Source organism: Diabrotica undecimpunctata, chromosome 4, assembly GCF_040954645.1.
Source record: "Diabrotica undecimpunctata isolate CICGRU chromosome 4, icDiaUnde3, whole genome shotgun sequence".
Taxonomy (NCBI): domain Eukaryota; kingdom Metazoa; phylum Arthropoda; class Insecta; order Coleoptera; family Chrysomelidae; genus Diabrotica; species Diabrotica undecimpunctata.
In genome coordinates this window covers 76,971,984-77,116,162 of record NC_092806.1, presented here as the reverse complement: position 1 = coordinate 77,116,162, position 144,179 = coordinate 76,971,984, and the positions used below count along the sequence as shown (strand labels likewise).

Sequence of the window (144,179 nt, the reverse complement as noted above, 5' to 3'; positions counted from 1 at the left end):
ATATATATATATATATATATATATATATATATATATATATATATATATATATATATATATATATATATAAACTAAGGTACACTCGAAGAGTGGTGGGTTTTTCGGTCAAAGTGGAGAAATAAAAGACAAAGAAGGTGGCTACTTCATGTATTTATTGAAGACGTTTCGCTTTCTGTTTGACCGAAAAACCCACCACTCTTCGAGTGTACCTTAGTTTATTTTGGATTGACGGTCGTACTCCTTTTCTCGATATATATATATATATATATATATATATATATATATATATATATATATATATATATATATCTATATCTATTATTTTTAATATAATATAAATATTTTTCGTTTCAACCTTACCCTACTGAATAGACCAAAATACCATTCGCTCTGAAAAGCCGTATACACAAAACAATTTTCCTGTTTTAACCTAGTCAGGAAATAAATCCTTATCTTAGAAGTTCAAACCAATTAAATTTTATATCGTATTGTTTTCTTAATTTGACGAAAAAATTCTACGATTTATATGACTTTCATTTTTCCACTAATTATACTAAAACATTGTATTGCTTGTAATAAAAATTTATGTATTAATTTCTTTGAAAAATTTTTTTTAAAACGTAGTTAAACGCAATATGTTTTGTTTTATTTTAGATGAATTGCGTTTCTCCTATTCTTTACTGACAAGTTTTTAAAAATCTAACATTGTTTGGATATGCGGACATAAAGAGGTTGGATGCGTACAGAAGTTTTTAAGGAGTGGTTTGCTTTGTGAAGCCAGAGTATCCATGATTCCGTTCTACTTATATTAGAGACATTTATCGCACACTAGAAATCTTGATGTTATTGTTATTGTATTGTTAGTGCCAGATAAAACTTTGTAACCATCTTGTGTTTACCTTTATTATATTTTTTGTTTGTAGAAGGGATCGTTTACCCCCCAATCTGCGGGTAAAATGATCCCGTTGCTATTTTTTTTATTTTGTGTATTTTTAAAAAGTGAATAAAGATTTAAAAAAAATTCGTTTTCTGTTAAGACAAATTACTCTTTTAGGGGTTTAACCTTCTTCTTCTTTAAGTTCCATCTTCTATCGAAGGTTGACGGCCGCTCTAAAAAGTTCTGCACTACTGCATTCAAACCATTCCCTTAAGTTCTTAAGCCAGGATATTCTTCGTCTTCCCACATTTCGCTTTCCTCGGATTTTGCGCTGCATAATAAGTTGTAGTAATGCGTATTTTTGCCCTCTCATAGTCCCTTAGTACTCAAGTTTTCGTCTTTTGATAGTTAATATTATTTCCGCCTCATTTCCTATAGTTTTAGTTACTTCCACGTTTGACATTCTTTGAATCCATGATATTCGTCGGATTCTGTAACACCGAAATTCAAAGGCGGCCAACTTATTCAGATGGACTTGTTTTAGTGTCCACGCTTCCAAGCCATAAAGAAGAGTAGAGAACACGTAACATCGAAGCATTCTCAGGCGTAGTTCTAACCTTATATCCCAACAACAAAGAAACTTTTTAAGTTTAATGATGCACGTGCTATTCAGTAGCGCACCTAGAATTTGCCTCTGGGGGGGGGGTTTGGTTGGTCACCGAATTTTTTTTTATGATGCTACTTCCATTTAGAGTTCTTAAAATGTGTTAGTAACAGTGTCGGAATAGGGCCCTGGGAGGGGGGTTTAACCCCCAAAACCTCCTGGGTGCGCCACTGGTGCTATTTCAATGCGTGTCTTAATTTCTTTGGTTTGGTATACATCTGATGTTATCCATGTTCCTAAGTATTTATAGTTATTAACACTCTCAATTGCAGTATCTTCAATAGTCAATTGGATATTTGCATGTGCAGATTTAGTCATGATCATGCATTTAGTGGTTTAACCTACTAAAATGCAATTTTAAAAATGTTTTGACATTTTTAAGAAGTTTTTTTCTTAGAATCATTTTACCCCCTCTCTCCTATATGTCTAAATTATCAATATACATGAGGAGCCAGATGAAATTAAATTATTAGAAGAATTTTTCACCATGTAACAAAAAAAATTGTTTAATTTATTAATGTTTTGTATTTTGAGAACGATTTCCGAAATGGAAATTGAAACGACAATAAACTTATTTTAAACTTAAATTGTTGCGTATTCCCATTAAAATAGTAATAGCTTTGAGGTGCCACAAGAAAAAAGCTTTAGAACAATATTACTTTATTTTATTTTTTTGTGTTATTTTATTTTATTATATTTTATTTTAATTTGTTTTGTTTTAAGAAGCTCTAACAAAAGAAAATCTCTAGGCCGCACAGAAGAAAGATCCAGATGTTAACGATGTAGATATTGTCAAATATGGTCATCAGTGAAGTGCTATTGGCTTTAGAGGGACTCTTTTTGTCCTCGGGATGGTGATGAATGGGAGAGTCCAGATGAAACAAGAACAGTGCTCCAAGCTGTCTCTCAAGGATATGTGTAAAGGACGTGCTTGCAGAACTCCACGATAGCGGCTCTGGGGGCTTTTCGGGATCAATAAGACTCTGACCAGAGTCGGTGAGAGGTATTACTGGGTTACTTGTAGACAAGATGTGGAAGAATGGTGCAAACGGTGTGACCTGTGTGCATCCAAGAAGGGAACCAATACGAAACTTTAGGGAAAACTCAAACAATACATCACCGGGACTCCATGGAAAGGAGCTGCTATCGACATTCTGAAACTATTTCCATTAACAACTTCAGGAAATAATTATTTGATGGTTGCTATGGACTATTTTTCCAAATCGCCAGAAGTAGTTGAACTATGGCCTTTCGAAGGCCATGATCGCTTTGCTGGGAATTTAGAAGACCAGAACGATACCGCTTCATCAACTCTCCGACGCTATGGTAGAAAAACATAACCGGAATATCAACAACTACCTGTCGCTGTTTGTACACAAAAACCAGAGAGACTGGGATAAACCGGAGCCTTTGTTTTTGTTAGCCTACCGAAGCTCCAAAAAATAAAGTAATCGGTTACACTCCAGCAATGCTATTGACTGGTCGAAACATGAAGCTTTCCATCGACCCCCTACATGGCAACCTACCAGATCGAGAGGCGGATCAAGAGACATTCCCCGAATATATCAGTGGCCTAAATGATCGACTCGGTTTTTGATTTCGCCAGGATTAAGCTGTAACTCATCAGTGACCTAATGAAGGTTAGGTTCGATCCGAAATCCACTTAGTTGCAAAGGTTCCGGGAGGGACCGTACCTGATCACTAAGAAGATAAATTATCTTGTATATAGAGTGCAACTGATGCCAAGGAGTAAACCAAAGGCCGTACACCTGGAGAGCATATGTCCTTATGAAGTGCAAAATCCACCGATCTGTGCATTTAGATGCTGTTTCGGGTAAACAGCATGAGGGAAGGGGGCGATGTTGTGAGTTACATACCCCTAATTGCGGCCCTATGCTTTAGTGAAGTCTAGAAATCTCTCTTCACCGTCGAAATATTCCACGAACCGATTCTAGGTATTAGTGCGAATTGTTTTCTAAGCCGTAATTATTAATGTAATTAGTAATTGTAATATTTGCAATTAAGTGAGTTTTTGATTTAAATAAAGTTACTTAAACCTCGTCGTACTTCACTTAATCTCAGAACCCACAACACAACGTAACAATATTATAGATTTATGTCTTTATCGATTCCATCCAATTATTCCGTATAGTTCAAAAAGAACTACCATATTTTTGTAGCTTGTTTCTTCTGGTATTTTTTTACAATTTCATTGTTAATTATTTACAATTATAGGCTATTAAAAGTATATCGTTTGTAAAAATGCCGTTTTTCTAATGGCCTTAACTTTTGAAGTTCTTAATGAGTCTACAAATTATTAAGACATATTTCTAAATATTTTCTGTAGTACTTTTCATATTGCCTACTATTACTAATATTTAGAAGAATTTGCTCTGCTGCTACTAAGATATGTATTTAAATTACCGAATTTTTATGTTATTATGTTTAAGGTTAAGTTCAAAGTTTTATTGAAACTGTTTAATATTAGCATACAATCAACAAAAATACCAGATAACGTAAATAATATTAATAGCAATATCAACAAATTTATCTTCAAGTTCGTTAATTGTTTCCTAGCGTAAAACTAATTAAATTGAATCATGTTATTTTAACTATTAAATGACAGAATACATAATAAAATCAACTTAAATAAACAGAAAAGAAGACCTTCTGAAATACTATGATATTGTCAAATATATGCCTACTATGCAAATCACATGTGTTCGTTTTTCATTTTCCTATCATACATTCGGAATAATTTATATATTACCATTTATCTCCAACCAAACCACGACGTACAAAACATTATTCCCTCACATCCATGCCTTTGCGTAAATTAATAAACTTAATAAGTAAAAATGTTTTTAATATTCAGATACTTCCACGATACAAGCTCTGTAAATAATTTAACGCAAGGTAAAATATTAAGCTAATAAATAACGTAAGGCATAATGAAGGATAATAAGTAGCATATTACAAGGGAACAATCAGGGTAACCTTATAATATGCTGATTTTAAGGTAATCATAAGGACACAGGAAATGAAAGCAAAGTTTATTGACCTTTACTTTCATTTCTTTGTTCGATGGGAGGTTTTTTTTACTAAATATAAGGACATGTAGGTACCAACAATTTGTATATAATTCTATAAATATGTATAGGTAGGTATGTAAATAGTGAATGTAAATAATGTATGTATTTACAGTAATCAGTTAATGATGACACGAAAAATTTTCTTCTTTCGGAATGGAAAAATTGAAAATTAAATTTTCTTTCCCCATGCTAGAGTTCTACTATATGGAACTCTTGATGGAAGCAATCCCATAAACATTATAAGAACATACAACATTATTATATGGCGATCCTGCCTTTTGAATAAGGAATCTTCTGATCCGAAGAAACAAATGACAAATGGCAACTATAAACTAGAAATTTAAATGGAAAAATGGAGTAGAGCATCCATCCACATACTAGATGTTATATAGAACGCACTGTACCAGTTTCGGAATGGGAAATGCATCGGCGATTAAGAAAAGTCTCGCCAAATTCCGGACCAAACCCGCCAGGAGCTCCACGAAAGTATCTTTGGACCCAGCTCATGACAATGGACAATAAATGGAAAAAATGGATAAATCAACAAAAACCATATGTGAAATATATTATGTGAGTAAATTTATTTTATCCCTTATATAAATTATACAGTTTAACAGATAGAAATTATTACTTATTAGTTGAATATCAGAATTTAACTAGGTCAAGTGCAGAATGTTGATTACCCAACTTTTTTATTGCTTTTAAAAGTACAGAATATAATTTATTTTTAAATTATCACTAAATAACTGATACTATATCAAATTCTATGTTTTTTTAATGACAAAAATATGCCATATAATTTTATTTGCTTAAGGTATATTTTTAAAAATATTTATATTTGACCGTGAAAATACACTGTGACAGGTCGGAAAATATTACGACAATTGTCGTAATAAAATTACGACATGAATTTGCTTAAATGACAAATTCTTCAAATAATATAGACGAAGAAATCGGTTATCACTTTTTATTTAATTATTTAGCTACAATAAATTACGATATTTACAATTATCGTTACATATAAGGTAAATAAGGAAGGAAAAGAAACAGTTTTAAAGATAATTGACCATGGCGTCAGAAAAATTTTCATTATGTTGGAACAATTTCCACGGGCATATGAGTTCAGGAATAAATTCATTATGGGAGAATCAAGATTTTGTAAATGTCACGCTTGCAGCGCAAGGAAAATGCATAAAAGCACATAAAATGGTTCTTTCAGTTTGTAGCCCATATTTTAAGGAAATTTTTAAGTCAAATTCCTTTCAACATCCTATTGTAATTTTGAAAAACGTGACTTACGAAGCACTAAGAGACTTGCTACAATTTATATACCATGGAGAAGTACAAATTAGACAAGAGGATTTAAATACCTTCATTGAAACGGCCGAATCGTTGCAAATACAAGGACTCACTGGGGATAGAAAAGTTTTAAACGATAATAACATTATGGAAATTTCGGATGTAGGATATACTAAAAATGTAGAAGATTTTAAGCCAGTTTCTTTACCTGTGACAAAGAAACGACAACCCATAAAGAAGGAAGAAAATAGCGACACAGAGCAAAAAATGAGTATGGCTCTTACAATTAACGAATTTTTAAATATCGCAAGCAAGGTGTTGCCCAGCGAGTTTGATGGAAGCACAGGTAAACTGCAGTCATTTTTATATGCATTAGAACTCTTTGAGAAAATAGCGATATGACACGAGGAAACAGCGATAACATTAATAAAGACAAGATTAACCAATAAGGCCAGAAACCTTATAACTACAGAGTATACAATCCAAAGAATAGCAGCGGCACTGAAGAGAGAAATGAGAGGCGATAGTTCGAAGACGGTAATAGCTAAGGAGAGATGCACAGGTCTATGCATCTGAAGTTGAAGAATTAGCAGAACAGCTAAAAGTTGCGTACATAGCGGAAGGAATGCCATTGGAACTAGCGAAAAAATATACAACGGATACTGTAGTTGCAACAATGAAACGCAACGTCAATACAGAAAAAGCTAAATTAATATTCGAAGCATGTAACTTTACAACCACGCACGAAGTAATATCCAAATTTTTATCGATCGACGCGACAGAAGATAGCACACAAGGAAGAGTGTTAAATTACTGGAACAAATATGATTTTAATATAAGGAAAGAAGGTAAGAATGTCATCATCATCATCATCATGCAACCTCTTCTGTCCACTGCTGGACATAGGTCTCTCCCATTTTTCGCCACTCTTCACGGTTCTGTGCTTCTTGTTGCCATTTCTTGGATATTCATCTAATGTCGTCCATCCAGCGTGTTGGTGGTCGTCCTCTGCTGCGTTTGTCTGCTCGTGGGTGCCAGTCTATTAGTTTTCTGGTCCATCTTGAGTCTAGCAGTCTTGATATGTGACCTGCCCAATTCCATTTCAGCTTGGCTATACGTTCGACGACATCAGTGATACCTTTTCTTTTCCTTAAGTCTTGATTCCTTATTTTGTCTTTTTTTGTCACGCCGAGAATTAATCTTTCCATGCGGCTTTGTGCCACTCGCATTTTTAGTGCTGTTGTTTTTGTGAGCGTGAGAGTTTCTGCTCCGTATGTCATAATAGGCAGAACGCATTGGTCAAATGTCTTCCTTTTCATAGCTATCGGGATTTGCTCTTAAAGATGTCTCTTAGTGAACCATGCGCCGCCCAAGCAAGTCTTATTCGTCGTTGAAATTCGCAGGTCTGGTTATCCTTGCCTATTCTGATTTCATGATCAAGATATATGTACTTTTCTGTCAATTCTACCACTTGATTTTGGACGATTACGTGTTCGCTGGTGTTCTTCTCAGCGAACAGGTAAGAATGTAATATATGGATATTATAAAAATAAATTCGAAGGAAGAAAAGAATATAAGAACAAAAATTATAGAAATATAACTGAATATGATAGACAGGATACGAGGATATATCGTAATAGATTTCATGGAAACAGAGGAGAATGGCAATCACAACGAAGAAGAAAGAATAATCAATGGACACAGGTGAGATGCCACAGAAATAGAGGCACAGCGGGAGCATATTTCGCAACGCATGCGAATACGAATCCAGTGCCTGAAGTAGTTTTTTTTATCAGGAATGTAGGCAAACTTGATATGGTTCGACCTTAAGGGTTAGAACCTACGTCAAGCAGAAGGCTGCTAAGGGGATAAGCTAGGGTGGTACTTGAATCCCAACCCGCTAAGAGTCCTGCGGCTCCAGCACGACAATATAGTAACTACATAATGGATTAAAATTGCGAAAAGAATTTGGAATTATGATTTTTTTTAATGAAGTAAATGGAAAAATTATCGAAAAAGAAGTTCATCACAATGAAGAACGATTCCCTACAATTATTGTATTTATATGCAAGGGAAGAAAAGATGTTGAGTAAATTAAGTACGCACACAGGCCGAAAAATGATGAATCAGATTATTTTGAAAAGTATATGTCAATATTAATACATATTTGGCGAAATTCATTTCGAGATCGAACCGAAAAATAGAAGAAACAGTTACAATAATGGAGAAACAAGAAGTTGCGAAGGAGTTTACAGCAGTAATAATAGATAAACTGAATAAAATTATGTTACCTATAGGAATCATAAATGTAAATAATCCAGAAATATAAATTAGAAGTTTTATTCCGAAGATACAAAACTGGGAAAAATAGATATATTTTATATGGATGAATAAATAGGATGTATATGCATAGTACAGATATAATTGGAAATACTATTTCTGGAACGGATTACGGAGAAATGCTGAGAAATATGTGAAGAGATGCGACGACTGCCAAAGGCATAAGCACTCAATCATAAACAAAGAACCCACCATCACATCGACAGCCACCAGCGCATTTGATACGATATTCATAGACCTAGTGAGCCCATTTGAGATGGATGAAAATGGAAACAGATATATATATATATATATATATATATATATATATATATATATATATATATATATATATATATATATATATATATATATATATATAAGAAGAAGTAGTCCAAAATTTTTTGACTAGTTTGGAAAAAATATCTGTAAATACTTTTTTCTTTTTGGGTGTGGTAGTCAATAAAAATACCAATACCAATAGTACGCCTTAGCAAAGCTCTATTTTTTATTGACTTCTTTTCATTGCGCCGTCTCCTTTCGAAGGTTGGCGATCCAAATGGCAATTGTAGTTCTGGAAACTGCTGCGCGAAAGATCTCTGCGGATGAGCGGTCGAACCATCTCCTCAGGTCTTTCAGCCACGAGTTCTGGCGTCTTCCTACTGATCTTTTGCCCTGTACTTTTCCTTCCAGTATAACTTGAAGTAATTCATATCTTTCGCTTCTCAGCACATGACCCAAGTATTGCATTTTCCTCTCTTTGATTATTCTTAGTAATTCTTTTTGTTTACACATGCGACGAAGTACCTCAACATTAGTAACTCTTTGTACCCATGGAATCCTCAACATTCGTCTGTATATATACATCTCAAAGGCATCTATTCTTTTTTCTACTTCGGAGTCCATTGTCCAACTTTCACAGCCATACAGTAAGACAGAAAAAACGTAACATCTGATCATTCGGATTCTAAGCTGTAGACTAAGGTCTGATCTTGTAAAAAATGTTTTAATGCTCATGAATGTTTTCCTTGCTTGTTCGATTCTTGACAGGATTTCTTTTTTTGGATTACACTGACTATTGATATTTGATCCCAAATATTTTATGGAATTTACCTGTTCTATTATTTGACCCTTGGCATACACCTGTACGTTTATTGGTGTCTTTGAAAATACTAAAGTTTTAGTTTTGGAAACGTTTAGATGTAAACCGAACATTTCGCTGTGGTGAACTACCGCATTTATTATATTTTGTAGTTCTTGTGCGTTGCTTGCTATTAAGACGGTATCATCAGCATATCTGATGTTGTCTATGCTGATTCCGTTAATCTTAATTCCGCCTTGGACCTCGTCTAATGCTTCTCTGAATATAGACTCCGAATACAAATTAAAGAGTAGCGGTGATAAGACGCAACCCTGTCTCACTCCTCGTCGGATTTGTATGTCTTCGGATGTTGTGTGCTCTATTTCAATTGTTGCCGTTTGGTGCCAGTATAGTTCTGAGATAATTCGCAAGTCTTGTTCGTCAACTCCAGTTGTTCTCAGAATTTCGGTCATCTTTTGATGGTTAACGCAGTCAAATGCTTTTCGATAGTCAATAAAACATGCATATACATCCACATTCATGTCTCTGCATCGTTGCGTTAACACATTTAAAGCAAAAAGAGCCTCTCGTGTTCCCAATCCGTTTCGAAATCCGAATTGAGTGTCACTCATCTGGAACTCGCACTTCTTGTAAATTCGTGTATGGATAATTCTGAGAAAAGTTTTAAGGACATGAGACATCAAGCTTAATATTCGATAATCATCGCATTGTGAGGAATTCGATTTTTTTGGTAATGCTACGAATGTTGATTTTAGCCAGTCTGTTGGTATTTTACCTGTGTCATATATCTTATTGAATAGTGCTGTTATTAAATCTAGGCTTTTACTTTCGTTATCTGCAATTAGTTTAAGTATTTCGACATTGATATTGTCTGGACCGGTGGCTTTTCCATCTTTCTGAGATTTTACTGCATGAATCACTTCTTCTTTGGTTATTTCTGGGCCTTTTTCATTTATTCGATTATCTGTGGATGGTGGAGAACAAGGTCTATCGTCGTCAAAAAGAGTTTGTATGTATTCTTTCCATCTCTCTAGTTTGTCTTCTGTACCCATAATTATTTCGTTATTATCATTTTTTAATATTGTTGCTTGTCTCTTTTTGTGTCTACCTGTCATTTCTTTTACTTTTTTTGTGTCTACCTGTCATTTCTTTTATTGACTACCACACCCAAAAAGGAAAAAGTATTTACAGATATATATATATATATATATATATATATATATATATATATATATATATATATATATTTAATATATATATTATATCAATGGTATTCCGGGTTTGACTCCGCGTTAAATGTTGTTGGTTTTGATAAAAACCATTTTGACGACGTTTCGGCAAGATCTCACTTGCCATTTTCAAGTCTCTCTGGATGGTCTGCTTCTTGTCGATGTTCGAGTGGAAGTGAAAATGGCACTCAATGTACTTGAAAATGGCAAGTGAGATCTTGCCGAAACGTCGTCAAAATGGTTTTTATCAAAACCAACAACATTTAACGCGGAGTCAAACCCGGAATACCATTGATATAACATACAGCTCCCGCGGAAATATCAAAACTAACATATATATATATATATATATATATATATATATATATATGTTATATGAGTAAATATTAATATTGAACTAGCTTAAGTTCACTGACTTCAGATTTCATCATCCCATTCCCATAGAAACCGCTGAGCACGCAGTAGAACTTTGTACGAACCGTTGGCCAATATTCATGGGAACAGCGATTCAGCACTTCATACCAAACCTATAAATTACCATTTTCAGATGCCGAACCACAGCTGCAACTTCGACCAGTCCAGTTATTGTAGTCATTTTAAATTAATTTTGTACTATTTATTGTGTAACAGATAAAGTTCTTTTTTAAAAAGTTAAATACGTAATTAGTGATCTAACAATTGGCGCAAAGTCAGTAGGATCCGGTTAACGTTGCTAGAACACGTGTATACTCACTGGCAGCGGCGGATTCTCATCCCTTACGGAAGGAACACCTAGTGAAGCCCCTGGTAGCCGAGCAGAGAGAACAAGACAACTCTTAAAGAAGAAAGCATCTCCGAACAACCTCACTCCTGTAATCTACGGAAGGAACACCTAGTGAAGCCCCCGGTAGCTGAGCAGAGAGAACAAGGCGTCCCGATGTTCTTCTGTATGTAAGTGGATTTTGAATGATCTCGTTAATAATTTTGTTATAATAATTTACGAAATTGACTATACTGCAAGTCAATTAATCAAGATATAAAAAAAATACAAGTTGATTATCTAATATTTGAAATTATTGATATTTCTTTACATACTATTTTATACTGATATCTTATTGACATATTTTTCACTTGCTATATTTTTGGTATATTTATTATGATACATTTTTGCCCTTTATATACCACTACATTTTTTTTTCTCCCTTATATACCGATACATTTTATACTTCTCCATACTTCTATTTTTCATTTTCGTTTAAAAATATCTCTAAAAATGCCCGAGACACGTTCCCAAACTCAACAAGAAATAGAACCATATAAGCTTTCGGAAATATTTTCCCTTATTCCAGAATTTGAAGGCGATCCGATTTCTCTTTCTACATTTTTAGATGCGTGCGACTGTGCTTTTAAAATGGCCAGAGGCGATCAGCGCGTTTAATTAACGATTCACGTAAAAAATAAACTTAAAGGTAAAGCTGCACAGCTTATTAATTCTAGAAAACCAATTTCTTATACAGAAATAAAACAAGTACTAAATCTACATTTCGGAGACAGTAGAGACCTGACCTCCTTAATACAAGACTTACAAAGACTAAGACAACTATCTAACGAATCTCCTCTAACTTTCTTTAACCGTTTACAAGTTCTGAATACAAAAATGCACGCCTCGATCCAAGTAGCAAATTTATCCTCAGATCAAAAAACTGTCCAATGTGACTTAATCGATACCATGGCCCTAAACACACTTTTAACCGGTTTAGAACCTCGTCTAGGGCAAATTATTAGGGCTAGTAATCCAAAAGATTTCATTGAAGCAAGCAATCGTATTAGACGCGAACTTCAATTGTCATATTTTGAAGAACAAAAATCTAATTCTAGATCAACTATTCCTAAACCCTCTCTACCAATGAGAAGACCCTCATCTCAGTTTACAAAATGTACAAATTGTGGCCGCATTGGTCATCTAAATAGTGAATGCCGCTCTTCACGTTTCGTACAGCTAAACCAAACTTTTTCTAGGCCACACGGTTACCAAAACCAATATAATAATGGACCTAACAACTATCAAAACAATCAGAACCCTAATAGGAATCAATATTCGTCCAACAATCCAAATTTCAACCAACAGAGACCTTCCTTTTCATCTCAAAATCAAAATCAAAATCGTCGATCTGTTATTCAAAGAAACCCAAACTTCCAAAGAGCACATGTTTTAAACGAATACCCTGATGAAATGACGACTAACTATTATACAGACGGTTACTATACAGATAATTATTATAATACCGATAACTATGAAAACTATGAAACAGATTATTATACAGAAAACAATCCACAAACTGATAACATTTACGAAACCAATAAAATCCTGATAATTTTGTTATCAGGATTTTCTTTTACTTCAGAATCAAAATCATCCTCCCAATCATACGAACCCCTCAACGGATATTACGAATATCCAAGAACAAATTCAAGCACTCAACTTGGACAACTTTCATCCGAATCTTAATTTTCCCGAACAGACATTCATGTAACCCCATTTCATACAATGAGTTCCAAAAATTTATATTACATTAACGATGCTACCAACACTTTTAAACTTTTAATTGACACAGGTGCTGGAATCACTGTTTTCAAAGAAAACACAGCACGCAATTAGCATAATTGATTTCCTGAAAACGTTACTATTCAAGGTATAACCGATCAAAAATTGTTAATAACAGAATCTGTCCTAATTCCCTTCACTGACGATAATCCTCACAAAGTCTTTATTTTTAATTTAGACATTAATTTCGATGGTATAATAGGCCTAGACTTTCTAGATCATTATGAATGCGTAATAGATCTCAAATCCCGACAGTTGCATACAAATTTTAAAACTGTCACCCTTCACAAAGTAGCACACGAGACAAACACACCTCCAAAACACCGACACACCCTACAGAAACAAGACAAAACGAACCTAAAATAAAAATTAAATCAGATTCTAAACAGGAATCAAATTTAAAATATCAAAACCCTATAAATGAAAAATATACCATCGTAAAAAACCGAGATCAAGACAAAAATCTTGAAAGACCGGAGAGAAAACGAATAAAAGGAAAAAACAGAATTACCATTGACAGCCGGACCGAACAAATATGCAGACTAAAATGCAACTTATCAAATACAGATGCCATATTATCAGCTCAAGAAATAGAAAAAGTTAGATTACCTCATGCATTAGTCCATGTAGATGAAAATGGAGAATTATTAACTTCCGTACTAAATGCTAATGCTATGCCGAAGACAATCGAATTTTCAGACATTTCAATCGAACCTTTCAAAAATTCGGAGACAATCCTATCCTACAACGGAAATGATTTTGAAGAACCCGTAGTAGATAGAACACGAATAATTAAAGAACAACTAAGAATTGATCATCTAAATTGCGAAGAACAAGAACTAATTCTAGATGTATGTACTGAATACGCAGATATATTTTATGTCGAAGGCGACAAACTGACCTTCACAAACGAAATCAAGCACAAAATCGAAACAAACAACGCTAAACCTATCTTCACTAAATCCTATAGATATCCTCAAATACATAAGGAAGAGGTAAAGACGCAAATTAATAAAATGTTAGAAGAAGGAATAATCCAGAAAAGTGTCTCGCCCTGGTCGAGTCCAGTCTGGGTCGTACCGAAGAAATTAGATGCGCCAGGAAAACAAAAATGGCGAGTTGTTATTGATTATCGAAAACTCAACGAACTCACAGTACAAGACCGTTATCCTCTACCACAAATATCAGAACTATTGGACCAACTAGGAAGATGCTAATACTTCACAACACTAGATTTAGCGTCTGGATTTCACCAGATTGAAATCGAGCCACAAGACATCCAGAAAACGGCCTTTTCCGTCGAAAATGGACATTACAAATTTGTTCGCATGCCATTCGGACTAATGAATGCTCCATCTACTTTCCAGAGAGTAATGGACAACATCCTCTTAGGAATACAAAACGAAAGATGCTTAGTGTATATGGATGACATAATTATCTACTCACCCACTATTCATGATCACATGTCACGACTAACAGAAGTTTTTAAAAGGTTATGAAAAGCAAATTTAAAAATACAGCCAGAAAAGTGCGAATTTTTAAGAAAAGAAGTATCATATTTGGGCCACCTTGTAACAGAAAATGGTGTAAAAACAAATCCAGTTAAAATATCTTGCATCAAAAACTTCCCGGAACCAAAGAACACCAAAGAAATAAAATCATTCTTAGGCTTAGCCGGTTACTATAGAAGATTTATTCCAAATTTTGCCAAATTTCTAAACCACTTACGAAACTACTTTAGAAAGACGTACTTTTTATTTTTAATTCTGATTGCAAAGAAGCCTTTAACGAACTCAAAAATATTTTAACTTCAGATTCAATACTTATATATCCCAATTTTGAGGAACCATTTTTACTAACAACTGACATTAGTGCATTCGCGAGCCGTTCTATCGCAAGGCCATATTGGAAAAGATTTACCCATAGCTTATGCCTCCAGAACATTATGCGGTGCCGAAACAAAATATTCGACTATAGAGAGAGAACTATTAGCTATCGTATGGGCAGTCAAACATTTTAGACCATATCTTTTTGGCCGAAAATTCACCCTGATTACCGATCATCGACCCCTTACATGGCTTTTCTCGATAAAAGATCCCGGAAGCCGATTAGCGCGTTGGCGCCTAAAACTCGAAGAATACAATTATAAAATAGAACATCGCGCAGGAAAAATAAACAGAAATGCAGATGCCCTCTCAAGGATAAAGATTAACCATTTCAAGGATTGTGCAAACTTTCAATCAAAAATCTCATTACATGCATCGAATGAAGATGACACGGAAACTCAAGAAAACGAAGACGACGATGAAGAAAATATAGAAAAAATGTCCGAAGAACTTGACAAGTTTATCGAACTGTATAGAACTAAGTCAATAATCGATTATTCTAAAATTGAAACATCGTTTGATCCCGAACGAGTAATATCACACTTGTTTCTTGTACTTTTTGCAAATAAAGATCAATTCGATGAATCAAACATATATTGTGTCGAAAATAATCTCGAACTACCTATCCTAGAGATATTTTCTTATATTTTTACTGACAAAGAATTAAAATTAAGAATCTGTCAAAATATAATTAAAACAGCCAGCGAAGACGAAATCCCTCAAATTTTAGATCATTACCATTGTGGTAAAAACAATTTACATCGAGGAATAAACGAAACTGTCAGAAGAATAAAGCAGAAATACAATTGGAAGAATTTAACAAAAGATGTAGAGAAATTTGTAAAAGCATGTGAAATTTGCCAAAAAGTTAAGATTTGCAGGAAAAACTTAAGTGGACCACTAGTCATAACAGAAACTCCAAGAACACCATTCGAAAGAATAAATATGGATATATTCGAATACCCTACTAGGAACTACGCTTTAACTATTCGTGACGAATTGACAAAATTCACGCAAGCCTATCCTTTGGAAGACAAAAAGGCAGTAACAGTAGTCAAGACACTCCTACTCTTTTTTCAACACTATGGAACACCACTAAGAATTCATTGTGACTGCGGTCGAGAATTCGAGAACGCTATAATCAAAGATCTATGCGAATTATACGACATCAAACTAACATTTTCTAGTGTTAACCATCCACAATCTAATGGATCTGTAGAAAGATTTCATGCCACACTCTCAGAAATGATTAGAGCAAATCAAGCCGAGAACCCAACCGATCATCCCTTCACTATACTTCCTTATGCAATAATATGCTATAACAACACAAAAAATAAGACCCACGGTTTCACACCATATGAACTTATATTTGGGCACACTGCAGGCCGACCAGCAGAAACTCTATACAGTCAAAAAACACTAATGAGTAAATATATTCGAGACCTGAATAATCGCATGGAATATTTTTACAAAGTAGCCAGAGCAAAAAACAGAAAGACAGAAAGAAAAGGCGAAAGTAAGATTTGACGAGAATATTTCAGAACGAAGACCTGATTTTAAAATTGGTGACAAAGTTTACGTAAAAGAATCCCAAATTAAAACAAAATCGGGTAATCTTTTTAATATACCTTTCGAAATTCAAGAAGTTTTTACAAATTCCGCAATTATCCTTAACCCCAAAACTAACCAAACCTCTAAAGTAAATTTTGACAGACTAAAACCTTATTGTGAATAATTTTCCTTTACAGATTCTATGGACTCCTTTCTATCGTCCAATCCCAAATTCTCCTCACTTCAATTAAAAATACAATTGGAATATTTTTTCATGAAAAAGGAACTATACGAATATCTAACGACAAATGGACTTTACTTGTTTACAAAGAATTATTCCCTACGAAAACTACAATATCCAACAATGGCAGAATTTTGGAAAACCTATTAGAAAAATTTATTAACGTGGATACACCGAGAAAACTTGCCTTTCAAGCCGAAGTACAGACACATGTTAGTCTGCTAAAACAAATGTCAAACTCCGTTAATTTAAAATATAAAGAAATAACCTTTGACACAGTACCTTATAATAAACGCCTAAAACGCGGTTTAGTAAATGGTATTAGAACAATCTGGAAATCTATTACTGGAAATTTAGACGCCTCTGATGGCGAATACTTTAATAAATGTATAAATAAGATAAATTCCGATGAAACTCAAATTGAAAATCTCCTAAAAAATCAAATATCTGTTACCACTTCAGTTATAAGAACTTTCAACACTACAATTCAAAAATTGCAAATAGACGAAGAAACTTTTAACAAAGACTTAAAAACTATCGAGACTACACTTCTGGACATTAATAATGACATCTCTTTTTACCAAGCACAATTACAAATACTAGATTTATGTGAGTCCTTAATGAAAAGCTACGTATTTTTAGAAAATTATTTAAATGATATACTAAATTCTATCACATTTTCTCGCCTGCAAATTCTACATAGTTCTATTATTTCGCCCATAGACTTAATGGACGCATTAAAAGAAATCTCACAGTCATTACAAAATAACGTATTGCCTCTACCCACTTATATGTCAAATATAGCTCAGTATATTGACATAATAAAACTGCAAGCTTATCAGCTTGATTCAAAAATTGTTTTTATTCTCGAAATTCCGTTAGTTGATTCCAAAATATTCACCTTGTATCAATTATATTCAATACCAATATTAGATAATCAAACTGGTTTTCATCATATACTTTCAACTGTTCATAAATACATAGCGCGAGATGATGATTCAATTTCATATGTCTTACCCATGGACACCGAAAAATGCAAACAAATCAGTCAAAACCAAAGAATGTGTACAGACATTCTTCCGTATCCCATAGACACAGATGCTATATGTGAAGCCCAGCTTTTGAAACCTCTCAGCAACTTACCAAAAACTTGCCAGATGTCCATGCTCTTGGCACAAGGTTACAATGTACAAGAAATTGACCGAAATTTATGGTTACTAACCATTTCCGATCCATTACCAGTAACAATCAAATGTGCAAGATAAGACGTCACTACACAAATAATCAAAACAAATTCAATCTTAAGATTAATTCCCGGATGTATTGCATTCATCGGCAGTACCAGAATTAATGCTAGAGACCAAATTGAGAAATATACAAATATCACGTATAGAAGTCACCCAGTTAACGTACCCTACAGATGCTGTGACCATTTTGAGACAAAGAGTCACCTATCAAAATTGAAACCACTAAAACTCAGTAAGATCAACGTAGATGACTTAAATATTGCACAACACAAATTTGACCAATATTCAGAAGAACTGGACCATATTATGAGCCAATCATTCATTGAGGAACATCTACCCTTATTCACTATATCAACCTTATCCCTGATTATTATCCTAGTTATCTTATACCTTTTCTGCAAATACCGAACCAAAATATTCCCAAAAATTGCAATCTCCTTGTCCCAGGATCAGCCTCCAACTTCATTACCACGCAGAAATTCCATTAGACAGAAACTTCATGGCTTAGCCTCCTTCAGAAGAAGACCCAACGTTCAACAAGAAAGCGAAGCAGAAACACCAATTACTCTGTAAAAGTCAAAGCAATGGCATTGACTTTTCACTAATAAGGGGAGCTGTTATATGAGAAAATATTAACCTTGAACTAGCTTAAGTTCGCCGACTTCAGATTTCATCATTCCTATAGAAACCGCTGAGCACGCAGTAGAACTTTGTACGAACCGTTGGCCAATATTCATGGGAACAGCGATTCAGCACTTCATACCAAACCTATAAATTACCATTTTCAGATGCCGGAACCACTCTTAGCTGTAACTTCGACCAGTCCAGTTATTGTAGTCATTTTAAATTAATTTTGTACTATTTATTGTGTAACAAATAAAGTTCTTTTTTAAAAAGTTAAATACGTAATTAGTGATCTAACATATATATATATATATATATATATATATATATATATATATATATATATATATATATATATATATATATATATATATATATAATAATATATATATATATATATATATATATATATATATATATATATATATATATATATATATATATATATATATATATATATATATATATATATATACAGGGTGGTCCTTAAGTAATTGTACAAAAAGAAACAGTAGATTCTACACTTTAAAATATTACGATTTAAGCCAAATTGCTTTAATAAAATGTTGATTTTAAGAAAGATACAGGGTGTTAAAGTGCAAAATTAAAATTTTATTTTTTGCTATAACTTTCATGTTTGTAAACATTTATGTATAAAAATTTATAACTGGGTACTTTTAAATATGAGAAATTATAATTTGATGCACACTTTGATGTAACTGATAGAGGGCGCCACTTATGCCAAATATGTGGTATAAATCTGCCCTTAACTTTTTTGCTCTTTAAGTTACCTGTATTTGGGATAAAACCTATTAAAGAAAATTTATTTTAACAAAAAAAAGGTATACTTGTTAATAACTTCAAAACTCAACAGTTTTCGAGATAATAGCATTTTAAAAATCAGCTGCATAATTCTGATCCAAGGCAATTACTCCAGGCAACGAAGAAAAAACAGACAAAAACATTAATACTTCTGAATTTTGGTATAAAATACCTTTAACTAAAGTTAATAAATAACGAAATATTACATAAAATAAATATATCAGCAGGATAATTAATAATAGGATTTGACAATATAACAGAATAATAGGATTTTACATCAAATAGTTTACGTTTTATGTTAAATTAAAGTCATAATCAAAACATTTTGTTTACAAACCAAATGAATAAATAGTTAAACTAAATAACTTAACTTTTTGTCAAAGTAATTGTTCGATATGTCCTCCATTTTCTTTAATTTATTTGTTAATATATTCCATAAAAGATCGTCTCATAATAAATGGCATCATTGGTTCTAAAGAAACTGCTGCAGTATTTATTTCTTCCCAAAGTTGGTTGCGAATGTTTATGGGATTCTTATAAAGATGTTGTTTTAATGCGTCCCATACACCAAAATCAAGTGGATTAAATTCGGGGCTACGTGGTGGCTATAATGTATAATGGATGAATATATTATTTTGGATACATAACCAAATCTTATGGTATATTATGGAACTACATCTTATTTGTAGCAGAAGTTAAATAATCTATTAAACAGTGATGTATCTCGTTCATTGGTTACTTATATACAAACGGAATAACCTGTCTCGATGACATTACTTATTTATATGATTAGGTTACAGCTTACGAGTAACTATAATTACATCTCGAACAAATGGAATATTATGATTTACTAGCGAACTAATATTATGCTGAACTAAATTGCCTGTGTGTTTACTATATTTATAACAATATTGGTTATTAGGACAACGATGATGTTTTTGTAAAAATGCTGAGTCTTTCAGGTTAGATTTGTAGCAAAAGTATTATGAAATAGGACACATATGTGTTATTCAATACCTGTGCTCTAGTTTCTATTTGTCCTAATAAAAATGGGAAAACAATTTACGTAATGAACAATAAGTATTCTTTTCTGATTTTTTATGAATTAAATAATTATATTAATAACTCACCACATTGCCAAGGAATATGACTACCATGACCAATTTAACGTTAAGAAAAGTTGTATTTAAGTATGTTCTAACTGCCTTCCCTCTAGAATGTGGTGGTGTACCATCTTGCATAAACCACATATTTTGGGTTTTTAGCATTTTACAATAGAGAAAAAGTAATACAACGCCATTATAGAAACTTAAGAAGCGATAGCAAAGTGAAATTGTAAACATGATGACGGCCAACGTCTGAATACGGATATGGCACCTAAAGAAGAAGATGAAATATCTTTTCTCCGATAAGACATTTAGCACCCATAACAAAGACCTTTGTGATGTTACATTATCATCTTTGAGTTGTTTTAATAAGAATAAACTATGAATTATGCTTATCTACAGGTATTCAGTGCTTTACCGCACAAATATCAAACTAAGAATTATTGTGCAGCTGACTTATAAAATGCATTTATCTCGAAAATGGTTGAATTCTCAGGTTACTAACAAGTATACCTTTTCTTTGTAAAAATAATGTATCTTTAATATTTTTTAACAAAAATAGAGCTAACTTAAAGAGCTAAAAAGTTAAGCGCAAATTTATGCCACACATGTGGCATATGTGGCGTCCTCTATTAGTTACATTAAAGTAAGTATAAAATTATAATTTATCCTACTCAACAGCATCAAACTGTAAATTTTTGTCCAAAAATATTTACAAACGTAAAAGTTATAGCGAAAAATAGAATTTTAAATTTCCATTTTAACACCCTGTATCGTTCTTAATATCAACATTTTATTAAAGCAAGTTGGCTTAAATCGTAATATTTTAAAGTGCAGAACCTACGGTTTCTGTTTGTACAATTACTTAAGGACCACCCTGTATATATATTTACGTACAATGTGAATTAAGCAAATACATAGAAGGATACGTAATGCAGAATAAAGAAGCCGAAACAGTAGCCAAATCATTGGTAGAAAAAATTTATTTTGAGGTATGGAGTACGCAGAAAAATAATAGCAGACCAAGGCACAGAGTTTATGGCTAGAATAATTATTAAGGAAGCAATACTTGGCATTGCTGCAAAAACAGTCAATGAATATACTTACCTACTCGTAATATATAAATAATGTACTTTTGAATGCGAATAATATATAAAAATATATTTAAATGAGTATAATGTGTAAATATACTTTTAAGTTCGTACAATATTTAAAATGTGTATAACATAAAAAAATGTTGGACTGTATAGTAGTTAAACCAAAGAAATAGGGATAAATGAATAAATGGATAAAACGGTAAAACTTTATTCTCACGTAAAAGTGATTAATCGTGTATACGAAAAGTGAAAACAGAACTATTACTTGGTACCAAGAATTAATATAAGATTTTATCATTATAAATTTTTATTTAGTATGTAAAATATGTAAATATTATTGTAAATATTATGTGCACATAATAGGGGTAATATATAATATACTCTAAATAATTTAACGCAAGGTAAATAACGTAGGTAAAATATTAAGCTAATAAATAACATAAGGCATAATGAAGGATAATAAATAGCATATTACAAGAGAACAATCAGGGTAACCTTATAATATGCTGATATTAAGTTTTTTTACTAAATATAAGGAAATATGTACCAAAAATTTGTATATAATTCTATAAATATGTATATGTAAATAGTATAGAATAATATAGAATGTAAATAATATATGTTTGTACAGTAATCAGTTGATAATGACACTGACACGAAAATTTTTCTTCTTTTGGAAGGCAAGAGTAAAAACAGTTTATGTAAATTGATCGAAAACGAACAGCACTCAGAAAATTTTTCTTCTGAGGGATAGGGATCTAACGGGAGTTAATTAAGCATCAGATCTAAGTAACCCAATTCAGTTTAAAAATTTTAAATCCTTTTAATAATATCAATAATTGCTTATTGCTAAATGCGATTGTTTGTGTATGACATTGAAAATATCGGTGTAACTAGAACACGCGCTGACCCAGTGAAATTTGCAATGTAATCAAAAGCTTGGTTGATATTGTGTACAAATTATATTAGTAAAACATTATTATATAAACAAACGCACGTGAGTTAAATAGCTGAAAAATAACGGAAGTAGATCATTAATTATTATTATTAAGAATTAAGAATTAAGAGTGAACAGTTGAAGCTAGTGTTGTCATCCGTCAACTGGGTACTCTCTTTGTTATAGTACTTAGAGAACCAATAAAGTAATTATGAGTATCCAGTGAGTTCGAGTTAATCAACCCCATGCAGGGATTAAACTACCCCTAGAGTTCTACTATATGGAACTCTTGTTGATGGAAGCAATCCCATAAACATTATAAGAACATACAACATTATTATAGCTCTACAAGAAATGTATTATATTCCCGTTGAACTGACTAAGCGTATATTTGCCATTTATATAATTTAGAAAAAAATGGGTATTGGGATTTACGTTTAGAACGCATAGCTGAATATTTGTTAAATAAATTCTATGAGTTTTAACTTTTCGTTTAAACTCTAAAGTAATAAGAAATTCTGTTAGAGATGCTGACTCTAGGAATATTCATGGATGGGCTCCGTCTTCACGTCGAGCTCCCACTTAACTCCAACCCAGTCCCTCCTGTACCCAAGTACTGCGGCAAGTGCAGCCAAAATGGACACACCATTGCGAAGTGTCCACAAAAGCAGTACAGGTGCCCGACTTGTGGTCAGGACTACAAATCCACAGCCTGCCCTACTCTTCAAGCCCCCAAATACACTAACTGCCAAGTGCCCCCGCAGAAAATAAATCCCGAAATCCCCCAGGAAACCCAACCGATCATAGCCATTAAGGACTTTCCTATACCTAAGACTACACCCAAATCCGTAGGATATTGGGAATGTGTGGATATTATCGTTCGTCGGTTTGTTCCGTCTTATTCTACCTTGTTATCCCCACTTTCAGATTTGCTTAAAAATAGGAAAAAAGGCCAAACTATTACATGGACTTCAGAACTGGATAAAAGAAGCTCTTACTAGTGCTCCTGTCATGACGTCTCCGAATTTTAAAGAGCATTTTTATCTCACGACAGGTTGTTCCAACACTGCTTCAGGTGGTGTACTATTTCAGATAAAGGATGGTTCGGAACGACCAATAGCTTATACCAGCAAAAAACTTAATAAAGCACAGAAAAATTATTCCACCACAGAAACAGAACTTCTTGCAATTATTCATGATCTTAATGCCTTTCGGTACTATCTTGAAGGTTGTAAGTTCACTATCATCACGGATCATAGTTCTTTATTAGGGTTACATTCTATGAAAAATCCATTACAGCGTTTGTCCCGTTGGATTTGTAGGCTTTCTGTATTTGATTATAATATTGTGCATCGCAAAGCTAATGGTGTTGTAATTGCAGAAGCGTTGTCACGAACGTTCGATATCAATCTTTTAGATCTGTCTACTTTATTTCCAGATAATTGGTATCGAAAGATGATTCATAATGTCACCCAAGAACATAGTAGATATCCTGATTTCAAGGTGGAAAATAATATTCTTTATAAACATGTTATCAGTCCTGTCGAATCTCCATTGGAAAATAGTAGTTCCAACAGCTAATAGGGATGAGGTATTGAAAACCTTTCATGATGATGTGACATCAGGTCACTTTGGTTTCTACAAAACATTTAGTAAGATAGATGAGCTATATTACTGGTCTGGTTTGCGCAACTCAGTTAAGAATTACATCTCGAGATGTACAGCCGGAAAAATGAAAGATTACTCATGAAGGATCATATCAATCACTTATTTTGTATTTGCTGTCTTTTTCTATAAATAACAAATGTTTGTTATAGAAAAAGACAGCACTTATCTTAGAAGTCACTAATCAACTTTCCTCTCTTATGTTTAGCCACAGGAGCACTCTTGTGACACATAACAATAGAGCCTCCACTCCTTCTTACCTATGTAATGGACAGTTCGTTAAGTGCTGTTAACTGCCAAGGTATTGCGAGAAAACTCCCTTTCATCAAGCATATGCTACAGAAATATAATATACAAATTCTTGCCCTCTTTGACACCTTCTTCAAAACTGACCCTATTTTCCCAGGATACTGCACTCTACACCGCCCCCGCAGTCAATTATCACGTGGTATTGGTTTCCTAATCAAATATGGTATTTCCTTTTCCCCTTACATCATCCCCACACATATTATCCTAAATGATTAAGACATCCTGGCAGTGGACATTCACTTCGATAACAACACCACACTCACACTAGTCTCTTATTACAAACACCCTTTTCAATCCCTATCCGAAGCATTGCTTGATTATGTCTCCAGCCAAATTTTTCAAAAATATTTGTTAGTTTTCTCAGGATTCGAAAAAAATGAATGCATTTAAAAAGCATTGGCCTGAAATTTTGCGCCTACGGCTCTTAAAACCGATTTTCGTAAAAAAGTAACTATGATTGTTTAACAGTAGTTTCAAGTAAGAGAGTACCTACATAAACAAACATAATGGCTATTATCGTTTATGTGTATATTTATTGAAGTGAAAGAAACTAATGAAGGATATATTTATTATAACTTGAAAAATAAACTCTTCTTCTCTTCTTCTACTTCTTGGAGATCTTTCGATCTGTTTAATTCTGAAGCTGCCTCTGGTTAATTTCCTGGGAGGTAGATTGCCAACTATCCCTCCATCTTTTAGGTGGTCTTCCTGGAGGTCTTGAACCCGGCGGGTTATTTTCTAGGGCAATTTTTGGGAGTCTATTCTCATCCATTTATCTTACATGACTGTACCACATCCTTTTACGCTGCCTTCCCCATCTTACAATATCTTGAATTTTGCACTGCTCTCTAACGTTCGTATTTCTCACCCTGTCTCTTTTTACCCATTATTGTTCTTAGGGTTTTCATTTCGGCAACCCAAAAATAAACTAAACAATACAAATAGTAAATCGTACTTACATTTACATTACACGTTATTATTAAATCGCGGATCGTCTAAATACACATTTAAAAACATAAGTTTGTCTACTTTACTTCTCGTTAACCGTGTTGTTCAGCAGTCAACAGTGCAAGAGCCGTCCCTGCACTGACCACAGGGCGCATGCATCGAACACTAGCGACAACGACAGAACGACACCACGCGTAGCTGTAAAGCAGAAATAAGACATTCTTTTTTGGTTTTGTTAATTTTAAGTTTTTATAAAATTATTATAATAAAAGTGTTAAAGTCAGAATAAATATTTTTTATACAAGGAATACAGTCCACAATACTTCTGAAGGCTCAGAAATAAAAACTTTACTCATGGTTCTTCGAGCCGGATTTTATCAACAAGCAACAAGTGTTAGTGTATTTTTTATCGGCAAGTGAAAAAGTTAACATGGCATGGTATGTGGTGAGTACACATTTTTCATTCCTATAATACCTATCCTGGAATAAGAGAGATATTAATTTGTGTCACAAGGTTATTATAATTTCGGTTTGTTAGGATTTATTAATAGCAAGCTTTAAACTTTATTGATATTATACATAGTCGATGCAATGGATCAGTTAACAGTTTTAAAAAGAAAGCGTGGTATCTTTAAGGCACAAATTACAAAATTTGATTCATTTATAAGCAGTTTTACTCACGATAAAATAGTAGAATTACAAGTTAGGGTTGACAAATGCAAAGAATGGTGCAATGATTTTGATCAAATACAAAGTGAAATTGACTTATTAGACACATCAGAGGAACAATTACAAGAAAGGTTAGATTTTCAGGATGCATATTTTAAACTAATAGCCTCTGCAGAAATTATATTAAAGAATGAAGTTAATTTAAACGATACTATAGCAAACTCAGGTCACAATACTAGTTTAGATCGAAATAGCTTAAAAAATGTACGGTTACCACCACTGGAGGTTCCAACTTTTAATGGTTGTTATCAACATTGGTTAGAATTTAGAGATAGTTTTACTAGTATGGTCATAGAAAATTCTGATTTAAATGATGTTGACAAGCTTCACTATTTAAAAAGGGCTTTGATAGGGGATGCCCAGGATGAACTGGAGCAGCTAAAAACTACTAGCAAAAATTTTACTATTGCATGGCAACTTTTATCTGAAACATATGAAAAGAAAAAACTTATTGCACGTGGTCATATTGAAGCTATATATGAATATCCAAAAATAACTCAGGTAAATAGTTTAGAATTAAAGAAATTGTCAGGTTGTATAAAAAGAAATTTAAAGTCACTAGGTATGTTAGGTTATCCAGTTGAACATTGGGATGTTCTTTTACTTTGTACCATAGAGAAAAAGCTTGATTATTACACAAATAAGGAATGGCAAGAAAAGGGTCCAGTTAACGAATTTTCTACGATACAGGAATTCTTAGCATTTATAGATCATAAAGTACAACACTTACAAAATTCAGAAGGGGATAAACAAGATATAGAGCAAATATCAAAGGAAACAAAAAAAAGGGTGCAAAAAATGACATTATCAAAGTCATTCATTGCAACGTCCAAAAAATGTGCACTTTGTAATTTACCGCACTATTTTTATTCATGTAAAAAATTTCATAATTTATCAGTGTCAGCTAGAAGACAAGAGGTAACAAAATCAAAAGCATGTTGGAACTGTCTAAAGGATGGACACTTAGTACAACATTGTACATGGGGAGGTTGTAAACTTTGTGGAAAACGACACAATACTCTTTTACATAATATGGATGGTAAATTTATAAACAATTCTCATTTACAAACAAATGCAACTCAACTCAACGGATCAAAGGTTGAATCACAAATTTGTAGTATATCTACCCAGAAAGAAACACACACACAGGGAAATGGCATATCTAATCAAGGAAAGGAAGTACATATTCAGAGACAAGGTGCATTCCATAATAATTCAATGGAAGGTACATCTCAATTAAACTTTTTGGGTCAGACAGGTTTTTTGGAATCACATTCGGGTGATATAGGTCAGACATGTTTTTTAGAATCACATTCGGGTGATATAGGTCAGACATGTTTTTTAGAATCACATTCGGGTGATATAGGTCAGGATTCAATTAATTTTTTAAATCATTCTAAGCAAGGTATATCATACAGATTAAAAACTGATATTTTACTTTCAACGGCCTTAGTATATATGCAAGACAAATATGGAATTTTGCATGAATGTAGAGTTTTATTGGACTCAGGTTCACAGTCAAATTTTATATCACGTTCATTTTTTGAAAAATTACAATTACGGGCAGATAAGGTACACATTCCGGTTAAAGGTTTAGGTCAAGGTATAACAAACATTTCTCAGGCATTAAATGGGACACTTTTATCAAAGTTTAGCAATTATCAAACAAATGCATTTTTATTGGTAATTGATAAAATTTCTGACAATTTACCAACTTCGGATTTAAACTTGGATTTTATAAATATTCCTAAAAACATTGTACTTGCAGATGAAACATTTGGGGTTTCAAAACAAATTGATGTATTACTGGGAGCATCAGTTTTTTGGCAATTATTATGTGTGGGTCAGATAAAACTTGGCAAAGATCAACCAATTCTCCAAAAAACTAAGTTGGGATGGGTTATTTCAGGGCCAGTTAGTCAATCAATTAAGGTTAGCAACAATTCAGCATTTCAGTTATTGTGATATAGAAGACTACAGAGTATACTATTCAGGATCAGAAAATGGTAAATATGAGAATGGGGTTGGAATTATCACGCATAAAAGTATAGCCAAACAAGTCAACAACTTCATACCAGTGAACGATAGAATCCTCCTGTTACAAATAAATACGTCACCGGTGAACACAAACATCATACAAGTCTACGCACCCACAGCAGACCATGGTGATGAAGAAATATCAGAATTCTACAAACAAATAAGCAACCTTATAAGAGATATACCGAGACACGAACTCCTTATAATCATGGGAGATTTCAATGCAAAAATAGGTAACGGAAAAGAAGGGCAACATATTGGTCCACATGGATTAGGAGAGAGAAATCAACGCGGAGAAACAATGAGTATCTTTGCAGCTGAGCATGACTTAATCGTGCTAAACACATTTTACAAACTACCGCCTAGACGCCTGTATACGTGGAAATCACCTAGAGACAACGGAGAAGACGTTATTATTAGAAATCAAATAGACTATATGCTTGTTAACAAAAGATATCGAAATAGTTTCAACAGTATTAAAACCTACCCAGGCGCTGATATTCAATCTGACCACAATCCTTTAGTGGGCGTGTATAGAACTAAGTTAAAGAAAATACGCGGAAAAACTGTAAAAAAACATGAAATGAGAAAACTGAAATGTAGCGAAGTAAAAGAAATAGTCAGCAAAACATTAAATAGAAAATTTAAAGAAATCGATAATACAACGGAAAGCACAGAAGATAAGATAGAATCCCTTAAGAAAACAATAGACGACATTAAAGACAATTTTATGAAGAACGAAGAAGGTAAGAATAAGACATGGATGACGACAGAGATTCTGCAACTAATGGAAGAAAGAAGGAAAAACAAGAACGATAACTCCATGTATAAAACATTACAGCGAGAGATACAGAGAAAGATCAGAGAAGCCAAACAGAAAGAACTGGAGAAAAAATGCCAAGAAATCGAAATTCTCCAAAGTAAATACGACGACTTCAACGTGCATAAGAAGGTAAGAGAAATTACAGGTAAATGTAAAAACAGAAGAATAAGTAAACTTGTTAATGACAATGGAGAGATAATCGTGGACAAAGAGAGTATCAATGATACCTGGAAAAATTACATAAGAAATTTATTTTTTGATGAGAGAGAGAACCAGCCCCCAATACCTACGGAAACAGGACCACCTATACTAGTGGCAGAAATAAGAGCAGCCATAATATCACTAAAAGAAGGTAGAGCTCCAGGACCAGACGGAGTACAATCTGAATTTCTTAAACTTCTTGATGATGAATCTTTAAGAGTACTATGTAAAATCTTCAATAATATCTATGACACAGGCAATATCCCAAAAGATTGGCTATTTTCAGAATTTATTACCTAACCAAAGAAACAGGGAGCAAAAAAGTGCGGAGAATATAGGCTAATAAGTCTAATGAGCCATACATTAAAACTTTTTCTTAAAATTATACATCGTAGAATATACAAGCTATGCGAAGAGAGAATACAAGACACACAGTTTGGATTCATGAAGGGCGTAGGTACAAGAGATGCACTGTTTAGTCTACAAGTATTATTTCAAAGATGCAGAGATATGACTTGCGATATTAACACCTGCTTTGTGGACTACCAAAAAGCATTTGATACAGTTCAACACCAAAAAATGATGGATATTCTAACAAAAGCCCAAATGGATGATAAAGATCGGCGTATAATACAAAATTTATACTGGAACCAATCAGCCACAATAAGAACGAATTTTGGAGGTGAACCAACGGAAATGATCCAGATTCTACGAGGCGTTAGACAAGGTTGTATACTTTCACCTATATTATTTAATCTATATTCAGAGGAAATATTTAGTGAAGCCTTGGAAAAATGCGAACATGGAATACTTCTAAATGAAGAACGCCTAAACAACATCCGTTATGCAGACGACACCGTTATTTTTGCAGACAGTTTGAACAGTTTACAGCAACTGATAAACAAAGTAAATGAAGTAAGTGAAAGATTTGGACTTCAAGTAAATATAACAAAAACTAAATTTATGATCATCAGCAAAAATAAAGTTAGAGACGCTCAACTACTTATCAATAATACACCAGTGGACCGAGTAAAACAGTATAACTATCTTGGAACAACAGTAAATGAACAATGGGATCACTCACAGGAAATAAAATGTAGAATAGAGAAGGCTAGGAGTGCATTCAATAACATGGCCAAACTCTTTAAAAGCCACAATCTTAATCTGGAGATAAAAGTAAGGCTCCTACGATGTTATGTCTTCTCAATATTGTATTACGGAGTTGAATCCTGGACACTAACTGAAGCAATGGAGAAAAAACTTGAAGCCTTCGAGATGTGGCTATACAGGCGAATTCTAAGGATATCATGGACAGACAAGATAACCAACGAGACCGTATTACGAAGAGTGGGCAAAGAAAGAGAGGTGATGTATACCATTAAAAGGAGAAAGTTGGAATATCTCGGACATATAATGAGAAACAGCACTAAATACAGATTACTGAAGGTAATCCTACAGGGTAAAGTATTGGGAAAGCGAGGAATTGGGAGAAGGAGAATATCATGGTTGAAGAACCTGAGGAAATGGTTCTCCACAACAACAACGAATCTATTTAAAGCATCAGTCAATAAAATAATTATAGCCAGAATGATTGCCAATATTCGGAACGAATAGGCACTGAAAGAAGAAGAAGAAGAACAATTCAGTGGTATGTAATTTTTCGTCTAATGTTTTGGAAAACCAAATTGAAAAATTTTGGTTAATAGAAGAATTTGTTGCAAAAAAGGTTATGTCCAAGGAGGACATTTATTGTCAAGAGTTGTTTGAAGCTAGCACGATTAAAAATGAAAACGGTCATTTTGTTGTTAAATTACCAACAAGGTCAAACATTTCTGACTTAGGAGATTCTTATAGTAATGCACTAAAAAGATTTCAATTATTGGAAAATAAATTAAATAAAAATTTGGAAATGAAAATTAAATACCATGAGTTTATGCAGGAATATATCCAGTTGGGTCACATGTCAAAGGTTGAAGATAAAACTGACTTCAATTCAGAAACACCCAACTACTACCTTCCACATCATGGAGTTTTAAAGGAAACGTCTTTAACTACAAAATTAAGGGTAGTGTTTGATGGGTCAGCTAGAACTGACAGCGGTTTGTCATTAAATGATGTTCTAATGGTCGGACCAAAATTACAAGATGATTTAATGTGCATTCTTCTTCGTTTTCGAAAACATAATGTAGTTATAGCTTCAGACATCGAAAAGATGTATCGACAGGTTTTTGTTTGCAAAACTCAGCAAAAACTACAACAAATATTATGGAGGTTTTCGGATGAGCAACCAATTGAGACATACAAGCTGAAAACGCTAACATATGGGACCGCTCCAGCAGCATTTTTGGCTATAAGAAGCTTACAACAATTAGCTCATGAGAATCAATTGAACCTGCCTCTAGCTTCCCAGGTGATTTTAAAGGATTTTTATGTTGATGATTTGCTTACAGGAGGGAGTTCAATTGAAGAAGTAAAATCATTAAAGGATGAATTAAATAATATTTTGTGCACAGCAGGATTTTCACTTAGAAAATGGGTATCAAACAAACCTGAAATTTTTGATGAGGATATTCAAATAAAGGGAGACATTGAACATTATCTTGCAGATGATGTTACAACAAAAACATTAGGGCTTTATTGGAACTCAAAGATAGATTCGCTTCAATATAAAATCAATTTTTCTAATTACACAAAGGTTAGCAAAAGAACAGTTCTGTCTTTAGTTTCACAGATATTTGATCCTCTTGGACTAGTAGGGCCAGTTATAATTAAAGCTAAATTAATAATGCAATCACTATGGCAATTAAAATTAAATTGGGATGAGTCTTTACTTTTAGATTTACACACAGCTTGGAACCAGTTTAGGGAATCAATTGCAGATTTGGAGAAAACTCACATTAGCAGGCAAGTTTTGTGTTCTAATCCAATTAATAGACAATGGCATTGTTTCAGTGACGCTTCAGAGTCTGCTTATGGCGCAGCACTCTACATTCGGTCACTGGATCAAGGTGGTTCTTGCTTAGTTCATTTATTATGTGCGAAATCAAGGGTAGCAACCTTAAAAACAATATCTTTGCCTAGATTGGAATTGTGTGGTGCTTTATTGGCTGCCAAATTGGCATCGGAGGTTATCGCAACAATAGGTGTTAGCTTTGATGAGGCACATTTTTGGTCTGATTCAATGATAACTCTTTATTGGATTTTGGGTGAACCGTCACAATGGAAAACCTTCGTTGGAAATAGGGTGTCGGAAATACAAAGGCTTTCTAATGGATATAGCTGGCATCATGTTGACCCGCATGATAACCCAGCCGACATAATTACACGCGGATATGAACCAAAGTTATTAAACACTTCAAAATTGTGGTGGAATGGGCCATCATGGTTAGCTTCTCATAAATTGTCTTGGCCTACTAAGCTTTGTCAAATTCACACATTTCTATCATACCTGACCAGAAGGTAGTTCAAACATTTATATCAACTGTGCAATTTGCTGAAATTTGGAACCGATTTTCCAGCTTAGCTAAATTGCAGCGTGTTTTTGCATATATACTTCGGTTTGTCACCAATTGTAAATCATCTAATAATAAGACAACGGGTCCTTTTACTGTAGATGAAAAAGAAAGAAGTTTTTTCTGTTTGGTATGTATGGCACAAAATGAAGTATTTCATCAGGAAATACAAACAATAAAAAAATCAAAACCAATACATAAATCGAGTAAAATCTTATCATTAAATCCTTTTCTTGATGATAAAGGACTATTACGAGTTGGTGGACGTCTTCAAAAGTCAGAATTGTCTTTTGACCAGAAGCATCCAATCATACTCCCGAACGGCCATGTATTAACTAAACTTATAGTGATATCGTATCATCATAAATACTTGCATGCAGGTCCACAAGCATTGCTATCAATAATTCGTTTAAAATTTTGGTTATTATCTGGACGTAGCACGGTTAGGCACATTCTGCATAAATGTGTTACTTGCTTTCGTGTCAAACCTACATTGCTTGTACCTCTTATGGGAGATTTACCTAAATCTAGACTTCTGCCTACAAGGCCATTTTATAATTGTGGTGTAAATTATGGGGGTCCCTTTGAATTGAAAACAAGCTATTTACGGAATTGTAAAGTAGTTAAATGCTATATATGTATTTTTACATGTTTTACAACAAGGGCTTTTAAAAAAAGGGGATGCTACCGACCTCAGGAATTACAGGCCCATAAGTCTACTTTCACATATTTATAAACTATTTACAAAAATAATTACGAAACGCCTAGAAAATAAATTGGAATTTTATCAGCCCATAGAACAGGCGGGTTTTAGAAAAGGCTATGGAACAAACGATCACCTACTGGTAATAAAAAATCTTATAGAAAAATGCACTGAATATAATAAACCACTAGCTTTAATATTTGTCGACTATGAAAAGGCATTCGACACCGTAAATCAACAAAAAATGTTGGAAGCCTTGACAGAATGCCGAATTGACTATCGGTATATAAATATAATTAAACATATATACCAAAACGCAACAGCCAGTGTTAGAGTGGGTGATCGTCAAACCCAGAAATTCCCGATACAACGTGGAGTACGCCAGGGGGACACCATATCGCCGAAACTGTTCACTACGCTTTTGGAATATATATGTAAAAGGGCAAAACTGACCGACAAGGGCATAAACATAAACGGAGAAAAGCTTAGCCATCTAAGGTTTGCAGATGATATTGTACTAATAGCTGATAGGATAGATGAGGCCAAAGAACTTTTAAATCAGCTCTACCTTTCCTCGCTAGAAGGGGGATTGAAAATAAATATATCTAAAACCCAGATGATGACAAATCTTGTAGTCAGCGAAGATATATGCGTAGGAACAAGATCCATAGACCAGGTAATGGCCTATAAATACCTAGGTCATGAGATTCGCATAGGAAAAGATAACCAAACCGTTGAGCTTCTCCGTCGTATAAGACTGACTTGGGCAGCCTTCGGCAAGCTGAACCATATTTTCAAATCGTCTGATATACCAATATGCCTTAAAAGAAAAACGTTTAATCAGTGTGTTTTGCCAGTGTTAACTTACGGTGCCGAAACGTTGACCATGACAAGGAGAACAGTTCAAAAGATCCGTGTGTGTCAAAGGGCGATGGAGCGTGCTATGTTGGGCGTTTCACTACGAGACAAGATCCCAAATCGCCAGCTACGACAAAGAACAGGAGTGGCTGATGCAGTAGAGAGAGTAGCAACACTGAAATGGAACTGGGCAGGTCACGTGGCTCGAATGACAGATAATAGATGGACAAAGCGGATACTGGAATGGAGACCAAGAGATGATGCCTACCGAAGCAGAGGTCGTCCACCAACACGTTGGACTGACGATCTAAAACGTTGTCATAGGAATTGGATGCAAGAGGCACAAGATCGAAATAGATGGAAAATTATGAGGGAGATCTATGTCCAGCAGTGGATAAGCGAAGATTGAATGATGATGATGACAACAAGGGCGACACATATTGAACTTGTATATGATTTAAGTACTAATTCATTCTTAAATTCATTTAAACGTTTCATTGCTAGAAGAGGTCTATGTAAAAATATGTATTCTGATAATGGAACTAACTTCGTTGGGGCAAATAATCATTTGCAGGAGTTATATTCATTTATGAATGATGCAACGGTAAAATCAAATTTTTTAGATTATTTTTCGGAACATAAGATTCATTGGCATTTTATTCCAGCTCACTCACCACATTTTGGTGGCATCTGGGAATCAACTGTAAAATCGGTAAAGTTTCATATACGAAGGGTAATGTGTAATAATAAATTTACATATGACGAAATGTATACTTTGTTGACGCAAATTGAGTCTCTCCTAAATTCCCGTCCTTTATTACCTCTGTCGGAAAGTCCAGAAGACCTTGGTGTACTCACCCCTGGACATTTTCTAATTGGAGCACCACTTGTAGCACTGCCACAAGAAGAGCTAACTGAAATAAATCCGAATAAGTTGAAACGGTATCATCACCTGACTCAGATAATTCAGAGTTTTTGGGTACGCTTGTCACGTGAGTACCTCTCTTCACTTCAGCAGCGAACCAAATGGAGAACAGCAGCTGACAACGTGAAAATTGGATCATTGGTTATTATTCAAGAGGATGGTCTTTCTCCTACTAAATGGGAATTGGGTAGAATATTGCAACTACATGCTGGGACAGATAATGTTGTGCGGGTTGTGACTGTGCGTACTTCTAAAGGTGAATTCAAAAGGCCTTGTGTAAAGTTAGCCGTCCTGCCAATGGATGAACAATAATGGTTAAGGTTTACAAGAAGCGTTGTTTGAAAGGCATCACTTAAGCCTTTCAAGGGGGGCGGTATGTTCAGCAGTCAACAGTGCAAGAGCCGTCCCTGCACTGACCACAGGGCGCATGCATCGAACACTAGCGACAACGACAGAACGACACCACGCGTAGCTGTAAAGCAGAAATAAGACATTCTTTTTTGGTTTTGTTAATTTTAAGTTTTTATAAAATTATTATAATAAAAGTGTTAAAGTCAGAATAAATATTTTTTATACAAGGAATACAGTCCACAATACTTCTGAAGGCTCAGAAATAAAAACTTTATTCACGTGTTCTTCTTTTATTTAAAATTAAACCAGATTTTGAACATGTGTTCACATTTACAATACTTTATGAATATAGTGGTTAAGTTAGGATATACATGGCGATGGTTTTTCCACCATTGTAAAGGACTCTCAATACAGGTGTACGTTTCGATGAGTCATGTCCAATTAATTACACCATGGACTTAAGTCATCTTTATCGGTTTCTTTTTCTTGTAGTGGTTGATTTTCAATAGTACAATCTTCTTTTTCTTTTTTTATAGAAGTAACCAGCTTCTTAACTCTTTTTTTTGTTTTTTATCTGCATTTTTATCAGAAAATCCATGCACTTTAAATCGTGAATCCATAAATGTACATAATGACAATGTGCCACTCTGTTCTATCCCTCTAAATCTTTTTGCTAAACCCGATATTAGTAATTGTACTACGTCGGATACTATGGATGTAAGGTTACCGTTTGCTAAAATTTTATTGCAAGATTCTTGCAGGCAGCGTACCATAACAATCACTAAACTACCCTTTAAGTATTTTTGGCCACTCATTGTACTTGTTATTTCTTTAAAAGGCCGTAAAATTTGGGAAAGTTGAGAACAAATAATCCAGTCTTCATTATTTAGATTTGGTTTAAGTCTAAGTCTGTATTAACTAATACCAATGTGGAACGGATTGCCTCTTCTAATTCGGTCATTCTTTTTAACATGTAATAGGTGAAGTTCTACCTAGTTTCCATGTCTTGGATTGGCCGTTTGGGAACTTTGTTATGTTGTAATTGATACTTTAAAAGCCTTTCTGAAGATAAGGTACTTTTTTTGAAATGTGTTTTTTGCCGAATTGTCGAAAAAAAACTTTTTATTTTATCTAGTTGTACACGACAGCATTTAAGTGCGTCCTCCAACAATAAATTTAACGTATGAGCAAAATAATTTAAATGTTTTCATTCCAAAACATCTTTAATAGCTTTGACCATATTTGAGGCATTATCAGTTACTGCAAAATTTACTTTTCGTTTTAGACCCCACTGATTAATAATTTCACTAATTTCAAAAGCGATGTTTTCTGAATTATAGTTTCCAGAAAAATGGCAGCAGCCTAATAAAACCGTTTTAAATGTTAAATTTTCGGTTAAATATTGTCCTGTTAATGCGATGTAACTCTCAGTTACTCCATATGTCCAGAGGTCAGTAATAATACAGATATTTTCTACTTCTTTAACAACTTGTGATCTAATAATTTGCTCAGTTTTGATATAACATTCCTGAAGTAATGAACCTGACGTAATGAACAAGTTTTTCTTGTTGGCGGTTTATATCCAGGTACCCACCCAGCAAACTTTTTAAAAGCTCGTTCTTCAACTATGGAAAACGGATGAAACGAGTCTTTGCATAGGTTTAGTAAATCCATATCTATTTGTTTCTTTTGTTCTAAACTAATATTTTTATTAATGGAAGCATCCATCACCTTTTGACGCTTGGGTGGCGATGGCAGTATGTCAGTACTTGTAGTAGAAGTAGTCGAAACGGACAGAAATGCGTCAGGAGAAGTTTCAATCATTGCAATATTCAGAAAGTGGGCCATAAAAGCTGCATCTTCTACAAATGTGCATTTTTTGAAAATAAAATTATTATTCTTATACTAGGTCAATCATTTTGACTAAGAAAAATAATTCTTAATTGAATATTTACAATAAATAAATCCTTTGACGAACTATCAATAAAGATTTGAAATCGAAAATCCAGATCAATCGTAAATCGAAACTCATTCATTAATCAGAACACCTAGTTATAAAAAACAAAAGAAAGAGTTAAGAAGCTGGCTACTTCTATAAAAAAAGAAAAAGAAACTGATAAAGATGACTTAAGTCCATGGTGTATTTTTGATGAATTAATTGGACATGACTCATCTAAACATACACCTGTATCGAGAGATATAAAAGAAGTCGACATGTATTTGTCTGATGATATTACCCACAAAAAATTTCGAACGGAGATTGGAACTGTCCATTACAGTGGTGGAAAAAACATCGCCATGTATATCCTAACTTAACCATATATTTATATTCATAATTCATTTATATTCATTTTATATTCATAAAATATTATAGTATTGTAACAAAATCTGTTCCTTGTGAACACATGTTCAAAACCTGGTTTAATTTTAAATAAAAGATAAACACGGTTAACAAGAAAAGTGGAAAAACTTATGTTTTTAAATGTCAATTTAGACGATTCGCGATTTAATAATGTGTAATGTAAATGTAAGTACTATTTGTATTGTTTAATTTATTTTTCAAGTTATAATAAATATATCCTTCGTTAGTTTCTTTCAATATAATGTTTGTTTGTGTACTCGCTTATTTGAAACTACTGGTAAACAATCAACTAGTTACAGTTTACGAAAAACGGTTCCGATAAAAATGTCAACGACCCACCTCTAGTTTCATGGGTATATTAGGATCGGAAGCAGAGATATGTAAAATATCTCTGATCGGAACTAATCGTCCCACTAATGGGCAATGGGCGTCAATAAGAACTATGTAGGAGGAGACCAAGCGGAAATATGATTGTTATCTTTGTCTATTCGCTGAAAATATGATTTTATATCTGTGTTAGATATCATGTTAAATTTTACCATACCGACCATAAACTTTTACCTACACTGTATATATATACATATATATATATATATATATGTATATATATATGTATATAAACTAAGGTACACTCGAAGAGTGGTGGGTTTTTCGGTCAAAGTGGAGAAATAAAAGACAAAGAAGGTGGCTACTTCATCTATTTATTGAAGACGTTTCGCTTTCTGCTCAGAAAGCATCATCAGTTCATCTAAAAAGAACAATATGAAACCAAACATCCATAGAGAAGTTACAACAAAAGTGTGTTACCTTACAAAGACATGTAGCAGTCAATGATGTTAAAAAAATGAAAAAACTTACGAAACTGGACATTCAGAGTTAACGTTGTATAAAATAATTAATTGAAACTAGGTATAGTTTGCAATTTAACAAAATTAGCACAGCAAAAGAACATGTGATAAAAATACATGTATTAAAAAGTTATTATAAAAACTTAAGTAAAAAACATTAAGGTTTATTTTAAAGTGTAAAGAACTAAAAAGATCATACGAATGCACTTCCAACAAATTTATTTAGTAAATTAGATTTTAATTTTAACTTTAGGTAACATTATAAGTTATTTAGAATAATAGTAATAAGATAAAATGAAGTTACCAGTCTTTAGCTTACTGAGACTCGCCGATAAATGAATTTACAAGTTTAACACCCACGAAAACACGTGAAAATAGGTGGCCTTGAGGTCAGAGTGACATAAACAGCAAGGCAACCTACCAACTTTTATATATAAGGCGGTATATTCAAAATTTGTGATAAATTTGGTTGACAACTTGTCGTTAAAAAACCAAACAATGAAAGGAAAAGGTGGTTAAGATCACCATTTACCCTACAGTGATTGATCTGTCAACAAAGAACAAAGCATGCGAAGTCAATCCAAAATATCATATATTATAATATTATGACGTCACTAGTTAGCCAGCTAACAGGTGAAGATTAATACAACTTCCACAGTCCAAAGGTTCAAACATTTAGGACCGTAATGAAAGATTCTATGAATCAATTTCAGTTTAATTTTATCAAACAAGTTTATCAAAAAGAACAATTACTTAATTATGTAAAAGTGATATTGACAAATATTAATAAAATATAAGTTGATAAAACTAAGTTAAGGAAGGAATAATTTATTTTATTTTATTTTTATTTAAATTTATTATATGAAAATGTAATAACAAAACCCCAATGTGGGACAAAATTTAAGTAAACAGCATATCAAGCCTAATTCTGTAAAATTAATGCATGATAAATTTGACTCAAATTACTAATGTCGGTTCTCTTATTAAGGGTATTAGGATGTTTTAATATTGAACACATTTCTAAAAACTGTCTTTTTACGAGATTGCGTTCAGTGCCAAGAATTTTAACTTCATTAAAGTTTACTTCGTGCTTAGTGTTGATAGCATGTTGGGCAAGAGCACAAGTATGCTTAGATAAATTAATATCACTGCGGTGAGTCGTGAGACGCCCTCTCAGTGATCTTCCTGTCTGACCGATGTAACATGAGTCACACTCAGCACAAGGTATATGATATATTACATTAACTTGTTCCAGAAGTGACAGAGGTGTTTTAGTTATAGAAAACAAATTCCTGACAGTCTTAGCATTCTTAATAGCAATTTTAACCGGTACGTTGTTATGTTTGTACAGTTTAACGAGTTTCTCAGTAACTTGAGGCAAATAAGGTAAAGATGAGTAATGGGTAGTTTGATTCCCAAGTACAGTATTAGGCAGAACAGTGTTATTAATTTCTGTTCTGCCTAATACTGTACTTGGGAATCAAACTACCCATTACTCATCTTTACCTTATTTTCCTCAAGTTACTGAGAAACTCGTTAAACTGTACAAACATAACAACGTACCGGTTAAAATTGCTATTAAGAATGCTAAGACTGTCAGGAATTTGTTTTCTATAACTAAAACACCTCTGTCCCTTCTGGAACAAGTTAATGTAATATATCATATACCTTGTACTGAGTGTGACTCATGTTACATCGGTCAGACAGGGAGATCACTGAGAGGGCGTCTCACGACTCACCGCAGTGATATTAATTTATCTAAGCATACTTGTGCTCTTGCCCAACATGCTATCAACACTAAGCACGAAGTAAACTTTAATGAAGTTAAAATTCTTGGCACTGAACGCAATCTCATTAAAAGACAGTTTTTAGAAATGTGTTCAATATTAAAACATCCTAATACCCTTAATAAGAGAACCGACATTAGTAATTTGAGTCAAATTTATCATGCATTAATTTTACAGAATTAGGCTTGATATGCTGTTTACTTAAATTTTGTCCCACATTGGGGTTTTGTTATTACATTTTCATATAATAAATTTAAATAAAAATAAAATAAAATAAATTATTCCTTCCTTAACTTAGTTTTATCAACTTATATTTTATTAATATTTGTCAATATCACTTTTACATAATTAAGTAATTGTTCTTTTTGATAAACTTGTTTGATAAAATTAAACTGAAATTGATTCATAGAATCTTTCTCATTATGGTCCTAAATGTTTGAACCTTTGGACTGTGGAAGTTGTATTAATCTTAACCTGTTAGCTGGCTAACTAGTGACGTCATAATATTATAATATATGATATTTTGGATTGACTTCGCATGCTTTGTTCTTTGTTGACAGATCAATCACTGTTGGGGTGAGTGGTGATTTTAACCACCTTTTCCTTTCATTGTTTGGTTTTTTAACGACAAGCTGTCAACCAAATTTATCACAAATTTTGAATATACCGCCTTATATATAAAAGTTGGTAGGTTGCCTTGCTGTTTATGTCACTCTGACCTCAAGGCCACCTATTTTCACGTGTTTTCGTGGGTGTTAAACTTGTAAATTCATTTATCGGCGAGTCTCAGTAAGCTAAAGACTGGTAACTTCATTTTATCTTATTACTATTATTCTAAATAACTTATAATGTTACCTAAAGTTAAAATTAAAATCTAATTTACTAAATAAATTTGTTGGAAGTGCATTCGTATGATCTTTTTAGTTCTTTACACTTTAAAATAAACCTTAATGTTTTTTACTTAAGTTTTTATAATAACTTTTTAATACATGTATTTTTATCACATGTTCTTTTGCTGTGCTAATTTTGTTAAATTGCAAACTATACCTAGTTTCAATTAATTATTTTATACAACGTTAACTCTGAATGTCCAGTTTCGTAAGTTTTTTCATTTTTTTAACATCATTGACTGCTACATGTCTTTGTAAGGTAACACACTTTTGTTGTAACTTCTCTATGGATGTTTGGTTTCATATTGTTCTTTTTAGATGAACTGATGATGCTTTCTGAGCAGAAAGCGAAACGTCTTCAATAAATAGATGAAGTAGCCACCTTCTTTGTCTTTTATTTCTCCACTTTGACCGAAAAACCCACCACTCTTCGAGTGTACCTTAGTTTATTTTGGATTGACGGTCGTACTCCTTTTCTATATGTATATATATATATATATATATATATATATATATATATATATATATGGATATATATATGTATATATATATATATGTATATATATATGTATATATATATGTATATATATATATATATGTACTTATATATATGTATATATATATATATATATACATATATATATATATATATACATATATATATATATATATATATATATATATATATATATATATATATATATATATATATATATATATATATATGAAGTACAGCTGACATGACAGAAGTCAAAGAGTAGTCAACTGTCAGATATACTTTTTATTAAAGTGAGGCATAGAAATTTATATTTCATGTCTGTGACATAGAACAGACTGAGGTCAAATACAGGAAATATAACTGAAATAAATGAAGATTGAAAATGAAAAATAAAGATTAAATAGGATATTTAGTTGATTGAAGAATTGAGTGCCAGCTATTTAAAAAAATAAAAATAAAATATAAAATTAATAGATGAATAAAACTAAAAGAAATTGAAATAAAATAATTATTTAAAGAAGATTAACAAATATGTAACGTTTATAACGTTAGAAACTGTAAAAGACCGAAAATATTTTATTATTCCATTTTCTTTTGAACCTTAACAAGTAATATAACATTTGTTTCTCGTACTTTTTGTAAATAAAGGCCAATTCGACGGATCAAAAACTTATTGTGTCAAAAATAATATCGAACTACCTATTCTAGAGATATTTTTTGATATTTTTACTGATAAAGAATTTTTGAATTAAAATTAAGAATCTGTCAAAATTTAATTAAAACAGCCTGTGAAGACGAAATCCCTCACATTCTAGATCATTACCATTGTGGCAAAAATAATTTACACCGAGGAATAACGAACCTATCAGAAGAATAAAGGAAAAATACAATTTGAAGAACCTAACAAAAGATGTCGAAAAATTTATAAAAGCATGTGAAATTTGCCAAAAGGTTAAGATTTGTAGAAAAAACTTAAGTGGACGATTAGTCAACAGAAACTCCAAAGATACCATTCGAAATAATTAATATAGTTATTTTTGAATACCGCACTACTAACTATTCGTGACGAATTAACCAAATTTACACAGGCCTATCCTTTAGATGACAAAAAGGCAGTAGCCATGGCTAATACACTCATACGACTGCAGTCGAAAATTCGAGAATGCTATACTCAAAGATCTATGTGAACTATACGACATAAAACTAACATTTTCTAGTATTAAACACGAACAATCTAATGGATCTATAGAAAGATTTCATGCTACCCCCTCAGAAATGATTAGAGCAAATCAAGCCGAAAAGCTCAAAGATCATTCCTTCACCATATGCAACAATATGCTATAACAACACGAAAGATCAACGGTTTTACACAATACGAACTGACATTTGGACATACTTCAGGACGACCACCAGATATTCTATACAATCAAAAAACACTAATGACTAAATACATTAGAGAGCTCAATATTCGTATGGAATAATTTTACAAACAAGCCAGAGCAAAGACAGAAAGAACAGGCAAAAATAAGATTTAACGAAAATATTTCAGCACAACGACCTGATTTTAAAGTCAGTGGCAAAGTTTATGCAAAATAATTTGAAATTAGATCAAAATCGGCAAATGTTTTTCTTGGGCCTTTCGAAATCAAGAACTCTTTACTAATTCCGTAATTATTCTAAACACCAAAAACTAACCAAACTTCAAAAGTAAATTTTGACAGACTAAAACCTTATTTTAAATCATTTTCCTTTTACAGATGTAATGGACTCTTTTTAATCGCCCAGTCCCAAATTCATCTCACTCTTATTAATAAGACAATTGGTACATTTTTTCATAAAAAAGGAATTATACGGATATCTAACGATAAATGGACCTTACTTGTTTATAAGGAATTGTTCCCTATCAAATCTACAATATCCAACAATGACGGAATTTTAGAAAACCTACTGGAAACATTTATGAACGCTGATACACCGAGAAAACTTGCATTTCAAACAGAAGTACAGACACATGTCAGTCACAAATTTTAAATTCCGGTAACTTAAAATATAAAGAAATAATCTCTGACACAGTAGGTGCATTATAATAAACGCGTAAAACACGGTTTAATCAACGGTATTGAAACACTATGAAAATCTATTACTGGAAATTTAGACGCTTCCCACGGCAAATACTGTAATAAATATATAAATAGGATAAACACCGATGAAGCTCAAATTAAAAAACTCTTAAAAAATCAAAAATTGCAAATAGATATCGCATTGTCTAGATGGTCGTTTCTTTGTGGGTTGGATTTTCCTCGTTTTATGATTTCTTGTCCTGGTATAGGCTTTGCACCTCTTCAGTACGTGGTTTGTTTTTTCTTTGGTTGTTGGCTTTTTTGCTGTGTGGGTTCCACTAGTGGTTTGCTTCGTGGACTTGTCGGCGGAGGAGCATCCTGGATAATCAGAGGTAAATGGGTTGTTGAGCTAAAACGGTCCTTTTCAGATTTTTTTTTGCTAAAAAATATGTTTATGAATTGAATGAATTTATCTGTATACAATATAATAATTAGTAAATGTAGTGAATCGCGTGAGGGCAGCTGTGGCTGTATCCTCTGCAATAGACAGGTATCATTGTGCAATGGGATCGGGAAACCACAGAAAACCGATCCCTTCCTGTCTAGGCAAGCTCGAAGTGAGCATTTACTAATTGATTCGACGATAAAAGAGGGGAGTTGCCTCCAGGATGTCAATGTACTCATCAGGGAGTTCGTTGCTGACAAGTACCACTAATATTGTGGGTGGGAAGAGAAGTTTGGGTTTAGGTTGTCTTTTGGATACATTGCCGATGGATCAGAAGGTAGTTTTCAGTATATGTTTGGTTCTGAAGTTTTGTCCACGGATGGTTTTGATTGTGTAACTCCTGCTCAGAGAGGAGAGCCTCTCATTGATGGGCTGGATATTCGACAGGAGATGAATAAGGGCGGAGAGGTAGTCGCGTCGTTTGTTGTTTACACTTTACGCAGGATTACCCGTTCCAGTCTCAGCGGTTTTGGTGCGAGGTGACGGTGAATCGCAATATAGATGTTGGATCTATACTCGATCACCGGCCTAATGAATGTTTTGTATGTATGTATAAGTGTACGTGGGTGTGTCCTTCCGAACTTACCACAAAGAGCATTGAGTAGACCGACTATGCTCCTAGCCTTGTTACAGCCTATGTCCAGTTCGGGCCTCCAGTTTAGTGTTTGTGTAAACACCACACCGAGGTACTCAATCCGGTCGCGGGGCTGTAGTCGGTCGCCCCAGAGTGTAAGGTCGTTTCTTCCGGCTATGTTAAGTGTGATGAATCTGCTGCGACTGGGGTATCTGAAGAGAATCATTTGTGTTTTATTTGGGTTAGGTGTTACTCTCCATCTCCTGCACCACTTGTCGACCAGGTCTAGGTGATTTTGATCATACCTAAGTACTGTGTTTAGAGCAAAGTGATTGTATTAGTGTATCGTGGGTTAGGGAAGTCACTAGTGTATATTGTGTATAATATGGGTGCCAACACTGAACCTTGTGGAACTCCTGCTCTAGGAGTAAAAGAGTCGGAGAAATGACCTCGCACTTTCACCGTGATTTGACGTTCAGAGGCATATGAGTGGATAAGTCTAACGAAAGAGAGAGGCAGACCGATTTTCAACAGTTTCCTGGCCAGTCCAGCATGCCAGACTTGGTCAAAGGCTTTTTGAACATCGAAAAAAAAGGGAGACTTTGCCGTCGTTTAGACTTTGTGTAAGATGAGTGACGATATCTGTCAATGCCGTTTTGGCGGAGTGACCTTCTCTAAAGCCGAATTGAAATGCTGGAATGATGTTATGTTCGGTGGTAAAGTCAACGAGTCTCTCCTTGAGGAAATCGGCCTATAAGAGTGTAGATCGGTGCCGAGTTTGCCCTTTTTATGAGCATAATTGTATTGGCTACCTTCCATGACGATGGAAAGTACCAGAGTCTAAGAGTGGCATTGACTATGTTCGTCAGGTAGAGTGTAACGCTCGGTGGGAGGTGTTTCACGCAGTTCCTGGCAATATTGTCACTTTCTGGTGAATTTGATTTGCCGATTTGGCAAAAACTTTCGATGGTTTGTTGATCCACAGGTGCCATGACAGGATGATCATGTGGTTCTAGTGGGGTGACGAGTCGTCCTGTTATGTCTCTCTCGATCCTTGCACGGTAGTCGTGGTCAAATCAAGGATCATCGGGGGTGAGTAGTTTAAATAGCTGGCACTCAATTCTTCAATCAACTAAATATCCTATTTAATCTTTATTTTCCATTTTCAATCTTCATTTATTTCAGTTATATTTCCTGTATTTGACCTCAGTCTGTTCTATGTCACAGACATGAAATATAAATTTCTATGCCTCACTTTAATAGAAAGTATATCTGACAGTTGACTACTCTTTGACTTCTGTCATGTCAGCTGTATTTCATATATACTATATATATATATATATATATACATATATATATATATATATATATATATATATATATATATATATATATATAGGTATATATATTGTTATGATATGTAAAATCGAGAAAAATATTGGTTTGTTTAAAAATATTTCAAAATTCAAAAACATTAAAATAATTCAGATAAGTAGGATAATATCCAACAAACATTTCGGAGAAGTAAAGTTATTAAATCCTTGAATTACCTGTACCAAACAAAATGTAAGCTTTACATCAATCATTTCTTTGTTATACTTAAGTGACCCGCATAAGTTTAAGTGAAAGCCAAAGAATTGAACGGGGTTTTTCAAAATCCATTAATGCAGTGATTAAAGACAATAGAAGGGATTATAGAAAGAGGTTTTTGTTAGTTTTTAAGATTTATAGAAAAATATTATTTGTAAATAAGTTTTAGGAAATTTATAATTATAGGTAAAAATTTGTTTGTTATCGAAATGAAGAAATGGGGGAATTGTGACGAGTTGTGATTGGCGGAGATTGAAAAAGGTGGGATAAGTGTGTGGGAGAAAGTTTAGCGAGATTGAGGAGAGAGAAAAGATAAGGTAGTTGGTTTTCCAAGTCTGTAAGAAAACAGTGATTGTTCTCTGGCTGTTCCCAAGAAGTAGCAAGCAGTAGTGTTGAATGTTAGTGAGTTTTTTGTGGAGTTAGTGTATCTGACAGAAGGTGAAGCAGCAAAATATTGTAAGTCATATTTTCCTACTTATATTCCAAGAGTCACTGTTCAGGCCAACGAGAGATTCAGTTTATCGTAAAGAGAAGATATTCCAAGAGTCATTTTTCACTCGGGCCAACGAGAGATTCAGTTTATCGAGAGGAGAAAGGCTATCATAATTTGAATGATTGTTGCTTTTGAAGGAGATCATTAAGGACGATATACTTGCAACAATCTGTTGTAAGATTGCTGATTACATAGGGAGCGTTTGAGAGGAGATAATACAGTCTGCAAGGAATAAGGATTTGGACCACTCATCATCAGAGAGTGGTCAAGAGTCAAAAACACAATTTTTACACGTAATTTAGAAAGGATATAAATATTTTGATTAAGAGAGTTAGAATAGTTTGGAATTTTGAGTTTTCAATTAATATTGTTTGTACCATTAATTTTGATTGTTCACGTACGGAGAACAAAATTTTGAGAATCCTTATATGAGATTTGTTTATTGAAAACTTTTGAGTGTGAATTATTTCATTATTTTTATTTCAATATATAGTGTTAGATCATATGTGTTTTTTATTATTCCGGTATTCTCTGGACCTTACCTTTCACATGTAAGAGCATAGATATTGAAGCACGAATTTAACCCTGAGATAAAAGAATTAAAAATTGTGATAGAGTCATAATCATATCATTTAAATAATCTTAATTAATCAAAAAAATTAATTACCTAATTATTGCTTTGCGCACCAAGACTTTAAATATCACAATAATATATATATATATATATATATATATATATATATATATATATATATATATATATATATATATATATATATATATTGGTACGTGGTTTCAACCTTTGAGATAAATAAGAGAATATTTACTTGAATATTTAAATTTTAAATTATTTTATGGGCTTTAAAGCTGGTAAATAGGATAATTAAACGTAAAAGTAAATATGAAAAAAAATATTACATCAGAAAAAATAATTAAAGAACCTGATTTATGAATAAATTAATACCTTAAATTCAAATGCAATGTTTTAATAATAAACATCAGCAATTACGTAATCCCGTAAGTATTGGTTTTGCTGAATAAAAATTGAATCGCAATTTAAAAGATTTTTATAAGTAATGCAGTAGTACATATGTACATAATATGTTATGGTTTTTAGAAAATAAATTTAAATGAAATCGTATTACTTAACACTTTTCCGAAATATAACGAAAATAATAATTTTCGGTAAAAAAATAATTTCCTATATGTAAGCCCACAGGATAGCGGTTTCTACAGGACTCTCCAGCCCTACATAAACCCCTCCAGAAGAAATAATAGTCTACTGTCTTTGAAGGGCACGACCTCCTCGGGTTAATGCAACACACAGTAATTCGTACTCCGGTTTCTCGGAAGATCACTTCAAGCATGCATCTGACAATCTACTAATCCAGGGTTCAATGGAACGATTCAAGTATCGTCCTAAATGAAACAGATGGCAAAAAGAGAAAAATCAAAGAAGCGGCTCTAATTATGCTAAATAAGACCAATTGCGTCACAAATTCCTCGAGTATGATGTGGTTACCCATATTATAAGAGGAAGTCAATAAAAGGAAAATACCACTATTAGTAAGTCAGTAACATATCGAGGATACATTATTTATGTTTTATAAATAACATACATATAAAATCAGAATTTGGTATTTAGTGAGAATAAACCAAATGTAAGACCAAATACTTACAATGTCATTTTTTTTCTTGGTAGTTTCCTTATGATTTACTATGATAAACAATTTCGTAATTTTTAAATTATTTCTTGCATATTTGAAATAACTTGCGGTATTTTTCATATTCTTTTTACGTTTATTTACATACTTGTTTCATAGATTGTTTGTTTTCATTAAAATTTGTGTTTATTTTTTTGGCATAAACATTTTTTTTAATATACGGTTGTATTTTATTTTCGAATTTTATTTATTATTTATCTATCAATTTGAGCTAGCCCTTAAAAAAATAAATAATTAAAGTTTTGATTCATTAATAATTGAAAATAAATATAAATATAACTTTTTTTCTCAATAACTACATTAAGAAAGTAAGTAGAATAAAAACAATTGTCGCCCAACGTGTGGGGCAAATGCAGAAACACCAATATTCTCAGAAAAAGTGTACAGGATGTTTCAAATTTTTTTTCTCTCCCAAATTTCGACAAATTTAGTTCTGATTTTTATTATTCAAACCTTTTTCGTTTTGAATAATTTTTTACATAACCAGATATTTTAAATTGATCAACATTCGTGGGGAATAGGCAAATTTTAATTGGTTTTAACTTTCACATTGTTCAGTCCATTAAAAGAAAAAAAATGGAGACAAGATACAGAAAAAACAAAATAAGACAGAAGAATGTTATAGCTAGGAAGAAATAGGAAATTTAGACGAAGAAAATAGTATTGCAGAAACAACAATTAAGGAGAGTAGCACAAAAATGTCAACAATGGATAGGATATTACAAATTCTACAAATACAAGAAGAAAACAGTAAAAGATAAGCAAAAAGAATAAAAAACGTATAGATGAAAACAGTAAACAACAAGATCTAGGTTTTAAACATATGGAACAGAGACTAGAACAGCATAAAGAAGAGGTACAAATGTATTTACAACAGGTGAAACATTAAGTAGAGCAGTAAACAAAGAAAGTTAGCCAAAATTTACAAAAATATACCAAGAAACTACAGAATTTGGAGCAACATGTAGAAGGTAGATATATTGGAAAAAATAGATAAGAAATTATTGGAAGTAAAAACACAACATAATACTGGAGAAAAAAGACAAGTGATTATACACAGTGGAGCAGAAAATGAGGTCCAATTTGGCGGAGATATATAGAAACTGCACCCAGTTCCGTTTATTAGGATACTGAAAAATAAAAAACCAGAATATGAATATTTTGAAAAGGCTAAGGAAACGATAAGGAATCATTTTAAGGAAGTAGCAGCATCATGATTCGAGAGTAAGCAAAATGAGTTACAAGATTGGGAAGATCTTGAAGGAAAATTTTTGAGATATTATTGGGGAAAAGAAAAACAGATGGTCGTGAATAGTGTACTACAAAATGGGAAATATGATGAGAAACTAGGAATATCCGTAGAAAGATATACATTACAAAGTATACGCCAGTGGGCAATATTTAAATTATAATTATTCGAAAGAACAGCTAGTTGAATTGATAGCAAGAGATTTTGACAATACAATGGAAGACTATGTCACCTTACAAGAATATAAGGACATGGACAGTTTATGCCAGTTCTTAGTCGTAAGAGAGGCCCGAAGAAAAGAAAGGACATGTAGGCAAACGGAAAACAATGGGAACAATCAAATAAACCGCACACTCAACTACAGACCGGCTCGTAATGACAATCCTTACAGATATAATGGATATAGGGATAATAGAGGACGAAGACATCCAAACAATTTTCATCAAAATAGATATCAGCCGAATAGAAAAGGATATCAGCAACATAGATTTCAAAACAATTGGAGAAATCATAACCAGTAACAAATGGAGAGTCAACCATCTCAGCGAAATCCAGTATGGGATAGAAAGGAAAATAGGAAGATATTTCTGAAAGATTTCCGCGATTAGTGCAATTAAACCTAGAACTAAGATGAACATTCAACAGTCAACTAAGATGAACCCAATTAATATTACACTCAACAGTCTTCCGGGTCGAATCGCGTCGATTATCATTGCGCCAAGCTTTCCACATCCTCTTTGATACCATCTTTACGGCTTCCGAGGTCTCAGTCTCCCTAGCCCCCAGACAATACTACACTAATCAATGCATAACTGCTACTAGGACGGTTTATTGATACCGTCGATGGTGACCTGGCTTGGGTGGAGATTGGCGTGGGGGCTAACGTGGGGATTGGTGCGGGGATTGGCTCGGGGGTTGCCGCGAATATTTCTGACAGTAGGATTATGTTTGGCGGGTGGAGCGGGTGATATATTCTCTTTATGAGAAGTCTCCATGTCGAAGGTAACCGTATGCCGTCATTTTTTTATTGAGACAATTTGGCCTTTTTTCAATTTCTATGGCTTCTCGGATAATTCTTGATTTATAGAAGCGGATGAAAGCTATGGTTCTGGACTTTTCAAAATCAATTTTGTGACCTGTATAAAGATGGTTTTGACCTAGAGCTGGAATTGAGTCGGAATTGCGAATAAAAATGGAATATTCATAAACTCTTTTTTGAATTTTACGATTTGTATGGCTTTTATAAGATCGGAATTTCATAAACTCCGTGTTGTTCATCTGCAATGATGTCTTTGACTGTTCGGACAAGAGATGAAAGTTTTTGCTGGATGGTAAATATTGCTTTTATTCCTCTTGATTTAAAAATTTTTGTCGATTTTGTCAGTGACACCTTTGATGTAAGGAAGAAAAGCTTTCGTATGATAAGGGTGGAAAAGCTTGCCGATGAAGTTGATTTGAATGCGAAACATTGATAAATTTTATTCAAATGGAACGAAATGGAAATCAAACTGTTAAATTAAACTTATTGTAAAGGAAAAACAGTAAGCTGCCATTTAAATCAATTTGCACAAATTCGATTATTTAAGAACATTGTTCAAATGCTAAAACGACAACAGATCAAATAAAATCAATACGTTTGGCAACGTTAAGCTTCCTCTCTTTTATTATTTCCACTAATAGCTTGTTTAAAAAGTATAACACACGGAGCAATGTTCCTAATCTTCTTTTCAATTATCCAGGGAGTTAAACTTTAGGTTTTCAATATTGATTATAACTTTTTAAATACAGAATATAACAACTTTGTATGCTTGTAACGAGGAATTAAAGCGGACTTTAAATTTAGAATAAAATACTGAGTGTTTAATTTAAAAAGAACATATCTTTGATGCGATACAGTTGTATGGAAGACCCTGTATATTTGTAACTAATTTTAAAATGTCAATCTTAGAGCTGTTTCCTATTTTTGTAAATAAGTGTTTTTAGTATCTCCTATAACAGATATAACGTTATATTCAATTTTAAACACATTATTTACATTTTAAAAGTACAGAAAACAGTACGAAGTTTCGCGCTAGTCTACAGTACCGCCTACTTTACCACTTTTTTTAAGTTCGTTATCTTTTGTGTATCGATGTAGCTTCTATTAAAATTGATATCAAAAAAACTGATAGATCTAAAGGTGAGTTGAATATAGTAGTAAGGTCCGAAAAAATGTTTTAACATAAAGGACGGTGATGAGAGGTGGAAGAGAGAGAAGGAGTATAAGATTGCTGCTGTGATTCAAAGTATGCCTCAAAGGATTGCTATTATACCAGCTCGACGAGGAAATAACACCTTTTAAATAATATTTTTTTATCTACTTTAAAAAAATGCTCAATTTAAATGTTGTCAACATTTCTAATAATTTTTCTGTTAATTTGAAATAAACATTTTTTTATTTTCTATTTCTTATCGTCAATAATTATATAGGGGTTAAAAAAATCATATTTAAGAATTCTAAGAGAATTAAATATCCTTTGTGAATTTATTGGGAAGAAGCAGCTGCTGTGCGCTGATCGCTATAAGAAATTCTATTTGTTAAATTGGCGAATTAATATCAAGATCAAGAAAAGTATCAAGAAAATCAGTTTTTTTTAACATTTTGTATAATAATATTTCGTACCTAAATCAAATTAAAACATTACCAAATCCAGAAAAACCTGTTTTGGTGACCTTTCTTTTTTTAATTTTCAACTTTTATGCGATTATCTTTATCGATTATGATCAGGTATTTATATTATTTATCACAAGTTACGCAATTTTAACTTCTTGGAATGGAAAAATTTGTTAATTTATTGCTTAAAACCTCATTTTGTCAATGATATTTAAACACTTAAGATTTTTTTGTTGAGTAATATTTGGGAATCCTTTTTGATGAATTTGTGTGTATTATTACTTTGCTATTATTAATGTGATACCTAATTTTAAAAAACATTTATATAGGGGAAGGGTGTACACAATGACATACATTTTTATAAAACCAAAAATTTTACTTAAAAAAGAAAACATTTTTTTAAACAAAACTTGGATAGAACACCAACTAAAGTATTTGAAACACTTCAGACAAGTTTTTAAGAATGTAGGATAAACTTTTAGCCAAACATATAAAAATAAGCAAGAAAATTTATTTTACCCCACCTGGCGGGTAAAATGACACATTAATAGCGATTGACATTCTTCAGTCGGTACAAAGCTCGCAAAAAAACCTTTTTGTTTTCTTGTCTAGACCGGTACACTCAGCATGTGCATACTTTTGACACGAACAACAGCATAGCTATAGCTCACCTTTTATAGACAACTTGTACAGTTCTGTATAGTAAATGCAAGCAGCATAATCATTTTCTTCATCAGCAGAAAAAGGTTCTCTTTCGTTTTCCGACTCGCATTCTATAAAAACATTCCTTTTTACCGCTCTTTTTATTTTTGGAGGGATCTCTGGTTTCCCTGGCCGGAAACAAATGGTCCTACTGGAACTGGACTTAAATCTGCCGGAGTAACCACTAGTAAAATGTCACTTGTTGGATTTTGCAAGGAACTGTCATCACATTAGGGACTTCTATGGTAGAAGAGGAAGGTCCAGGTTCTTCATTATTATCATAAACGTTTACAGCAGGTTTGACACTATCTACTACAATATTTGTAGTTTCAGATGCTTGAAATATGTAGTCGGGGAATACATCGGGGTTTATTGGGTAGATAACAGTTTTGGAAAATCCATGAGCAGCATTCTAGACATTACCTACTTTTCCATAGGCTTCACTTAACAGACCAGCAAACTGGAACTGATTCACAACTCAACCAGGATGAGCTTTGAGCCATTTGGTTATTTCTTGGACATAATAGGTTTTGAGGGGACCAAAGAATGCTACATCGAGAGGTTGCATCCGATGTGTACAGTGAGTCGGCAAACATAAAAGTACAATGCCATTTTATTTGGCGTACAGAAGTGCGTCAAGATATTTATTACTTGAATGTCCATCCATAATTAACAAAACCTTCTCGGTGGAAGATGCCTTGACATATTTTTGGAATTGCTGCAACCATTGTAAAAACACTGGACCCGTCATCCAGCCAGTCTCCTGGGGAATACATAAAGTTCCTGCTGGTACATGGTCAGATAATTCCTTTTTCATTTCATCTTTTTTTATGGAAATATGAGAGTAGGTGGAATATAGCTCCCGTTAGTGCACATACAAAAAACAACTGTCACATGGGAAACCTCGTTCGGCGCTGGTAATTGCACCTACTTGTTTGCGACCGGCTATAGCAAACACTTTCTGAGGGCGTTGTACGGTAGATAATGCAGATTCATCTGCATTATATATCTTCATGGGATCAATATTTTCCTTTATCAAAGTGTCCTCTAACACTTTAAAAAACTAAGCTACTTGAGGTTTATTAAATCCTGCGCTCTTGCTGCAGATATGGCTTCGGGTTTATGCAGTGTTATATCTGTCCCGTCTCGTTAGTCCAAAGAACCTTGACTCTAGCATTTTTAAATGTCCAACCAACTGTCTTTTTTTTCTACGAGAAAATTAGATTTAAACCTGCCTAGTCGTTTTTCGCCTGTTTTTAAATTTTATTTTTTTGCAAGACATGCCTTCTTAGGGTTGCTTGACGTATATTGAAAAGATTTGATAGATGGCCTTGAGCCACCCCATTTCAGCTTCTATTGCCTTTACCATATAATCTGTATACCATGATTGTCATTGGTCGTTCATGCGTAATTTCGCGGCATAATCTGTAAAAAACAGAAATGTTGTCCATTTGTAAGGCACATTATTTTTATCTATGTACGATAGGGTAAAATGACTTACTATGCCATTTTGCCCTCTACACCCCTATGTCATTTTACCCCACATGAACTTACTTTAAAGAAATACAATATTTGACAAAACAATAGCTTATTTACTAAATTTGACATAGGAAAACAATAAAACAATAATCCTAATAATTTATGATAAATATTTAAACTTACCGGTTTCTCGTATTAAAAACATACAGCAGATTTTATTATTTCGCGCAAAAAAAAAAAAAAAATAAAATAGTCGAACGTGCTGCTACTCTGACGGATGAAGCGGAACTGAATGCAAACTAGCATGATGATCGGTACCCACGCCACAATTAGATATTCGTTTCTGAGCACTCCTGAACAAGGAATTCGGTATATACAAGCACTATGTACTTATACCCCACTATGTCATTTTGTACACACTTCCCCTATAATAATGATTAGGTACTATAATCATAGAATAAACAAATAGTCAATATTAGCAAAAGTAAATATTAAGCAATAATTTTAATGTTACAATTTTAAAAGGATAAATTTAACGCAATTCTTCGGAATATGAAGTAAGCAGGGGTACGGATGCGTGGTGGGACAGAATCTACGGGAATATTACAAAGGACAAAGCATGACAAATATAAACGTTTTTCTTATAACAATAACACCTGGTTACAATATGAACTACTATGCACAGGGTGGTGCCAACCTTTAAACCTCAAATTTAATCTGGTGTAAACTAGTTCGCTCCCGCGGTCAGATTTTAATACTCCACAGAAAAGGGGCATAGGTAAATTCGCTCCGGCCATATATTTCTTAGAGAAGATATTTGAATAATGTCTTCTCAAACTTTGTATTTACCTATTAATACAACACTACCATCATTGTTTAAAAAAGAATGAGTCTTTTTAAACAATGCTACTATATAACACTACTTCTTACTTAAAAAAATATTAAAATTGTAACGATATTATCACTAAAGTATTATGATGTTAGAGCTCAGAACAAGGGAATGTTCAATATTTGATTGGATTTTTCCGTATCAGAAGTTGTAATCATCTGCCAAAAAACTGTCAAAGTTGAAACACGCTTTTTGAAGTTCCTTATAATTTTTTAGAGATTTAAATAGTATTAAATACAGTTCCGTAGTAGTATTCATAGAAATTAGACGTACAATTAGAAATACAATTAATATTGTGCTTTAAATTGTGAAATTTGTTGCATTCTAACAGCAATATCGTTTGTTGAATCACCTACCATATGAGTGTCAATAGCGGGGGGAAACCCCCTGACCCCAAAAAACCCACAAAACCAGCTATATCTGGAAATATATTCGATAGTCAAAGTGATGCCGAAATGGATATTTCTGTAAGTACTCCAATTCCAATCAATTTGATGAATAATGCAAATACAGCCAATCTGAATGAGACACAACAAAAAGTAATAAAACAGGTAAGGCAAGCATTTTTATTCAATAGTAATGATCTAGGCCCATATCATGTATATATCGAGAATAGCTCTACTGAGTTTAAAGGTAAACTAAATCCTTTAAAGATTGGTGAAATTATTTTGTCTAACTTTCCTGAAGCAGACAATGTGATTTCAAGTATAGACGCCATTGGACGAAATAGAATTAGAGTCAAATGCAAAGATTATAAAACTGCCAATAACCTCATTAAAAACAAAACTCTAGAAATATTTCGTTTAAATAATTTAGATCTGTATATTCCAAAATTTATTTTACACAGACAAGGAGTTATTAGGGATATAGACACAGATTTATCGGAAGAGTATATTAAAAATAGAATTAAACAGTATGATAGTCATTGCATATTTGAAATGGCAAACGTTAAAAGAATTACGCGTAAAGTAGAAAAAATTGTTAATGAGGAAAAAATTGTCGAATATGTCCCTACTAAATCTTGTATTGTGACCTTTAAATCGCAAACTTTACCTAAATATATAGTAATCAATAAGGTTATTAAAGAAGTTGAAATATATAAACAGAAAGTTTTGTTATGTTTTAACTGTCTTAGATACGGCCACTAGGGAAATCAATGTAGGAGTCAGCCAAGATGTAACAGATGCCAAGAAACCCATAATTCAAAGAATTGTACAAAAGTTGAGTTCACACAAGTATGTTTCAGTTGTAAGGGGAATCATTTGACCACAAACTTAAGCGCATGCCCAGAATTTACACGACAAAAGTTAATAAAAGAGACGATGGGTTTAACAAACGTTAATTTTTACGATGCAAATAAACAAGTGCCTAAGAATTCATATGCTAGTGTTCTTAGGACCAATACAGCCAACAATGATACAAATTTTCCACAAAATTCACAACCTTGTACTTCCTCCCAAGGAAATAATTTTGCTAAATTTATATTTAATCCTCACACAAATACCAGTAGGCCGAATAAAAGGCAGAAACCAAATAATTCATACCCAACTGATATAGCTAGAAAAGAAATAGTATCTACAGTTTCCATTCCAAAACATCCCGAGGGAATAGTTAAAAGTCAATTTTACCAAAAAAACTTAAACATTGCAGATTCACGGTCAGAAGAGTTAAATTCTTCTGTAATAAATGTCATTTTAGATTCGGTTCTTACAATTATTAATTCAATTAAACAAAATAATAATTTTAATATTTCAAAAGCTGATGTAATTCAGATAATTAGTAACCATTTTAACCAAAATCTAGCATCAAATTCGCAGACTTAAATAAAATAAACATATTACAGTGGAACTGTCGTTCAGCAGTTGCCAATAAAGAAAATTTAAAATATTTACTTCATCAGAACGACATCACTATAGCTCTATTATCTGAAACCTGGTTCAAACCGGGAAAATATTATAATTTTAAAGAATTTAATTGTGTTCGAGCTGATCGCCCTGATGGATATGGCGGTTGTGCAATCCTTTTGAAATCCAACATCATATATGAAGAAATAAATTTTCAAAATACGTATTCGTTTACATATAAGTGTATTTCAATAAAAACTTCACATTTCAAGAAACTTTTACATATAATTTCTCTATATAATGAACCCAGGAATAAAGTTTTAATTCAACAATGGATCAATTTTTTAGAAAATATACCAAAACCATTTATAATTGGAGGCGATTTTAACGCACACAATTTGGCATGGGGTTGCGAAGTTGATGATAGATTAGGTAAAGATCTTCTAGATGCTATAGAATACGGTAATTTAGAATATTTAAACGACGGATCCCCCACTCTTGCTATTTCCAATAAACCTTCTGCTGTAGACTTAACCATTTGTTCCCGAGATATCGCCTCTCATTTTCGTTGGAATACTCTACAAGAACCTTATGGATCTAATCATGTGCCAATTATTTTTTCATCACAAAGTTTCTCCGCAGCAGAAGCCACATCCAGTAGAAAACATAGAATATGGAACCTTAGCAGAGCCAATTGGATGATCTATACCAGTACTTTGGAAACAATGAAAATACCATTAATCTACGAAGAATTGTTAACAAATATAAACCAAGCAGCCAACGTCGCTATCCCAAAACATTCTTCCATTAAAGAAAAAAACAAAGGTCATATTCCGAAACCATGGTGGAACAATCATTGTCAGTTGGCAGCTGAAAATAGAAAACATGCGTTTATAAATTATAAACAGAATCCAACGTTCCAAAACCTAATGGAGTATAAACGACTAGATGCTATTGCAAAGAAAATCTTCAAACAGAAGAAAAAGAAGAATTGGATTGATTTTTGCGAAAGCCTTAACTCAAGAACACCAATAAAAGATGTCTGGAAAAAAGTTAATTGTTTTAAAAACCGCAAACAAGCCAACAAAGTACCTATTGATCCCGAAGATACATGGTTGCAGGAATTCCATAGAAAAATTGCACCGGCATGGGTTCCAAATGACGACACTGTACAAGAACATATCCAAACAGTACCCCGACAAAACCACAATTTTGACGAAAATTTTCATTTATGGGAATTGCATCGAGCCCTTGAACAAAGAAATAATACTTCTCCAGGTATTGACAATGTGTCATATTCGCTGTTATACAACTTACCTATAGAATATAAAATTTCACTAGTAAACATTTTCAACAATATTTGGAAAAATAAGACACCAGTACCAAATAGTTGGAAAGAGTACCTGGTAATTCCGATTAAAAAACCTGGCAGACCAGAACGTGATCCAAGTTCTTACCGACCTATCTCCTTATCTTCATGTGTTTTAAAAACATTTGAAAGAATAATTAAAAATAGATTTGAACATTGGCTAGAACACGATGGTATACTTCCAAGTTCCCAATATGGTTTTCGCAAGTCTAGATCCACTCAAGACGCAACTACAGCTCTAGTTACTTCAATTCAGCTTAATTTTACATCAAATAAGTCTACAGCAGCTGCGTTCCTTGACGTTTCTGCTGCTTTTGATAATGTTAATTTAAACATTCTTTACCAAAAAATGTTGTATATTGGAATCCCTAGATTATTTGCTCTCTTTTTAAAATCTTTGTATTCTAACAGACTAACTTTTTTAAAAATTAATAATGAGGAATTTTCATAATCTCGACTCACTAATATTGGATTGCCACAGGGGAGTATTTTAAGCCCGATTTTATACATCCTGTACAACATAGATCTTGAAGTTAGTATACCGAACCATACAAAAATTCTTCAATATGCTGATGATGTTGTTTTATACACAGCAGGAAAATTGTTAAGTACCTGTGAGGATAATTTGAAAGTCACATTAGAAATCGTAAATCAGCACTATGAAGAAATAGGTTTATCAATTTCTGACACAAAAACTGAGGTGTGTTACTTTTCACAAAAACATAGAGTTCCACAAGGCAATCTTAATGTGGGAAAGTTTAATTTCCCTATAAAAAACTGTATTAAGTATCTTGGTACCTATCTAGACAGGAAATTGTTATGGAAAGATCACATTCATCAAATTGTCAAAAAATCAGAAAACTCAATAAACATTTTAAGAGCTTTCTGTAAAACAAATTGGGGAGCAGACCCAAATATTGCTTTGATGTTTTACCGTAACATGATCAGGCCGATTTTCGATTATAACTGTCATTTATTTGGATCAGCGTCCAATACACATCTAAACAAACTTGAAATTCAAAAAAATAAATGCCTGAGATTATGCCTAGGTTATTTAAAATCCACTCCAGTCCAAATAATGGAAAATGAAGCGGTGGAACCTCCATTGCATTTACGCCGCCAATTTCTTAGCGACAAATTCACAGTCCGAATTATGTCAAAAAATTGTAAATACCTTCAAGATCTTAATGAGCTATCAGTTTTAGACCTCACCCATAGGTACTGGAGAACTAAAAAATCTATACCTTTGGTAGAAAGCTATCTACGTACGGTAAAATATAACGATATTCTCTATAAAAGCCAAATTCCGCCCTACTACGGTGAAATGGCAAAAACACTATTTTCTAGAAAGGTTAGGATATGTTACTTAAACTCACATTTACTCCCAAATATGTTTGATATAATTATTAAAGAAAAATGGACAAATTATCAGTACATTTTTACTGATGGGTCAAAAGATGCAAATGGAACGGGCTGTGCAATGTTCCACGAAAATAAAAATAACCATCACCAGTATAGCTTACCCAGTAAATGCTTAATATACACAGCAGAAATGATGGCAATAATGTTTGCTCTTCAGTATGTAGTACTGAATCCGACTAGCAACTATGTTATATTTACTGACAGTAAAAGCGTGGTCGACAGATTTAACAACATTCAAACAGTTAAACAAATAAACCACATTGAACTGGAAATTCTTAAAATTCTTTATGAAACTATACAATTAGGATTAAATGTAATAATTACATGGATCAAGGGCCATTCGGGAATAAAAGGCAATGAGATCGTTGACAATTTGGCTAAATCAGCATACATGCTTGGAGAAAAAGTAAACAGAAATTTAATTCCAGCGACAGATATTGACACCGTTAGTAGACAAAAACTTAAAAATAATTGGCATTTACATTACAGAGAATGTAAGACTGGCTTAAACTTTTATCATTGTAACACTAGGATACCCTCCATAAGATGGTTCTACACATAATCTAATCGACATTTTATAAAGACCATTAATCGGCTGAAAGCAAATCATGCTCTTACGCCATCTTACATGCATGGAATCGGCTTATCAAACACTCCCAATTGTACTTGTGGTAAAATAGGCGATCTAACACATATTATATTAGAATGTGATTTACAAATTATTAATATAAACGAACTTTATAAGGAATTAATAAATTCTAAGTGTTGTTTTCCAACAAACCTTAATCTTTTAATATTTTCAAATAATATGGAAATTCTTCATTGCATTTACAAACATGTTAAAATATGTAAATATAAGTTGTAAATAGTATATAGGCGTAATCTGTTAATATGGTTTGAAAAAAAAAACAAAAAAAAAACAAAAAAAAAAACAAAAACAAAAAAAAAGTATACCACAAATTAAAGAAAAACATAAAAGAATTAAGAAAATAGAAATAGAACGAAAAACAAAAAAATAAATCCAAAAAAAAAGAACAAAAAAAGCAAAAAACAAAAAAAAATCAAAACAGCAACAAAACAAAACAAAACAAAAAAAAAACAAGAAAATAATAAAAGAATAAAAAAAACAAAATAAAAATATATCAAAACAAAATGTATGTACCTATCCATAAAAATATTAGCTATATGTAGTACTAACATTTGACTATGAATCTGCAATCAATAATAATTGAAATTCAGTCGATTTTAACAATAAACATAAACAAGTCTGGCTAATTGGCTCTGCCAAAGCCATTTTTCAGAAAAAAAAAAAAGTTGCAATTGATATATTTATTTGAAAATATTGGTAGGTAATTAGTAGTCTACCTGAAATTTTATGATAAGAAATAGGGGTGTTGCGAATCTTAACATTATTACTTTAGTTCCAGTTTGAATGTCGTTTCATGATGGAGAAATCTGAAGTAAGTGAAATGTTAAGTAAAAAGGGCAAGTCAATGTTAGTTATTGACAATTACAAGTATAACTTCCATAAAATGCTTGCTAATAATATCAAACGTTGGCAGTGTGTAGAAAGAAGTTGCAAAGCATTTGTTAAAACTTTAAATATTTGTAACACTGTAGTCGAATGTAGTCATAACCATACCCATGAAAGTTTATCAAAAACAGTGTTAAACTGGCAAAAATTAAGTAATAGTGTTAAGCGGAGGGCAATGGATGATTTGTGTGAAAAACCATTGAAGTTGATACACAGTGAAATTAAAGAAACAGGCACTAAAAGTCTTACTGTGGAAGATGTACATTTGATTAGAAAAAATATTTATAATGGCAGAAAACAAGTTATTCATAAAATTCCGAAGTGCGCGCAGAAAGTACATAACTCGTTAAACTCCGTGGAAGTGACAACCAACCAAAAAGAACAATTTTTATTGAAAAATGATCCGGTAAAAAAATTTGTTGCTTTTTCTTGTGTATCTAACTTAACATTTTTAAGTAAATTAGAAACAATTTATGTTGATGGAACTTTTAAATACTGCACTAAATTTTTTATTCAACTATTTACAGTTCACGGATTCGAAAATGGACACTATGTGCCGTTGGCATTCTTTTTGCTTTCAAATAAGTTAACACATTCATATGTGACTGCCTTAAATTGTTTAAAGACGGAGTGTCAAAAATTGAACTTAAATTTTAGTCCTAAGGTTGTGTATGCCGATTTCGAAAAAAGCGATCCATGCAGCTGTAGGTGAAGTGTTTCCATCTGCGAAAATAAAAGAATGTAGGTTTCATCTCGGACAATCATGGTGGAGAAAAATTCAAAAAGTTGGTCTGGCTACTGAGTATTCAAACGACAATGAAGTCGGACAATACCTTAGATATATGTTTGGTCTACCTTTCCTAGATCCATTAGAAGTAGGTGAGTGTTTTGCTTTAGACTTTAGTGAAATATTACCAGCACATGTATTACCACCAGCCGTACAACAATTTTTGTAGTGTACCGAAAAGTACTTATAGAGCGTCAAAAATTTGTTGATCACAAAATAGCGGAATTAAATCAAAATAAAATTAGTAGATTTGATTTTGGCAAATGTAAAAATTTAGATTTCTAGCGCAATAAATGCCTCGTTTTAATTTATATTTGTTTAATTTTGTAATGGTAGAGAATATCCCATATTATGTTAGTTTTTACACCTGCATTGCTTTCTTATTATACCTATATTTTAGAATAGGCACAAAAATTATTTCAGTAATTTTTAAAAACAATTCAAAATTTCTAATATAATTTCTAAATCAATCACTAACATTTTTCAAAATACATAACAGTAATGAGCGCGCTAATAAGCGGCAAAATAACGCAAAAGATGGAAAACATATTAAGTTGTGAGATAAATAGAAATGAAACTAGTGGAGATGGAAAATTTAGCGATAGAACCTATAAATTTACATTTCATTTATTGTTTCCCACCTTTAGACGTAAGAGTTTGGAAACTACCGCTGTGACAGTGACAGTTTTAGTTGACATCCTCCTCTGATACGTCTAAAGGTGGGAAACAGAGAATAGAATGTAAATTTATGGGTTTCTATCGCTATATTTCTCATATCTACTAGTTTCATCCCTTTTATTAACAACTTCATATGTTTTCCATCGTTTGCGTTATTTTCCGTTTATTAGCGCGCTTATCACTGTATTTATATAAATATGTAACTACCAATATTTGATATAATTTCTAATACAAAATATAAAAGCCGCAGTACCTATTTTCCTGGTGTTAATTTTCCTAGAACTTAATAGATAAATACTTAATCCGCTTGACCACGGGAGTGAACTAGGTTATGGTTTTTGGAGCGTTTTTGGCAATTAAGAGGGTTTTTTGGTTTTTTGACCTTGGGAGCCAACTAATGTGCTCCGATTTAATCTCATTCGATTCTACAAAATTGACAATCATCATTTCCATACCCTGTATTGCCTTTCCACAACATGTCTAGTTCTTATCGGAGAATCATTATAATGATTCTCTGCTTTTGTTCTAGCATCTTGTGTAGCCATGTCATTAAATATGATTTCAAACTGTAACCACACTCACCAACTATTACAGAACTGTAAAAAATAGTACAAACCTAACAAAGTTTCCAGCTTCCAATGTTTGTATGCCACTATTATTAAATATTGTTTGATCATGTACAGAACCCAGCCTTTTTGCAACAATATTTCTAATTTTTAATCTAGTCACTGATTGTCTGTACATTTAATGCAAAAATTCTTTTTCTGAACGGATATATTTCTGCATTTGCACTTCCATAAGAATCAATTCGTACTAAAGTACAAATAACTGCAGCTGCTATGCATCTTGGAAATCATAGAATGGCATAAAACTCTTCTTCAACTTGAAACAGTTTATCATTTGTTTGATATATTTTTAATTCTTGAAGCTGTTGCCCTTAATATACCCATATAATCAGCTACTGATATTTCATTTTTCCAGAAGCAAAAAATATTAACGTTAAAAATAACTGTTGGACTCGTGCAGTTCTAACAGTTTTTTCCCTAAAAATATGTGCTAATTAATATTTTTTTATACATTTGAACGTTAATGTTGGTTGGTTTGACGTTTTAATGATTTTTTATCCACCAATGTTAATCTGATGACAACTTTTATTATTTCTTAATGATATTACTTATCTTTTTATTATGAAGTTTTCTTAAAGGTTCGATCTGTTCAAATAAAGACATAACTGTATCTTTTTGTTCAAGGAAACCTTTCAAAGAAATATACATAATCATATTATTGCAAACAATTCATTCTTTCTTTGTAAACTTTTGAGAGGCGTACATATAAAAGGCGTATATATAAATTCATTTTTGGAAGGATTCGAACTTAAAGAAGTACTCTTTGTGTACTGTGAAAAAATAACATTTTAAACAGACACAAAGCAAGACAAAGACGATTGTCAGAATTTTGAGATTATGATGTGTAGTTACAAGTTAATTGACAGATTTCTACCATTTAAGTTGGGTCGTAGTATTATGAAACTAAAATGTACACTTAAAGTGAACTTTTAATTTATTTAATGTCTACCTTAAATTGACTATGAAGCAGACGATTTTATATTGTTGTTAACTAGATGAAATTTATGTTGACTTTTAAATTATGATGTCCGAGAATGGTTACGAATCGAATTTTAGTATCGATATTTTATTTTTCTGTTTGTTTTACGATCTTTTATTGACAGGTACACTTTTAATTTTTTACTTTTCATTTAATGTCTGTATTGTGTTAGTGATTTTTCATGCAATTTTTAATTTAAACCTGCTTAGAGTAAATATATGATGGCTAGAAACGAATTGATCGAGAATAGTGAATCGATATAAAGAACCACTATTTTGTGACGTTGCCCGTGACGACGCTATCGTGTAGCGCTAGTTCTGTGATGCTCGCCTCAACATTTCACTATAGAGAAAAAAAAAACGGTTGTGGCAGTGGGACTGCCGGTAGAAGTTATACTTCTATACACGCGTTCGCCGTTACAAATTTATATGGGAGTCAATCTGCACAATCATTACATATGTAATGCTATAGATAAGAGAGAGCAGAAAGAGAAACAGAATTAGGTATATATAGGTATATGGTGCATCGTTTTCTGTATATAAATAAGATTTGGCCTGTAATAGGAGTATAGTAAATGACGGATTGAATCAATATTTTGATGAAAATGTATATTTTTATTTTCATATATGTATAAAAGAAGTTGAATGCGAAAAATTTTTTTACACATAGTCTGCAGTAAAATTCATTGTTTATTTTGTTATTAATATAAAAATACAATACAATACACTGCAACATAATTCAATATAATAATACAATACAAATTAAAATGCAATATTCATAATGACAATATACTTACGCATATGTTTAATTTACCGTGATAATAATATTAATAAAATAATAATAATAATATTAATAAATACTAAATATATTTATAAAAGGAACATTTTTATTCTCGAGAGAGAAAGAGAGAGAGAGAGAAAATATATCTTCTGTCTCTCTCTTACCTGTATCTTAAATATGTAATGATTTTGCCGATTCACCCCCGTACAAATTTCCAACGTCGAACGCGCTAATAGAAGTAAACTTCAAAAAGTTTACCTAAAATACATGTCAACCAAAACACAAGAGGCATACCATAATTACAAAATAATAAGAAACGAAACACATGCACTTATAAGAAAAATAAAAAATGATCGCTGGGAACGCTTTTCGATAGAAATTGAACATGATTTTTATGGTCTGCAAAGGGAAATATGGCGCTTTATAAGAGGTCAAAGAATGAGGGTAATGGAACTAATAGAACCAAAACACAAGAAAAGTGTACATATATTGGCTACCTAAAAAAGCTATATGCAGAGGAATAAGAAACTACGCTAGAACCGGAAATATCAAAAATTACCACAATTGAAGATCTTAATATAAATATACAGGGAGTTCGTAAAATACTTGAAAATATGAAGAACAGAAAAGCAGTAGATAAAGACGGAATACCAAACGAATTACTAAAATATTGTAGAGCAGCAATGACATAAAATTAACAACATTAATCAATAAAATTATAAAACACAATAAAAAACCGGAAGAATTGACAACAAGCGAACTAATTCTACTATTTAAAAAAGGTGATAAAGAACAGCCAGAAGACTACAGAGGTATAAACTTGTTAAATACTACCTACTATAGTATTTTTCATATAAAACTGCGTGCACGTCATAATTTATATAAAGTAACGTCACTTATATTTAAAATTTCCAGAACGTCAACCTTAGAGTTCAGATTTTCCTAACACAGCTAATAATACGAAACCCATACGGAACTGCTCGATGTTTCATAGGCGTCAACATGGTATAATAATCAGAAAAATGTAATCATCATTATATTGGGAATTTTAGAATTATATTGATTAAATAACCAAAAATATTTGTTATTAATAATAATATAAATTTTATGAAATAACTCTTTAAGTCTAATATTCCACAAAATAATAATTTTAATTAAATATATTAGACAATTGTACGCAACTGATACAGGAATACTTCGAATTTTTTGACAGGTCAGCGTGTGGCAAAATTGTTTTAAAGGGTTGCCGCTTTTTTAGAGTAAGAATTTTGTTTATGACATACACACAGTTTGATCATAATATATTATATATTAATAGATTGTATTTATAAACACATATTAAATTTAGATTAATAGCTTTAAAAACTAATTATTGTTGTGTATTGTGATTGTGATATGCCAAAACAACTAAATAGTCTGTAGAAAGCTGATAAGCTTTCATATAAGATAGATTATTTTGAACAAGAAATAATGGCGGGACATTTTTACTATTAATGCTCTAAAAGTGGTAAGTTTAAAATTTAGAATGTATAATTTTGTAATAAAATGTTTTCTTATGTATTTTAATGTGTTGCAGTAATCTTAAAACTAAGTGCATTTACTGTTAATATAATAGTTTGACAAATAGTTGACATTTTAAAAATTCCTCACTTACTAACTATTCTGATGTTTTGGCAACGCTGTGGGGTTCTAACGTCGTAAATCTTGAATGACATGCACGCATTTTTATATGAAAAATACTATACTAATGAACTAGAGGATAAGTTTAGCAAAGGAACAACAGGAATTTCGTACTGGAAGATCGTGCACAGATGCAATATTCGTCATAAAGCAAATTACTGAGAAAACACTAGAGCATAATAGACTAGCATTTCTGTGTCTGAGTGATTTAAAGAAATCATTTGACAGAGTAAGACTCAAAGATGTAACCCATCTTCTATATAAAAGAGAAATTTTTATAAATATCATAAAAACTATTGAAAACATCTACCAAAACAACAAAATGGAAGTCAGAATAGATGGACAAGTTCGGAACCCATAGAAATAGGCAGCGGAATAAGGAATGAAGATAGAGAATGGGAAACGAAGAAGTAAAAATAATCAGTTACGCACGCGACACTATTGTATTTATAATAGTAAATATATTTACAAAAGGAACATTTTTATTCTCGAGAGAGAAAGAGGAGAAAATATATCTTCTGTCTCTCTCTTACCTATATCTTACATATGTAATGATTTTGCCGATTCACTCCCGTACAAATTTCCAACGTCGAACGCGCGTATAGAAGTATAACTTCAAAAAAGTAATAACACCAGTATAAAATCGTAGCTTTAAAAAATGAAACGAAAAGGATAGAGAAAAGAACATAACGTTGAACCGAATACGAGAGATATTAAACTTATTGGAACATGGAATGTAAGACAATATATAAAACCAATAAACTCGAAGAAGTAAACCAGAAAATAAACAAATAAAAGTTTGAAATTTAAGGTCAAATACACTGAGAATTAAAGTGAAACACGTAGTAATGGTAATGAAGAAGTCCGAGTAGAAAAACAGCAGCTAATGATATAGTCTGGCATGATAAACGAAAACGACAAACATAAACAAAAATAACAATGAATACAAAATATACATACGCCAAAGTCGACAATGAAAATACAGGGCACGAATCAGTTATGGTAAAGGCATGACTGGGATAAAGAAACAATAAAAGAGATCAATAAGTTAACACTTTTATGAACAAACGAGCTGTAATAGCGGGCAGTATATGTAAACAGAAGATGATATATCAATAAACATAGAGATATACAGTAGGAAAGTATAGAAACCTAATCGATCGCGTACTAATCTGGTTAAAATAGAAAAGGACATTAGGAGGAAGTTAAGAGCCCAATAGAAGTAGATGTAGAATCAAAGTCAAGCAGAAGAACAAGATATCGAATATCTGATAAAAAAAAACAAAGAACCGAATTGACAAAGTAACTGAAAATAAATTGATCAATAATATAAGGAAAATCTGTGTATAAGGAAATATAAAAAAAACTTAATAAGCATAAAATTAAAAACTGCAAACGAAACAATTGGAATGAAAGAAAGAGAAAATAAAAAAACTGATAATCCGAGATACACTACAGCTGACTGAAGAAAATCGAAGAAGAAATGTTACATAAGAAATATCTAAAGAGGAAAATGTAACACAATAAAATACAAAGGAAAAATATAGCAATAATAATACTCCAGTCGTCATAGACTAAAATGCCACCGGATCTCTAAAAATCATACTAACAAGCTGAATTTTACTGAGAAAGTCAATTTTGCCCAATTACCCAAAAAAATGCAAAAAAGTTTCAACTCCTGCCGCCCGGCTTCACCTTAAAACCCTGACAAACGGAAAACGGAAAACCGAAACAGAACAAATCGATTTAACAAGAACTCTGTATACCGTAGAAAAAAGTTTCAAGCAAAATATATAGCTTATATAATTTGGAACAAAAATGTTTATTAGAACTTTTTGTGTAGAATAAACCGTTCTCTCAGAAACAACGGTTCAAGCGACCGGTGATTTTGAATGTCAGTTACGCGCGCGAAATCAATATTTTAAATAAAATTTGTATCAACTCGACGGTAAAAATTCGATACCTTTTGAATTATTAGAGTAATACCTATTGATAAAATCAAAATGTGTTTTAAAGGTGAAGAAATTTTTGCGTTTTGCCGCAAATGAAGTCAGTTTCTATAAAGGTGTTAAATATATAAACGTTTCGCTATTTTTGCCATTGTTTACACTTCTCATAAGATCAATAAAATGTACTAATGTAAAGGTTCTATCGACCGGTCACTATGGAATTTCCATTGTTAGAGCCTAATCTTCAAAACGTATAGCATAAAATTGCAGTTTAAGTTTTGGCAACAAATGTAAGTCATTTGAAATATACCTAAAAACTTTCACATGTGAAAGTTTAAATTCAGCATTTTTAGACATATTTCAAATGCCTCATATTTTTTGCCAAAACTTAAAATCGGAATTTCATAGTTGTTGAAGATTACGCTCTAACAATGGAAATTCTATAGCGACCGGTCAATTGAAAATATAAATTTTATTGATCGCATGAGAATCGTAAAAAATGGCAAAAATAATAGCGCAACGTTTAGTTATTTAACAGATTTAGAGAAACTGTCTTCATTCGTGGCAAAATACAAAAATTGATTTTTATTGATAGCACACTCTGATCAAAAGATATCAAAGTTTTACCCTCGGGCGGATACAAATTTTATGTAAAATTTATATCGCACGCGTAACTGACATTCAAAATCACCAATCGCTTCAAGCGTTGTTTCTAAGAGAATGGTTCATTCTATTCATTTTATGGTTCATTAATTTTACCGAAAAAGTGACAATAAACATTTTCGTTCAACATTATCTAATCTACATTTTTTATTTGAACAATTTTTCCTTCGGCCCACATATTCTTGGTAAATCAATTTTTTCCGTTTTCCCTCCCTATAAGGGGGGTTTTACTGGGAAGGCCGGGGGTAAAAGTGGTAAACTGTTTGTACCTTTTTTGGGGTCCCAAAATTGACATTCTCAGCAAACTTCATAAACCAAACGATAAACTTATGAGAAAAGGCGGCCTAGGATAAAAAGACTGTAAAGCAAGCCAGAAAATATAAAAGGAACTACGTAAACCAAATGCTAAACTTACGAGACAAGGCTGCCTAGGATAAAAAGTAAAATATGTTTACATTGCATCCTATAGTTTTTATTTCTATAATCAAAATCAAGAATATCTAAGATACTTAATGAGTTGAGTTATAAACATTTATTAATAATTCTCATTATTACAACGTACCGGTTTCTTAGTACTATATATTGTAAACAAATAAATATTCTAGTAATTACAATTACCCTTTCGCCGACAACAATACAAATCCCATTCTCTCATACCAATTTCAATATCTGCTTGCACATGTGTATTATGTATAATTTAATGTCCCCACCACCCGTTCTGTTTACATTTTACACCTAATATAAAGCAAAACATTGAACTTAAATATAACACGACACGTTTTATCTTAAGTTGTTACACTTCGCCTATTTTTGTAGACTGATTGGAGTGAATCCAACTGATGTTCACCGATACGACGTTGTTTCTTTAGTTCCCAGTTAAAAACAATACGTTGTAATGAATTCGACATATTTTTTACAAAACCTAAATGGTTCTGATACGATTATCACGTCCGTTTACATACGTTTGTTGGACCGGGATATTGTTGACGATGGCCCATTTGACTGTGCTATGCTTAAGAACTTTTTCAAAGGTTTAGGTCGAATGTTCTATATAGTGCATCCTATTGAAACCACGTACCAAGACCCCCATGCCGTGCCAGAATTTTTTCAAAATGTAAGCGAATTTTTTTATTTACTTCATTATTTTTGTTTTAACATTTATGTAGGTACACACACAAAAAATAATTAATTATTTTAATTTTCTTACGAACCAATTCATTTAGTGGAGAAACACAACGATTTTGAAAATATTAAATAATACAATCATTGAACAAATCAATCAATAAAATAAAAAATATGTCATGCTTTTTTATAAACAAATAATACATGATAAACTGATTAAACATATTTTGATTTCGATAAACAAAAAAATAATCTAAATGGTTACAGTAAAATTAATCTTGGAGATATGCTAAATTATAACATTATTGTTCATATATATACACTCATGGACAAAAATATCGAATATTTTGGAATTTTCTAATTTTTGTTTTTTCAAAATAAATTCTGATCAATCAAGCCGTTTATTATAAAATAGAGTTTATTTTAACTATGTTTAATGAACAATTTTAAGTTTTTATGCGGAGAAAATTGCAAAAAAAATAAATGTTTAATATAAGGTAAATAAGGTTATTTTACTCTAAACTTAAATGATAATTTAAATTGCTTAAACAAGTCGTTTCAACTGAAAGAAGTGCATGATCAGTAACGAGTATTCCTCTCTCTAGCTCTTATTACTGCTTGCATCTTTCTCAGCATGCTTGCAAGTAAATTTTGGTCATATTCTTGGGAAATTGCATTCCATTCATCCTGTGCAGCAAGCCGAAGCTGCTCTGCGTTTTAGGTGATCTCACATGTGCTCTATTGGATTTAAATCCAGGCTAAACGGTGGCCAATCCAATCTTCGAATTTGAAACTCATCAAGATAACTACTCACTATGGCAGCATCATGTGGTCGAGCATTATCATGCATTAACGTGAATCTTTCATATTTGATGTAACCAACACATAACAAAACATGATCTTACAGGATGTTTTACTCTTACAGTCACTTTCACCAGTGTGGTACGTACCTCTCTACTAATACCTTCCCAAAGAATTATGCCATCAACTCGAAAACTAACAGTCTGGGCGAGACTGCAGCTGGCGAATCGTTCTCCAACTCTTCTATACAGGTATATTTGACCATCTGACTTCCATAGTAGGATTCTGGTCTCATCAGTGAAAAGAACGTTTTTCCATTTGTCGATATTCCACTAAATATGTGTTCTTGCAAATTCCAAACGACGAGCTTTATGATTTTGTAGGAGACGTGGAACTTTGGCGGAGCGTCTGGCCTTTAAGTTTGCTTCTTTTGATCTTCGTCTAACTGTTTCTGAACTCACATTAACTTGTCTAACATTTAATAGCTCATTTCTGAGGTGCATCGATGACAATGATCGATTTCGTGTAGAATTAAGAACCAAAAAACGGTCATCAATTGTGGTTGTGCACCTTGGGCGTCCTTGACCAGGCCTTCGTACAAAATTTCCTGTTTCGCGGTACCTGTTTAGAGTATTCGAAACTATAGATTCAGTTCTGCCGAGACGACGTGCGATACATTTTTGTGCATATCTTTCCTCGTACACAATTACAATATGTGCTACTTGGGCTTCATTGCAGTGTCGAATTGATGGGATACTTGTTTTAAACTTATTTAAATTAAGATAATATTTAATTAAACTTAATAAATTAAACTAAAAATAACCGAATTAATATGATTTTTCCTTTACGTGAAGAAGGTTTTTTATGATGAAATGTACGAATGACACTAACCTCTGAATAAACGTCAAAATAAACATCAAAATATCTCAAACGAGTTGAGTACACCAGCCTACTATATGAGTATTATCAGTAATCTAAAATTATTTTGAAATAATAGTGACTACAAAAAAAATTGGAAAATTCCAAAATATTCGATATTTTTGTCCATGAGTGTATATATATATATATATATATATATATATATATATATATATATATATATATATATATATATTAAACTTAGAGCTAAGATTAATACTATTATCAAAATTAATATTAAACTCACCAGTCTTCCGGGTTGAACCGCGTCGATATCCATTTTGCCGAGCTTTCGACATCCTCTCTGATGTCTTCTTCAGGGCTTCCGAGGTCTCAGTCTCCCGAGACCCCAGACACTACTACACTCACTAGTCACTTCTAGTTCACTACTGTGTACTGTTTCACATTTATTTTAAAAATGGTAAGATTTAAAGCGCTATGGATTAATTTTCGAAAGTAATAAAAATGTAAATGACATGTCAAAGTTTTTCTAGTAGCATGTCATTTTTAAATAATTTAATATTTTTGGCATGTAGCCATACAACATACAGTGTGATCACTATTTTCAAATACAAACTGCCATCATTTTTTAATGGAACACCCTGTAAATTAGTATTGCATTTTGTAGACAATATTACAAGTTTTTTTGTTTTGTTTTGTAGAAATTTAGAGGAAAACTATAGATTTTACGTTTTTACAGATTTTTTATTAATAAATTTATATATAACAAACTAATGTGCCAACTAATATATAAAAAACAAAAATTATAAAAATTATAATCTAATTTTAATAAATAAAGATTAAATAAAACGTATGCTAGTAAAACTTAGTTACAAAATAATATTTACCTAATTGATAACCTATATATATATATATATATATATATATATATATATATATATATATATATATATATATATATATATATATATATATAAATATATATATATATATATAATATATATATATATAATATATATATATATATATATATATATATATATATATATATATATATATATATATATATTATCTCGATCTTTCAATTGTTATTACAATTATGATCAAGAGCTGCTAAAAAAGACAAAATATCTTACAAAGTTGAACTAGAAAGAAAAAACAATTTTTGTTAACTCACCAAATAAAATTAGTTTCGTAAATAAAAATTGCTGCTAATACATCTCAAAAATAATTAATATAAAAATGTCCTAATCTAATAAATTTATTAATAATTATATATATATATATATATATATATATATATATATATATATATTATATATTAATCTAATAATTTATTAGATTAGGACATTTTTATATTAATTATTTTTGAGATGTATTAGCAGCCATTTTTATTTACTAAACTAATTTTATTTGGTGACTTAACAAAAATTGTTTTTTCTTTCTAGTTTAACTTTGTAAGATATGTCTTTTTTAGCAGCTCTTGATAATAATTGTAAACACAATTGAAAGCTCGAGATAAAAAATAGTTAACCAATAGCCCTTTTATTGACTCCAACCCATCCAAAACAGTTATATATTTTTCCCAAACGAGTCACAAGTACTTCTTTTTTCTTATATATATATATATATATATATATATATATATATATATATTCAATGGTTGAATAGCAGAGGTTTTATCGGTCAATAATTGGCAAATAAAAGACGTCAACTACTTTATTGCTTTATTTGAATACGTTTTGCTTTTATTTTTAAAAGCATCATCAGTTCACTAGAAATACCAAAATACCAAAATACTGTGCAAACAACAAAATCATCATAAGCGATCCATCCTTGAAATGTGTCAAATTCTTCAACATCCATCCTCCCTAAATAAGAGAACCGACATCGACAACTTGAGTCAGATATATCATTCCCTCATCATACAAAATAAATAAAACCCTTACAAGACAGTAACTTCAATCCTATTTTTCTTTCCAAATTTCTTCTTTTTTTCTTTTTTTTTGTTTGTTTGTTTTTTAAAGAAAAAGGAATTAATGAATCCTTTTTAAAAAAAAGGTCCGTCCCTGTTCCGCTTGATACTTCCCTTAAGAATCGTAATCTGCACCATGCATTCCACAGAAACACATGGACGATAACAAGCCACATGTGAAAATTATGACGAGCCGATCCAAAACAATCGAAAAGATTAGTGTGGTTTGACCCTCGAAAGAGCTTAAACCAACGTTCAAATGAAGCCATCGGTTAAAATTAAATGAACTAATGTTCTTACAGTTTTACTTGTATTTTTTGTTTCGTTTCTCCCGTTTAGTTTTTAATCTTTAATGTTAAGTTATCGTAGAGTTTTTATAACATCTTTAAAAAAACCCTACAAATTGTTTTTGTAAGTATGAACCCTGTTGGTTTGTTTATTTATATTCTAAAATCTTTTTTATTTGTAGTGAACTGATGATGCTTTTAATAATAAAAGCTTATTATTGTATTAAGAGGTATGTCATTGTTGCTTTTATTTACCTGGGTAAGTTCTTTTAGAGCACCACAAACTGCATCCAAAATTTCTTCTATAAATTTACTTATGGATGATTTGGGGACTCTAAATAAATATTTTAAACTTTTAAAAGAATCTCCAGTAGCTAAATATCGAATTTGTATTTGCAATTTCAGTGTGGCTGATAGAGCTTCGCTCCTATTAGTAGACAGTTTTAGACTTTTTCGGCTACCAAGTTTCAACATTCCAAGCAAATTTTTAAAATCTTCTAGGCACTTCTCAGGGAGATGTCTTTAATTAAATTAGTATTACTTCTTTTTTGAATCTACTACCTTGTAAACCATTGTCTTTTCTTCCTTTTTCTTGCCAAATTTTGGGAAATTCTGTCTGCTATCACTCTACACATGACTTGACATGGTTCTCCTACCAAGAACTGCATATTCGCCGCTGAAGCAAATATTTGCCGTGTAAACTCTCTTCGTGAACGAGGTATGACCTGACCACGGTCGTGAAGCTATTAAGATTTATGTACCACGAGTGTGGCTCTTGCTCGTGATTCACTACCAATGTCAACGGGCCTTAATAAGACGATGCCACTGACTGGCATTATAAAAACGGAATTCTTGCATTATTAAGTCGAGGATTACTTCTATGGATGTCACGAGCGGGAAGACCAAGAATAAAGCATTGGTACATACTTCGTATTAATTACTATGAATAATCTAAAATGTAATAAACAATAGCTTCAGAACGTTATTATTATTTGAATAAAATTATTCTACATTACTAACGGTTTCATTTAAAAAAATACAAAATGTCACTTTTGATATAATTACTAGGTAAATTTACATTCATATTAAAAATTTTTACAGTTAAATTTGAAGGTCTAGCAATGAGATATATCTTATATATACTTTGAAATAAAGATAATTGCTTTTTTTATGAACATAACATACATTTGTTTGTACAATTTATATTTAAGTTAATATTATCTAATACGATAAGGAAAGTGTGGGAAACGTTCTAAAATATTGTTAATCTTAATGATATAGAGACTGATTATCTTATTTTTAATATAAGAATTTATAAATTAAAATAAACTAAAATTAAAAAGATCCGCAAACAAAATATTACAAGCTAGAACATAAAAATCTCTCTTAACTTCGACATACTTCCAGTACATTTCTAAGACCATCCCTGAAATGAGAATCCAATAGACTGTCAAAATATTCCACTGTCAATTCCACATGTAATATCACCTCTCCGTTCGATACAAATCGTTTCTCACGCATGAACTTTTTGAGATGTGGGAATAATTAGAAGACAGAGAGATAGATTTATTATTAAGCCAGAAATATTTAACCTAATCTTCTTCCTAGTATATCCCACACCCTATTATTTGTCCTTAATACCTTACCATCACGAGTAAGCACTGCCTGCCTCACTTTCTAACTTTTCTAACTTTCTAATTTTTCTCCTTTTACTACGTCTTTGTCGAACCCTTCTGTGGTCACCATTAGTCCTTAAATAAAATAAGACTTCACTGAAGGCAATAAGAGTAAAAGTATACAGAACGTTCCGGTTAAGTTAGCTACAAATGAAACTTCAATAAATCAGAAATTTGCGTTTGCGGTATTGCCATGTCCTTATTATGTATATGTTTTGTACTTCAAATATGCTTTGAAAGAGTACATTTTTATTATATTATTTTATGGACTCTGATATTTTTAATTTTTTTTTAATTTACACAAAACACGAACGAATGAATATTTGTTTCTTTCGATATAAGTTGAAGTTAGTTATTAGAAAAAAAAATTGTAATTGCCATTTGGTAGATTAGCGGATAAATTTGGCAATAGTGTTAAAACCTTTAAAACACTAGCTGCCAGATTGCAAGATAATAACAAAGTAAAAATATATATTATAATAATTTACGTAATAAGTTCCGAAAGTGAAATTTTACGAGACGAGTAGGAAGTTTTCAGGGCGAGCCGTAGGTGAGTCTTGGAATCGTGCGAGTCTCGTAAAATTACTTTTGGGTCGTGTTACGTAAAATATTTTTCTGCAGCCGTTTTGTATGTTAAAAAGAATATATGGATAAACTTTACTTATGAACTTTTATTAAACACTTTAAAGTTACTCTCGTGAATTCAACATTAGAAAAATCTACTTATGAAATTATTAATAACACAATTATACCAGTTATTTACATTGATATTGTTAGGAATATTAACAGAAGCAGGGCCGCCGCTACCATGTGTGCCAAGTGTGCATCGCACACGGGCGGCCAACAATAGGGGCGGCCAAAAGCAGTCCACTGATGATAATACTTTTTTAAAACGAAAATAAATTCAAATAATTAAATAGTAATGATTCAGATAATTAAACTAACTAAAGATAATGGGCAGGACATGTAATACGCAGTAACGACAATCGCCTTATAAACAATGTGTTCTGGGAAAGGCCAGAGGAAAGAAGGTCTGTAGGGCGGCCTAGAAAAAGATGGAAAGATGCAGTCAAAGAAGATCTAGAGAAAATGGGAGTGCGACAATGGGAATTACTGGCACAGGACCGACAAACATGGAAGGCAATAGTAAACGCGGCAAAGACTCACGAAGAGTTGTAGCGCCATTGATGATGATGATGATTCAGATAATTTTGTGAACTCTAATATTCCAAACAATAATAATTATTCAGTACGTGATAATTAGACGTCGGCAAATATGCATATTGCATATTTTGCATATTGTGCATATTTTATGCAAATATTTCATATTTTGGCATATTTGTATAAAAGTTTGCATAAAGTGCATAAAAGTTCAGATTTTTATACTGTATTTGAAAATTTTTAAACATACCAATTTATTTCAATTCTTATATAAAATTTTGTAGTCATTTTAATCAAGAAATGATCTAAGTACATAATCTCTACAGATACAAAACATTTACAATTTCAAAGAAGATCAATTTAAGTAGCCCTCAACATTCTTAGAAAGTCTCGGTCACTGAGGCATTCAGTTATTGGATAATCGCTAAGGGTTCGCTCATTTGCATTTTATGATCTAATCCTAAAAACTTTCTACAATTTATTGTATCTTAACAGCAGGTAAACGGCTAATAGTTTTGTTCCTAATTTAGGGATTTTCCAAAATCTCCCAGTTTATTGAATTAGGTACCTAAACATTTCTAATTTGATGCTCAGATTTGTAAATCATTTTTGTTTTGATATTCAAAGCGTAAACACTCGTTGTGCGTAACAAAAAGGAAGATTGTGATTTTATAATGCCTAAAACAACCAGTGCTTCAACTTGGATTAAACCTTATAAAGAGCTGTCTAAGGATATGGGAAAAATCTACTGTTCAGTCTGTGGCAAAATTGTAAGTATCTAATATTTTCTATTAAATATCTAATATTTCATACATAAAGGGTGTTTCCAAATGACACTTACAACGTTTGACTGTAGATACTTCTCGAAAAATTGAACAAAACGATATAGTTAATGAGGGGTCAAACTTATTTACTTTTCGAGATACAGGGTGTTAAAATTAAAAAAAATTAAATTCTTTTAGTTAATAACAACAATAACTTTAAAACCAATAAACGTATTTACTTGAAATTTAGTACTCGTAGGTTGTTTTTAAATGAAAAATAGCTTCCTTTAGTGAGAAAAAATTGTCCATGGTACAATACAATGGTGTGTATTTAGAAAAATTTTTCACCTTTACTTTTTTTTATGAAGTCAGCTATTCTAAAACACAATTATTTTTATTGTAATTGAATTAACAAAAAAAAAAACTTTTGTTGAATTTTAAAATAAGTTATATGATGTACTAATGGTTAGTAACAAAAACTAATTTGTGGATTAATACTGCATTTAAAACACTTAGCGAGTGTTTTTTTTTCCAAACCAGTTATTTGATTAACCAAAAACACCTTGTATGTTTTTATATTTTAAAGGTTGGGTTAAAATAAAGGTTTTTATTTTTATTTATAGATAGCATGTGAGAAGAAATTTCAGATAGACCAACATGTGAGAACTGCTTCATACATTGCAAAAAAAGGAAAAATAGGAGGAAAACATCAAACTTCAATGGCTAAATGTTTCCAATCTACTTCAAAAAAATTAGATGAGCAAGAAACTTTTAATGAAGACTTGTGTCGCGCATTAGTGTCTGCAAACATACCGCTTTCAAAATTAGCAAATGTAAATTTTAGTTCGTTTCTAAAAAAATATTGCAAACTTAATGTTCCAAGTGATCGGTCTCTAAGAAGAAATAATGTGAACGGGCTATACTCGTCGGTGTTAATTAATATTAAGGAAGAAATTGCAGATAATTATTTTTACATATCTGTAGACGAAACCACTGATTCCTCAGGAAAGTATATTGCTTATTTATTGATTGGTGTTCTTAAAGAAGATACCTTACCAAAATCTCATCTTATTTCATGCCAGCAACTTGAGAAAACAAATGCTTTAATAATTTCGCGTTTTATACAAGAAACATTAGCAACTTTTTTTCTTCCGACAACTATTCCTTCTAATAAATTACTGCTTATTTTATCGGATGCTGTTCCTTATATGGTGAAAGCAGGACAAAATTTAAAAATATTTTTCCCAGATTTAATACATGTTACTTGTGTAGCGCATGGATTAAACAGAGTTGCAGAGGAAATACGAAAAAAGTTTCCTCTTGTAAATACCATGATATCCAGTGTCAAAAAAGTATTTCTTAAATCTCCTATAAGAATTCAACTTTATAAAGGAATGCTACCTAACATTCCTCTTCCACCACAACCTATTTTAACGCGATGGGGAACATGGTTAGAAGCAGCTAATTTTTATGCAGATCATTTTGTTAAAATAAAGAACATAATTGATACGTTAACAGATGAAAGTTCCCAATCTCTTTTGGATTCTAAACAGACTTTTCAGAGTAACTTGCTTCAACAAGAACTTTCATTTATAAAATCAAATTTTAGTTTTGTTCAAAAAACAATTACTCAGTTAGAATCACCATAACTGTCATTGTTCGAAAGTACAGCATTAATAAAAGAATTTGCGTCATGTTGTCGGAACGTTAGAGGTAATATTGGAAAAGATATTTTAAAAAAATTTGAAGCTACTATGGAAAAAAATAAAGGTTACCATATTCTTTCTGAAGTAGTCAGTGTTCTAGCTGGAAATATTTCGGAAACAATTAATTTAGAACCAAATGTTTTGGTTAGTTTGAAAAATGCTCCCGTTACATCAGTTGATGTTGAACGAAGTTTTTCCATATATAAATATATGTACTCAGACAGAAGCCACAAGTTTTTGTTAGAAAATTTTGAACACCACTTGGTCATTTATTGTTACCATAATTCTAAATAAGTTTATTCATACTTAAAAATGATGTAGTTACTTAAAATAAATGTAAATCTTAATGAACAGTAGGAAATATTTAGTTATGTACACTTTTTTTTTTAAATAAAATTGTTACTATTTTACGATTTTTTTATTTATTTGTATGCATATTTTGTAAAATATTTGCATATTTTCGGGTAAACACGTGCATATTTATGCGCATATTTTCTACATTTTTATTTGCATATTTGCCGAAGTCTAGTGATAATACTTAAATGTGTTTCATTTATCATGTATACCTACTTCTTTTTTTCATCCTAATCTAAAAAAAATGTCAGAAAATATTATTTATTGTATGAACTGCCGCCCTTTTGTAGGTCCAGTCATAAAGCAGTCTCGGGAATACTTTTTAATTCAAAGCGGCTGGCGGCTTTCGGACTTCAGTTATTTGAGATTTCACACGTAGATACTTTACAACAATTTAGGCAAGTGGTTGTAAAGTTTCTGTTATAATATTGTTCCTATGGTTATGTTAATAGATGGGTTATTATGTCTTATGTTCAGTCTTAGTTGAGAATTCGATGAATTTAGACACGCTTTTGATAGACGATTTTGTTTGTAAAATATAGTACTGTAGCCGTTTTTTTTGCACAGTAGGTACTGTATTTCGAAGTAACGTCGAGATCAGAGCAATTTTATTCGTATACGCGTTACGGCTACATATTATTTGGAGAAACGTTATTTGGACCACTTATTTGCAGTGTTTTTGGATTTATTTTGTTAAATTCGCCCGGCTTCGTTCCTAAGTGATAATTTCAAAATGATTTGATGATTTCAAAGAAAAAGAAAACGACTTTCAGGTTTTTAATATAGAAAAATAAAAGCGGCAAAAACTGAGGAGAAAAAAAAAACTTAGCGGTGCACTGGAATTATTTTTGATGAAAAACATACATGAAAATATAGAAGACTCGGATATAAATTTAGGACTTTCAACTTCAAGCAAAGTCCAAACCACAGAAAAAAGTACCAAACAATTGAATATTCCTGCGGATAGAGATGGATGATTTAATGACAATAATAGCGATAGTGCGAGTACTGGTGCTGAAACGCCTGAACCTGAAACCACCAACCAAGACAGAACAATTAATGTTCCAGTTAATCTGGATTGCCGTGTAGGAAGCTCAAGCATATACTTGGTTTCAGATGATCCTGGAAAATGGCCTGCAAATATGAATCCAAGTGAAGTTCAATTTGTTGTTGAAAATTTTCCTCAGCAAATTACAAAAATTAACTTCCCCAGAGATACAAATAATAAGAAATTTTCAGAAGACCAAATTCATCGCCCGTGGTTACTTTACTCATTATCACTAAATAGTGTTTTTTGTGCACCTTGTAAACTATTTTGTTGTGATGAAAGCAGCCGACAATTACTTAGTGGAATTAATGGGGTAAGTGACTGGCAACATTTAGCAGTTATTTTAAAAAGACATGAATCTAGTGCAGCTCATATAAAATATTCTCAAAAACTGTTTGAACTATCTACAACATTAAAAAAAAGGATTAACAATTGACTCTGCTCATCAAAAATTATATGAAATGGAGAAAAAACATTGGGGCGCACGTAGAACAAATAACAATTGTAGTAAGATGTGTTTCTGCTTTCTGCAATGTTATTTATTGAACATGAAGTGTGTGCGACATTAGACATTAAAGATATTGTCAAAAAGTTTTCCGAGACGAAAAAGTGCGTTTTTAGTTTTTTTTTGTGTGTTTATGTTTCTATTCACGGTTTATTTTAATTAAATGGACGTTTAAGTTAGGATATTAGGATATACATATTCTGGACGTTGGATCATGGTTATTAAATTAGGATAATGGACGTTTAAATTAGGATATTAGGATAGGATATTAGGATATTAGGATAATATATGGACGTTGGATCATGGAGATTAGTCTAAATGTTCAAGTAAATATTTATTTATTTACAAATTATTATTGTTATATTATGCATCTTCTGCACATTTCTTTAAATAATAGTATGTATGTCTAAAGTGTTGGAAGGGGGGCAGCAAATATTAAGTTGCACACGGGCGGCCAATACCTTAGCGGCGGCCCTGAACAGAAGTGGCAGTATTAAAATTAGTGTTAGACGTGTTGGTACTTTTACTATTTTTTGAGATATTAACTTTGGTTGCGACCATTTTCAATCTGTGAAGCTATGTGAATTTTATTTCTTAAAGAATTTTCTACGTATCCATCTGCTACATTAGTTGATTTACATCCTCCGTGTCTTTTCAAGTTGGTTATAGTACCACCACTATCAGCCAGTAAAGTGGCTGAGCTCCTTCGTAGACAATGCTTGGTGTATTCTTTGGGATGCGGTAATTTAAGAAATTCAGCAATAGAGCAGACGAATTTTCCAAAAGTTTGAATACCAATAGGTTGTATGGTACACCTTCCATTTTTGTAATATACAAATTATCTACGGTGTGGTGTGTTTCCTTGACGTAATGACAAATATTTTCTGTATAAAAAAATGTTATTTTCTCCAATAACCACAAAAATTCTTTCCATGTTTGTTTAAGAATTAGGAATCTTAATCAAGAACATGGTTATCTTATCTTCTATATCATCTAAACTCATTTTGCAAAGCTCCTCACGACGACAAGCGCCTGCCAAACCAATTATTAATGTAGCCTAAAATTTACAAAAACAAAAATAATAAAAAAAAGAGAAATTAGATTTAATTATTTTACCTTTGTCATTAAATAGATCTTATCTTCAGCTTCTGATAAAAATTTATCTATTTCTTCTTTATTCAATACTTTCTTTTTTTTTAGTTTGTTGCCGATGGATTTTCTTTTAAGGCAAGCAATAACTTCTGGATAGCGTCTTATATCTATATTATTTTTAATGTTAAGTGTGGACTTAAGCATCGAGTAATTGCTTCAAAGGTTTGATGGCTTCAATATATTAAATTTTTCCATTAGATATGCAAGAATGACTTCTTCATTTAAGTATAGTATGTACATTTTTATCATTGTTCCATTTTTGAAATAAATCGTAGACCAATTCATACCTCTTTCTGGACTTTACCGACAATAATTCATAAATAGCGGCTTTAGCAGTTTCCCTAATCTCATCTAAAATCATTTCGGCTTCACTTTCACTGCTGGTTTCCATTTCTTGAAATTAAAAAACGAAAAACTGAGCGAAAACACACGAGTTCTGTAAAATGGTACTTAAGATTTAATAAATCATACCGACAGTTTTATTTTCGGGAAGGCTGCAGAATAAAATCATTACAGCAGAATTTAACTTGTTATTTACTTTCTAACTTTAGTATTTATAGTGATTTATATATTATTTTTCTCGTTGTTTTACCATTTTATGTTTTCCATGTTTAATTAAATTAATTAATATTATATCGCATGCTCTTTCGCGATTTATTAAAACGATATGGCAAAACTGCCAACTACAAAAAATTCCTTCATTTGTAGCTAACTTAACCGGAACGTTCTCTATACTTTTACCCAATAAAGATATTATTCTTAATCATACGGAACACGTTTTTGACACCATTGTAATCTCATCCCATATGTTTTTGGATCAATATCAAGATAAGACGCAATCGATAAGAATATAAGCCAAAATCCTCGATCCTATGATTAATTAATCGTAGAGCGATGTCCTGTAGTAGGCAGTCATTTCTGTTCCACTGATCCTCTGAAAAATGCGTTTTTCAAAGTCTTTAGATCTTCGGACAGCACCAGTATCTCTACTAGTCCAGTAAATGAACGTGAAATACGGCGATACCCTGTAATTTTTTTGTGTTACCACCGAATTGCGTGGAAATTTGGATTTGGGTTCTAATTACACTTCACTTCACTTTTGGACTTGTGCCGTTTGGTTGCTCTTTATTTTTTAGGGTGTTTTAGTCTAATTGTAAATTCAAGCAAGTAATTGATACATATAATTTTTTAATGAAGTGAATGAATGTCAATTAACATTAAACAACATAACTTAAGATTTTATCACAGTTTAACCTCTAAATCTCACCCCCTAGATTAGTTATAATTAAAACTATGTCATTTAGTACCTTGTCTCCACTAATTTGCATGAAAATTTGTATTTAGGTTATACTTACCCTCCACTTCAAAAGTGGACCTGTGCCCTTGGTTGCTTTTTATTTTTTAGAGGTGAAAACGACCTCTATTAGAAAAAAAAATCATATAATTGTAAATTCATCCAATTTGAAATGATCTAACTATACAGCAACAATAAATTTGGATTTCTCTAATGTTTTATTTTTTTACCACATGATTTCTACCCTTATAAAAACCTTCCTTGCAGAGAAATTTGAATAGTTGTAGTATTTTCGTATTCTTATTTTTGTAGTATTGTTACGAATTTATTAATTATAATTTATTATATTGTTCTTATTTTAATTTACTAAAGGTTCAATATTTATAACACTTACGAATTTAATTTATTTTTATTTATATTAATTTATCTTACAATAATTTGTATATCCGAACGTAACAATTAAAATCGCGAGCGCGTCTTCAGAATTAACTGTTCCTTCCAAATAAAATGTCCTGTTAATATACGCCAGTGCCGTTAAGCTCGAAACATCGACAGCCCTCTCGACTAGCGGCGAAATTATAACGGTAAAGGCAAACGGGTATTTTCACATCGGGTCGTCCAGAAGTTTCGAAATGTTGTTCAGGTAAATTTCTGCCAGCTGATAGAAGGGTCTCGTACAATCGTTTTTGGGTCAGAATTTATCGTAACAGTATATAATATGTTATCAACAATATTATTCAATATGTTGCCGAAATTCTACTAAAAATCAACACGTTGCGTGTTATTTCAACAAGTTATTTGTTACCCGTCCGTGAGCGGTAAAGATGAAACAATATTGGCAACGTGTTGGTGCCACCATGTTGGTACTGCGTCCTCACTTAATCTTTTTGAATGTATTCTTCAGTTGCATTATAGTCCGGAAGCGAGTAAATAATAATAATAGTTTATGATTTGTTTTAATATTTTTTGAGTGTTGTGGAAAAATGGAGCGGTCAAAAGAAGCAACTACGCATTTAATGGATTTCTTTAGAGACAATAGCGTGTTGTGATTGCGAAAATCGGCAAATAAAGAGTGATGCGTTTACCCAGATAGCGACAACGATGGAAATAAAAAAGATGCAGTAGAAAAAAATTAAAAGTGTAATAGGGCAATTTCAAAAGGAACTTAAGAAAAGTAAATCTCATTCAGAAGACGGGATTGGTGACGTTTATGTGAGCAAGTGGCTTGAATTTAATACTTTAACGTTATTAAAAAATAAGAACAAATCGCGCCCCACTCTTGAATATGGAATTAAGGTAAGAACTTACAAAATTTAATTTAACTATAACTTTGTCGTGTTTTTATTATTTCTCTATTTAAATACTGAAATAATTCAAAATATATTTTAGTAGTCTTTCTACCACGATAGTTTTCCTGCATTTAAAGTACAATATTCACTAAATTCATTCCCAATTCTTTGAGTATCTGATGTAGGCTTTCTTGCAATTTTTGAAAGGGGAGGAAATGATATTTCCATTTTATTACTATTATTTATTCTCCAATCACCTGGCAATACCTCTCCCGTATTTTTATCTTCCGAATGAAATGTTCCCGGTGAAGTGTAGCTTCATGAAAATTATGCAAATACAAGTACAGGCAGGCAACTACAATCTTGCTTGCTTTCTCTGGTTGAAGAAGTGGTGGCTTGTGTAAACACCGGAAAAATGAAGATAGGATTCCAAAAAACCCAAAGGTATTTTGTTGTCATTTTTCCCAGGAAGGAAGTTTTCTTTCGGTAATTATAAAGTGACATTCTGTATCATTTCCGGGATCACTGTACTCGCAAATACTCCACCATCTAATATGTGTCCCTGGCATTAAACGTTTACGTACATAAAACGATATCTAGCATTAACAATGGCAAAGACCACGATACTAAAGGATTCCTAATAGTTATAAAATTTACTTCCACTGTCAATAGATGCCTGCAATAATATATATTTCCCGTCCATATCTCTAACACAGTGTTAAAAATTCCAGATATGATGGAATTCATTTGCTATCGTTTTCCATTGATCCTAGGATGTGGGAGTCTGAAATTAAAACAAACAAAGGTATCGAGAAAATTAACTAGGGATTGCACATTCATTGACTTTTTTCAAAATCAGTATTACAATTTATAAATTTGTTGCACGTTCATGAAAAAACGTTTAAATAATTAGCAATGGCTAAAAATGAAACCTGCAATGAAATCAGGAAAACAATGGAGGGTGTAATGTTTTAACATCCAGAATTAACCCAGAATTAACACCGAGAAAAAGTGTCAAGTGACAAAATAAAAACATCGCTACAGAAGCTTTTAATGTAATGAAGTCCAGGCAAGAGACGGATTTTAAATTTATGGCGACCATGTGGCCTGCAAATTGAGAAAGATATTTTTTTCTAAGTAAAGATTTGCAATATGGCCTGTTTGGAAAATAATAAAATTTAATACTTCAAATAGATGAATTATTATGATCGAAGATTACCTATCAGTGCTGGTACCTTCCTAATTAAATTTAATTAAAATTAATATTAAAATTTTTTTTTTCTTATATTCCAAACAATTTACTTTTCACTTCCCTGCTGTTGTCCAGTAGGTTTACCGCACTAGAATTTGGGTGAATTCCTAACCGCTTTAAATGCCTATCCCTACACTTTTTTATTTCTTCCCGCACAACACTCACTAAGAGATCACGATGTATGACTTCATTACAGACGTATCGTGCATTAACAATCTGCTTAAGGACCTTCGACTGGCTATGAAAGGCACCTTAGCGTGAACAGTATCCGTATAAATAATAATCCCTTGTTGGTACTAAATATTCACTTTAAGTTGGTTAGGGCCCTGAATGTAACGAATGAAAGTATGGTTTCTGGTCAATCTACTGATTCTTGTGATACTAATGTATACAATATATTTGTGATCAAATGCAATAGGTTAATACATCATTAACAAATTCAAGTAGTCAATTACATTATCGTGGCTGAACGGATTAAGTTATCCAAAGCCATTAATTAAATAAAAAAAAATATATATTTTTTAGTGCCAGTTCAGATCTTCTTCCAAGTAGCCAGTAAAGTTGTCTTAATTTGAATCCAAGTTGTTTTCGTTTATTGAAGATGTGGTTTCTCCAAGTAAGTGGTCTATCAAGATGAATACCGAGGTATTTTGCAATATCGGATTGCAGTATATCTTGATTGTTTAATTGTACATGTACAGGTGGACATGTCAGACGTTTAGTTGTAAAAGTTACATGGTTTGATTTATGCAATCATTAACCTTAATTCGTCATTTTCCTAAATACATGGTAATGGTATTTAAGTGGACTTGTAACCTTCTAGGTGCTAGTTGCCAAGAAACACTGATTAAAAGTGGGTAGGTCGGCCGTGTATAATAGATATAAGAGTGGACCAAGCACACTACCTTGAGGTAGTTTATAGGTCTCAATGCTGTTACTACCATACCGTATTTTATCTGGAAATATCTGTCTGTTATGTAGGATTTGAATATCCTATAGAATTCGGATGTTAGTTGTTTAATTTTATACAGCAAGCCTGTATGCCAAACTTTATGAAAAGATTGTGTGATGTCCAAGAAGATTGCAGAAAAATAGCGCTTTTCCTCCAAATCCTGGTTTATGATATTAACAACTCTGTGCACTTGGTCAACTGTAGCGTGTTTTTGTTAAAAACCAAATTGGTAGTCAGGAACTAAGCAGTTTTCTTTTAGGAAAGAACTCAATTTCTTTATTATTAGTTTCTCAAGAATTTTAGCAAGAATTGATAATAAAATAATGGGTCTATATGAAGTTACGGATTCTAAAGGTTTGTCTATTTTATTATTTATAATAAAATAGCTTGAGCCACTTTCCATTGTGAAGGAAAATATCCTAACCTTAATACTGCGTTGTAGATTTGTATTAATAGGATGATCGCATGTTGTGCTAATTGACATAAGCTGATTCCAGTAATCAGCCCATAACCAGGAGCTTTCTTTTTTACTATTATTTTTTAGTAATTTTTAGTATTGCATCAATAATTTCGGTTTTTCTAAAATGGTTAATAGGCAAAGACATCTGGTATGGGCAGTCCAAATATCTATGAATATTTTTCTCCTCCTCTAGTTATAGTCTTAACTCACAGAGAAATGGAGTAAAGGTAGTTTCCAAGTGCTCGAGAACTACATTTACCTTTTCTAGCAGTGTCTAGATCACTTTCTGTCTATAGTCATAAGTTTATGTTTAAGTTATTAAAAACGGTTTCTTTAAATAAAGTCCAATTGGTTATTGATGAATAAAGCGTAGGAGGTCTAGGTAAATAAATTATTTGAGAAGACAAAGTGAGAAATACTGGCGAGTCATCGGATGTTAACTCGAAGCATGATTTAGTTGTTAGCTTCTGTCTGTTGGCCAATCTCTAGGTTCACCTGTAAAATAACTTTTGAAGCTATTGTTATATTTTTTATTAATTCTAATTTATTGTTCTTATTTTAATTTACTAAAACACGATAATGTATATCAATTTATTAAACCACTGTACAACAATTTATTTGACTAATAATTACATAATTTATCTATACGAACGTTACATTTGAAACGCGTTGCGATCTTCTTTTCTGACTGCCTGTTTTCTCCAAAAAGGTCCTGTTATATACCCAATACCGTTAGACTAGAAAAGTCGATGGCCTTCTCGACTAGACAGAGCGGCGAACAGTCTCAAAACTGGTATTTTATTACATCGGCTCGCCTTCAGAAAGTTCGATTGTTGTTTTTATAGCGGAGGGGGACCCATCGTGTGACAGGTAGGTATTACCTAGAAAATACGTGAATGAATGAGAATATTAGTAATAAATATGTTTACGGTTTTGGGTCAGAATTTATCGTAACATTGCCCCCCTCTTAAAAGATGGTTCCTCCTGGAACCTTGTCGGGACTGGAACTGGAACGGTATGCTGGTATCGGCAACTGGACCCTCTTTTACAACTTCCAGTTGTATAATAATGACAAGGGACGGCTTTCTCTTCGCACCAGTAACTATGCGGATTGCAACAGACTAACACCTGGACTTCGTTGTCTTTAAAGATCTCCTTCACCATATTTTGGATAACCCTCCAATCTAATTGGCGGCACTCCAATTTTGGCATGGCTAACTTTTGCACGTCAGACTCTAGTACGTGCTCTCTTAATTGAAGTAAGGCTTCTTATACATCTCGGTAGGTAGGTTGGTCACGGGAAGTGTCCAAGTAGAAAAGGTAACGTGATGCATCTTGGAGTTTCAAGGTTTTACCGGGAGCTGGCACTTGTCATTGAAGTTCTGCAACTCGACCAAACTTCCTTCGAAAGACGGATGCCAACCCTGGTGCGTCTTTGATACTGGCCGGGATGGTAAGGGCCAGCGAGTAGTCATCGGGGAGCGCGAGTAGATCTTGCTTTTTTTCAGTGGTAACACTATGTCTTGCTTTACCGGTACCTCCATAGGCACCCATGAATTCCTCAAACGTGAGGTCAGACACATCTTGGACTTGGTTTACTTCCACTTCTTCATCTACGTCGTGGTCACCTTCGAAAGACGCCAGCCGGTTATGGTGTACTATCATCGGCTTTTCCCTTGGAATCTTGTTTATTCGGTAGATGACATCGTTGATCTTCTCCATAATGAGGTATGGACCTTCCCAAAACTGCTGCATCTTGGGAGAACAACCTTTTCGCTTTTTGGGATTATAGAGTCAGACTTTGTCGTTCTTCTTAAAACATCCCTTTTCGGCTTGCGTATCGTACCGTTTCTTCATTCGGTCACTAGCGATCTGGAGGTGGGAACGGACCAACTCATGTACATCGTCCATTCTTCTCTGCTACATCTTCTCCAGGTCGACACCAAATCGCGTCCGAATAGGACTCTGGCTGGTGTCTGGCCTGTTGATTCGTTAACAGCAGATCTGTAGGTCATTGTGAAGAACGGAAGGTATTGGTCCCAGTCTCGCTGATGATCGGACACCATCTCTGTCAAATACTTGCCAACTGTCCTATTCATTCGTTCTACCATACTATCCGATTGCGGATGATACGCGGTAGTTCTTGTTTTCTTCATGCCTAGTCTATCACATATTCCTTGGAATAGATCGCTTTCGAAGTTTCTGCCTTGGTCACTATGGATCTCCAAAGGCACTCCAAATCGGCTGATATATTCTTGGATCAACTTATCTGCAACGGTGGCGGCCTTCTGGTCTGGAAGTGCGTAAATCTCAACCCACTTAGTGAAGTAATCCATTACTACCAACATGTACTTGCCTCCATTTTCACTTTTTGGAAATGGCCCAGCGATGTCCAAAGCTATTCTTTCAAATGGACTTCCAACATTATATTGTCTCATAGGAGCTCTCCTTTTTCGGTAAGGCCCGTTAGTCGTAGCACAAATAGTACATTTCTTACACCAGTCTTTTACGTCGTCGGAACTGTTCATCCAATAAAACCGTTCCCGAATTCGCTGAAGGGTTTTCTTTACACCAAAATGCCATCCTGATGGACTGTCGTGTAACTGACGAAGTACTTCGGCTATTCTGCTCTTTGGAATCACGAACTGTCTTCTCTTCTCTGAACCGTCATAATTTTCCAGGACTCGTTTGAGCAAGCCATCTTCCATAATAAATAAGTCCCACTGGGCCCAATACGTCTTAACTACTGAGCATAGGTTTGATATTTCTTGCCAAGGTGGTCGACGGTTTTCCTCTTTCCATTTTCGAATTTTCTGTATAACTGGATCCCTTTCTTGTTCTTCCCTGATCTTAGTAGGCGTCCAGTCGTCGTTGACCATCGTTGTTCTTAGCACTGCTGCTTCCTTGGATTCCGTTTTGTTGCAGTGGGAACACTCTGCTGGGCATGGCCTTCTGGAAAGAGAATCAACGTTTCTGTGGCTAACTCCGGCCTGGTGCTCAATCTTGAAATCGTATTCTTGGAGTCGTTCGATCCATTTGGCTATCTGACCCTCTGGATTCTTAAACTGCATCAACCACTTAAGGGCGGCATGGTCGGTTCGGATTAGAAACTTTCTGCCATAGAAGTATTGTTAGAAGTGCTCTACTGATTTAACTACTGCTAGAAGTTCTCTTCTCGTCGATACCCTAAAATTGGTGCTGTTATTAAATGCTTTTTCAAGGTCTGAAAGGCATTTTGGCAGTCTGTATCCCAGCGGTAATCTCTTGCTTCCTCTGTGAGTCGCGTTAATGGCTTAGCGATATCTGCAAACTTCGGTAAGTACATAGTCACTACTATGTACTACCTTCGGTAGTAAGTACATAGTCCAAGAAAACTTCTCACTTGATGTTTGTCCGTTGGTACTGGCCATTCCTTAATGGAATCAATTTTTCCCTTATCCACGGCCACTCCTTCTTTACTGACTATATGACCCAGATAATTGACTTTACCTTGAAATAGCTGGCACTTCTTGGGGTTTAACATCAATCGGGCAGCTTTAAGTCGATTAAAAACGTTTTCTAAATTCTTCAGATGATCTTCAAATGTCTCCCCCAAGACGATTATGTCATCTAGGTAAACCAGGCATGTTTTCCAAGATAACCCTCTCAACATATTTTCCATAAGCCTCTCAAATGTCGCAGGAGCATTACAGAGTCCAAATGGCATAACGTTGAATTGCCACAATCCAGATACTGTGGTGAAGGCTGTCTTCTCTTTATCTACTGGGTCCATTTCTACCTGCCAGTATCCAGACTTTAAATCCAAAGTAGAAAACAATTTACTTCCAGCCAATGTGTCCAATGTATCGTCGATCCGAGGCAGAGGATAACTATCTTTCTTGGTAACGTTGTTCAACAAACGGTAATCCACACAGAACCTCGTCGTTCCGTCTTTCTTCTTAACCAGGACCACCGGAGAGACCCATGGGCTCGTAGAAAGTTCTATCACCCCGTCTTTCTTCATTTCCTGAACAATCGTTTCGGCTTCCTCTCTTTTCGCCTGTGGTAATCGTCGAGCTGTTTGACGAATTGGCTTAGCATTACCAGTATCAATTTTATGCTTAACAACGGTAGTTCTTCCCGTCTTTCCTCCTTTCGGTACAAAAATATCACGATACTGCCGAAGAAATTTCCTTAATTTCCTTTTCTCCATCTGATTTAGAGACTGTCCTGCAACTGCAACCATTTGGTCGAATTTGTCGTTGAAATTATCAGATGTTGTCGCCTGACGGATTATGGATGTCACAGGTACACAAGTTCCTACTTTTGTCTCTTTCTTGATGGTCACTGGGTAGTCATTGACATTGATAAGTCTCACAGGAATTTCTTTAGCCGAAGTCAACAATTCCTTTCGCTTCTCGCAGGCACGACTGTATCTTCTTTAATGGCTACTTACACAGTGTTGACATCATGTGGATGAAGAAATACCTCCTCGTTGCCAACTTTGATTATCTTATTCTTAAAATCCAATTGAAATCCATGCATATTCATTACGTCCATTCCTAATATAAAATCCTCTTCGATGTCAGCAACTATAACAGTATGGACGAACTTTTCTGCTCCAATTCCCAATTGTACCTGGATTTCTCCATGAATGTTGGCATTTTCACCTGTAGCGGTCCGAAGTCACAACCTCGTTGGTAACAGTTTCTTACGGCTGTTTATAACTGTCGGGCGTATAATGGTTCTGGTCGCTCCGGTATCCACCAACAACGTATGCCTTCTACCATTTATTTCTCCATCTACATATACACTATCTTCACGACATTTTAAAGAAGCTATTAGTATAAGATAGTCTTTGGAAAAGTTCCGGGTCGAAGCTGCCCCCCTAAAGCCGACTCGTTCTGGTTTTCCTGATGGTGAGTTTCTTGATTTTATGGTCTTCGTTTTCTTCCATGTAATACTTTTCATCATATTAACGAGCTGGTCAAGTTTATCTTCATCTCCTTCCTCTTTTACAGTCCTAACTTTACTCTAACCGCCAGAGGCCTGTGTAGCTGACTCGTATTCGAGGGCGGCGGATAAGACATCAACCAGCGTCCTGTGACGAGCTAATCGCAGTGTTCTCTGCATTTCATGATCACGAAGACCATCAATAAACGTTTGAACGGCCAATTTTTCCATCATGTCTTCGGGAGCTGTTGGATAAGCATATCGTACTAATCTGGCAATATCTACCTCATATTCTTGAAGAGCCTCATCTTTCTTTTGTCTTCGATTTTTAAGCTGCGACTGATATACATGCTCCAAATGTTCGTGGCCATATCGCATATTTAACCTCTTTTTAAGTTGTTCGAAGCCATCCGTCTCCTCTACGGCTATGGTCTGAAGCACATCTAAGGCATCTCCTCGAACAGCGATAGTCAGGTTTACAGCCTTTTGTTTTTCAGACCATCCATTTGCTCTTGCAGCTGATTCGAACTGTTTCATGTAGTTGTTCCATGACGATTTTCCATCGAAAGTTGGGACTTTCACATGAACAGAACCTCCACTTCCTTTAAATTTCGGCCGTGTTTCCAACTTACATTTCGTCTCTTCTTCTTTTGTCTCTACTGTAATTGGATTGTTTTCTCTCTCTGCTGTCCCTGTTTCCTCCATCTTCCTTTCCATCTCTTTTCATATCTTTTCTTCGAAGGCCAACATATCGGCAGCAACTTGGTCTTTTAACGAAGACATTATATCGTCGAGGGCAGACATCTCAGAAGTGACTTTAGGGATGTTAGCAGAAACTTTACTTTCCAGAGAAGAAATCTCGTTAGAAACTTTGTTCTCTAATTTCGAAATCGACGAGATGACAGCATCATGTTTATCTTCAAATATATACGTTTCTGGATTAAACCCATCTTCCTCCAAAGCGTTCTTTAGTCGTTGGACTAACTCAGCCTTTTTTCCGGTAGAAGCTAATTCTCTGTCCTCGAGATGTCTTCTTAAATTCGTCACTGTGAGCTCATAAATCGTCGCCATTTTCACAATTTTACTTCTGATACCACTGTTATATTTTTTATTAATTCTAATTTATTGTTCTTATTTTAATTTACTAAAACACGATAATTTATATCAATTTATTAAACCACTGTACAACAATTTATTTGACTAATAATTACATAATTTATCTATACGAACGTTACCTTTGAAACGCGTCGCGATCTTCTTTTCTGACTGCCTGTTTTCTCCAAAAAGGTCCTGTTATATACCCAATACCGTTAGACTAGAAAAGTCGATGGCCTTCTCGACTAGACAGAGCGGCGAACGGTCTCAAAACTGGTATTTGGGTATTACCTAGAAAACTGGTAACAGGTGGGTATTACCTAGAAAATACGCGAATGAATGAGAATATTAGTAATAAATATGTTTACGGTTTTGGGTCAGAATTTATCGTAACACTATTAATATTAATTGCTTCTCAATCAAGAGCCCCAAAACGTAAATTTTGCATTGTAATCACCACAGCTAGGAACCTTGATCCAAGTGATTTAAAAAATTCAGAAAATTGATTTGTTTTTATTGTCTGCTTGGGAGGGTAGTAAAAGAATGATATAGTGATTGGCCCACTCCCAGTCTTAATTTGCTATCTTTGTAGCCTGCAGGTGAAGTATTTTAGTTGCTTGTAGTTCGTAATTGTTGCTTGTAGTTGACTGTAGTTGCTTTTGATAATTAAGGTGGAACCTCATTGTGCAGTATCATCAGAATGATTTGTGTTATATAATTTATAGTTTGACATTTTCCAGTAACTTTTAACTGTAAAGTATGTTTCGTAAATAAGCATTATTTAAATTTTATTTGCAATTAAGAATGTTTTTTTGGCATACATATTTTCCACTACTGGCCTACTGACAGAACTAAACTTAAAGAAAAGCACTAACAACGCAAGCAACAGAACAAATAATAGGCTATTTTTGGGTACGGTTTACAAGAGATCGGCTCGAAAAGCTTACGACTTACATATTTATGTACCCAAGATTTTGATGCTATTTCTAGAAAAATCCTTATAGAATAGAATAGAAATATGCTTTATTGTCACTGAGAATTGTATAATTTTATGGACAAAGCTTACAAAAAATCAGAAAAATAACAATAATATATTTATATAAATACTTTAGTTACTTGTACATAAACGTACTGTAATTTCTTAGTTATTCGTTAAGAAACTCTTCCACTAAATATTATGGTATTTCAGATAGATAGGCTTTTGTAATTTTGCGGAACTCAAGGAAAGAACTTGCAGATTTAAGTTGCAAAGAGAGATGGTTGTATAATTTTTTCGTCCAATATAATATAGATTTTTTTATTAATTCAGTGGACGGGATAGGTAAATACATATTAAAGGTTGAATTTCTGGTGGAGTAGTCCTGATTAGGTCTTGCTGGAAGGACATGTAGCTGTTTACGAATTAAGCAAACAGTTTCTAAAATATATAAAAAGGGAAGAGTTAAAATCCCGTGATTTTTGAATTAGCTTCTGCAATGTTTTATTCTACTAATGCCAAAAAGATAACGTATTGCTCTTTTTTGTAAATTAAAAATTAAAAAAAATCAGATTGGGCAGCTATACTAGAACCCCAAAAAGGAAGACCATATCGAAGATGAGACTCGAAGAAAGAAAAATATGTTATATTGGAAGATGCTTAATTGATTTCCTTCGGACAGATCTTATTGCATAGCAGGCTGAGGCTAGTTTCTTACTCAACCAATCGATATGAATGGGCCATTTAAGGTGGCTCTCCATAAAAATACCAAGAAATTTTACAGAATCAACGATACTGATCTGAACAAAAAGAATTCATCTGTTTTATATATTATAGAATATTAATCAGAACCATGCTAAAGTTGTCAGCACTAAAATAGTTTGAGGTTTCTATTCTCACAGAACACGTCATATTATTTAAAAAATTCGTTTTGGAGAGACAACGTAATAGTAGTTTCGGAAAATTTGCTTTGATTTTTACAGGTGAATATTTCTTTCCTTACAAAGTGATACTATTTTTACAAAGCTAAAAATAATAATGAGTTTTTTGGTAGCTTTATCGGTCAATAAACTATTTCTTGCTAATATAATATTCCAATGTTAATCACGTTCAAAACAAATAACTACTTTTGCACTTAAAGTGACAATAAATATTTATTGGCAGTTAAACACAATACGTATACACTTTTACTTTTCCTGTCATAAAAAACACAAAAAAAAAATTGAACATTAACATTAATATATATATATATATATATATATATATATATATATATATATATATATATATATATATATATATATATATATATATATATATATATATGTATATATATATAGTAAACTCTTAAATATTGGGGAAATCTGCAAGAAAGACTCTAATGTGTATCAATTGTTTCGCCGAACGTTTTCGCCAAAGAGAATTAATTTGGCTTCTTCAGGGCTGAAAGAAAATAAATTATAATTAGCTACCATATATTATCTATTAAAACATTATTGATCTTACCGTAACTTAGAATTGTAGAGTTAGAATATTAAAAAACTTTGCTAGTAACATAGTGGTGTTTTTTGTTACTATGTGCAAAAAAAAGTTTTTTATAAGGTTTGAAATGTATGGTAGCTTTGAACTTGACACGTAAAGGCTTACCCAAGGTTAATCGAAAAACCCAATGTAACTACATTTAAAAGGAGGTAATTCTTTGAATTGTCGGCAATAACTAAATTTTTGATTTTCAGACAGTTAAAAGTGAGGATCTGTTTGAGCCAGAACGCAAGCGCTGACAACTTCATTAGTTCGTATGAATCTTTATGTCGTTAAGGTTCATTGGTAAGAAACGAATGAATTTAAATCCCAGTAAAGGGAAATATTATTTTGATTTTCTTTATTTAATTATATTATATTGTTCATGTACTATTGAATCCTATTGAGATGTATCTAAGAAAAGCAAGGGAATGTTATATATTTTTTGTTAATGAAAATTAATTATAAAGGTATGTTAGTTGTTAATGGATATATCAGTCAAGTTAGTTATCTGTGATATAGTATTGTTCTTGGTATCTGATTTAAGTAACAGGTGGTATATATCGCTTAGATTCTTGATGTCACTCTTAACATTAATGGAGAAATCGTTAAGGAAAATATAAGACATTTCAATGAACTCTCTTTTAGATTTATTGTTCTCACGGTGGAGAATTGTGGTGTTGGTATAGTCCATGAGATTGTTGCCGAGAGGGGGCATTTGGGCCTGTAGGACCCATCGCCGGCTCTTCGGGCTTCTTCCTATCCCCGGAATTGGATCGGGTATTCACCATCTTTGGTTTGTCGCTGGTAGAAAGGTTAAATACTACCGCTGTTATAAATAACAGTTCCAGTGACAAATATCTGTTATAGGTAACGGTTTCAAGGAACAGTTACAAAGTAACAGAGCAAAAATGGAAAACAGATAGGTAAAAATGATCTAAGTATTCCTTGACTTACGGAAGGAATAACTTAGTAAACAATTAAATTAAATGGTATAAAAATATAATGCAAAGAAAAAAATGTTTCTAAGTGTTTCTTGACTTACGGAAGAAACAACTTAGGACAGAAATATAGATAAATGAAATATGTAAATGTGAGAGTAAAATATGGAAATATTTCTAAGTGTTTCTTAACTTACGGAAGAAACGACTTAGAGTGGAAAAATAAAATACTCAAAATATAAAACGAGAAATGCAAAAATGAAACAGATTATAGAAATATGTCTAAGTGTTTCTTGACTTACGGAAGAAACAACTTAGCATAAAATAGAAAATGAAAGAAACAAATGTATTAAGTATTTTCTTAACTTAAGAAAGAAAATATCTTAGATAAAATATCGGAAATAATAATGCAACAATGATTATGAAAATATTTCTAAGAGTTCTTTGACTTACCGGAAAAGAACGGCTTAGACAAACAATTAAAATAACAAGTCAAATATTCAGAGAAATATTTCTAAGAGTTCTTTGACTTACCGGAAAGAACTACTTAGACAAAGTACAAATCAAAATATAAAATAGAAAAAGCAAGATAAATATTTCTAAGTGTTCTTAACTTACGGAAGAACAACTTAGACACAAAATACAAGAAAAATAAACAATCAAAATAACCAATTAAAATATCAAACAATCAGTATATGAACAAATATAGATCAAAGTAATATTCTAACCTGAAAAGGTCTGAATATACAATAATGCTAAAATAAAAATGGTATATAAGAAATCAGAAATAAAACAATAACTTAGTAGGAACAATAATAGCACCGACTAGGTCTACAGTAGAAGAGGCAAGCTCGACTGATCGATGAGAGCAAATCTACCTGCTTTTATGTAAAACAAATCCTTTGTTTTACGTAGCGAAAGTGGAATTTCCCTGCATCGAATCAATTAGAAATTTGGATTTGGCCAACCTTGGAATTCCCAAGTATTTTGACCGATATCCAAATTCCTTGATGCCTCCGGCACGGCTGTCACGCCTCCGGAGGACAAGATGACCAGTGGAATGGACATGTTTGGCTAATGCACAACGGTCAGGGTGAAGTCGAGAATCACTTTTGTGTAGTGTAATACGTGATTTCAATAATTGTGATGTTTGACCGATGTAGGAATTGTTGCAAGAGAGACATGGAATGTTGAAGACAATATTACTAAGCCTATCGATGGGAGTCTTATCTTTTATCTTAGAATAAAGATTATTAATTGTTAGGGCTGATCTACAAGCCACATTAAGTTTAATGTTGTTATTATTATTGCCAAAGCTATTTTCAACACTTTTCAGAATCCTTGTTAACCCCGGAGTGATATCTCTGAAATATGGTAATGAAAAATATTTGTTTATAGGAGTATCCGAGACTGGGTTCCCACTTAAGACATCAGGATCAGCATTGTTAGTCGCGAAGGAAGGTGAAATATCTTCGTCATGGATAGTACTAAACAAAATCTTATTAACTAATGGTGTTGCATAAGCGTTTGACAAACGCTTATCCAAACGCTTACCAAAAAACTTTTTTTTGCACATAGTAACAAAAAACACCACTATGTTACTAGCAAAGTTTTTTAATATTCTAACTCTACAATTCTAAGTTACGGTAAGATCAATAATGTTTTAATAGATAATATATGGTAGCTAATTATAATAATTCTCTTTGGCGAAAACGTTCGGCGAAACAATTGATACACATTAGAGTCTTTCTTGCAGATTTCCCCAATATTTAAGAGTTTACTATTTAACTAATCTGCAAAGATTAAATTTCTTTTCTTTGTATATATATATATATATATATATATATATATATATAAATATATATATATATATATATATATATATATATATATATATATATATATATATATATATGTATACGTATATATATGGGCCATGGGTAATTCTAAATTGTTGAATTCCTGCTTCTCTAATTATTTTACACCAAAAGTCATGGGAAACTATTGGTAAAGCACTGAAATCTGTATTAGAAACAAATTTTAAAATTGTTCTATGAATTAAACCAAGTTATTCAGCAATTTAAAGGATTTTACAAAATTTTGAAAATACTGGGACGGGGATTTTAAATTGTACCTGTACAAAAAACATTGCTGAGATATCAAGAAATTTAGAAAATCAAAATTAAACAAATGTATTAACAGCAGTAGTAAAAAATCTTCGAATAAGTTCTAGGATCATTGCAGACTAAATTAATATTCATAATTCCACGGCCTTAAAAATTTTGAAAAGGAGTAAATTCCGTTCATATAAATTTGTTATAAAATTTTATAGAGGGCTAATGCAGACAGACAATTTTTAAAAAATATTTTGTTTAGTGATGAATGTACATTTACATTAAAAAATCAACTGTCCAAAATTATAGGATTCGGTCCAAGAAAGCTTGAGGATATTATTGATAGCCATACCCAATATCGTCGAAAAATAAATGTCTGGTTAGGAATATTTAAACACAATTTTATTTGATCATTTTTCTGTGAGAAAAATTTAAATTCAAAAAAGTTTTTAGACTTGCTACAAGAGGAGATTTTAGTCAGACTTGCAGAAATAGCTCCAGATAAAGAAGAAATATGGTTTCAAATGGATGGATGCCCTGCGCAAAATAATTGTGAGGTTAAGGAATTCCTTAAAAACAGCTTTAATAATTGGTTGATTCGACCTAATTGTAACATTAAGTGGCCTTCGAGATTGGGAGATCTAGTTACAAACGATTGTTTCATCTGGGGGCATCTAAAATCAACAATCTATTCTGACCAGAAATTTATAGATATTGAAGCATTAAAAATGCGAATTATTAAAGGGTGTGCAAAAATAACGCCACACGTTCTGGCTAATGTTAGACGAGAAGTTTAAATCGGTTGGGATAACTGTTTAGTACAAAATTGCGGATTGTTTAAACATTTTTTATAGTTTTATGTTTAGAAATTATCCTAAATTATTTTTAGGAATAGGGATGACACTAAAACAATAGTGAAATTCTTTGAATTGTTGTATAACCTGGAATTAAATTGGAGTATTTCCTAATATCTTACGTTAAATAAAGATCTGGCAGTGCTCTCACTATTACCTGATTATAACTTTGCGATTTTTCTTAAACTCAGTACATTTCATTTACTTAATTGTTTCATTTACTATATATATATATATATATATATATATATATATATATATATATATATATATTGAGATGATTGATGTTTAAAGAAAATAATTTATAAGTTACACACTAGATAATGTTAGATATAAAAAATATTTGGTTATTTTAATAAGTTATATACTAGAGAATTTTATAAAAATTATTTATATGAGGGTATTCTTAAGAAATTAGCATATAATAAGTGTAAAAAGTTTTATTTTAATAATTATAATATTGTAAATATATTTAAGTGAGCCATGTGATTAGGCAACCAAATATACCTACTCGGAATAAATGACAGTTACAGAAATTAATAATTTGCGAATGTGAAATAGGGTTATGTGTTAGTTTAAAATGTTTAGTTTACATATAGTTACGGATTTGAAGTAGTGTAGTTTAATTAAGATGTTTAATTTACATATAAGTTTATATTCTGATCTGAAAAGCCTAAATGTCGATAAGATTCTCGATAGAAGAGTAAAGAATTCTCTAGATCACGGAAGATGGCCTGTTTGCGAAATAGACTATTCCAGAAAATCCAGATATATAGGAAATGGAACAAATCGAATAGGATTTCTTGCCAGATGGTTCTGGAAGATTGAAAAGGTATAAATACTCGGTGATTTGGATTCAAAATGGCCAGTCAGTTAGTAAGAAAGTTAGATAGTTACAGTATAAAGTCAGTCGGTCCTATTTTCAATATAGTTCAAGATAGAATACAGTCAGTCAGTTGGTGAAATGTTCAATATAGTAAGTTCAATGAAAATAGAGAAACAGAGTAAAGAAATTATGATTGGAAGAAATTAAAAATTATATTATGATTGGAGATTAGTAGAAATCAAATTATAATAGTTATATGGTGATTGGATATTGGTGTATTAAAAAGAAGAATAAATATAAATGCTATTAAGAAGAAAAATATTTTAAATTGGTGGAAGCTGATAATTGGAAAAAGTAATTTCACAAAAACAGGGATAACCGAAGCTGAGAACGAAGACATTGAGTGGTGATTAAAATCTATATAGTGGAGAACAGTCTCATTTAGGCATTCAGTGACAGAAAGGTACAAAATTTTGTTAATATAATTTAGTTAGTGTCATAACAATTTCAATTTTAAAAATAGTTTGTTTAAAATTTACATTGTCTATATAATTTAATTAGTTTCATAAGAATTTTAATTTAAAGGTAGTTTATTTTAAATTTTACATTGGTTATGTTAGATATATATATATATATATATATATATATATATATATATATATATATATATATATATATATATGTGTGTTTCATAATAGATATAATAAAGATAATTTCAAAAAGTGCTTACAAACTAATTCTTTACTAATTCTTTGAGAACCGCTATAAAAACCCTATATATATATATATATATATATATATATATATATATATATATATATATATATATATATATATATATATATATATATATATATATATATATATATATATATATTATATATATATATATATATATATATATATATATATATATATATATATATATATATATATATATATATATATATATATATATATATATATATATACAGGGTGGTCTTTAAGTAATTGTACAAACGGAAACCATAGATTCTGCACTTTAAAATATTACGATTTAAGCCAACTTGCTTAAATAAAATGTTGATATTAAGAAAGATACAGGGTGTTAAAGTGGAAATTTAAAATTTTATTTTTCGCTATAACTTTTACGTTTGTGAATATTTTTGGACAAAAATTTACAGTTGGATGCTTTTGAGTAGGATAAATTATAATTTTATACTTACTTTAATGTAACTAATAGGGGCGCTACATATGCCACATGTGTGGCATAAATTAGCGCTTAACTTTTTTGCTTTTTAAGTTAGCTCTATTTGTGTTAAAAAATATTAAAGATACATTATTTTTACAAAGAAAAGGTATACTTGATAGTAACTCGAAAATTGAACCGTTTTCGAGATAAATGCATTTTATAAGTCAGCTGCACAATAATTCTTAGTTTGATATTTGTGCGGTAAAGCACTGAATACCTGAAGATAAGCATAATTCATAGTTTATTCTTATTAAAACAACTCAAAGATGATAATATAACATCACAAAATGCTTTGTTATATGTCCAATGCCTTATTGGAGAAAAGATAATTCATCTCCTTCTTTAGGTGCCGTGTCCGTATTCAGACGTTGGCCGTCATCATGTTTACAATTTTCCTTTGCTATCGCTTTTTAAGTTTCTATAACGGCGTTGTATTACTTTTTCTCTATTTTAAAATGCTAAAAACCCAAAATATGTGGTTTATACAACATAATTAAATACAACTTTTCTGAACGTTGGATTGGTCGTGGTAGTCATATTCCTTAGCAATGTGGTGAGATATTGATATAATTAATTAATTCATAAAAAATCCGAAAAGAATACATATTGTTCATTCCGTAAATTGTTTACTCATTTTTATTAGGACAAATAGAAACTAGAGCACAGGTATTTAATAATACATATGTGTCCTGTTTCATAATACTTTTTCTACAAATCTAACCTGAAAGACTCAGCATTTTTACAAAAACATCATCGTTGTCCTAATAACCGATATTGTTATAAATATAGCAAACACACAGGCAATTTAGTTCAGCATAATATTAGTTCGTTAGTAAATAATAATAGTCCATTTGTTCGAGATGTAATTATAGTTACTCATAAGCTGTACCGTAATCATATAAATAAGTAATGTTATCGATATATTCATCCATTATACATTGTGGCCACCACGAGGCCCCGAATTTAATCCGCTTGATTTTGGTGTATGGGGCGCTTTAAAACAACGTGTCTATAAAAATCCCATAAACATTCGCAACCAACTATGGGAAGAAATAAATACTGCAGCAGTGTCTTTAGAACCAATGATGCTATTTAATATGAGACGATCTTTTATGGAATATATTGACAAATGAATTAAAGAAGATGGTGGACATATCGAACACTTACTTTTACAAAAAGTTATGTTATTTATTTTAACTATTTCTTAATTTGGTTTGTAAAGAAAATGTTTTGATTATGACTTTAATTTAACATAAAACGTAAAATGTTTGATGTAAAATCCTATTATTCTGTTATTTTGTCAAATCCTATTATTAATTATCCTGCTGATATATTTATTTTATTTAATATTTCGTTTACTATAAACTTTAGTTAAAGGTATTTTATACCAAAATTCAGTATATTCAGTATATTCAGTATTCAAGTATTAATGTTTTTGTCTATTTTTTCTTCGTTGCCTGGAATATTTGTCTTAGATCAACTATGCAGCTGATTTTTAAAATGCGATTATCTCGAAAACTGTTGAGTTTTGAAGGTATTAACAAGTATACCTTTTTTTTTGTTAAAATAATGAATCTTCAATATTTTTTATCCCAAATACAGGTAACTTAAAGAGCAAAAAAGTTATGTGCAAATTTATACCACATATGTGGCATAAGTGGCGCCCTCTATCAGTTACATCAAAGTATGCATCAAATTTTAATTTATTATATTCAAAAGTACTCAGTTGTAAATTTTTATACATAAATTTTTACAAACAATAAAGTTATAGCGAAAAATAAAATTTTAATTTTGCACTTTAACACCCTGTATCTTTCTTAATATCAACATTTTATTAAAGCAATTTGGCTTAAATCGTAATATTTTATATATATATATATATATATATATATATATATATATATATATATATATATATATATATATGTTAATTTTATTTTTTTTGTGTATTTTATGATAGGAAAAGTAAAAGTGTATATTGTGTTTAACTGGCAATAAATATTTATTATCACTTTATCACTTTAAGTGCAAAAATAGTTTATGTTTTGGAGTATTATATTAGCCAAGAAATATTTTATTGACCGATAAAGCTAACAAAAAACTCATTATTATTTTTAGTTTTTTGCAATATTATACTTTTTAAAGAAAGCTAGAGTACTTATTATTCACCTGAAAAATCAAAGGAAATTCACCGAAACTACTATTCCGTTGTCCCTCTAAAACGAAATTTTTAATTAATACGACGTGTTCTGTGGGACTAGAAACCTCAAATTATTTTAGTGATGTCAACTTTAGCATGGTTCTGATTAATATTCTATAATATATATAGTTCTGATTAATATTCGTTCTATAATATATAAAACAGATGAATTATTCTTGTTTCTAGAAGAATTAGGTTTTCCGCCGATATTTACCGTTACCCAGCACAGGCTTAAAGTCAAAGAGCCTTTTTTGTAGAAAAGTATACCACAATAAGTATGATCGTTCAAGTTTAGCTCATAATGGCACCCTAATTATTTCTACAAATAATGATTTCTCTACTATAACAAAATATAACTTTCTGTCGAATGAAAACTTTTTTGAACTTTCATTGGTTTATAACAAGACTCTTAATCTACACATTCTTTGCATTTACAGATCATCTGATTCTTCCACGGAACTATTTTTTCAGAACCTGCTAAATTTATTAGACGCCCTGCCCAATAAAATAGAAAACTTCTATGCAGTGACTTCAATATTAATTTCGTTATTGCTTGTGCTCCCCAAGTATCCTTTTTCAATATATTCGAATCGTATGGTTTCACAATGCACGTTAATTCTTCTACAAGAATTACTAAAACAACATCTACCATAATTGATTATATTGTCTCAGATTTCTCACCAATTGATGTACGCTATACAATTATTAATGCACAACTATCTGATCATGAAGTATATACCAAGTTTAACACTCTTAACAAACCATCCTCGAAAACCCAAAGTTTAGGTAGGATTTTTTCTGCTCAGAACTTTCGTAAATTTTAAAGTTTTGTTCTTGTAGCATTTTTCCTTTGTGAACGTGAACTATAATTTCAGTGATTATTTAGATATATTTAAATTTTACTGCCAACGTCTTTGTCTATGAATATCTACAAGTAGAGAGGAACCTATCTAAAACTACATCAAAACAGCTAAAAAAATGTACTATCAAAATCGTCTGGGAAGCTCTAAAAATGTTGCAAAAATACTGAAAATCTAAATGAATAGTTCGTTAATGTGAGTAAAAATATAACATCAACTATTTCCTATTTGCCCTATTCTCTATCTCCCCAATTCAAAAAAGGTCTCGAATTAATTTTTTATAAGATCAGTTGATAAATCTGAACTGATCCAAACAATCAGTAGTATCAAAAGCAAATCTTCCTATAGTACTGATTGACTATCCATAAAAATTTTCATCAATATTCCAAAAAATGTGTTGGTTTCACTAATTAACGATTCCTTTGTAAAATGTATATGTCCAGAGTGCCTAAAGACAGCCATTATTATGCCTCTTCATAAGGGTGGTGAAAAATCGAATGTCTGCAACTATAGACCTATTGCCTTACTACCGGTCCTATCCAAAATTATTGAGAGACTTTTAAAAGCCCGACTTATGTCCTTTCTCGTTGAAAACAACATTTTATCACAAATTCAGTTCAGTTTTCTATCTAATAAATGTACCCGTGATGCTATGTTTTTTGTACTACATGAAGTTTATCAAGCATTAAACAATAATCTTTACACTGTCACTATTTTTTGCGACTATGTCAAAACTTTTGATTGTGTAAATCACGACATTTTTATAAAAAAAAATTAATTTCTACGGAATTCGAGGTATTTTTTGAATTGATTCCATTCTTACTTGAGGAATAGGAAACAACTAGTTAAAGCAAATGATACTGACTCTAGTCACAAAAGCATTGTATGTGGAGTACCACAAGGTTCAGTATTGCGTCCTCTACTTTTCCTTATCTTTATAAATGACATTACTAACTTAAAAATTAATGAAAACATTTTTCTTTTTACTGATGATACCAGTATTACCTAGAGGAACTCTAATATTGCAACTTTTCATGCAACTGTAACTTTTGATCTACTTAAAATGAAAACCTGGTATGACTCTAATTTACTCTCTTTTAAGGTGGATAAGACAGTAGCATTATCCTATAAAGGAGTTGTTTAACCCTTGCTTTTTAATAACAGCCAGATCAGTATCGTTGATTCTGTATAATTACCAAAAAATTATATAACTATCTCCCTTTGCAACTGAAATCTGCAAATTCTTTCCTTCAGTTCCGCAAAATGTCAAAAGTCTATCTATCTGAAAGACCATAATATTCAGTGGAAGAGTTTCTTAACGAATAACTAAGAAATTACAGTACGTTTACGTACAAGTAACTAAAGTATTTTTATATAAAAGGTGTTTTTTTAGAGGTATAGAAATGTAAGTTGGCAACACTTTTTTAACTGGCGGCCATTTTCACAAGTGCTCTCAAGTGGTTTATGTTTAGTTTGGTTTGGCATTTTAGCATGAATAGACTGACGCCTGAACAACGCTGTCAAATTGTGCAAATTTATATTGAAAATCATGGTTCTGTTCGAAATAAGTATCTTTATGGTCAACATAATCATCCATCAGAGCAATTAATTCGATTAACCATTGAACGTTTTCGCAACACATTTACTCTTAATGTTAATGCGCATCCACATGGACGTAGTATAGTGCGTACAGAAGTTGTTGCTGATGCAGAGCGTAGCATAGAGGAAGACCTGAATCAGTCTATCCGCCATTGTGCACAGCAGTTGGATATGTCTCTATCCACTTTATGGAAGATTTTGTAATTGTGAAAATATCTTGGTTTGCGTGCTTATAAAATTCAACTCGTTCAAGAAATGAAGCTACACGATTTTGCGACCTGTATGAAGATGGTGTTGACCTAGAGCTGAAATTGAGTCGAAATTGCGAACATAAATAAAATGTTCATAAATCCGATTTTGGATTTCATTATTTGTTTGGCATCAAGAGATGAAAGTTTTTGTTGGGGGGTAAATATTGTCTTTATTCCTCTTGATTTTAGAATTTTGCCGATTTTGTCAGTGACACCTTTCATGTAAAGGTAAATATTTAGGAGTTTTCTCTCAGTAGCCATTCTTCTTAGCACCTCGTTATTGGTCACGTGCTGTGTCCAAGACATCTTCAGCATCCTTCGAAAAACCCACATCTCAAAGGCTTCCATACGCCTCATACTTGTAATTCCGAGAGTCCATGTTTCCACTCCGTATAGCAATATGGAATAAATAAACGTTTTTACAAATTGGTATCGGATATCCAACGATAACGGAGAGTTTATTAGGAATTTTTTCATTCGTTGAAATGCGGACTTCTCCCCTATCATTTCGATAAATAAAGTGAAAAAACCTTTGAATTGCTTTTTCTTTATGATAACGCCGAGAAAGGGTAGGATGAATCCGTTTTCACTTTCATCGTGAACTTAATACTAGAATGTACACCGTTCAGATGGGTTTGAAAATACAACTGCCCTACACAACCATTGGCCAAGTACTATCTTTTGTTACATTTCCAATATCTTGTTACATATTGCCAAAGTTTATATGATAGTTTTTATTAAGATGTCAAAACCTACTACAGTATACTCCCTCTATAACGAACACGGTTATTACGAGGTTTCGCTTATAACGAGATACATTAGATGTCCCGTGATATTTCTATTGAACTATAACCGTCTATAGCGAGGCAAATTTGGTTATAACGAGAGAAAATAAGATCCAAAAACGTGTTTTTTACGTTTTTGGTCGGGTCGTGGCTATAAATAAATACCTTTTCAAACAGCCCCTCAATAAACTTAACTGCAGCCCGCAATAAACTTCTTTACAATGAATAAATACAACTGTTTCACATCTTTAGAAAATATGATAGAATGATACTGGACTATTTAAAGCAGTTAAAAATGACAGAGTTCTTAAAATTGCAGAAGCAATAGTTTATGTTATCCTTGAAAATACACTTTATACATTATGTAGTTGGAAAAAAATATAAGTATAGATTTTTTGTTTTAACTTATATCATTGATAATAAAAGTAAACAACTCTTTTATGTTTTAATATATTTCATTGACAATAAAAGTAAATAACTTTTTTTCAAAAACGCCATTCAAACAATATTTATTAGCATCTTATATTGCTCCGAATGGCTTCACTATAGGAAGTTAATGGTTTACAAAACTACAGATTCATATGTATGTAGGGGAGAGGGGGGCAAGTTGTTGCATAATTGATTCTATTATTTATTTGGGCAATAGTAGATCTTTTATATGAAAACTAAAATCGGATTAAGGCAGTTGATACATTTACACAGATAATGTTAATTTTAATTTATTTAAAAAATCATATTTAACATTTTGTTAACTCAACTTGTAAATTGTGACAACATACCCCACTATGAGGCAAATTGTTACAGTCCTTGGGGTAAGATGTTAAAATAGAAAAAAAAATTCTAAAAACTTCCCACAACATTATTTAGTGGTCACAGAAAGAACCCTTGCTTAGCTACAAAAAATATTATAAACATAACACAAAATGAAATAAAATAAAAAATGAAAATCTGAACAAACCTGTTTACAAGAATGTTAAACTAGTCACTATCGGACGAGCAGTGAATACAAATATAAAAATCATCGTCTTTTCCACAAGCAATATGTGCCCACTTTTGACACACAATGCACCGAATCCATTCTTCGTTTTTGGACTTCGAAAATGGAGCTAAACATACCAGACACGTCGATTCCTCATCCTCTTCCGAGCTTTCAGAATCTGATTTTTTGAAGGTGTTTTTGGTAATGACGGTCCGTTTCTTACATTTTTTAACAGTAGTTTTTACCTTGTTTCTTGATTCACCTGATATGTTTCTTTTGGTTGCCCCCACATTTTTTTTTCTTTGTCTTGCCTTTTCTTCCTCCTCCAAAGCTGATTTAATGGGAGTATCAGTCAAAACAGCGGAAGTTCTTTTCTTCCGACCCCCTTTGGATTTCCTTGGCATTGCTTTTGGATAAGGCTTCAACTCCTGGGGCGTTATATGAGTAGGTGAATCGACAGGTTCATTTATCGCCAAGTTAAAATCTGTGCTTGTAGAAGGTTGCTGCTGGGAAGGAGTTCTATGTGTTTCGGTGCCAATAGGTGCCGGATCTATGACTACTGTTGCGTTTATATTTTCTGTTATTGGCCTATTTGTTACCTCTGCAGGCAATAATTCATCATCTTGAAAAATTTCTCTGTTGTATGGCCAAATTCCTGTCACACTAAATCCTTTTTGTATATTGAGAGGTGTAACAGCAAGAGGAAATGAATCTTTAAGAACGATAGGTATATCGTAAATGTTCATTACTTTACCGGGATTAGATCTTAACCATGCATCTGCAGCACTATTAAAATATTTTTTAAGTGGGCCAAATACCGTCCTATCAAGCGGCTGCAACTTGTGTGATGTATGTGGCGGGAAACTTAAAAGAACCACTCCATTTTCTTTGCAAAAATTCAACACCGGAATAGACAAATGAGACTCGTGATTATCTAATACCATCAAAACGGGTTTCTCTTTGCTACATCGTACAAACTGGACGAAATGTTTCATAAACAACAAAAAGTTATCACATGTCATCCATCCAGAGGAATGAGACGCACCTACACAACCAGGAGGTCCATTGGCTACCATAACATCTTTGAATTTCTTTCTCGGAAATATTAAAAATGGAGGTACAAAATTTCCAGTTGCGTTGACAGCTAATGCCAAGGTAACAAGTTGACCTCTTTCTCCAGATGTGATAGCACCTACCTGCTTAGTTCCCCTTTTTGCAATGATTTTTGTAGGCCTTTGGACAGTTGTAAGTCCAGTTTCGTCCATATTGTACACTTCTTGGAGCTCAAATTTATATTTATCATAAACTTCGCCGAGATTGTTAAAAAACTGTGACACATTATGACGATTAAACGAGGTAGCTCGACCCATACTAGTAGCTTCAGGTGTCCGGACTGATAAAGTTCGATGCCTCTTCAAAAATCCATATAGCCAGTCTCTGGAAGCTATTTCATTAACCTTCCAATTTTCCGGAACAGATATTTGGTTGGCTGTTGCATATTGAAATGCAAATTTTCGCAAATCAGAATTTGTAAGACCGTAATAAATTTTAGCAGAATGCTCAGTATATTCGGCAAGTTCCTCTTCTTCAGCATTGTTAAATATTTTTCTGGCTGTAGCGTAGCTGACTAAGTTCTTGTTACTGTTTTCAGCACCTAAGTTTGATTTTCTTTTCATATAGCGGTGCAATGTCATAAAATTAACTCCATAGCGAGTAGCAGCATCCCTAATTGACAAGTGTTCTTGTAAAACCGATTGCGCCGCCCTTTCAAATTGTTCGGTTGGAATAATACCCCTTGTGGTTTTCTTGGTATACGTTCGTACCATGTTAAGCTATCTGAAAACAACCAAAACAATTTCATGATAGAAAAATTTAATAAAACCTAATCTGTGTTTCTAACATGCTTTGCGAAAATAAATGTAGGTAGGTATGCTATTCATTACAAACAAATTACTATCTACAAAATATGTCTGATCATAATATTGGATTTTTAGTGAATTCATAAATTATGGTAACCATATTGTAACCATTGTAGGTATTTCGATATATTCTTACATTAACGTGTTCGGGGCAAGTTGTTACAGTAACAACCTGGCCCCAGATTATTGTAACAACTGGCCCCACGTGTACGAAATGAGGTTAAGTCAACGTTTTTTGGTAAATATTGAGAATCAATTACTAACAATAGCATGCCAATAACGAGAAATATATACGCTTCAAAACTATATAATACACATATTTATACTACTTACCAATTTCTCACAAATAAAAACAAAAGCCACCTGACAACGGTACAGTTTTAGACCCGAAACCACATTCTAAGCAATAACACTATGATGGATGTCTGACTTGAGTATCAATATCCGTTCACAGATGACGGGTCGGTTGACCCAACTTTCCATAAAATATCGGCAACTCATGATACTTGCTGCGTTTTAAAATAATTGTGTAACAACTTACCCCCCTCTCCCCTACAGTATTATTATTGTCTGATATAACGAGATCGGCTTATAACGAGGTAATTAGTCTGTCATTTCAGTTCTCGTTATATAGGGAGTCTACTGTATTTTATAGTTGATCTTCAATTTTGTAAGTGTTTAAATTTTTAAGAGTAAAACAAGAGCAGTCCTGTTCTGAAAATGTTTACGCAGTAATCAATATATGTATATTAACTACAAGAAAATTACTATTATAAAAGTCATGAGGTATTTTATAGGAAATAACGCTAGTTTTATTGTTATTCCACGTTCACAATATAAATTAGAGAAAGGTTGCGATGGCTAAATTGGCTGCAAGTATATTCGAGTATTAATTTTTATGAATTTACTAAATAACTATTTTTGAATATTTTTTTTAATATTCGAATCAGAAAGTAGTCCAAAAACAGTACACGTGTATAATTTTTTATTCTATATTTGTCAAAGTGGATTTGTTTTGGATTTTAGTAATAACTTTTCTACTTCTGAAAAAGTAAAAACTATAACGTTATTTAAAAAAGATCTATAATTGAATTTTCAATTAAAAACACATAGGTAATTATAATAGTATTTGAATTATGTTTGTATTTCAGGCCTGGCCCTATTTCCTGCTGTTTATGGTAATTGAAAACATAATTTTGTTTATGGAAAATAAGCCGATTTATAGACTTAATGATGGACTAACGAGTATATCTCATGGCTTAATACAACATTTAGGAAAGTAAGTATAAGTCAAAACTACGTTAGACTGCAAGTGTAATGCTTTGCAACGTTAAATTTGTTCAAATCTGGTACCATTTGTACCAATAGGAATTATTTGATAACAGTTTAGTAGACAAAAGCTAAAAAGTCTTCGTACGTCATTATACTATTCTTTGTTTAAATAGGTAACACAACCCTAGAAATGTAAACATCTTTTTATCTACCTTTGATCATTCTTTTGGACTATCTTGTTTTTAAAACAGAGATAATTTCGTCGTCCCATCGCTTAGTAAAAATCTCATTTTAATTTGATCTTATACCTTTTTTAGGGAAGTTAAAATATCAGATTTAGTAAAATATAATGTCCGGTTCACAGAATTATCAGAATTATTCTCTCTCTCTCTCTCCAATGGCGCTACAGCCCAAATCAAGCCTTGACCTTCTCCAAACTATGCCTCCAACCTTGCTGGTTGCTGCCATTTCATTCTCACACCTTTTCCGTGGCCTTCCTTTTGGTCTTTCATTCTGCATTTTACTATCTAGGGCTCTTTTTTGGCAATATTTCGGTCTCTATACTCACTACATGGCCAGCCTATCGAAGTTTCTGAAGTTAAACGAATTCAGAATTATTCGCACAATTCTAATATTCAAAATTCTGATTATTTAAATTATTAATATCGGAATTATAAATATCCCCCTTATTATATATATTATATATATATATATATATATATATATATATATATATATATATATATATATATATATATATATATATATATATATATATATATATATATATATATATATATATATATATATATACTCAGGTGCAAAAAAATCGATACATTCCTTATTTTTTATTTATTCAAAGTTGTATAATTTTAGAGACATTAAATTACGTATAATGTAAATTTAGAATTTAGGTGTAACCTCGTATACGAGAAATAAAATAATATTTTTAATATTGCTTTTTATATTTCTTCAAACAAATTGGTATTTCAGGTTTTTGTCAAAAAGGGTGTGAAGCAAGTAGATATTTATTGAATGTTGTTTTTAATTCAACAACCATACTAGTGTAGTGATTTTATTTTCAAAACGTGTTATATTTTTATTTAATTATCCTTCCTAAATGTCTCTAACTCCGACAGATGCTGCAAGGGCGGTGACTTTAGTTCAAGATGGTCGTAGCCAATATTATGCAGCTGAAATGTTGGGTGTTAGTCGATCTTCGGTTCAAAGAGCAGTTCGGCGTTTTAGCGATACCGGTAATTTCACAAAAAGACCAGGATCAGGTCGTAGAAGGGTAACATCCGAAAGAGATGATCGATTTCTGGTCTCATCATGTTTGAGAAATCGGCATCTAACTTCAGTTGAACTGGCAAATCGTCTGAGCGAAGTGAGAAATGTGGATGTAAGCAGATTGACAGTTCGTCGACGACTTGTTGAAGGTAATTTATTATCCAGAAGGCCAGCCCTATCTCCAATAATATCCATAGAACATCGCAGAGCTCGCCTTGCTTTTGCAAGAGAACATGAAAACTGGAGTGATGCAGATTGGAGCATTGTATTGTTCTCAGATGAGTCCAGATTTTGTCTAAGGTCACCAGACGGCCGAGAAAGGGTTTGGAGAAGACACGGAGAGTGATATTTTCAATGTAATATTGCGAAAAGAATCGCAAGTTATCGGGGGGGCTCCGTTATGGCTTGGGCTGGTATCAGTTCAGAAGCCCATACTGATTTAGTTATTGTAGATAGAGGTTATATGACTGCTGCAAGATACATAACAAGTATTTTAGATCAGCATGTGGTACCTTTTGCTCCTTTCATTGGACTGAATTTTATTTTTATGGACGACAACGCGCGTCCTCACCGTGCTAGAATCGTCAACCAATATATAGAGGAGCTGAGAATTGTCCGTATGAACTGGCCAGCTTGCAATCAATCCCATAGAACATCTATGGGATATGATGGGAAGACGTCTTCGAGCACGAGTACCCCGTCCAAACAACTTGGCTGAACTTACAGTGGCTCTTCAAGAAATATGGGACCAATCAATTTGATATCCAGAGGTTAATTACCTCAATGCCTAGACCTGTACAGGCTGTTATAAGGGCCCGAGAGGGAAACACTAGATATTGATTTATTATCAATGTTTTTCTTAATTTCAGAAAGTTTTGAAATATAATTTCTCTATAAATAAATGATTTTTTGGATAATCTATAAAAATTATTTTAATCTAACAGACTTTTACATATATACCTGATTTAAAACTAATATCTTCAAACGTTTTCTTTTTTCAGCAAATAATACCTATGGATCGATTTTTTTGCACCTGAGTGTATATATATATATATATATATATATATATATATTAAATAAATTATATAAATATTCCTGGCCTATAACTGCCTCCGCTAACTGAATATAATTCATCAAATTTTTCATATCCTCATAATATAATCTCACCAAGCGTCGTTCTTCTTTTGGGATTCATATCTAAAAAAACTTATTTTTATGTTTCAGTTAACGTAAAATTACTTTAACTTGCCCTATTTACAACGATCAAATGCACAACATACAATATGAAGTCTCGTTCTATACTTTAGCATCAATGCCTAAAATAGATGCAACAAATGGTTACCGGTTACCATCGGTCTATCGGAACACCTATTAAAAGTTCTAAATCAATTTTACATATATAGCATATATAGCGCGTCTCACGTTTTTCGTTAAGTATGGGTTCAATGGGAAAATAGAACAGTATTGTCAATAGTTGCTTGATGTAACTAGTACTAATCACTTATAATCACTTGTTTACTATATCATTATATATGTTTACTATATATAAATATAATCACTATTTTTATGTTCTGTGCCAATATAAATCTAGGTTATTATAATAACGCAATTATAGATTATATTGTTTTATTTTTGTCATAGACATATAATCATAGATATATAGTACAAGATAAACTGATCGTTGTATTACCAGCCCGTTCCTCCAGTTCGACAGAGAAAACGCAAAGTATTCTCTGCATCCCTTTCTGACCACTAGCACACTGCAGCTTGCCAGATTGATGTTTCTCATCCAACTTTGTCAGTTTTTAGAAAAAAATTCTATTCTTTAAATATCTGCGATAATGTTATTGAAACTGTTTTGTATTTGTATCAACACTGTTTGATTCCAATCATGTAATGGAACTTCATAAACGAATTATTACATACATATTTAAGATATGTTTAAATAGTTTATAAATCTAAATGAGGTTCAAGGATGAAGGAATTATTAAAAAGGAAATTATGAATTATAAAAAAATAATATACACATATTAAATAATTTAATTGAAACAAAATAAAATTTTTACAAGTTATTTTGCCTTAAAAAAAATTTTTTTAAAAATTCCTTTATAAAAGGTATAATATTAAAAAACCCTATCGAGCTACATCACAGAACGTTTTCGAAATTAAAATTCCATCATCAGTGCTATCGAGATGTACATGTTAAAAGACACTAAATACATGGATAAAATGCCTTTAAATGTTGTTGAATTAACTTTGAATTACATTCTTTAACTTTATAAACTATGATGTTTAAGTTACAACAGGAATGGATAACATGTTATTTTATTATTAAAGGAATTTTTAAATAAATTTTTTGTGATACATGGTATACAACCAGCTACAGGAATTTATTTTGCCTTGTTCTATTTGGATTATAGACTACAAGCCCAAGGGACATTTTTAATGGGTCATTTGTCCCAGCATGACTTTACTTTACTTTACTTAATCAGTAGACCCATTTGTACCTTTCGGTGTTGGGCCGTTTAAAATACAATTCATTACATTACACTATTTGACAGTCTTCTGAGGTGTCCTAGCTCTTAACGAACTTTCTCCATTCCTTCCTATTGGATGCCATCTGTGTTGCTTCCTGCCAAGTCTTACCCTTACTCTGTAGTATCTGCGAGATGTCACTGTTCCATTCTTTAATGGGTCTTCCTCTTCTGTTCTTCCCTATTGGTTTGGCGTTTCACACTCTTTTAACTTGTCTATTATTGTCCATCCGGGTTAGATGTAGAACAATAAATCTAAAAGAGAGTTCATCGAAATGTCTTATATTTTCCTTAACGATTTCTCCATTAATGTTAAGAGTGACATTAAGAATATAAGCGATATATACCACTTCTTACTTAAATCAGATACCAAGAACAATACAACATCACAGATAACTAATTTGACTGATATATCCATTAACAACTAACCTACCTTTATAATTAATTTTCATTAACTAAAAAAGATAACTTTCCCTTGCTTTTCTTAGATACATCTCAATAAGATATAATAATGCATGAACAATAGTATATAATTAAATAAAGAAAATCAAAATAATATTTCCCTATACTGGGATTTAATTTCATTCGTTTTTTACCAATGAACCTTAACGACATAAAGATTCATAAGAACTACTGAATTTGTCAGCGCTTGCGTTCTGGCTAAAACAGAACCTCACTTTTAAACTTTCTAAAAATCAAAAATTTAGTTATTGCCGACAATTCAAAGAATTACCTCCTTTTAAATGTAGTTACATTGGGTTTTTCGATTAACCTTGGGTAAACCTTTGCGTGTTAAGTTCAAAGCTACCATACATTTCAAACCTTAAAAAAACTTTTTTTTTTTGCACATAGTAACAAAAAACACCACTATGTTACTAGCAAAGTTTTTTAATATTCTAACTCTACAATTCTAAGTTACGGTAAGATCAATAATGTTTTAATAGATAATATATGGTAGCTAATTATAATTTGTTCTCTTTCAGCAATGAAGAAGCCAAATTAATTCTCTTTGGCGAAAACGTTCGGCGAAACAATTGATACTCATTAGAGTCTTTCTTGCAGATTTCCCCAATATTTAAGAGTTTACTATATATATACATACATATATATATATATATATATATATATATATATATATATATATATATATATATATATATATATATATAACTGGAAATATTTCCCAAAGCTAGTTAAAGTCTACCTTCGTAACTACCACATACTAAATACAAAAACCTGCGAAGACTACAGAATAATTAGCCTAATGAGCCACTTACTTAAAACGTTTTTAAAAGTAATATCTAACAGAATATATAAAAAATGTGAAGAACAAGTGTCATGGACACAATTTGGATTCCGCGATATCTTAGGCACCCGAGAAGCTCCATTCGCTACACAAGTGCTTATCCAGAGGTGTAGGGATGTCAACCGTAATGTATATATTTGTTTTATCAATTACAAAAAGGCATTTGATAGAGTAAACCATGACAAGCTTATATCCATCTTGAAAGAAGCGGACTTGGATGATAGAGACTTGGAATTATATATAATTTATATTACAAACATTAAAGTGGATGACCAGTTGACAGAGACAATCTCCGTAGATAGAGGAGTGAGACAAGAATGCATTCTGTGTCCAGTGCTATTTTACATGAAATCAGAGCGTATCTTCGAGCAAGCACTGGGACAACTACAGAAAGACATCTTAGTTAAAACAGTGCGTCTAAACAACATTGGATATGCTGACCATGCAGTAGTTTTTGCAGATAGCCTAGATGGTTTACAAGCAATAATATCGCGCATATCAGATATAAGTCGAGAATATGGGCTGGATCTCAATACGAACAAAACAAAGTACATGGTAGTTAGTAAGCGTGAAATAATAAATAGACATCTTTTGGAAAACCAACAGCCAATTAACAGGGTAAACAGCTACACATATCTTGGTACACTCAGTCAATGGGACCACTCTACTGATATAAAATAACGCATAGGGAAAGTAAGATCAACGTTCGTTAAGATAAAGTCTCTTTTCAGAATTCATGATTTACCTAACCTCTATCATTAGATGCTATGTATTTTTTGCATTATTATACGGAGTAGAGGCATGGACGCCCTCTGAAGCTTCTTTAGGAAAGCTCGAGGCCTTCGAGATCTGGTGTTACAGGAGCATCTTACGAATTTCATGGGTGGATCGTGTGACTAATATTGAGGTTCTACGCAGAATAGACAAGGAATTCACAACACAATCAAAGAGCGCAAATTAGAATATGTTGGCAATGTCATGAGATAAGAATCATGGCAGGTTATGAAGTGGTCAGGCAATTTAATTACTTAGGCTCTGTTATTACTAACAGTGGAGGATACGAGGACGAGATCCGTCGAGGCATCATAGTGGCCAGATCGGCAACAGCCAAACTCACAAAAATTTGGAAGAACACTGACATCACAAAAACACAAAATTACGCCTTGTTCGAGCATTGAGATTTCCTATGGCCACCTATGCTTCAGAAATAGGTAATTCAAGGATAAAAATAATTTTTTACTTTACTTTGTATTTTGTACTTTGTACTTGTTAAATTTGTAATTTTTAAGTAATTTACTGGCATTTAAAATTTCGAGAAATAGTTCATTTGAGGCTATTGAATTATAAAATGTATTTAATTTTAAAAAGCTGATAGCGACTTTAATTTTTTCTAGCTTAAGTCCTACCTAAATTGGAAACTAGTGTCAAATTGCGATACAAGTATATCTAGTGCAAAATAGTGAAATGTCTCGACTTTTTCCATTCTTAAATTTTAATTAATTTTTGAACTTCTGTGATTCGGGAACTTAATTAACTGATTATAAGCTAAGATTTTTGTATTATTTTCAGAAATTTTTATTGAAGATCTTAATAAGGTGATTTGATTTTTAAGTATGGTTTTAATATTATTTTGATTATTTGTTAAAGTTGATATAGCGTCGCCATAACGTTTTGCATCGTTCTGATCTAGGTTTCCTGTCATAAATTTAATTGCGGAACCAACACCATTGAATAGAATCTCTTAGATCTGATATTCCAAAATCAAAGTTCCTACTTTCCAATCAGTACCTATTGTGCACTTGCAAACGTCCAATGTTAAAAATTGTTAGAAGAAGAATATTTATGCGACTATGTTCAGTCAATTAAAGTAACACCAACAGCCCCTTGCGAAGTTCACCTCATACAGTACTCAACGTCAACTAGTGCCAACAGAAATAATAATATAAAAATTATAATAATATAATCAAAAACTAGAAAACAATAAGTGGATTGTAATAACGCTAACCAAAGTGATTAGTATTTAAACATGCGACAACAATTCGGACAATATTCCATTAAACGGTAGTTACTTACTCGAACTCAATAGTGCGTGCGAAATATATATATATATATATATATATATATAAATATATATATATATATATATATATATATATATATATATATATACCTAGAGCTAAGATTAATACTATTATAAAAATTAATATTCAACTCACCAGTCTTCCGGGTTGAACCGCGTCGATATCTATTTTGCCGAACTTTCGACATCCTCTCTGATGTCTTCTTCATGGCTTCCGAGGTCTCAGTCTCTTCGAGCCCCCAGACACTACTACACTCACTAGTCACTGAACTACTGTCCTGAACTGTAGTTGCGGTAACAAATAAAGTTTTGGCTGAATCAACTATTTTGTTTTCGTTGCCTAAAGATGACATAAATGAATGGTTAATTTGTAATTAGGACGCAAACTGCTATCGATTGCTGACAGATAATGAAATCGTTGAAATGGCAACAGAGGCGGACGAAACTGATTCAGAAGCTGACACCGACTTTGACTGATATTTTGTAGTAACCTATATTTGGGACCTCTCATTACATGTCCAAAATACTCCAGATTTGACCAGTCCGATTTCAGTCCGATTTGACTTTACTAACATAAATCCCTCTTATATTGTCAAATAAAACACAAATAAAATTTGAGAGTTATACTACTATGAATTTTTATTTCTTTGTAATGGTCTTCTGGATTATCCGTCATACCCTTGGTCCGGTGCCCTGACGGATAATTGAGGTTCCACTATATATATATATATATATATATATATACATATATATATATATATATATATATATAATATATATATATATATATATATATATATATATATATATATATATATATATATATATATATATATATATATATCGTGGGTATACTGCAAAAACTGACCAAGTCAATTTTTATCGATTTTTCGTTTATCAATCCAAGTCACTCGAAAGACGTAACCGAATACCTGGAAAAGTGCCCAAGTCAAAATATAAAGGCACGATGCCGCAACACACATAACATCCAAATGTCTATGTCTCGGTATGCGTATCAATAGACTGGAAGAAATGATCATGTTGACTTGGTCACTTTTGCATGAAATGTGATTCACATTTCATATCAACATTGAACTGCGACAATTGGCTATTACGACTTGGTCACTTTTTGATGTTTTAGTTTTACCTACACGTTGTATGTTTATCAGTTAAATTATCACGTGTTGGAAAAGGAAATATTAAGTTTATCTTTCATTATGACGTCCAGGGGAAAGTTTTTAGTACAAATGTGTTTAGATGAAGGCGAAGCTAGTACTTCACATGAAAATAACGCAGGTGAGTGTTGTAATTTTGTAATATTTATTGAAAATAATTTTGAGGTTATGATGAGGACAACAAATTATAAAAGTATCTATTACTTAGCTCTTAGCAGATAAACGTTTTCCTTAAAAAATAATATTTATCGCCCCACTTCCTAACCATCAACAGTAAATGCCGCTGATACAAAGTTAATATTCTATGTAGATTTTTGTTGTTGATCATTTTGCTGTTTTAAAATATAAAACATAATAATGAGATCAAATTAGGGTGACTAATAATAAGTAACGGTGTCAGAACTATGGTCTTCTAAATCAACATCACAACACATTCCTATTTTGTCAGCTGGAACCAGCACTACGGAAGGTAAATATACATTTTAAAACTGATCTTTTTATCCTAAACTAATATTTTAATTAGGTTCATTCAATACTACTCTAATGCAAGGATGTTCAACTACCACGTCTGATAATGAAAAAGAGAATACCAAACATTGTGAAGAACATAATAGCTCTATTGAGGTGAGTAATATACCTGTGTCACCTACGTTTGAGAAAATGGTCGTTGATAGTGGTTCAGATTTTTCTACCGGCAGTAGTGATAACTATATTCCGAGTGATGATGATGGTTTATCAAATGTTGAATCAACTGATAGTGATGTACCCTTATCAAAACAAGAATGTCGTTGGAGAAGAGCTAACCCTTCCCGATGGAAAAGAAATATTAAAAAGAAAAATAGAATGTCAAGTTTGCCTTACAAATCAAAAGGAACAGTCATTGCAGCAAAAAAACCAAAATTGATTAATTGCAACTCTTGTAAATTCAAATGCTCTCTTAGTTTTAATGATGATTTCAGAAACCAGTTATGCTCGGAATTTTGGAGATTAGACTATAATCGTCAAAAAGATTATATTCTCTGTTGTGTTGCGAGCAAAGAACCTACTTGTAGAAGAGTTCGTTCTGGAACAGGTGCTCTCAAAACTGCAAGTAGGTACTATCATTTCCTAAACCAGGGTAAAAAAAATCGAGTTTGCAAGAATTTCTTTCTACGCACTTTGTGTATAAGCCACGGGCCAGTGGATAAGGCATTTTCTGGAGCAAATGATATAGGAATATTTGCAGCTAACGACAAACGTGGCAAAAAGGAACCGGCTAATAAAACCAAACCTGATATTATAGCGTCAATCAAAGCGCATTTACAAAGTTTTCCAACCATGGCATCTCACTACTGTAGATCATCAACTAAACGAGAATATTTAGATTCTAATTTATCTATCGCAAAAATGTACGAACTATATGTGGAAGATTGCAAGAAAACGGGAAAGGAATACGCATCTCAAATAACTTACCGTCGCATTTTTGGTACCAACTTTAATTTGTCCTTTTTTAAGCCTAAAAAGGATCAGTGCCTAACATGCACGAACTACTTGAAGACAAAAGCTGCAGATTTAGAAGAAAAATATCAGAATCACATTAAAAGACGAGACGAAGCAAATTTAGCAAAAAAATCAGACAAAGAGCGCGCAATGACTGATAATAGTTTTTTAAGTGTCACGTTTGATTTACAAAGCGTTCTGCAAATACCTTCTTCAGATGTCTCACCAATGTATTACAGTAGAAAGCTGTGCACGTACAATCTCACAATTTACGAAGCAGCTAGTCAAAAAGCCCACTGCTACGCATGGACTGAAATTAATGGTCAAAGGGGCAGTTCAGAAATAGGTACATGCCTGCTTAAGTTTATAAAATCTTTGCCACAAAATATTATCGAAATAAGTTTGTTCTCTGATACCTGTAGCGGTCAAAACAGAAATCAGTTTATTGCAGCATTATTTCTATTTATCGTACAAAACAGCAATTTAATTATTGTACAGCATAATTTTTTGGAATCTGGGCATTCTTATATGGAAGTAGATTCCATGCACAGCGCCATAGAAAATGCTAAAAAGAATGTTCCAGTATACACTATGCATGATTGGTTAAACATTTTTAGACTGGCACGCTCCAAAAGAGGCCGAAACAAAAGAAGTGATCCATATAACGTACAGGAATTAAGGTATAATGATTTTCTTGACATAAAGATCCTAGCTGCTAATACTCTTAAAAATAGAACCATTGATGAAAACGGAAATCGTGTTAATTGGCTAAAAATTAAATGTATGCGATATGAAGCAGATAAACCGCAATATATACTATTTAAGTACAACTATAGTGATCCAGAATTTCTTATGTTCAATGTAGTTGGACGTACTAAACGAGTTATAAATCCTATAAAAGAAATTCAACTATTATACTCTAAAGAAATTCCTATTTCTAAACTTAAAAAGCAGGATCTTCTAAAATTATGTAAGACAGGAACAATTCCCTCTGGATTCCATGCTTGGTATCAGTCAATACCATCAGAGAGTGGAAAAAAAGATGTTGCTCCAGAGCCATCAGTATTGTCCGATTCGGATTTGGATTAGTTCTACTTGTCCGATTCGGAGTCAGATTAATTCTAGTATAGAAACTTTTACATTTTTGTTATTATTTTCCAATTTAAAAAATAAAGTAAATGTTTTTATTTGAAACTTCAGCCTTACACTGTAAATAAATAAAATTAGACATAGGTATTTTCTTTGTGTTTTATTATTGATCAATAATTATCATTTTGTGGCCATGATGTCAATATGAGAAAATTTCTACATCAAAAAGTGACCAAGTCAATTTTTTTTGCGAAAAACAAAAAGATTAATACAATCTTTAGAGATACTTAGAATCACTAACTTCAACCATTTAATACCTGGAAAGAAAAAATACATATCCTTTTAAATTGATTTAGAAATAAACTTAAATAAAATTACAAAATATTCAACATCAATTATCTCGAAAGCATCATATTTGACTTGGTCAGTTTTTGCAGTATGCCCACGATATATATATATATATATATATTATTACTTGTGCCCTTGCAGAACATGCAATCAACACCAAACATACTGTGAATTTTGATGGTGTTAGAATTCTCTGTAGAGAACGTAACCTTAATAAGAGACAGTTTATGGAGATGTGTCATATTTTGAAACAACCTAATGCATTAAATAAGAGAACTGATATCAGCAACTTAAGCCAAATTTACCATGCACTAATACTACAAAATTGATTCTTTCGTATTCTACTTTTAAATTATTGGTATCTTCTTCAACTTCTTTTATTATGTCATAACATTTATGTTGGCATCTAAAAAACTTTTCCTTCAATCTCACCATCTGATTGTCAGTTCTGACATTCGAACTTTCAAATACTTTATTTTGCATGATATGATCATGACAGTCAAGATCCCTAGCCTTGCCGTTGTTAATATAACATTCCAAAATTGACAATTAAATTTTTTTTTGATAGATTTTAGAATCCATCAATGTTTTTAAAAGTTAAATTATAAAACTAATTAATAAAAAATTACTTAAATTGGGAATCTTCCGGCATTCTGTGTTTTTTGCTGTTTTATTTAGTAAATTAATTTTTGATGTGTCTTCACCATACTAATATCTTAATGCTACAGATCTTTTAAAGGTAAGATCGTTTACTTATTGTTTTTTATATTAGATGTATCGCTAATACCATTCTTTTAGATGAACTGACGATGCCCATTAAACAGTGGGCGAAACGTATTCAATAAAAAGATAAAGTAGCACAACTCTTTTCTTTTTTAATCTCCAAATTGACCGAAAATATCCCTTTCACTTACGAGTGCACATTTTATATATATATATATATATATATATATATATATATATATATATATATATATATATATATATATATATATATATATATATATATATATATATATATATATATATATAATATTATAATATCGAAACCGAACAAGAAAATAACTTCAAATTCAGATATTTGACAAGAATTTTAATTGCATTTATTTTTACAGACTACTATTTAGAGGCAGCGAGAGTTACTTGTATTTCTACATACATCAACATTTTTGCCTTATAAATCTTCCTTGGAACAATTTGATAACATGGTATTTAGCAGCGCTAGGAGTAGATTTTTGTTACTACTGGGTCCATAGAGCCTGTCATGGTATGTATTTACATTGATTATTAGGATTTCAAATTTCTGAAAAAATAATAAGAAAATTTTGAGACAAAAATCAAATCACCGACCAACAAAATCGCAACACCATGTACACACTAATATTAAGTTAGTAAAATATAAACCAGGTAAGAGGGATATTAAGTGTTTTTCCGAATTAGTGAATCATAATTGTATAAAGACAAAGGGAACATTCACGAGGAAAATGACAATAGCGGTGGTTCGATGATTTATGCAGATGAGAATTTTTAAACAAAAAAATTTGAATAAAATGTTAACATGTCTTTGTATTGTAAGGTACACCATGAACGATTAGAAAATGTACAAAACCATAGGCCTAGTGAATTTGTTTACACAGATATTTACTTATCTTTTTTTTAGAAATTGAACACATTTTTAAGACCTTTTATTAAAAAATGTTAATTGATGGGGTTTTGGTAGCATTGGGTTTTTTTGTGACAACATTTATATTTGATTGGTAGAAAACGGCTGGAATGAGAGGGATATTTGTGCGTTCTGATTGGTTTAGAAAATATAAAGAGAGGTTTGAGGGGTCCATGTGAGTCCTGCCAGAAGAAGAAATTGGTATTATGTTTTGAAGACCCGGAGACGACACTACAGTTCTGATACGACCGTACTAATTAGCATAGTTTTCACAAAGTAAATTTTGTGAAAAGTTGTGTTTTATGTTTGTGTAAATGGGTTAGTTTTTGAAGGACCTTGCCTGTAATGAGATCGTATCCTGGCGCCTTGTTGGGTTTTATCTCATTTTTTATTATCTGTTTTACTTCTTTAATGTAAAATTGGTAGACTGGTAGTTTCATTTGATATGGAGCGTCAAAAAAAGGATAAAGTGGTTTTTCTTGTTCTACAGGCACTGTTAAATGAACTAAATACTTTCGAAAGATGTTCTGCGAATGTCTCGGATTTCTCTGTCTCTATTCTTGCCCATTTACTTTTTGCATTTTTTAAATGAGGTATGGCGTCTTATGACCCCTTTAATTTTCTCGTAGCTTTCTATAAAGAATAGATTGTCTCGTAATTTTTCAGATATTAACATATCCGATTCAGCTACCATAGCTCTGTCAAAATGCTTCACTTTTTCTGTCACTCCTCTTGCAATCCCAACTGAGAAAATTTTTAGTCAAACTGAAGAAGCTATTTATCATTTTCCTTCCGACCAAGCCGAAGTTGCCAGACAAGATTCGCCAGAATTCTCCATACTTCCAAACCTCCACCGCCAAATATCAGGCTTTCAGAAAGACGCGCCCTCAAAGAACTTTATAATAACTAGACTTAGGCAAATATGCAAATAAAAAAGTATGAAATATGCGCATAAATATGCAGTATTTTATGCAAAAATATGCAGTATTTTATGCATAATAAGCATATTTATCTAGAAAATATGCATACAATAAAAAATATATACAATATTTTTTTATTTACAAAAACATATACAATTATTTTAATATATAAATATTATTTTGAATTAGATTATCAGATGATGTTCAAAATTTTCTAAAAAAACTTATGGCTTCTATCTGAATACATATATTTGTAAATAGAAAAACTTATTTCGACATTAACTGGGGCATTTTTCAAATTTACTATAATAGATGGTTCTAAATTAAGTAGTTCGGAAAATGTCCCAGCTAGTACTTGAACCACTTCAGAAAGAACCTGGTAACCACTATTTTTTTCCATGGTTACTTTAAATTTTTAAAAAATTGCCTTTCCAATAGTACGTTTAACGTTTTGACACAATTCTTTTATTAAAACTGTACTCTCTAACAATGATAATTTGAAGGATTCTAATTGAGTTATAGTTTTCTGGGCAAAACTATAATTTGATTTTATGAATGACAGTTGCAGTTGTAGGATGTTATTTTGGAAGGGTTGCTTAGCTTCCAATAAAGATTGGCAACTATCATCCGTTAAAAGGTTAATTATTTTTTTTAAATCAACAAAATGATAGCATAGGAATTAGCTGCTTCCAACCATGTTCCCCAACGTGTTAAAATGGGTTGCGGTGGCAGTGGAACAGCAGGAAACTTATCTCTGTAACATTGTATTCTTACAGGTGATTTCAGGAATACCTTTTTGATGCTCGCTATTAAACCGTTAAATAGTGGAAGTTTTTTTCTTACTTCCTCCGCAACTCTGTTTATTCCATGCGCTAAACAAGTGACATATATTAAGTTTGGATAAAATATTTTTAAATTTTGTCCTGCTTTCACCATATATGGTGCGGCATCAGATAAAATAAGCAATAATTTATCATTAGGCACAGCAGCAGGAAGAAAAAAGTTTGCTAATGCTTCTTGTAGAAATCATGATATTGTTAGAGCGTTGGTTTTTTCCGCTTGCTTACAGAAAATTAAATAGGATTTTGGAAGGTTTCATCGCTAAGTACACCCATCAATAAGTGCACAATACATCTTCCTGAGTCAGTGGTCTCGTCCACACATATCTAAAAGTAATTATTACCTATTTCGGCTTTTATGTTGTGGATAACTGAGGAGTATAATAAATTGACATTATTTCTCTTTAGAGTTCGTTCACTGGGAATGTTTTGTTTGCAATATTTTTTTAAAAAAGAACTAAAGTTTTCATTAGATACTTTTGAAAGCGGTATATTAGAAGCGGTATATTATGCACGACACAAGTCTTCGTTAAAAGTTTCTTGTTCGGTTTGTTTTTTGAAACTTGACTGAAAGCACTTGGACACTGAAGGTTGATATTTTTCACCGGATGTGATTTTTACTTTTTAAGCTAAATGTTTCGCGGTTCTGAAATGCTGATCTCTTGGAAAAAATTTTTCAGATAAAATCTAAAGAAGAATTAAATATTCTATAGTTGTACCCATTTTTTAAATTTAAGATTGTAGAAATAAACTAAAAATGAACCGTTTTTGCATAACAATTAAAATATTTAAATTAAATCGAATAAAAATCGGTGTAGTAATCTTGAAAATGTCAAGAAATGACTGTGCAAGAGGGAAGAACCCTCAAATATTTACATGAGGGTCTTGGTCTTTTCTGTTTACATTTAAAGAAAAAATAATGTGAGCATAAATTAAAAGCACTTATCTTATTAAGTCTAATATATGATATGTTTTTGTTTTTAGCAAAGTTAAAGCAAACTATGCTATTGTTAGAAAAAAAATGTTAACGACCTTTCAGTAGACTATTGAATGATTTGAATTTTAAATAGGTATCCTATTTGTTATCGCAAGGAGTTTAAAAAATGCTTGAAAAAAAAAAAAAAAAAAAAATACATCGATTTATTGCGAACAAGCCGTGTGTCGGTACTTTTCTTAAACATAATCTCCAATTTTAAAATCTTTGTTATTACCAATGTGTGCAATGTAGTATATGAAAATTTGCAAACACGACATTTATGAGATGATCCATAATTCCTCATAGAGTGCGGCGAAACTAAACAATTAACGCAAAGTTTATGTTGCTTAGCAATAGAAAACCTCTCTTGAGGGGATTTAGAAAGAAATATTTCAAACTTATATAAGGTATGAGGTGAAGAACACAAGATGCACTTAGAATGCTCCACTATATTTGGGCTGGATTTCATCAGAAAACTAGATAAGGTTTTTTTATTGTTAAACTGTTTTATTGGACTCTTTGGATTATATGAATTAGATGAAGAAGCAGTATACTGAACAGATTCCAGTGCGATGCATTGTCTATCTACAAAACGACATTAATTGCCTATAAGTTGGCAATTCCTGGCTAAGGATATGTTCCAGCTCAAAATCGGTTCTGGTTTTTGAATCTAATTTATTAAGGAGCATGTTAAATAGCAAAAAATTCCAATGATCTACAGGCATCTTCATTACCCCGAGAGCAGCCACATTTTCCGAAAAGATACTTAAAAGTTTTCTTAGTTCAAAATAATTTGCCTTTGAAATTGAGGAAGCATTAAAAATTTCATTGTAATAATGACTAGCTAAGATACGTTTATTTTGATATCGTTTTTCCAGTTTTTCATATGCCACAATATAATTGCACTCAGTAAGAGAAATACCTTTGATTAAACCTAGAGGTTGTTTACTCAAAGAAGTAAGAAGATACTGAAACTTTTCAACATTAGATATGTCAGTATTATTGTGGATTAGACTGTTAAACAGATCATAAAAAGTAGGAAAATCCCTATAATTGCCTTCGAAACGAGGCAAGGAAAGTTTTGGAAGGTTTACGACGCTTCTACGGTTAGAAGAATTAGGATTATCTACAGTAGACATGTTTGCCGATTGAGAAGATGAGTCATTCAATAAAAAATCATGTTTTACTGATAAAACTCCATAAAAGGCTTTATCAGCATTTAATCTCATCTCATCATAGGAAAAAAAATCATCATCATTGATTAACGAAATGACAGTGTTATGAGTACTTTGAAATTCATTATAAGTGCCATCAATAGCATTTGCTCTAGCAAGAAATAGAGGTTTTAAAGATTCATTATTAGCAACACTAATACCACATTCATAAGTTTCCTGTAATCTTTTAAAAGCGGTAGTTCGATTTAAATTGGCTTTTGTTAATTTATCAGACATTTTATGAAGTTAATTTATCAAATATTCTAACAAAATTACTTAAATGTGATTGATTTGTCACAATAAAAATAAAATAAATTTAAGTTTGAACCCAAGTGATATATTATAAATAGCAAATAAAAAAAATTAAGTAATCAAAGACAAATGTGATTACTCAATTCATCACTGCTCAATCACTTCAATGGATTCCTTCCATGAAATTCCTGTTGGACGCGAGACGGTACCGCCAGATACGCAAGGTCCCGAATTCTTAACCGTTTTCGTTGAAGGTTAGAAGCAAAGTCGTACCTTGTCGGTTAAAATCTACTCATTGGAGCATGCCCATTTGGATATATGAGCGAATGTGTGCGTCGAAGTAAAATCATATTATCAACTTATTCTACCCGAAATAAATGAAGTATTATAATAATATTCAATATAAAATAAAGAAATAAGGATTCCCGAACAATACCTTTTATGTTGCTTTATGTACCTTTTCAATTCATTAAAGCCGTAGCAAAGCTCTTGATAAAATCTTTAAATCTATTACAAATTTCGTATAGCTCAGGAAGACAGAAAGCGATAGTAGTAAATCGTATTCGTTTAAGACCATCAAAATAGATGGTGTTTTTTGTAGCTTACCACTCGAGAAGTGGCGAATAGCAGGATAATTCACTGGCTTTCCTTGTAGGAGTTTGTATCTATCCGATAGACGTTGAGAATACAGCAATAATGTTAAAACAGTCTATGGATACTAATTCATTCACGGAAGGGTTGACGAATTGTGTACCTTTCGTCGTTTATTTATATATTTGGTATTTCATTTCATATATATATATATATATATATATATATATATATATATATATATATATAATTGAAAGCTCGAGATATTAAATAGTTAACCAATAGCCCCTTTTATTGACTCCAACCCATCAAAAACATGTATATATATATATATATATATATATATATATATATATATATATATATATATATATAATATATATATATATATATATAATATATATATATATATATATATATATATATATATATATATATAATATATATATATATATATATATATATATATATATATATATATATATATATATATATATATATATATATATATATATATATATATATATATACATTTGTATGAATATAAATATCTTTATTTTATTTTTCTAAATTAGTTTTTTGTTTATTATCTACTCTACTATATATACTAACGACATAACTGTTCTTCTATTCTTCTTTCCTTTTTAGAGGTTCATATCTTATGGGCGCAACATCAAGTGCATCATAGTTCGGAAGAGTTTAACCTAGCTGTAGGCTTACGACAGTCCTTTTTTCATGGGTGGTGTGGATTTGTAAGTTAAATACACGTACATATAGTAATTTACATTTTTCAATTGATTTACATATTATTTATTTAATTTTTTTTAGATGTTCTACCTACCTTTGGCGTTTGTTATACCACCAGCACATTTTGTAACTCATCAACAGTTCAACTTACTGTATCAGTTCTGGATCCATACAGTAACTGTCACCACCCTTGGACCTCTAGAGTATGTATTTAATACTCCGCAGCATCACAGGGTACACCATGGTAAATGTTACTTTTTATTAAATAGCTTCGCTATTGTATTATATAATATATATATATATATATATATATATATATATATATATATATATATACAAAACCATAAGTTTATTAGGGCTGCAGTCAGAAGGTTGGTCAAGATGTTAGAGAAACGCTCTTTTGTCGAGCTTTCGGAATAATTTTATTCCTTTTTCAAGTCTCTGTAATGTATATAAAAAAAGGTGTAAATATTTAAATATTTACAAAATATCACAATTCGTCAGTGCAACTTACTAGTCGTTGAGATTATTTAAAATAAACTTTGACACTCAACATTACAATCACAAATTTAAAATATAATTATGGACAATACATTCTAAAAATGTTGGTCAGGATAATACAACTTAGTTTATTTCATGACATATTTTGATGGTATGTTTGAACTCTAATACATAGAGAACAGACAGAAAAAACAATGTGATTAAGTGTAATTAGTTGTTCTTAATATTGTATTTATTTTTTTCAAGAAGCAAGAGGCCCATATTTGGATAGTTATGATTTTTAATTATTAACCTGTCTTAATGGTATGCAACCAGTTATGTATACAAGAATATTTAAACATTTATATTTATTTTAATTTTGATGTTTTTCCAGTAAATAACAATAAACGCAGCCCTAATAAACTTGTGGTTTTGTTTATATCGACATTCACTAATATCCTGTATTTCTAATATATATATATATATATATATATATATATATATATATATATATATATAGTAAACGTGGTAGAAGGAAGAAATTTTATATACTTAAGTGTTTTGAAGTAGTATTTAAAATAAATTAAATGATTATTTTTAAAGATGATGAGATGCTCAAATGAGAAAGGTCATTTAAAAACTAAAATTTATCTAATTAACCAACTCTATCTAAAAACGCAACTAATAGTGGTTACAAAGTTTACGATTATTTCTGATTTTTAGGAAGTAACATTTATTGTTTGGATAAAAATTTTGGAGGTGTTTTGATAATTTGGGATCGTTTATTTGGAACTTTTGCCAGTGAGAAGAAAGACGAGGAGATTATATATGGACTTGTTTTTAATCAACCATCATTTAATCCACTTCATCTTCAGGTAAAAGTATTAATAATATTATTATTATATATATGTATATATATATAATATATATATATATATATATATATATATATATATATATATATATATATATATATATATATATATATAATATAGGAGGAGACATCATTGGTGTAAAAAATAAAGGTCAGTCAAATAATTTGAATGAAAGAAAACTTTAAGATATTCTAAAGATAAAACCAAATATAAGCATACGAACTAAGATTCCAAGTTTCAAAGAGTTATTTTTTGTGAATAAATTATATTTTATATGGTCAATTTTTAGTAGATATTATTATAAAACAGATCAATAGATAGTTTGTAATTAAAATTAAATTTAGAGTATAGGAGTTTGTTGGGAAAGATAATTGCCCACAAAAGTTATTTATTAATATTCATCGTATTGCTTATTGAAAATAAATATTAATTTGTGTGCATATTTATGTTGTTTTAATGTTAGTTCCGTTTCCTGTTCTATCCCGATTATGAGCAACTAGGAGATACTGAACCCACTAGAAGAGATATATAAAGTAATCTGATTAAAGTAAAATTAAAAAGGCGCCCTGAGAAATATATTTATATATATATATATATATATATATATATATATATATATATATATATATATATATATATATATATATATATATATATATATATATATATGCTGTCACTATTTTTTCGGGTTTGACTCCGCGTTGTAAAATGCTGGTTTTCTTGAAAACCATTGTTTTGGCGACGTTTCGGCAAGGTCTCACTTGCCATTCTCAAGCCTGGTGGATCTACTTCTCGTCGTTACTCGATTAGTACTGGTCTAGTACCATACCATAGTACATAGAGACCAGTACTAATTGAGTAACGACGAGAAGTAGATCCACCAGGCTTGAGAATGGCAAGTGAGACCTTGCCGAAACGTCGCCAAAACAATGGTTTTCAAGAAAACCAGCATTTTACAATTGGTCGTCTTCAGTACGGTGCAGCCAAGTTAGAAAAGGAGCCTGTTAACTCGGGAAAGGATCACTACAGGAGCAATGCAACCAATTTGTGGCATTAGAGTTAGAAGACCCTGATGGTTACCAGGGCAACAATTAACAATAACCACGGAGGAAGCTACAGCTACCCGGGGAAAGGAATACCAAACATTGAAACGTTTAAAACAAATGGAAAAGAATAATACGAGTGAATACTAAAAGTGAAATGAAATGGCATGTCTCGCAAAACAGAAAACCAAAAAAGGTATATCGATGGAAGGCAATAAACATAAGATTTTAATTTTCCAGCTAGTTAAGTTTTTTTTTGTACGAGCAATATCTTTAGATTTATAGGAGAAAATTTCAGATTTTGTTAAATAAAAAAATAAGCATAAGGTTTGCGCCTGGGTATATCGTTATTATTGATATAAGGTACATCTTGAAGTGATTCAAAAAAAAAAAAATAGACTCCTATGGAAAATATCCAATTTAAAACAGATCCCGCCCGGACTAAATAATTTTTATACGCCGATAAGGGTTGAAAGGGGACAAAATACTATAATTATACATAAATCACTAAGTGATTTTAACGTGTTTTATTATTTTTAATACAGTTAAATTATATCTGTTTATTTTAGAGTTTTTACACAAGATACGTAATTGAAAGATTCAAATGCATGAAATCGTGGAACAATAAATTAGCTGCCATATTTTACGGTCCAAGCTGGCAACCTGGTAAACCTCGATTGGGATTAGAAGAGGACAAAGTAAAAGTAAGTATTAACTTTCTTAAACTGTATTCTTTACTTTTCATTCTAAATGCATACTATGTCAAATCTTGCAGATACACTTTTTGTAATTATATTTATAGAGAATTATGTAGAGGCATTTTAAAGACAAGACGTCATTTCTATTTAAATATTTGGGCCCTGGCCACACTAAGATTAGTTTAGCTCTATTTGTTGTTTATAAGGTAATTGAAGATAAAGTACTATTTAAATAAAATTTCCAATTTTATTCTTCAATAACCAAATATTTCGATCGAAATTTTGGTGGTACTGATCGGAGAAAAGAGTATGGCATATCAAATAAAAGAGTGGTTCTGTGGTATTAATGATCAAAAAAATATATGACATAAATGAATAAATGAACAATAAACTGACAGAAAAATAAATATTGTATTGAGCCAGAAGTCTTTTGATACTATTGACTGCATCGCAACATATATTGCGTCATCGGACAGATGATAGAATTTAGAATAAATAATATAACATAGAATGACCTAGAAGTATGGAAAATTAATGCAAACCTGAAGAGAAGATTGTTGGCAGTTGAAATGGATTATTTGAGAAGAAGTGCTAGAACATTAAGGCTGGAAAGGAAGATCAAAAAATCTATAAGAAATAACATGAATGCTACAGAAACGGACATTGACAGAATATATATATATATATATATATATATATATATATATATATATATATATATATATATATATATATATATATATATATATATATATATATATATATATATATATATATATATATATATATATATATATATATATATATATATATGACACAGAATCAGCAATATGACGTCATATCAAAAGCAATGTTCATCAAAAATATCTATTATTGATGACTCTTATTAACGGGATATTATTTTTTTGGTCGATAGATATGTATATTTTTTATGAAACCCTCTACTTTTCATTATACCAGAAATATTAACTTACTACATTTATATTACTTTTTTTCAGGTAACCAAAAGAGAAAAATATAATATTAATCTTCCTTTTTGGTGCAATGCATACCTTCTATTACATTTTTCTTTGGTAGTTTATGGATATCAATACTTAGCGACTCTTCATATGGTACGTATATATCTCCATGTAAATATAAAGCCATCGAAAAAAAAAACCTAATTAGACTAGTCTATGGCATAAGAAAAACGTATATTGGGATTTTAACCACTTGTCCAGACTGACATATGCATACTCTAACTTAGGTATTTGTTTACCATGTTTTATTAAAAGTTTAATGGCAATGTTTCTGCTTCGGCAGATTAATGATACCTTAAAACAAAAAATCTTATTTCATCTGGGTGTGAAATACTTATCTCATGGATACCGGGTTATTCCAATTTTCCTATTGATTCCTTTAAAAACGGTACATTTCCCGAGTGCCTAAGGATAGCATTTTTATTCCTTTTCATAGGTGTGGTGAAAAATCTAATGCCTGCAACTATAGGTCTATTGCCTTACTACCGGTACTAGCCAAAAGTATTGAGAGACTTATAAAAGCAATTTGTGTCCGTTTTCCTTAAAAACAACATTTTATTACAAAATCAGTTCGGGTTTTTATCTGATAAATGTACCAGTGATACTATGTTTTCTGTGCTACATGAGGTTTACCAAGCACTAAACCGTAATATTTACACCGCCACTGTTTTTGTGACTATGTCGTGATTTTTTTCTGCGAGCATTATGTAAAAGATAAAATGAGAGAAACCATATTATTCATTTTATTATGTTTATTTAGTTTCGATTTAACATACAATAAAAAATATTAATACTGTTAACTTAATCCAAATAAGTGCAAGGAAAAATTAAAAGTTAAAAAGAGTTTTAATTGAAAATTAAAAGGGAAAATGCACACACACACACATACACACACACCACACTACTTCTTTTCTTTGATGAAAGGAAAGAAGTATCCGAAAAAGATACTGACAAGATATATACTGATAAGATTTTGAAAGCAGAGAAAAAGGCATTCTGTCCCTATTAGTAAAAAGAGTAACATCGGAAGCTAAAAAGAGATTGAATCCCGATAAATCTAAACGGTAGAAGAAAATTAAGTTGTGTGAATAAAAAAAGTAATTGATCTCCATTCCTCAAGAATGGAAATCAAGCATCCTAATACCTCTCTTCAAAAAGGGAGACAAATCGGACACAGAAAATTACAGAGGAATTAATTTATCAAACATAACACTAAAATTAATCACCAAAGTGATCACAAATAAACTGAATGAAGTTATAACACTAGCAGAACAACAAGGTTTTAGGTCATGAAGATCATGCATTGATGCTATATTTATAATGAGGCAAGTGCAAGAGAAATCATTGGAATACAACAAACCGGCATATCTATGTTTCGTGGACCTTAGGAAGGCATTTGAAAGGGTCAAATTAAAAGACGCTATCCACTTACTGTACGCAAGAGAGATACCTCTAGGAATAATCAAAACCATCGAAAATATCTACCAAAACAACACAATAAAAGTAAAAGTAGAAGAAGAAATAACCGACCCTATTAAAGCTGGCAATGATAAGACAGGGAGATTCCCTGAGTCCTCTATTGTTCCACCTAATTATGGATGAAATAATAAAAAAAGTAAGAACTAAAAAAGGATACCAAATAGGAGAAAAACAACTTAAAATAATCTGCTATACAGACGACGCAATTCTACTCTCTCAAAGTGAAGATAATTTACAACTTATGCTGCACCAATTTAATATAACCGCCAGAAAATTTAACATGTTAATTTCTCCAAAAAAGACAAACTGCATGGTTACAACAGCAAATTTACTAAGATGTAAATTGGAGCTAGAAGATCAAATAATAGAACCAGTGATGTAGTTTAAATATCTAGGCATCACATTATCTAGCTACGGAAACCTTGGAACTGAAGTGAAAGATCAAGTGAATACAGCAAACAGAGCCGCAGGCTGCCGAAATGAAACAATATGGAAAAATAAAAATATCGGGAAAGAAACGAAATGCAGAATTTACAAAACAGTCATCAGACCAATAATGACATACGCGGCAGAAACAAGACCTGACACACAGAGGACAAAAATAATGTTAAAAACAGCAAAGATGAAAATACTTAGAAAAATAGATGGTAAGACATTATGGGACAGGGCTAGAAGTACAGATATACGACTTAGATGGAAGGTAGAGAACATCAAGAACTGGGTAAGAAATAGAAGAGTAGAATGTAATGCTTATATATGCCAAATGACAACAGATATAGTAGTAAAGATGGCAAGAGACACAGAATCATGTCTATATAACAAGAAGAAGAAGAAGAAGAATAAAAAAAGTAAATTGTTTTCGAAGGTGTTTGAAGCAGTGGTTCCAGTGGAGATTCCATTTATGCTAAATAGTAGCAGTGCAGAACTAGATGTTAACAGCTTTTGAAAGTACCAATAAATTATCATTGCATCGGGAAAAGATTAGACTAGAAGAATCGAGTATTCAAGAGGATATAGGAATTTTGATTAGGAGTCGAGCTAAGGAATTGACAAAAGAGTAATCTTGGTAAAGAAATAAGCTAAGCAATTTATTAAAATTTGAGAACAATGGTACAGAGATAAAAAGTTTTGAAACGGAACAGTAACTTTTGGCTGCTCAGCTTTCAATTATTGTCAAACTAGGGACGAAGCGATATTTACATCTGGTTTGCTTTACTTATATGTTTTATTAATTTACACTTCTTTATTTCCTTCTGCTACTGTTGTAGATTTTTACACGATTATAAGGCAAAGGTATTTTTTTAGAACTTAAAGAGGAACCCTGAGAATAAATTTAAACATTTGATTATATATATATATATATATATATATATATATATATATATATATATATATATATATATATATATATATATAGAAACAAGAAATTGGGAGACTTCTTATCATTGGTGATTAAATAAATAGACTAGTAGACGAACTAAAATACTTAAATAATAAATAGGAAAAGCTTTGGAGTCATATTTTATTATTGTTTGTTACTTTTCTATCATAACATAAGTAATAATTTTCTTTTTCTTTGTTTTAGACTATAAATCCACTATCAGTTCTGATGTTCGTTATATATATTATCGCCTCTCTCACAACCATCGGTATGCTCTTTGACAATAAACCTTACGCATGTATCCTGGAACTGTTAAGATGTATACTACTTGTAACTGCAATACAAAGAATCAATTTCGATAGAATTGACAGCGATGTTTTAGCATACGTAGAAGCCTTTTTTTTGCTGTCAGCACTGTTTTGGTTTCTACAAAGTATAAAAGTTCTCCAAATATTAAAAATGAATGTTAAGTAGAATACTCTAAAAAATACTCTTATACTCTTAGATTTGTTGCAAATTTTATGACTGATTTTAATTGTGATGTAGTTGTTAAGGTTAAATATAGTGATATACTTATTACGTCAAGAGTAATTAATATCTAGTGTTAAATTGTATCAATTGACAGGTACTTAAATATGTTATTTATTAGTTTAATGTTAATAAAGAACTGTTTAATTTTGCTCATATTTTCTACATTTCGTATATATAGCTTTTCCGGATGGTGTTACTAGATATCAATCTTTCTTCCTTTCTATTGATATTAATACTTTGAATAGACCGGAAGAAATGAAGTAGAAAAGGGGAATACATTTTACGATGGATTAATTTTTTGATAAGAAACTTCAATAGAAGACAACATCGATATATATTGTTATGATGTTTTGTTTGTGAATAGTTTTATGACCAATGAGTGTTTTTAAATAACATATATATAGGGTTTTTATAGCGGTTCTCAAAGAATTAGTTTGTAAGCACTTTTTGAAATTATCTTTATTATATCTATTATGAAACACACATATATATCTAATATAGACAATGTAAATTTAAAACAAACTATCTTTAAATTGAAATTCTTATGACACTAATTAAATTATATAGACAATGTAAATTTAAAAAAAAACTATCTTTAAATTTAAATTCTTATGACACTAATTAAATTCTTCTTCTTCTTCTGGTTCCTATCCGTTTCGGATGTTGGAAATCATATTGGCAATCATGACCTTGCTCGCTGCGGCTCGAAACAGCTCTGTTGAGGTTTTCTTAAACCATGTTCTTAAATTCCGCAGCCATGATATTCTCCTTCTACCGGGTCCTCGCTTACCTTTGACTTTACCTTGCAATATAGACTGCAGCAGGGAGTAACGGTGCTGATTTCTCATAACGTGTCCCAGATATTGCAATTTTATGCGTTTGATCGTAAACACAATATCTGGTTCCTTCTTCATTTTTTCTAGAACTTCCTTGTTCGTGATCCTTGCTGTCCATGATATTCTCAGCATTCTTCTATAAAGCCACATCTCAAATGCTTCAAGTTTTCTAATTAAATTATATTAACAAAATTTGGTACCTTTCTGTCACTGAATGCCTAAATGAAACTGTTCTCCAAAAGATTTTAATCACCACTCAATGTCTTCGTTGTCAACCTCGGTTATCCTTCTTTTTGTAAACTTGCCTTGCCAAATACACCACAATGTTTTAATTATCAGCTTCCACCATTTTAGAATATTTTTCTTCTTAATAGTATTTATAAATTGGTAAAATATTGTTCTTTCTTTTTTTCTATTTATTCTTCTTTCTAATAATTTTTTTTTCTCTTCCAATCTCCAATCACCATATACATTATTTAATTTTAATCTTCAATTAATACTCTCTTTCATTCTCCAATCACCATATACATTATATAATTTTAATTTTCAATTAATACTCTCTTCCATTCTCCAATCACCAAATACATAACATAATTTTTAATCTTCAATTAATACTCTCTTAATTCTGTTTCTTAATCTTCATCTAATATACTGAAACACTGATAACTGAGTATTTTGGCTGAACTATACTAATTGACTATATTCTGACTTACTGACTTCTATACTGAACTTACTGACCAACTGACTGACCATCTGAATCCAAATCACATCATATTTATATCATTTTTTATGTTCACGAATATTCTTGAAATAAAATATATTCAAATCCTTCTATTTCATAGACATTACCATGTTCGCGAAGATTCTACTGCGAACAAAGGTTAAATTCTTTCTATTGACATCTTGTTTTTATATTTCTAGATTATTCTTTCCTATTCTATATAGAAGATTAGTATTTTAACTAAAATTCTATCGAGAATTTTATGAAAATATAGGCTTTTCAAATCAGAATATAAATTTATATATAAATTACATCTTAAATTAATAAATAACCCTATTTTTTAATCCATAATAATTATTTATCAAAGTTCCTACAACTGAATTTACTTGAGTGTATATTTAGTTGCCTATAAAGATGGTGCACTCAAATATATTTACAATATCATAATTATTAAACTAACCAAATACATTGCAGCTTAAACACTTTTTAAACTTATTATTATGTTAATTCCTTAGAAATGCCCTCATATAAATACCCTTCATAATATTCTCTAGTATATAACTTATTAAAATAACCAAATACATTGCAAAATAAAAACTTTTTAAACTTATTATTATGCTAATTTCTCAAGAATGTCCTCATATAGATACTTTTTATAATATTCTCTAGTATATAACTTAGCAGAGGTTTTATCGGTCAATAATTGGCAAATAAAAGTCGTCAACTACTTTATTGATTTATTCAAATACGTTTCGCTTTTATTTTTAAAGGCATCATCAATTCAAAAAACGATTTGTAAGGTTTTATTGTAGATGTTATAAAAACTCTACGATAACTTAACATTAAAGATTAACAACTAAACGAGAGAAACGAAACAAAAAAATACAAGAAAAACTGTAAGAACATTAGTTCATTTAATTTTAACATTAAATTTATATATATATAAATATATATATATATATATATATATATATATATATATATATATATATATATATATATATATATATATATATATATATATATATATATATATATATATATATATATATATATATATATATATATCTTCTTCTTCAAGTGCCATCTCCGCGGCGGAGGTCGGCAATCATCATAGCTATTCAGACTTTTGAGACGGCTGCTCTGAAAAGTTCATTTAATGTACATCCGTACCACTCTCTCAAGTTGCGCAGCCATGACATTCTACTGTAGTACTGGAGAGTATCAAGAAATACCTTTATAGTTTTTATCTCAATGAAGGGAAACCCCCAATCTGCACCTCCACGCGGTAGAAGACGGGCAACACTTAAGTAGATAGCTTGGGCGGCTGACGCAGATGGGGACCGAGTGTTTGCCGTTATAAGCATTCAACTTATTCTTAGGAATGACGCAATGGTACCCTCTAGTCCTAGGGAGGAGAAATCGTCCGAAAGAAGAAATGAACGACATCCCGTCGTCAACGGCATAGGATGCGAAAGGCAAATGGGAAACCATCCCATTAAATTCCCAAGATAGTTAATATGGCAAATCAAAATCAAAACATGGCCCCTAGTTTCCGGCAGGCGTTCAATCGTCAAGGGGTGCTAAGAATCTCCGGAAGGAAACTTAAAATTGCTACGTGGAATGTTAAAACTTTATATAGAGCAGGCAAACTAGCAAATGCTGAAAACGAGATGAGACGAATGAAGTGGGGCATACTTGGTATGTGCGAGGTGAGATGGAAAGGAGAAGGATATGTGGATACAGTAAATGGCAACTGTTTCTATTATGCAGGCAAAGATGATGATGCCCAGTCAGGTATAGGCGTGTTGGTAACAGCATCCATGAAATAACACACGAAAAGTTTCCTACCAGTCAGTGACAGATTAATGATATCAAATTAAATGGACAACCATTCGACATTAATATAATACAAATATACGAACCGACAGCAGACAGCCCAGACGAAGATCTTGAGATTTTCTATTCCGATATTGAAAAGACCAAAAACCACATGAAATCAGACGACATCAACATATTTATGGGAGATTGGAATGCCAAAGTAGGAGTAGAAAAAGTCGAATCGATCATCAGCCCATATGGTTTAGGGACCAGGAACGAACGACGCACACGCTTTGTTGAATTTTGCGAAGACAACAACCTGGTGGTTCTTAACACATGGTTTAAATTACCTAAAAGACGTATATATACGTGGAGGTCTCCTCAAGATTGCAAAGGAAATATTGTGAGGAATCAAATCGAGTATATTACAATTAACAAAAGGTTCTGTAATGATATTCTAAATGTAAAAATGTAGCCAAGCTGTGACATAAATTCAGACCACAATCCTGTAGTCGCAACCATCCGATTAAAACTTAAAAGAGTAGATAAGACTAAACCCAATCAGAGACTAGCATGGAGTAGTGCTAACCAAGGATAGCAACAGAAGTTTAAAAACATGGTAGACACGCAGTTAGAGTCTAAGACAATAGCTCCTACTAAGGAGAAGACAGTAAAAAAAAACATTGAAGACATGTGAAGGAAAATTAAAAATGTTGTCTTGGAGGCAGCAGACCAAAGTATACAGAAAGAAAACCGTAAACATAGAAAATCATGGATGACAAACGAAATATTACAAATTATGGAGAGGAGACGGATGATAAAAAACAAAAACCTAACAAGGTACAAAGAACTCAACAGGGAAATTGAGAAAAAAATAAATGTAGCTAAGGAAGATTGGATGAAAGAAAAATGTAAAGAGGTAGAAGATCTGCATATGAAGCATAAAGATAGAGAACAACACAGAAAGGTTAAAGAAGTAGCTGGAATATGGAAACCCAAACACTTATCGATTGTAACAAACAAGAAAAACCAAATAGAAATGGACCCTAAAAAATAGAAAGAAATATGGGAGCAATATCTTAAATATTTGTTTGGTGATCAGAGAACACAACAGCCCCCACAAATAGATACAGATGAAAAATTAAATTTGCTCACCGAAGAAGTTTTGCAGGCAATAAAAGACGCAAAGAACAACAAGGCACCCGGCGAAGACCTAATAACAGCCGAACATTTTAAGCACCTAAGTGATAATGCTGTCAGGAAATTAACATCCCTCTACAAAATTATATATGAACATGGCATAATACCGCATGACTGGCTAAGGTCCACATATATAGCTCTTCCTAAGAAACTAAAAACAAGGAAATGTGAAGACCATCGAACTGTATCCCTAATGAGTAATGCCGC

At 32.0% G+C, this 144,179-nt stretch overlaps 4 protein-coding genes across 5 annotated transcripts; all 4 read left to right on the top strand.

The window, feature by feature from the left end:
* Positions 1 to 6,557: 6,557 nt before the first annotated feature.
* LOC140438725 (uncharacterized) lies at positions 6,558 to 28,937 on the top strand. Its single transcript, XM_072528371.1, has 4 exons — positions 6,558 to 6,780; positions 23,203 to 23,541; positions 26,183 to 27,655; positions 27,695 to 28,937. The coding sequence occupies exons 1-4, from the start codon at positions 6,558 to 6,560 to the stop codon at positions 28,291 to 28,293; spliced, it is 2,634 nt and encodes an 877-aa protein (XP_072384472.1). The 3' UTR covers positions 28,294 to 28,937.
* Positions 28,938 to 31,298: 2,361 nt separating this feature from the next.
* LOC140438724 (uncharacterized) lies at positions 31,299 to 32,852 on the top strand. The gene has a single exon (XM_072528370.1). The coding sequence runs from the start codon at positions 31,299 to 31,301 to the stop codon at positions 32,850 to 32,852; it is 1,554 nt and encodes a 517-aa protein (XP_072384471.1).
* A 38,121-nt stretch (positions 32,853 to 70,973) lies between these two features.
* On the top strand, positions 70,974 to 139,543 carry LOC140438282 (alkylglycerol monooxygenase-like). 2 transcript variants are annotated; one of them, XM_072527978.1, is made up of 9 exons: positions 70,979 to 71,467; positions 113,265 to 113,392; positions 125,802 to 125,953; positions 131,790 to 131,893; positions 131,970 to 132,132; positions 133,092 to 133,243; positions 134,856 to 134,990; positions 135,983 to 136,096; positions 139,068 to 139,543. In XM_072527978.1, exons 1-9 carry the CDS (start codon positions 71,249 to 71,251, stop codon positions 139,335 to 139,337), a joined length of 1,437 nt encoding a protein of 478 aa, XP_072384079.1. In that variant the 5' UTR covers positions 70,979 to 71,248; the 3' UTR covers positions 139,338 to 139,543. The 2 variants fall into 2 exon arrangements, with proteins under 2 accessions (XP_072384080.1, XP_072384079.1); XM_072527979.1 differs by lacking the exons at positions 131,790 to 131,893; positions 131,970 to 132,132 and having other exon boundaries at positions 70,974 to 71,467.
* Positions 121,440 to 124,672, top strand: LOC140438281 (uncharacterized). The gene is made up of 3 exons (XM_072527977.1): positions 121,440 to 121,891; positions 122,171 to 122,239; positions 122,294 to 124,672. Exons 1-3 carry the CDS (start codon positions 121,813 to 121,815, stop codon positions 124,336 to 124,338), a joined length of 2,193 nt encoding a protein of 730 aa, XP_072384078.1. The 5' UTR covers positions 121,440 to 121,812; the 3' UTR covers positions 124,339 to 124,672.
* Positions 139,544 to 144,179: the final 4,636 nt, after the last annotated feature.

What these genes read in the sequence shown, in the direction of transcription:
- LOC140438725 (XM_072528371.1), top strand. Translation starts at nt 6,558, where the DNA reads ATGCCATTGGAACTAGCGAAAAAATATACAACGGATACTGTAGTTGCA. An exon ending in TTTTAATATAAGGAAAGAAG is followed by an intron (nt 6,781 to 23,202) that starts GTAAGAATGTCA and finishes AAATTCTGTTAG; the next exon opens with AGATGCTGACTCTAGGAATA. An exon ending in ATCCGTAGGATATTGGGAAT is followed by an intron (nt 23,542 to 26,182) that starts GTGTGGATATTA and finishes TATTATACATAG; the next exon opens with TCGATGCAATGGATCAGTTA.
- LOC140438724 (XM_072528370.1), top strand. Translation starts at nt 31,299, where the DNA reads ATGAAAATTAAATACCATGAGTTTATGCAGGAATATATCCAGTTGGGT.
- LOC140438282 (XM_072527978.1), top strand. Translation starts at nt 71,249, where the DNA reads ATGAATTCGACATATTTTTTACAAAACCTAAATGGTTCTGATACGATT. An exon ending in TTAATCCACTTCATCTTCAG is followed by an intron (nt 133,244 to 134,855) that starts GTAAAAGTATTA and finishes TGTTTATTTTAG; the next exon opens with AGTTTTTACACAAGATACGT. An exon ending in ACTTAGCGACTCTTCATATG is followed by an intron (nt 136,097 to 139,067) that starts GTACGTATATAT and finishes TCTTTGTTTTAG; the next exon opens with ACTATAAATCCACTATCAGT.
- LOC140438281 (XM_072527977.1), top strand. Translation starts at nt 121,813, where the DNA reads ATGACGTCCAGGGGAAAGTTTTTAGTACAAATGTGTTTAGATGAAGGC. An exon ending in TTCACATGAAAATAACGCAG is followed by an intron (nt 121,892 to 122,170) that starts GTGAGTGTTGTA and finishes TAACGGTGTCAG; the next exon opens with AACTATGGTCTTCTAAATCA. An exon ending in TGGAACCAGCACTACGGAAG is followed by an intron (nt 122,240 to 122,293) that starts GTAAATATACAT and finishes TATTTTAATTAG; the next exon opens with GTTCATTCAATACTACTCTA.